This window comes from Manduca sexta, chromosome 11 (genome assembly GCF_014839805.1).
Source record: "Manduca sexta isolate Smith_Timp_Sample1 chromosome 11, JHU_Msex_v1.0, whole genome shotgun sequence".
Lineage (NCBI taxonomy): Eukaryota > Metazoa > Arthropoda > Insecta > Lepidoptera > Sphingidae > Manduca > Manduca sexta.
In genome coordinates this window covers 2313078-2457256 of record NC_051125.1, presented here as the reverse complement: position 1 = coordinate 2457256, position 144179 = coordinate 2313078, and the positions used below count along the sequence as shown (strand labels likewise).

At 34.9% G+C, this 144179-nt stretch overlaps 13 protein-coding genes and 1 pseudogene across 14 annotated transcripts in view; 7 read left to right on the top strand and 7 right to left on the bottom strand.

Moving 5' to 3' along the window:
* Nucleotides 1-7298, bottom strand: part of LOC115450793 — an 8361-nt pseudogene extending 1063 nt beyond the window's left edge.
* Nucleotides 7299-12606: 5308 nt separating this feature from the next.
* Nucleotides 12607-20206, bottom strand: LOC115450788 (zinc finger protein OZF). Its single transcript, XM_030178898.2, has 6 exons — nucleotides 19927-20206; nucleotides 18547-19165; nucleotides 17881-18063; nucleotides 17244-17397; nucleotides 16519-16665; nucleotides 12607-16148 (listed from the first exon to the last, which is right to left on the bottom strand). The coding sequence occupies exons 1-6, from the start codon at nucleotides 20065-20067 to the stop codon at nucleotides 15881-15883; spliced, it is 1512 nt and encodes a 503-aa protein (XP_030034758.2). The 5' UTR covers nucleotides 20068-20206; the 3' UTR covers nucleotides 12607-15880.
* Nucleotides 20207-20439: 233 nt separating this feature from the next.
* LOC115450784 (inhibitor of nuclear factor kappa-B kinase subunit alpha) lies at nucleotides 20440-24250 on the top strand. The gene has a single exon (XM_030178893.2). The coding sequence runs from the start codon at nucleotides 20611-20613 to the stop codon at nucleotides 22930-22932; it is 2322 nt and encodes a 773-aa protein (XP_030034753.2). The 5' UTR covers nucleotides 20440-20610; the 3' UTR covers nucleotides 22933-24250.
* A 91-nt stretch (nucleotides 24251-24341) lies between these two features.
* On the bottom strand, nucleotides 24342-26054 carry LOC115450779. Its single transcript, XM_030178889.2, has one exon. It carries the CDS (start codon nucleotides 26052-26054, stop codon nucleotides 24342-24344), a length of 1713 nt encoding a protein of 570 aa, XP_030034749.2.
* Nucleotides 26055-27852: 1798 nt separating this feature from the next.
* Nucleotides 27853-28500, top strand: LOC115450783 (helix-loop-helix protein delilah). The gene has a single exon (XM_030178892.2). It carries the CDS (start codon nucleotides 27889-27891, stop codon nucleotides 28354-28356), a length of 468 nt encoding a protein of 155 aa, XP_030034752.1. The 5' UTR covers nucleotides 27853-27888; the 3' UTR covers nucleotides 28357-28500.
* A 30668-nt stretch (nucleotides 28501-59168) lies between these two features.
* On the top strand, nucleotides 59169-61517 carry LOC115450780 (ADP-dependent glucokinase). Its single transcript, XM_030178890.2, has 3 exons — nucleotides 59169-59685; nucleotides 60186-60631; nucleotides 60826-61517. The coding sequence occupies exons 1-3, from the start codon at nucleotides 59351-59353 to the stop codon at nucleotides 61515-61517; spliced, it is 1473 nt and encodes a 490-aa protein (XP_030034750.2). The 5' UTR covers nucleotides 59169-59350.
* Nucleotides 61518-62553: 1036 nt separating this feature from the next.
* LOC115450782 (nuclear nucleic acid-binding protein C1D) lies at nucleotides 62554-64174 on the bottom strand. Its single transcript, XM_030178891.2, has one exon. It carries the CDS (start codon nucleotides 64058-64060, stop codon nucleotides 63626-63628), a length of 435 nt encoding a protein of 144 aa, XP_030034751.1. The 5' UTR covers nucleotides 64061-64174; the 3' UTR covers nucleotides 62554-63625.
* Nucleotides 64175-65119: 945 nt separating this feature from the next.
* On the bottom strand, nucleotides 65120-69400 carry LOC115450798 (26S proteasome non-ATPase regulatory subunit 1). The gene is made up of 2 exons (XM_030178907.2): nucleotides 68751-69400; nucleotides 65120-67754 (listed from the first exon to the last, which is right to left on the bottom strand). The coding sequence occupies exons 1-2, from the start codon at nucleotides 69268-69270 to the stop codon at nucleotides 65284-65286; spliced, it is 2991 nt and encodes a 996-aa protein (XP_030034767.2). The 5' UTR covers nucleotides 69271-69400; the 3' UTR covers nucleotides 65120-65283.
* A 393-nt stretch (nucleotides 69401-69793) lies between these two features.
* LOC115450799 (signal recognition particle receptor subunit alpha homolog) lies at nucleotides 69794-77823 on the top strand. Its single transcript, XM_030178908.2, has 10 exons — nucleotides 69794-70017; nucleotides 70249-70501; nucleotides 70886-71002; nucleotides 71258-71384; nucleotides 71542-71689; nucleotides 72363-72492; nucleotides 72990-73132; nucleotides 73333-73488; nucleotides 73717-73924; nucleotides 74213-77823. Exons 1-10 carry the CDS (start codon nucleotides 69901-69903, stop codon nucleotides 74641-74643), a joined length of 1830 nt encoding a protein of 609 aa, XP_030034768.2. The 5' UTR covers nucleotides 69794-69900; the 3' UTR covers nucleotides 74644-77823.
* A 993-nt stretch (nucleotides 77824-78816) lies between these two features.
* Nucleotides 78817-80867, top strand: LOC115450795. Its single transcript, XM_030178904.2, has 4 exons — nucleotides 78817-79074; nucleotides 79554-79712; nucleotides 80206-80335; nucleotides 80493-80867. Exons 1-4 carry the CDS (start codon nucleotides 78952-78954, stop codon nucleotides 80813-80815), a joined length of 735 nt encoding a protein of 244 aa, XP_030034764.2. The 5' UTR covers nucleotides 78817-78951; the 3' UTR covers nucleotides 80816-80867.
* Nucleotides 80868-80922: 55 nt separating this feature from the next.
* LOC115450796 (protein maelstrom homolog) lies at nucleotides 80923-89387 on the bottom strand. Its single transcript, XM_037437524.1, has 12 exons — nucleotides 89204-89387; nucleotides 88128-88273; nucleotides 87574-87763; nucleotides 87156-87299; nucleotides 86392-86622; nucleotides 85719-85882; nucleotides 85111-85254; nucleotides 84674-84736; nucleotides 84093-84186; nucleotides 83614-83667; nucleotides 83005-83082; nucleotides 80923-82436 (listed from the first exon to the last, which is right to left on the bottom strand). Exons 2-12 carry the CDS (start codon nucleotides 88254-88256, stop codon nucleotides 82390-82392), a joined length of 1338 nt encoding a protein of 445 aa, XP_037293421.1. The 5' UTR covers nucleotides 88257-88273; nucleotides 89204-89387; the 3' UTR covers nucleotides 80923-82389.
* A 652-nt stretch (nucleotides 89388-90039) lies between these two features.
* Nucleotides 90040-131937, top strand: LOC115447191 (alpha-(1,6)-fucosyltransferase). 2 transcript variants are annotated; one of them, XM_030174173.2, is made up of 13 exons: nucleotides 90040-90246; nucleotides 101388-101578; nucleotides 105280-105402; nucleotides 105852-106067; nucleotides 113431-113596; nucleotides 120661-120847; nucleotides 122283-122382; nucleotides 122863-123000; nucleotides 124624-124777; nucleotides 125368-125541; nucleotides 126356-126517; nucleotides 126816-126890; nucleotides 127025-131937. In XM_030174173.2, the coding sequence occupies exons 2-13, from the start codon at nucleotides 101445-101447 to the stop codon at nucleotides 127130-127132; spliced, it is 1737 nt and encodes a 578-aa protein (XP_030030033.2). In that variant the 5' UTR covers nucleotides 90040-90246; nucleotides 101388-101444; the 3' UTR covers nucleotides 127133-131937. The 2 variants fall into 2 exon arrangements, with proteins under 2 accessions (XP_030030033.2, XP_037293300.1); XM_037437403.1 differs by having other exon boundaries at nucleotides 105271-105402.
* On the bottom strand, nucleotides 131931-134220 carry LOC115447192. The gene is made up of 2 exons (XM_030174174.2): nucleotides 133959-134220; nucleotides 131931-133001 (listed from the first exon to the last, which is right to left on the bottom strand). The coding sequence occupies exons 1-2, from the start codon at nucleotides 134092-134094 to the stop codon at nucleotides 132331-132333; spliced, it is 807 nt and encodes a 268-aa protein (XP_030030034.1). The 5' UTR covers nucleotides 134095-134220; the 3' UTR covers nucleotides 131931-132330.
* A 1369-nt stretch (nucleotides 134221-135589) lies between these two features.
* The window catches only part of LOC115447222 (delta-like protein 1), a 14080-nt gene continuing 5490 nt past the window's right edge, over nucleotides 135590-144179 (top strand). The window contains exons 1-2 of the mRNA XM_030174212.2: nucleotides 135590-135760; nucleotides 139713-139851. Of these exons, the coding sequence (XP_030030072.1) occupies nucleotides 135674-135760; nucleotides 139713-139851 (226 nt within the window). The 5' untranslated portion in view covers nucleotides 135590-135673. The remainder of the gene's footprint in view (nucleotides 135761-139712; nucleotides 139852-144179) is intronic.

The following is a 144179-nucleotide window of genomic DNA, read 5'->3' as shown; positions in this document are numbered from 1 at the left end:
AAAACCGAAAAGATGTATGTGAATGATATATCATAGAGATGATTCTATAGGATTTGTTATTCTTCTACAAAACGTTAACGTTACCAATTGTAGAAAGCCATCTTGTCTTAAGGCCCAGTGTGTTCATTGAATTGAATAATTCACATTTTAGCCACGAGGCCTGGCATAACTTAAACATAAACCAAAGTGACCATCTACGGAATAATATATAGCCATCACAAATCACACACATGCACCTAATCTCCACATCAAAATTACTATATTACATCTGTCTTTTCCATCATATTGTTTATGATCTAAATTCAGATCACCAATTTAACAATGAACAAGGCTGACGCTCTAATGTGATACATCGTACATTGAACATAATTGTTTCCTTCTCAGTGTTCGTGAGGTTAAACGATTGAAGTCAAGTCTTCAATAAGCAGATAGGTGATCATTTTTTACATTTTATGGGCAATAGGTTCTTGTAAACTAGTACAGCGTCGTTCTTTATTTCTATATAACATAGGCTGTAAGGGTGTTAGCAATAAAATTGGTTATCTTAAATGATGATTAACCTAATCAGACTAGTTTATTTCTCAAATATCGTATTTTCGTAAGCAGGGAACTGACAAAATAGTTATTAGTTATAGCAATTATTAGCTTAAGCATATTGGTCAGTGGACGCCTTACAGAATCGTAAATGGAAAAGTAAATTAGTTCTTAAATCTAAGCTTTAAAAGCCCAAAATTACATCCAAGGTGTAAACGCAACAAAATTTATAATCGAATATTTTTACCTGGTATGTGTTAAAAAGGTCGAGGTCTCGGCTGACGGTGTACAGAATCGTGAATATCTTGTTGTATTTCTCGTCGGAAGACTGTTGGATCTTCTCAGTGCTCTGTTCGATGTCACCGGGTCATAATATTCCGTTCAGGCCCACTCCCAGCACCTGGAGAACCATTGAAATAAAAGATCAAAATAACTTAATCACGTGTCTAAGAGTTGTAGGTACAGTGGGAAAGCGATGTTTTAACAAAGTAACCACATTAATTACTACTACGTACTTGATTACGTCAGCAGTTTGCTATTCATCTTGCTAATTTTAAGTATTAACATTTAATAGTAATGGAGAAATTGGATCTCCTTGACAAAGTCCGTTACTTACGGGCTTAATACAAAAATTTTGGTCGTGACTATCATCTCTTAATTTAAAATATCTCTCGCTTAAAAATGCCATAAATATAATTTACCATCATCAATACTTCTTTTAAGTAACGTATAAGGCATCAAATGACTTGGATTAACGTATTTTACCGTATCGCCTTCCATAGCAGCAAGAGACAGTCCATCGGCCATGGTGGCAGCGCAGAGGCGTTCAAGCGCCGCGTGCGACTGCCCGCGCTCGCACAGCGACACAGCCTTGTTGAGCGGCTCGTCGGCGAAGAAGCTATCGCGAAGGTGCTGCAGCACCGCCTCGCTCATCTCGCTCGTGATCCTTACGTAACGCACCATCTTTGGAAAAAAAGGAGTATATTTCAGATAATGTGATGTAGGTATTTTTGGTTACATTTAATTTAACATTATACAGATATGATCACAAAGTAAGAACTGTATAGGTCCCCTGCCTGCCAAATAAGGTTTAATGTCTGTACCTTGAAGGTTAGTATTCTTTTGCAGTATGTTTAGAAGTGTAGGAACGTTTTTGTAACATCCCAAAAGCGGGTTAGTAAAAATTATTATATTGTTAATTAGTCGAGTACTACTAATATGTATATATATTTCTTAATTAGATGTTTCCGTATTCATGCTATTTTATGTTTAAAAAAATAATAAATATGTATGATAAAATAACTTTATCATAGACATTTATTATGTGCGAAACTTACACTTATTCTTTTTTCAACTATGGTTCGAGTAACTTATTCTAACGCGTTATTTTTAAAAAGATAAGTATTTGCTTTCATTTTGTAACGCAAATATAAAATGACCCTTATAGAGAAAAACCCTTTAGGTATTCTTCCTCGTTGTGGTAGTTATAAGTTAAAAAGGTATATCTTAATATATAAAGTCAATATGTAATTACAATTTAACATGCTTATGGTAAAACTAGAAAATCTGAAAAGTTTATGTTGAAGATTTTATTACACTTGTAGAAAACGACGATTCAATTTACAGAAATGAAAATAATTTCACTAATGGACGCGTTCCTAGTAAATGAGCCGTAAGCTCTTGTAATTTGGCCCCTAATTTAGACGAGCATCGCGATGGTTGCTGCCTTTCAATTATTTATAATGATGTCGTTAGACTGATACGACCTTGTTACTTTGACAGCTTTATTTTGTATCATTATTATCTTATTATTTATATTTATTATTTCACTGAAGTTTAAAAAATCTAACAGTAAGTAGGTACGTACTATTTTTATATTCTCTGGTGGTAAGATATATTTTTTATCCGCCCGGACAGCGACCGCCGTACACAAGATGTTAAAACCCGCCATTGTGGCCCACACAAGTCTGTCGCGTTCCGGGATCAGCCTGTGTAAACACGATTCCAAAAAGCCGGCATAATTGTGTCGACTTTAAGGGATAATCATCTCTTGTCAGTCATTCTATTGGACCCCTCTCCACTTACCGTCAATCAGTGATCAGATGCAGCGGGGACACGTAGCCGAACCCGTTTAAAAAAAACAATAAAGTCCACATTTAGTTTTTCATTATCTAAAGCTATATTTGAAAAAACAAATTAATAAATATAAACGACCACTCTTAATGGACAATATGGCTGGAAGGCAATAGCTCTTCGGGATTAGGTCAAGGTCGATTGAACACGGATTAGTTATGGAGTTGCGAATCCATAACAATATGCAACCACGTTTTAAAATTTTTCTCCTAATATAGCCAATGTCGAGTAAAAATAGCAGAAACAAGACATGAGACTAATAAATCATGAAATCAAAAAGACTCCATTTTGAATTATACCTAGAACATTTTTATCGCTACCTTTTTTAACCTCTTATCGGATATCAAATTACGTTAGCGTCTAAGCTTGGCAAAAATAGGGATGTGGCTAGATCTACTTGCAATTCTGCCGGTAATATTGACTTCTTGCTACCAGTTAACTCGATTTATTAAAGGCAATAAAGTTGCTAGCTTTACTATTTCAACTCAATTTATCGCTTCATTTAATTTGTTAGGAATTTAAATGTGGCTTTTCATTATTCGGTTTCAGAACTTTCGAAACTAGCTGAATTATTTTATTAGAAAAGATGTTATTCGTGTCATTACTAAAATTTATGGTAGCTTATAAAAAAAGATTACCAAATTAGAAATTCCATATTTGTTTTTTGGATATATTTTGGGCATACTTTGATTTCGTAATACCCGCAAGAAAATTTTGCGCGATAGGTGGGGATGGAAATAGGTAAATTCCCTATAAAAAGAACTAAATGAGACCACGTTGGGGTGAAGATGAAATTGCAGAATGACAGACAATACGAATCGAAATTGTTTTGTCTCTGGCAGTTACGAAACATCATCGTCCATGAGTAGCTAAATTGTTTTTCTATTATTCTACAATTGTTTGTGTTAATAAAATATGGCAATTATAGGTAAAATAATATAAAATACCTTTTAAGCAGTGCAAGAATTTTGCAAAACACCCTCTCTGATAAAAGGTTACATACAAAACTTAATAAAGCTGCTTCACAACTAAGCGTAGATCGAGTGGTAATGAGCTAAGGCATGGGTGTAACCATAGCGTTTATGTTAAACATTTATTTATTTATAGTATTATTTGACACATTATTTTTATTGTTGAAATGAGGACTACCAGATTTTTTTTATCAACCTTACAGCGCTAGTGAGATTGTAATTAATTCTTCGTATTTCTTTTTTAAATAAACGCATACTTTTGGCTCTATATTTTAAAACATAAATTATATTTACTTTAATTAATAGTTTATATTCTACGACGGTTATTTATTGCTTCTATAATGGTATATACTTGAATTTTAAATTTAGAATGACTGTCACGCAATACTTCCCTTTTAAGTTTAAAACTCACAAAGGAGCAATGAATCACCAAATAATAAATTATCGCCACCAAGGTTGGGGGAACTATTGTTTGCGTTTAAAGAAAGAAAAAGGGTTTGGATCTCTTGGTATTCTTCTAGAAGCTATGGAATGAAATAAAATTATTATAGTCAGAGAATTGACTCTTCCTAAAACTAACATTTATTCTATCAAAACTTCATCATTAATCACGTCAGTTATTATTAATCGTACAAGTACATAGTTTAAAATTGTTAAAGGGCGAATGTCTCAAGATGGTACATCCCAAGAACTTTAATACTGTATTGATTACAGTATACCTAAGGTTATATTGTGGAGAGGATCGCCCTCAGTGCAGATAATTAATCAGTTTGTGTACGGTTCGCTGACAACAAAGACTTCGTTCGGATGTACGCGTTCACAAGGAAATTGGATGAGACATCGGATGCTGTTAGTTATAAAGCTAGGGTATGTATCAGTACGAACACAGACTTATATAGAATAGGTTTTGTATTGTTACTTCTATGTATAGAAGTTTATTATTGTACTAGGCGTTGCTCGTAGCTTTGCTCGCGTGATAGTCTGTTGGAAATAAGAGTCCCACTGTATACTTTCCTAAATATAAAATAACCTATATTAAATTAATTTTAATGAACAAATCGTTGTCGTGGAAGGAGAGTATTAGTAGGAAGTAGCAAGAAGATACACACTCTAACTACAATAGGCCAAGTTTGGAAAGGCATATAGTGTGCTGTTTGAAAAGTCCTGAATCACTGTCGCGATCCATAGAACCATCTCGACGGTCCCCAAGAAAATGCAAAATGTTCTAGTTGCAGTATGAAGGTTTTAAGTTAAGAGAAAATACAAATATCAATTACTCACCTTAAAATAGAAATTAAATTAATTTTTGATAACAATCAATAGTTTTGAAAGAAAATATGGAGGAAAACTTTCAGTTTTGTTTTTCCTCTTAACTTAAAACCTTCATACTGCAACTAGAGCATTTTGCAGATGAGATTTTGTTCTTGGGGACTGTCGAGATACACGACGCCAGCGCTAATTCTTTTATAATTTTAATTAAAAATTAAATTATTTCCGATGGAAGCACATTACCGGGGTATAACGCTTATGTCTTCTCTCAGGACATGGCTTTCCATGTGCCAAATTACAATCGCATGATTTTTTAATCCAAATAAAAAAAAAACACGATAAAATCGTAATAAATCGCATTAGCACACGCTTCACACCTCGGTGGTATTGAAGAGGCCCTCCCCCTCCACGGGAGGCTGGGAGGGTGCGCGAGACGGATGAGGAATTCCTCCCGATCCCGAAGGACCTCGCCAGACGATATTGCGGCCCATTAGTTTGAAATATTTTTTGAAGGGAAATTTGATGTGTGGTAAATTGGATGAAATTGTGGTCAATTTTTTATTATTGAGTTTTGCCTGGTTTAAGTATTTATTTTATAGTTTTGTTCAGAATAGTAAGGTTATTTTGTATTTGTGGCTTATGGATCAGAAATTGGAAAAAAAACATATAATGTTTAGCAGGCTTCTATAAACATTTTCAGCATTTAACTTACTTACTGAATAATCTTTCTTAACCTACGACTCGATTATATTACTTAAATAAAACTTTTTTTTAGTGTATAATAAAGGATTTGTAACTTCGAAACAATGCGCGAAGAATTAGAATTCTTGAAACTTTCAAAAACTTGCTCATATTTAACCCTCATAATATCTCGTTTCTAGCGGATTTTATAGACTATTACTAACAAGTTTTCACATGATCAGCATACCAAACTATACTTTATTGATACAGGATTAAGGTTTAAATTAATTTAGATGCAGCTCAGGGTAGTATTGAAAACTAATTTCCGTATAATGATTTGATATCGATTGGCTTGAGACCGCGCCCGCCCTACCCGCTGTAACAAATTCACATAAATGCCATAGTAACACTACAAAAGATTCAATAAACACAGTAAAGAGATTCTGGTATAGATAATAAAACTTTAGAACAAAGATGGCGGATAGAACGAATAATATATAGTTCTTTTTAAGTTTCATTCATACGACTCTATATAAAACTTTATTCTCCTTTTAACTTTTTACCCTACATAACTTTCGAGTGCTTAATAAAAAAACTACGGAACATAGTAAGAATGTACAAATGTATATATTTATTAATGCTAGTATGAAATAAATTTCAGAATCTACTAAATATCAATAAAAATGATATTTTGGACGCGTGCGGCAACACCGATATTGAGTATGCTCTACTATTCTATGGCTCTAATGGAAACTAAGTAATTAATTTTTTTAACGCATAAGACTAAACCTTTACATGACTTTATTCTCTATGTTTATTCAATTTTTACTTAATAGGTAACATGTAACTTAATTATTTTATAACATTAGTAATTAAAAAAACATATGTTTTGGTAGGTAATTAAAATTTCATGTTGTAGTATGGGAAAATTATATTCAAAATAATCCAAACTATTTATTCTATTCGAAGCATTTTATTCTATAATTTTGCATAATCGAACCCGAATCTACGCTCTACACTAACTCAAAAGGAAACCGAAAAAGCGAGTAGAAGTAAAAAGCCTATCATATAGAACCTTCTGCATCTTGAAGTCACTTAAATATGCAAGTTTAAACCCTATACACATTTTTTAAAATAGATTATCATTTATCAGTGATCTAAACAGCCCATACAACCCACCATGAATAAAACTAGTTTAGCCGGAATTCCGTTTTAGTAAAGTCGTTGGGGCCTGGAATGCTCCAAATATTTTACAGAGAAAGCCTTTATGATGTTATCAGTCGAGGAAATGCACTTTACGAATGAAATAAAAATATCAAAGCTGCAGCATACGGAACCTAGTCCTTTAACTTGCATAAATTATATTTACAATCAAAATCTTAATTTACAAAGTATAAATCTTATGAAATCCTCAATATCATTACAATAAAAATTCATATCTACTCATTCTATAGTTAAAATTATGAAAACGTAACAATAGCTCGAGATAGGAAGTTAATTTATTAGAAATATCGATGTTCAGGGAAGAGGTCAAACAAATTATAATCTATCAGAGATAGTTCCAGCAAAAAATAACTATCAATAACGAAATAGAATATCGCATTTAATCCAAACTAAGTCAATAGTCCATTAGTTGATAGTGGAAATAGTAGGTAGTAGGTAGTGGAAGATAGTATGGTGTAGGACTCACCGTGTGCCGCCCACGGCTGCTCGGTGCGCACTGTGATAACAACCGCCCCGGCCGCGCCGCCCGACCTACGTCAAACAATATCAGACAGATGCGACGTCGTTTTACGCACTTAATTGTGCATTTATGATTCAGCTCTATGAATAGATCATATTATATAATAATTATATAATATTTTACACAAGAAAATAATATATTAACGTACGGTCATCCACATAAACTGAGCAAGTGCAAAACTTCAAATCCCCTGTACATTTCTGCGTTATCAGCAACGTTCTTTTTCTAAAAAATAAAATATAAGGCATTTACTTTATTTCACACAAAGAAATAAAGTATCAATTAAACTGTATAGGTTACTTGAAGATTTGCATTTTCAGCTACTAAGTGGCTGACTTTGCGTATTTTAAAAATTAAACTTACTTCACACTATAGGCCCTTTTAGACCGATTTCGTTAGCCTTTTCAACTGATTATACATTACTGAGCAATATAAAGAGTCTTTATGTTGTATGTTTTACCATGTAGGATTAGAAAGATAGCAAATAATTGTTTAAAAAGATGTCGTAAAAATATCTTAATAATATTATGATGCTTACGCCTCGAGATGTCACGATTTAATTTTTTTTGATGATTTAGCTACTATTTATTGGTAGCAAAGGCAAAAACGATGATATTTGTTTCTATGAGTACAAACACACACACACAAAATTAGGCAAATATCATTCTCCAGCAACTTTTCCCGTCTGCAATACCATAGAATAAACAATCTAAAGTGAATATTTTTAAATTGGAAATATTTTTCTCGTTGACACTGGGGAATGTGTATAAGCTTTATTGTTCTTGGAGAGGAGAAATGAGAAGTCGCGAGTATAATTCCCACATGATAAATATTTTGTGAGGAACACAAATATTTCTTCTGTAGGGGTATTGTAAGTATCGCATCGCTTGTAGTTAATATGATGTAATCCCTGTTTTTAAATACTCGCCGAGTACAGACTAATAGTCGCGAGACGAATTTGTAAGCAGTTAATTCGAGTGTATTTTTTTATTACTTTAAATGACCAGATGAGCTTTCCGTTCGCCTGTTGGTAATCAATACGACCGCCTATAAACAGTAGAAACACCCTTCAACACCATGAATTACAAAGTAGTGTATGGTATTCCACTGTGCTCGCCATCCTGAGACATGAGATGTTAAGTCCAGTAATTACACTGGCTACAATCTCCTTCAACAGGGAACACAACAGTGACTACACACTACTGCTTGGCGGCAGAAATAGACATTGCAGTGATACCTACTAGTATTCGTTACTCATAATTCATAATCATATTCGTGTACTAATTATTCGCCCATAGACTAAATAAAGCATTACAATGCCTCCATAAAGCAATTAAATCTTAAATTATATTTTGTTAATAAACTCAAGTCATCAAACTTAAGTTTAATAACGCCTGACAATATTAAAATCAACCCTTAGATCCATTTAACGCGGACAGTAGCGACTATAAGTCATACAAAACCGCAAATGATTTTGAATAAAAGCGAGATTTTCAATAGTTGTCCATAAATTTGCGACTTTTATGACTTCACTACATTATTTCGCCTTTTGTTGTCCTATCAATTCGAAAGTAATGCCCATATTGAAGTTTTATATCCCAAGTTGAGTGACGTATAAAGGCAGTCTAGTATCTGAACATGTAGATGTATCTTATGCTGACGCCACCATAAGTTTAATGTCAATTATAATTTCGATAAATAATTCGCCAAAACGCTGCTCTTACGAATTCTTGCGAAACTCAAATGGCAGTGAGCAGGACACATAGCTTGTAGAATTGATGACCGTTGGGGCGGAAAAGTTCTGGAGTGGGGATCACGAACCGGAAAACGCAGTGAAGGCAGGCCCCTCACGAGATGGACCGACGACCTGGTGAGGGTCGCCGGAGTCCGATGAATGAGCGGGGCCCAGAACCGGTCTCTATGGCGCTCAATGGGGGAGGCCTATGTCCTTCAGTGGACAATTCCCGGCTGAAATGATGAAGAATTCTTATGTAAATATTATCCAAACATGAATATATTACAATAAGTCGCAGTTATACCCACGCTTCATAAAGATTAATTAGTAGGCATTAACCTTATAATATGAAAATGGCACTGTCACTCCAATCGTCCTTTAGAGTAAAGTGTAAGTTTGTTACTGATTAACTCTTATTGTCTGAATTTTATACTATTTTAAATACTTACTGGATCCTACTACCTACATGACATTAAATTTTTGTACCAAAAATACTTACTTATCATTTAATCAAGTTCAAATTCAATCAACTTTAAATCATTTGTTTCAGACACTAATTGAACTTATTTGTTAAAAAGTATGACTGACATCGATCGCCTATAATTTAAACCTTATCATAAATCTGAAGATTTGTTTATATGAATATTTAGGTACAATGAACTCTACTCCATAGCGTAGTACCTATGTACTTTTATCCCGGAAAATAACTTATAAGCGGATGGATTTGCGAACAAGTAAAATAACACAATTGAAATTTTAATTATAAATAGAAGGGCATTGATATAAAACTATTTATTTTATTTTATCGCGATAAAATCCGTAAATAGTTTTATTCCAATGTCTAACATTCGCGTAAACATGAGAAATCATTATTAATGGAAAAAAATCAAAAACGTGCTTTTAATGACATGTCAATCCTTAATTGAGGCCGGTCCTCTGTCAATTGAATAAGATAAATTATAGTCTACACTACGTATTTTATCTCGTATTTGCCCGGCCGGGGTTTATGAGGAACAATAAAACGGTCTCAACTCCGCCTTATGCGTATCTAAATTGCAATCTTGATCGCGTATCAGTGCGGAACATTGCGATGGATTCGCAATTCATTTACATATTGGTATATCAGTTCCAAAGAGACAAGATGAAAAATAACGAAAATATAGGATCGGCTGGTTTAAAAAATATATGAGCATATAAGTAAAGTTTGACCAAGATAGATCTCTGTCCAAAGAAAACCGAAGTTGAATTTTATAGTTAAATATACTATGAAACATATTTGCAAGCTATAATAACCGGTGTGGCTTTTTCTATAAAACCCAATGCGATATTCTCGTGTTATAGCCATATAATGTAACAGCTCTACCATTTTAAAAATTGCGATGAAGATGTCTTCTATATCTCAAATTATTTATCACTAGACGTTGCTCGCGTCTTTGCGCGAGAAAGTCTCTTTTGCTACAGCAAGCTCTAAAACACTGTAGCGCGTCACAGGGCCACGTACATGACACCAGAGCCATCTATTTGAATAATTAGATTTAAAAGAACCAATTATTTTTCATAGGGGAAAATTATTAGGATAAAAATTAGTCTATGTGTTAATCCAGGAAATGTTCTATTCATCCGCCAAATTTCATACAAATTCGTTCAGCTGTTTCTGCGGTTACTGCTAACGAACATCTAAACATTTTACAAGTTTTCGCATTTATAATATGACTTTAGTAAGGTAAGATGATATAGCGATAGCTTTATTTCTTATTTATAAATAGAACGCAAAGAAAAATAATAATGAAGGCGAAGGTAGACCCTGCCAATTTGTTGCCGAGAAACACCGAAGAAACTGACAGTTATTTTGTTGCTAAAACCTGTGTCATATATAGCAGTGTGGATTTTAATTTCTTCAACTTGAGACATACTCAAATAGTCCACCGCAGCGGCTTCAACTGTAGAGGTCAGCGGACGCCGTTTATATAGAGTACACAAGACAAGACCGATAAAATGTTGAATTTTTTTTTATCAATTAAGTACTGTATGTTTTCCATAAAAACTGGTAGTAAAACATAAATTAGCTTACTTAAAAGGGTATTAAACTAATGTTACTCAATGCTAATGAGACATGCTCAACTCTAATTAGAAACATAGAGTCCTAGATTCGATAGCGAAGGGGGTAATTATTTATATTATTTTTTCATAGGAATAACAAACGTAAACTGCACGAAATTTTAACGTATGGCATATAACATACTACGTTTACTACGGACGTGCTATTTGCATACCTATCTCATCAAATATAGAGACATTATACTTACTTTTTATCTATATAATCGGTTGTATTTCTTTTTTTGTCTATAGTTTGTGGAGATTAGCTCTGGCCCTGTGCCCTTACTGGGTCGCGACGAGAGGACGCACCGAGTCTCAAGTGCGCTCAACTTTAAGCGCCCTATTGCGTTGTACGAGACAACACCCCGCTGTTTTCGTTTAATTCTCAACTCTAACGATATAACAATACAATCTAGATTTGCTAAGCTATAGGTTAAAAAATACAATTAGTATTAAGGGGTTCTTGTGCCAGATATTAGCTCCGCGCCTCCTTATCTTAATATGGACCTACGTCTTAATATTTTTTTATAGAACGGAGCGAAAACGTAAAACAAAATTATATTGGTACCTAACCTAACTCATTCATCAAGAGAAACTATAATTTCACGCGAAACAGCTATGGATCCATTATCATGTTATATCCTTATACTTATAATTATCATGCTTTCTCGTTATTTGAAAGTGTCTACGGCTTTATTTGAGAGTCGGTGTTGTTCTCGGCTTCTCGCACGTAAAACGCCTATCCCTGGTTAAAAACCCACACTATACTTTTTTGCCGGATCCAAGTCCCATCTATATTGATCCAGAATAGTATGGTTGAGATATTTTTCACATTTCTAGTTTCAGGTATGGTATTTTGCTTCTTATGATAAATACATCTTACAGATTTTGCGTGTCTGTACAATTAAATATTTTTGGAATTAAATACCTGGAGAAACAGATTTAAGGCAGACGGGCAGCATTGTCGTGTGTGTTTTGTGTAATAGAGAGGTGTGTGAGATAGGCTGAGATAGAACTAAGTCGATACAGGCAACGTTGTAAGCACAGCTAGTAGTATAAATTATACTATGAATATTGAATAGAATAGGTGTCTTTTTTTAAACGAAAGTTTTCCATGTTATTCCGATTTTAAATTATTTTCTTATTACCCGCGCGAAGGACTTATCCGCATAGAACATCCCCCCAGCGTACTTCTCCGGAATTAAATGTTAGAAAGCAACCTTATCCAACCCAACTTATCGCTGTTTTCGAATTTCGATGCATCGCACAGATGGACCAATCAGAACATAGGGTTTTTGACATGCTTACAAAAGAGTTATTTTGATTGGTTCCTTCTCAGAATCGGATTGAAGATTAGGTTTATGATCGCTTATTGAAAATAGTCGTTAATCATTACCTCCATTGGTACGAGTTTTTGAAATTAAAGGGATATACATAATAAAAACGTTCATTGTCAAACATATATTTGTCTTTTATTGTAAAATAGGCACTATGCGTTTATTCATAAGGTACAGTATATTAACGAAAAAAGTTGTTTGTTATAGCATGCATTCTTATATAATGTATTCACTGACCAGTATTAGAAATATCGATCCACTTATTAATAATATCTAATATAAATGCGGAATTCCTTACAAATATAATTCCATGGTTTAATTCTGTATCTATTAGTGAAGTATACTTTAAATAAATACCGTTGTCTTGGTTAAGGATATAATTAACAACAGTGGGGTCGCTTGCTTTAAAAAGGCCTTATATCAAAATTTGTTGGGACCCTTCAGGACAGTGCGAACTTTTAGCCGCCCGTTTAATTTAATGTAGGTATGGCCTAAGAAGGGCCCTAGCGTTCAGGAGCCCCGTATTACCGATACGGCGGTAGATATGCCCCTGACAACAGATATAAAATATTTAAATGTGGGTAGATATATAACATTCCTAATACTGGCTAATGGATTACACTTAACACACTCTTGCGCAGCCATCGCAATCCGAACGACATACAAATTTGAAACAACCATTTTTTTTTAAGTTTTCCTACTAATTACGATAAAAATGCTTACCAACGTCAACTCATTTCGCTAATTTACCACCGAGATATGGTCAATGATAATAACCTTAATTATAATACATTACTAAATAATTCAATATTAGCTAATAATTTGTATGTATTTGTACACCAACTAAATGCAATGAGATAAACTTTATATAACGCACCATAAGCACGAAAAATCTATACTAAGTTGGAATTAAAAATACCAATATCAAATTTTGATTCGATAGTTTACATAAAAACAATTTCATAAATAACATAGAATACTGACGTAATAGGTATTTCATTTTAAAAATATATTATTAAATATTTTTGTAACGAATGAGTATATTTAAATAAGACCACACTAATGTGTAATTGCTTTATCGCAATAACTAAAACGATGCGCAAGCCACGATTTTTTTGCTTTGAATGATGAATGAGCTTACCGTTCGCCTGATAAGCGATACGACCGCCCATAAACAGTAGAAACACCAACACCTTAAATTACAAAGTATTGTTTGGTATTCCACTGCGCTCGCCATCCTGAGACATGAATTAAGTCTTATGTTTAATAGTGACACTGGCTACAATGTCCTTCAAACGGGAACACAACAGTGACTACACACTGCTGCTTGGCGGCAGAAATATTCATCGCGGTGGTACCCACCCAGGGGGGCTTTCACGTATGAGACTTAGCACCAGTACCATACTTTCCTCAAAATTCCACGTCATTACCCTTTTATCATTTTATTCAGAATCTCCACGCCTTATTGCGATAATGACATAAACATTAGTGTGGCCTCAGCAATAGAGAATATTTAGATAATACGCGTGTACCGTACGAAGCTCGTGTTGAGTTTAAACACGTGTTTTAATAGAATATTATAACGGCGTGTTAGACCCTTGTCGTCTTAATAGAACTTAAGGCAAGAAACGATAACCCATTATGTGTTGATAAAATGTATCTGACAAGTATTTTACCTATTATTGCAATCATGTTATATATTACTTGTATCAAAATGTATTTTACGATTTTTTATTTCATTGAACAGTATATTTCATAAAAACAGGGGCATATTTATTTCAATACAAACATATAAATAAGTATGCCAGATATCTATTGCCAGGTATATCATCAACACATACAATCTACGAAAAATATTTAAAGATGAACTCTAGTAGGTAATTTGGATTTTGTAATATTATTTGATCTGATTAAAACGCAATTTTCATGTTCAAAGACGAGAAAACGAAGCGTTTAGGCACGTATTTTGGTGTATATGTAACATCATTTGGCTCGAAGGACCAAAATATCTATCATCTAAGACAACACAACTATAGGTGTATGTATACAAACAAAAACGCTTAGATTTAGATTTTTTTACTAGCATGACTGACATTCGATTGCCTACTTTTCGATGCTACCTTGACTAAATGTCGATTGAATAGTGCTATTAATCGCGTAACAAGCCGACACTTACATCAGAAAATATTGAACAATAAAACTGAATTTCATGTATTCGCAATAATTAATTACATAAATACAGCTTAAAAGCAACAAGTGCATTTAACGCCATTTTAGAACAGCCAATCGAGTGCTGTTTCACGGCGCGGGTTGCGGGAATTAATACGACATATTTTATAAAATATATCGTATTAATTCTAAAGCAGAATAAATCATCGAAATCTGATGAAATATCCACGATTAATAATTTATGAAAGGATTCATACAATTATTTTTCTCCCTACCCACTCGCTCAGCCGCTCGTGGCCGTACGGTTGTCTTTTTTATATCTATTTTGATCCAACAACATTTACGTGTGGCATATGGCAGCCCCCTTTGTAATTTCATATGTCCAATTATGGTAATTTCGAAGCTTTCCCACGAACCTTTACGTTTGAAGTTATTACATTATTTATATTCACTCGAATAGGCCGATTGATGAATTGTGTAAAACTTTAGGCATCATTTATCATTAAAATTATCATCATTTAATCTTACAAATTCCTAATGTTATCTGCAGTTTAGGAACTCATTGTTTTTCATTACGATGCCATTGAAACAAAACAAAATCAGTTTCAGAGTCACTCCATCTCTGGGAAGGTTCCTTGCGTTAATAATATTATCATTGTATTTATCATTTTTATTTGTTGCTACATAACCTCTGTTACAGTTTAACCATAGAATTCCTTAAGGGCCTTATATACCAAAGTTCGGATGCGGAGTTTTAAAAAGGAATAGTATCCCTAACATAAAAACTGAAATTAGGAAATATGTTATTAAAATTTTTACTAAGCCCCACATTTCTCCTTCCACGCGACAGTGACAGCCAATGGTATGAGCTGACTACCAACATGCCTTACAAACCTGCGCTAGTTTTGGTGTATGACCTCACCAGGAAAATGGAAAACCTTTGGGTCGCCACTTTTGGTACTTCGATCTAAAGTTAACGTTGTTGTACAAGAAATTAGTTCCATGTTCCCGACAATATGGCGAGGTTTTTATTTTTCTGGCCAGGCTCTAACATGACCTTGAAGTCGCTACGCGTTTTAGTTTTCTTTTACGAAATAAGTCGTACGACATAAAATTACTTCAGAGAGCTCACTATACGATTTATCGTATCCATTTCCGACATCCATAAATCGTAATATTTTTTAATGAAGCACAATCGTGCCCTAATATCCTAACTTTTCTCCTGACTTATATTTATAACAACACCATTATCATCACAGCTATTTATTGTTATCGTAAACCGTCCGTCGGTCGCATTCTTTATGGTTTCTATCTCCTTGTCCGCTTGTTTATGGTCCATTGGGATGTCCGTGTCTATGGGCCGGTTGAAGCTGTGCTCTGCTATCTGCTGTTGGTTGGGTTGCTCGCCGTTGAAGTGGACTGGATAATGGAGTTTCAGTTCGCTGGCCAGTCTGAAGCGAACGCCGCAGATCGTACATCTATGGAAACAGATATTTTTTAATAATATGAAGTTATTTATTTTAATAGGTTTTTATCATTACACTAAATTATAATACAAAAATACATGTATTTACTGTTAATACTGAATAATCAATACATCGCTTGCTACTAAACATTCTAATTTCCTTTAAATTTTCTATGTATGTAAATATAATTAAAATATATAAATTTGCTAAAAATATTAGATATCTTTATACAGTTTTTAGTTCTGACTCAGTAAAAAATATCATTGAAGTTTAACTTAAGCATATGAAAAATTACTATTAAATACTGACTATTAGTAACTTCGGTTTATACTATTAATCGTCATATTACTAAATAAAACCATTGTAATTATCTGTTACATACTGGTATATGTTCTGTCCGAGATGCGATCTCGTGTGTTTGACGAGGTCGTTGCTCTGCGAGTAGGCTCGCTCGCAGATGTTGCACTTGTACGGCCGCTCGCCGGTGTGGATGCGGTAGTGTCGCTTCAGGTGATCCTTGCATGTGAAACTGGAAGGGATGAATCAGTCAATGGCAGGTATTGAGGAGCTACTGCAATGGCTTTGGAGGAGGTAGTGAAGAGTTAGAGGAAGGACAAACTTCAATAAGTCCCTATAGTGTTACTTATATGTAACTGAGTTTTTGGAGAACCAATACCTCAGCCCCCTCCAGTGACCATTAAGGCCGCAGTCTTCGAAACGTCGAGAGAAAATTAGATAAACAAAAAACCGCGGTACAAAACCGGAAAAATAGTTTTATTTCAATGTCTAACATTTGTGAAAACATAAGAAATCCAAGTCCCTTTAGTCTAAAGTTTAGTTCGCTATGTGTGATATGGTGGCAATCTATAAAATACACAAATTCCTTTTCCTCTTGGCTTACTAATAATTTCTTTTATAAACGATCCCAATCCTAATCTTCGATCCGATCCCAAGAATAAACCAATTAAAATAAGTCATTTAAAGGCATTTTACAATAAATTGTTCTGATTGGACAACATTCGTGATGGACCATAAAAAACGACATAAATCTGCAAACGTCATACAGTAGTACTTGTCTAAGAGGCTATCGTCAGTAGTCGTACTCACCGCATGTTACAAGTGTCGCAGGCGAAGGGGCGCAGGCCGGAGTGTATGAAGGAGTGCTTCTTGAGCGAGTTGGGCTTCGTGAAGGTGGCGCCACACTCGTCGCACTTGTACGGGTGCGCGCCCGTGTGCGTTGTAATGTGCGACGTCATTTGACCTGCAAACAGTACATTAATAATGATATTAAAAATATCTTATAAAAATGTGTGCATTGCAATCTTAATGATAAGGTTGCAAGCATCTGTCAAATATTTTATACATGTCATCAAAACAAATGTAGGGATTGAAAGGACTGGGTGGCAGGCCATATACTGGAAGGAAGAATCATTGTGTGCAAACAAGAAGAGTGGAAGGAAATGCAAGATGGCGAGTTTCGGGCTTTGCAGTTAGACTGAAAAACCCCTGTCAGTTCTTAATTGAGAAATAATTAAAAGTACATAAAGCGACTATCTCAGTGTTTTGTTTTCATCATTGTATAGAATTATTCGACAAACATCCCTAATATTGTAAATGCTTGACTAAATCTTCTGAAAGCAATCTAAAAAGATGTTTTTCGAAACTTAAGCATAGCTGAAGATAGTTCTCTTTAAAAAAAAAACAGAAATAAACAAAACAGATATCTCATTTGTTTCTCTCGTACCTTTAGTGCAGAATGTCTTCGGGCACATATTACAGGCATACGGCTTGAGTCCGGTGTGGCGCATCATGTGTTGACGCAGGTTTGAGCTGTTGCTGAACCCTTTGCCGCATTGTGAGCACAAGTATGGCGTCTCCCCAGTATGCGTGCGCAGGTGATCCTTCAGATTGCATAGTTGTGAGAATGCTGGGAATGATATTACAGTTGTGATATGACCATAGTGTGTCAGTCAATACTCATATTATAAGCACATAGGTATATAATCAACTATAATACCTATATGTTACAGCGTAGGCATCACTTAGGCAACTAGTGAAAATCTGGTAGGTTAGCTAGGCTAGGGCTCATGTCCTCGCCGGTAAGGATCGCAATGCATTATCCTTTTATTTCCCCCTACTTGCCAGCCCAAGCTGGCTACTTTGGTTTGTACCTTCTATTTCTCATAAATTTTATCCCTAATTCAAAATGTCCATAGTTATAATATATAGGTAATTTTAAGTATTATTTAGAAATAATAAGCGCTTAACTTCTTATTTTTCAAGCAAATACTTACATACCGTAAGTTTCCAATAATTATAATAGGAATAAGGAGTCCATATATCATAAAATTGTGAAATTGGCTTTCTATTTATCTTTACACTAAATATGGCAATAAATAAAACATTTTACCTTTTTTACAGTATGTACAAACATTAGGCTTGACACCATTGTGTTTTTTCATATGATCATTCAACTGGTCCTGTCTTGAATATGATTTAGTGCATTTTGTACATTTAAACGGCTTCACATCACTGTGCAACTTAAGATGCCTCCTCAACAGGGTCTTCATAGAGAAACTTTTACCGCAAACATCACAAATAAACTTTTCCCTTTCACTCGATTTTTCTGTTTTATGTTTTTTCATATGCATGGAAAGGCACCGGCTCTTCACAAACACCTCATTACATTCAGTGCAATTGAACTTCCGACTAAACTCTGCTTTCACATTATCTTCCTGACCCAGCATATGCTCCCATATAGAATTTGTATCACATTTATTATATTCATAATTATCAACTTCACATTTTGGGAATGTTTCAAAATTGTAGTCTTCATTGTAATCGAAAAAATCTTGATCCGTTTCTGCCTTAATGTCAAATTCTATTTGTTCGTTTTTAACTTGTATTTCGATGAGTCTCTTTAGCTCTGCCTCTGATTTTGCCACTTGGTTCCGAAATGAGTATGTAGATTGTAATAATTTAACACATTCATGACATAAGTTTTGTGGCAAACCATCTTCATTTGATACCTAGAAAACATTACACCATTGGGTAAGCACAACTGCCTTTGGATGGAATGGATGTTACAAATTAAATAATAATATAACTGTACTGAAATAAGGAATAACTCTTTACTAACAATAAGGGTTTGTCAATTGTTATGTCCAAAACAACAGAGGTGATTGAAAAGGAATTAATTATTCATTATATTAAATTTTTATTTATTTTTATTAAATTATTGTCTATAGTATAGTTAATAAATATGATACAAAAATGTGCCATTACTGTTGTATACCTTTTTGAATGATTTCTTTTTATAGAATTGTAATTTCTTGTATAATAACTCAATTGATTCATGTAAATTAAATAAACTTTACAAATAAGTATGCTACTATAAAACCTGTTTTATTATTTTTTTCTATACAATTAATTATAAGTAATAAACCCAATAATGAGCTTAAGAACAGCGATACCATTGAGGTTTTTGTTTGAAATATTGATGATTTTAAAATACTGGTAATGAGATTTTATTAATAAGCTTATAGCTGCTACGATTCCTAAGCAAGATTTAATGCTATTTGACTAGGTAATATGCATTAGGTACTTGATATAAACACAATGAGCATCAGCTGTAACAGTTAGCTATATAGACATAGGACCATAAAATCATATGGATGACATTGCGTCGACGAGTCGTACGTCAATTTCCTTGTACCTAGTTAATTACATTACCGTCTACTACGAGTTGCGGGAAATAAATTGTAGAAATGAATCATAATAATCCTTTTACCTGGGCAGTTGTGCATTCTCTCAACATAGTAGCTAATTCAATGTTAAAACCTTCTTCAACTTTAACACTTTCAAACAAATTTACTAAATTACGTTCGTCATCTTTCATACAAGTCCGACACGATGACGCTACATTCAACATCTTTATTATTTAAATTAATTTTCACAATGTCTTCGCTGGATAAATTAATAACGCAATAGTAATAATAAAAAAATCTAAATAATCAAACAAACAAAAATAAAACCAATCGACACGAAAATCTGTCAACGTCAATATTTTTCCGAAGATGTTGGCAAAGGAATCAAATTCCACACAGACAGATTGTAATGTTGTCTACCTATTTACAAATTGTTTAATTTTTCTTAATTTTATTTATCATAATATCAGTTAATTAATAATATATTTATATTATCATGTAAACAGGTTGTAGAGATATAACTTTAAAGCAAAACGGGGAAGGTTTTAAAATATTACATGTATTACCGCCATCTTAAAAAACTGTATGGTTTATTTCCTTTTCTAGTCAGTTCGTAAAGTGTCAAAAAAACAATAAAGTTTTATGTGTGATAAAAAGGGTCAACTATTTTTGTACACAACTTATATATCTAGCAACTATCTACCATTAGGATTTTTTAGTCACTTCCTTATTCCTATTTCATTAGAGTAGTGAAATTGTGGATCGCGATGGACGATAAAGTTTTTATTGGTGAATGGATAAAAGACAGAATACTGGGATCAGGCACATTCGGTATTGTTGTTCTTTGGAGACACAAAAAAACAGATGAGAAACTGGCTATAAAAACATGTAAATGGGGAAAAGAACTCACCGAGAAACACAGAGAAAGATGGACCAAAGAAGTGGAAATGTTGAGGGATTGCCGGAACCCGAATATAGTAGGAACAAAAGAATTGCCTCAAGATTTTATAAAAGGTTTAGAAAACGCCAATCCTTCCGGACTTCCGATCATGTGCATGGAATACTGCACGGGCGGTGATCTGCGACAGGTGCTACACAAACCAGACTCTTGCGCCGGTCTAAAGGAATATCAAATACGACAAATCCTTAAAGACATTGGTAATGCGATGCAATTTTTACATCAAAGGAAAATAGCTCACAGAGATCTAAAACCGGAGAACATCGTCATACACATCGAGAGTCCAGGTAACAGTGCTCTACAAACCCCAGATAAAGTGACATACAAACTTATAGATCTTGGTTATGCCAAAGAAATTGACTTCAACTCAGTGTGTGCTAGCTTTGTAGGCACATTACAATATTTGGCTCCTGAACTAATTTACAGTAAAACATACAGTAATTCAGTAGATTATTGGTCCTTTGGTCTTCTGGCATTTGAAATAATATGTGGTGTGCGACCATTCCTGCCATACATGGCACCTGCCCAACTGATGTCCTACCTGGAAAAGAAAACACATGACCAGATATGCATTTATGAAAGTTTTCTTGGAGATATTGAATATTCCAATGAAATATTTCCCGAGAATCACATTTCAAAACCTTTTAAAAAATTTATAGAGGAATGGTTGAAGGTTGCACTTGAATGGGATCCGAAACTAAGAGGCAGAGACTCTCCATCAAAAGTTACATTTAATATACCAAGTGAACAGAAGTCCGAGGGCAGTAAAATAATAATTTTTGATCTCCTCTCAAGTATTCTGGCAAAGAAAATTATAAAAATATTTTCAGTGTCAACTTTGTCACACCTTGCTTATAATATTGATAACACAATTACTGTGGCAACATTAAGAACATGGATACACAAGGACACAAACATGCCTGTTGAAGATCAAATTTTAATATGTCAAAGTACCTGCATAGAGCTTGGAGATAATGAACTTGTAATTAATTTTTGGAAGGAACATTGTAACATAATGCTCTATCTAATAAATAAAACTGCCATATTGCAAGATGATTTGAAACCTGCTGTCCCACATATAGTGCAGAGGTCTGTAGACCACCCCAAAGCCTTGTATAATTATAAAAATGCCCAAAATTTATACAGAGATAGTTTGTACTTTATCATTACCCAAGCAGAAATATATAACAGTCTTATCAACGCAATGATGGCAAGAGGTGAATCATTAAAAAGTGTTGGACGACAATTGCTTCTCGGGCACAACAATGTTGATAAGAATATTGGTAATTTACTTTCCAAAGTGCAAATCAGTAAAAAGATGGTTGAAATGGGTAAAGAACATATAAACAACTTGAAAGAGACAGGCACTGGCACCAACTTGCTAGGAGGATTTAGTCAAATATTCAAAAAAGCAGATGACATATTTGATAAGATTAGCAAGTTACAATGCGCCTGGGATCAGTTATTTGTGAGATTGCAGTCAGCCAAGAGACGTTGTAATGAAGTAATAACTGAAGATATTAAAAACTTTGTTGACAAATACAATTATAAAACATTATACACAAGCGCTTTCAAGACATATCTGCTATTCAAGAAAAGTGAAACGGTGGCTCAGAACAGAGGTGCAGAAAGACAATGTCTAGAAATGGCAACCTTATGCTCCGAGTGCCTTAAACTACGAAAAATAATTCTAAAGGAAATAAAGCAACAGCGCTTTGTCCGTAAACTAATGGACTTAAGTGTGGAGTTTTCAAAAATAAATGATATTGTCAAAAATGCTGCAGATAATACAGAAAAATTAAGCGAGGATCTCTTAAACATTATGGATGATCTCAACAAATGTACCTGGTCAACAATAAGCTTGGTAATCAAAGATGGTGAACATTTAGCTGATATGCCATACAGTGTTGTGGCTTTTGATAAAACTGACTTCAAGGTTGGTGGACCTGTTTCAAATCATAGTGCCAAAATCCCTAATTTGTGTCAAGAGAGAGAAAAACTAGCATCACTTATAGAAGATAGTTTGAAAATAAGAAAAAGTCAAATGTATTTAGTTGAAAAAATTCAAGCACAAAAAGAGTTATTTAAGCCTGTTTTTGATTTTAGTTTTTTGGATGACAAACAAAATTAATCACTTTGTTTATTTACTAATTTGTTGATATTTCAGAGCATTTTATGTGTTAGCTTTTACTATAATTTGATATTAAGCATGCATTTTACACATGTGGCATTATGGTCAGAACTTGGATGCATATTGTTTTGTTTCTTTCACAATCTCATAATGGACTAAATGGAACATAAAAACTCTTATGTCATAAAATTGACCTGAAAGTAAATTTTTAATTATTAAAATAATGTAACATAATACTGTTTTGGTTAGTATGTTACATGATAATTTCAATTACATTAAATATTTCTTTTGGGAAGTAGAGGGTTGAAAAGAAACAGCAATGTTTAGATGTTGATTATTAATACTGTGATTTATATGAGTGCTACATGTGATAAATTAATATTACCTATATTCTCTTTGTGCCTTACAAAAAATTATCTCACAGTTGATTACAATTTTATTACTTTTGCGAATTTTTGTCAACCTTAAGATAAGTTGCGCACATAACGCGTTTCCAGAAATTTAAAGGTGATTACACATCGGGCATTTTTTCAGCACGTTTTAAGGTCATTTTTGTACGCCTGATAAATACTCTTGTGTCTAAATACAGGAAAATCATAATCAAGGTGCACTGGGGCAGCTAAAACATTCGTTAATTAATAAGTCTTATCTAAATAGATCTCTAAAATTGGCCAAATATTTCTAGGTTGCCATAGGAATTGTTATCCATTTTACATAGTCCTGTCTCAAATTTTCGCAAAATGGTAAAGCCAGGAATAGTTTGTAAGTGGAATGTATTCAGTAAACAAAATAATCTTTTGATATACATTTGCAATCTGTAGGATTTATTGTGTCGTATTTTATATTTACAAAGATAGGCGCGGCATACATGATATATTTACTCAGGTACATTTTTTACTTAGTCAGTAATTACGTTTAATGAACAAAGGAAAAGATTAATAATGAAGTGGTAAGTATTTTTCTTAGCCAATGAAATGTTATGGTTCGTGTGCACTGCCGGGCAAAGGGCACCACAACTTTTCATACCTAATAATGAGATAGTAAACAAGAATTGTAAACTGTGATGTTTATAAAAATAAACATCACAGTTTACAATTCTTGTTTATTTCTTTTTGTAGAGTATTGTAATTTGTAAGTAATTTTATGGCAATATAACTTAACTGCGCATTTTATATTTGTTACTAATATTTTACTATTTTTAAAAGTGTCAAAAGTTTGAAATTGAATCTTTATTTGGTATGTTTTTGTATTGAATTTTTTTCTAGTCAAAATGTGTTAAAAATCTTTTTCATTGTATCGTAATAAAAATATTATTTTATGTAAGACTTTTATTACAATAATACGCCAAAACAAAAGAAAATAACTTAGTGAAATGAATCATAAATTATTCGTAACAGGAAAATAGCAATTTATCTCTCAATGAACTGGTTTAACCATTCTTTAAAATTATTCATTAGTGTTTCCAACGCCTTCAAATTTCGGGGAGTATCAAGATATTCGTCTGGCGCGTATCTTGGTTCTGGACATCCCGTTACATGTAGCCAAATAGCAAACACGGCGTCATCGACATTAGTTAGATTTCTTCGACATAGTCTAGCTGATGTAAGACTGGCGGCTACCAAACCAGCCATACAAGCCACCGATACACCTCGAGGTCTCTCTTTACGCGCAGCCAGAAAATAACTTCGAAGTAAAATCTCTGTATCTTTGTTTAGTGCTACGTTTATTCCAGCAACCAAGTCGATGTAGTCTTGTATTTCTTTTAGCGCTTGTTTCTCTTCTTTAGTTGATTCCGACGGCTCAATAGCGCGCTGTAGCATAAAATCCACTAAATCTTCGTGGTGTTCTCCATAATCACCACGACACACAGTGCCGAAAACAGAAATTATATCGTGAAGTGCCCCTTTTTTCAAATCCATGCCGTGCGCCCACACGGCACACTGTATTTTAGTTTTCCCAGTATCGGTACAAATTTCTCCCGTTTCTAGAGCTGAGAATAAAGATGACATCTCTTTATGGTTGTAAATATGTAGAGGTAATGGCAACATGCAGATTCCACCAGAGCCAGCGATTAAAGCAGAAGACATTGAAGTATTATGGGTGCTTATACAAATGGACCTATCTGCCAGGTTGGCAGCTATCATCATAATATCTCCCACAAAACTGGTGTCTATATTTGCTGCAACTACATTGATTATACTTGAACCAGTCAGAACATTGGCTTTGACGCTGGTTAAACTTAACAGAAGAGTGATCTTCAAGCTCATGAAGCAATTCAAAGGGCATTTATTAACTCCTATGGTTGATGCCAAACAGTATATAAGCTTCCAAGGTAGACCCCCGCAAGCTTCATACAACTCGCCGATATCTCGTGAAACAGAACACGTCATCGGAGCTATTAATGGAACAAGCGGTTCCATACTCCAAATAATCATTTTCTTTTTTACAACAACCACATGGAATGAGTATGTTCCACCCAGTTTTAATTTAGAAATTAAATCATCAAATATTAAAAACTTTTTACAAATGAAATCGTTTTTTAACTTGACTGAAACGGTAACTTGTTCTCCGCATCTCTTTAAACCGCAGTTTTCGTAAAGCACACTTCTACAAATACAACATTTCGGAGGAAATTTTGGAATGTAACGATAAATAACTTCATTTCCTTCACATTCTTCGGGACAAGACCATACAGTATGAAAAACATAGCTTTCTGGCTTGGAAATGGCCATGAGTAATCCTTCAAATAATGTCACTCCTTGATATAGTCTGGGATTTGGCGGTATTAGTAACCGAGGAACACATCTCAATCTTATCGTTACACCTACCTGAGAATTTGCTATGTTTTTTTTATAAGGGTTATCTATTGATAACATACATGCATATAATATTTCATTGCAAATCATTTGAAATTTCAACGGTTCTTGTAATAAAAAAACACCAACATCAGGTAAAACGGCAATTAGGTCCATTACATCAATTTCAAGTATACATCTTAAAGGAGGAAACTTGTTCATTGTAGCGTTGGTCATTTGTTCTAGGAATTTAGTACACTCATTTTTCATGTCTGTTATGTTATGCCTCCAGTCTAAATATATCAATATTTGACAAAGTAAATCCATTTCGAGAGAAAATTAAAATTTGTGAAGAAATATAGAAGGAAGCTGTTTCCCGCCATTTTTTTTTTTTTGTTAATACTGTGCCTTATATTTTGTTATTTATACAGCCGGCCTTGTGTATTTTTTAATTTTAATGTCGGCCCCTTTACTTCTGACACAGAAAAAATATAATCAATATTCTTTATTTTTTTTTGTTAAAAGTCTAAAAAATACGTTATTAATAAAAACATGCTGGTTTTTATATGAAGAAGTTTCACGCAATACGTATGGCTCCAAAATCATAATATATTACGTATGATGGATAAAAAGATTAGGTAATAGGTACCCAGTTAGGTATCTAAATTATAAAAATACGTATCTAATTATTTAAGTAAATAATATACTAGGAATTCTTATGTATATTTCATACACACTAAATAAGTTGCATCAAAACTAAACACAACGATTTTTTCAATTACCTTGCCCACATAATGTTTTTGCGACATCGAGAAGCGCCTACACCTTACATGTGCCCACGCTTTCTTAAAGATCGAATCTTATGTAAGGTCGGTAAACAATTAGCCATCAACGGCAACGTTATGAGCGGAAATACCGTATTCGATATGCAAATCGGATTAAAATGATTGCCTTTATAGCAAGATCACTAGTTAACTAGTGACTTACTGTTTGTTCATTCAGCATGGCCGAGTACAATCGAGCAGGAAATTATTTACTAGTTTCCTTGTTATATTATGTACTTATTTAGATTATGTCCCAATACTGCGAAGCGTGAAAATCACAGAATTGAAAGTACCTATTATTCTCTTCCCATCATGATATAATACAGTGCTCAAACCTACTTTCTCACCAAGTAGGAAAATCCAGGCTCAGGATTTGCCAACGGCCAGTGAAGCGCAGCATTCTAGGTGTTAAACTAAGAGATTGCGTTCAAAACACCGAATTCCGCTCCATAACTCAAATTACCGATGTAGTTTAGAAAGCCGTTAAGCTTAAATGGACCTGGTCTAGTCATGTCAGTCGTATGTCTAGCGAGCTTAGGGCCAGGAAAGCCACTTTGTGGAGCTCTGACACTACTCACCAACAAAGGAAGAAGGGACGAACTAGATTCATTTTAAAAATAAAATGGTTCATTACACCACAGGATCACGATTCGTGGATCGATCTTGTGGAGGCTTTTACACATTATAGGCAATGCAATATTCGAAAAATATGCTGTTTTAATAGGTGATCAATAGCTCAGCGAGCGTAGCTGCCCCTTCTTTTTCTTGATATGGTACTCCCCTAAGCTTATTTTATGTTATGCGATTTTGATGCATAGAAATACAATGCACAATGTGGATTTCTTTAGAATCACTGTCATATATTTTGAAACAGTGCAAGATTAACAAAAATAAAAGCTCAAATTCCAAATACCCGTGGTCAGGTATTTTTAAAGATGTGAATCACAAAATATGATGCAATCATTTTTAACATTTCAGCAACAGAATTATTTTACACGTAGGCGTACTGATCATATGGTATTTATTCAAACATAATATTATTAATTACTAATTTCAACCATTCAAGCCGAAACTAAAGTAGTCTATCATGTTATATATTATTATTTTTTTATTTTACTATACTTAATAATATTTATTTTGTAATTTAAATGTTCCGCAGCTGGTATCTGAACCATTGACGATACAACAAGTATAATAAAAATATATTCAATCATTAACAATTAATCGCGCAATTGTACATGAACGGAGCGGGGTAAGTGGGCGGAGTGAACGTATTTTTTAAGCGGAATCCGTGCGCGGGCGGCATCGTCGCGTGGGGCGGCCGCGCGGCTCACTCCATGCCCGACCACGACAAGTATCAGCTGCGGCCTCGCGCCGCGCGCTGCCGCGAACCACGCGCTCGCCGCTCGCCGCAGCCGCTCAGCAAGTACCGGAGGAAGACCGCCAACGCGCGGGAGCGGAGCCGCATGCGAGAGATCAACCGCGCTTTTGAGACACTCAGGCGCGCCGTGCCCGCCTCGGCCATCACCGGCACACCCATGCCCTGCGAGAAACTGACCAAGATCACCACGCTGAGACTGGCGATGCGGTACATCACCGCGCTGTCCGCGGCGCTCCGAGAGACGAGCCCGGAGCGAGAGTCGCGGCCGGAACGCTGGCCCTCGCCGCTGTGCTCCGACCTCTCCGAGTTCTCTACCGAGCTGGACCAGGAGACGCCGTCGGAGTTCGCAGAGGACTCGCTGTCGCCGTTCGACTCGTTCTTCGCGGAATTCGACTGCGAATACATTGACAGGACATTTGCATAGTGTGTGATGTGCGTGACACGGACTGCTCTCTAATTAGGTACACAAACCTTCCTCATTGCCATACTTTAATTAATGATGTTTTAATTTGTATATTTTTGAGATGTTTTATTTATTATTTTTAATAAATTTTTAATTGTTGACGTTTTTGCTGTGTTTCCGTGTTAGTTTTTCCATAACATTATTAACCACAATTTTATATAAATTCGCAATGAACGTAATTACCGTATTTACCGTTATTAAGCTTATCTACCTCATTACGGTAAAAAAAACTTCCTTCCATCTAAATACGTTAAATCTTGTCTAGCTGTATTGAGTTATCGATGGTTAGCTAGATAATTTCTCATATTATTTCGTAGAGAATACATATTACATATTATGTTCACATATCTATATACAATAACTAAATAAGGCAGTCCCTATCTGACTATAGTTTTTAGACCAAATGTTTATCTACTTTTTACCCGACTATGGCAAAGCAGGACAGGGTTATAATAATTACAAGTTAATCCAAATTAAGATGAAAATGTTTATATGTAAAACGTATTTCTAAAGTCTCTAGTCTTTATTCTATACATTTTCATATTTCACAGTAATAAAAGTGCTTTAATATTAATTGAATTAAAAAAAACAATGTTAAAATAATACACACACATACTAGACTCTATACTCTCAGTACCTACCAAAGTAATTAACTCAAAAGTATAATGCAAAATTATAATAGAAAAAATATATAGTGCCGGGTATGTAGGTACTATTTATTTGAAATATTATTTTAGCGATATCGATAATAATATTTCTTAACACTCAAAAATCATAACATAAAAAATAAACAATGTTGTTCTATTTTCATTCGTAGGTCATACGGGTATATAATACCTGATAACGAAATGTCACCAGCTACTATAGATTTCATGTAAAAAAGAGGAGATATTTGTGCCATTTACCTATAGGAAAAAATTCTAGACTGAGGACTAATATTAAGCATTTTATAGCAAAACCATGCCCGATCCGGACATTACACTCCACAGATCTCAGCGCGGCAGTCACAAATCATAATTTACACTCAAATAATAATAATAATAGTCCCTTTGCTTGTTTTGGCTGTATTTCCTCCATAAGTACAGACAGAGAGACTACTTGCAAAGTATATAAACCCCAACTAGCGTAATGTATCTTCAATAGACCTCTACGTGTTGGATCCATGTCCTCGCACAATACTTCTAAAAGGACCGGCCTTTGCGCAATGATTTCACGCAGGAAAGATACAACATAAAATTAATCATATTTTATTAATCATCATCATCAGCCCTGTATTATATACTGGCCCACTGTTGGGCACGGGCCTCCCATATAGCTGAGAGGGATTACGATTCCACCACGCTGGCCTAGTGCGGATTGGTAGACTTCACACACCCTCGAAATTCCTATAGAGAACTTCTCAGGTATGCAGGTTTCCTCACGATATTTTCCTTCACCGTTAAAGCAAGCGATAATTCAAAAAGAATTACACACATAATTTTTAGAAAAGTCGGAGGTGTGTGCCCATGGGATTCGAACCTGCGGACACTCGTCTCGTCAGTCCGTTCCACAACCAACTAGGCTATCGCCGCTTATTCTTTTCATCCATCCACATTATTCCTCCAAATTATAGATAAGTACCTAATTCGCTTTAAACGCTGATGCCCACACCTGACAGTGCCCGTATCGCAAAAATCTTTTTTAATTTTACAAATTGAATATATTATCCTAAATAAAAATATTTTTGATGTAAAAAATAACATCTAATATTATGTGTGCATACCATAGCGTAAATAATAATTTACATAAAATCAAGCGTCTCAAAATTATAATTAACATTTATATGATTAAAAAACTAATTTTTCTACGAATTTTCGTACAATTCCAAATGTATATGTTTGTTTACCAAAGGTCATCCAAGTTCTTTTAGGAAATGAGTATTATCACCAAACTTGGTTTACAGCTATTTGTTTTTTTTTACATCACGTTGTGATGATAAACTGCTTGTGTCAAATAGGTACTAAACTAAGGTACGGTGCCTATGCGTTTACCAATCCATCAAAAAGGTCCTCATAAGTAATAATCATAGGCATTTTGCCTTGATAACACATTTCCTCGATTATATACACTTTTAGGTACATTCCCTTAACTAAACATCTACTTATTTAAAAAACAAGTGTCAACACTAGAATGCGCAATGAATCATACGTATTGGTAGAAGTTGTTTTTGTTATTTTTGACACACACATACACACAGACACACATGCCTTTTATCCCCGAAGTGGTAGACAGAGACGCAACTTGTACATCAACTTTTCGCCTTGCGTATTCCCTACCATCTGGCACAAATTGCAGACTCCGGGCTGATACTGACAATAAAAAACATTACCCGACCCGGTGATAGAACCCGAGACTTCAGTACTGCAGTCGTAATGAAATATAACCACGACATAATGATTTCTTATGTTCACGCGAATGTCAGACATTGAAATTAATTTCAATAACCACGCCACTGAAGCAATCAGTCTTTATTTAGTATCTGAAATATAGTGTCGTATCCTCAACGATTATGATTGCGATCACGATCGGAATATAAATTTTAAAGTTAAATTGCACCCCTTACAAGTATGATCCCTAAGTGGTCGCAACGTTCTTCAACCCCCAAGCCTGCCACTGTCTATTAGTTAAAGTTGACCGCAGACGAGTGAGGTAGACTTGAAGTTCGAAAGAAAGGCGTACACCCCAAAATCTCTATATAAATATTTTATTGTAGGTAATAAATATCCAACATTTATACAGCCATATACAATGAACTGAAGACAGCTAGAGATCGACGGCTAAGGATCTGATTAACCAAACATTTCAACAAACGATTCCAATCTCTTTTTCAATCCATCGCGAAAGTGATACAGTTAAAACAAGGTTTTTTTACATGCATTATACATAATTAATCGAAGTCATAATTACGTATTTTGATTGGTCTATCTCTATTTATCTCAGAATCAGTTCGAAGATTAAGATAGGGATCGTTTATTTAAAACGGCAGGAAACCACAAATTTAGATGTTGAGTCTGGTCTATCACAAAAATATTATATAACATTATCTCATCATAGCCTAAGTGAATTTATTTCTTTGTTAGTTTTATAAATCCAAAATTATTTGAAGTAAGTACCTAAGCTTTTCGATTTACTTTTATTTAAGTACAACATTTAAATCAAAGGTATGTCTTAACATTATCAGATTATTGACCAACTTATTCAATCATGCGGAATGATTACTTACGTAAAATAATGGGTCGGAAGCGTGGGCCCGTTAGTTTGCTAACACAAGGTACTCCGTCGAAGGAAATGTCAGCTGAAATGGGACTTTGTCGTTATAAATAATGTGGAGCCGCCTATGGTTGCCCACGCGCATTTATCTCTCATTGTTCTTGGCCAACTCGGCAGGAAGATGGCTGTGACCTCACCACAATTAGTATTAAACACGATTGCCGCGATTTTATTGCATTTGAAATGATCCGTAATTTACCAATTAGGTTAACGATTCAGGTAAGATATTAAGTCTATTTGTTTTTCTTATTTCCTTAAAAGTCAACGGGCTCCTTGCTCCACGTGTAAAGGTAACAATTGCAACTCTAACTTTTTAGGGATATAGGTTTAGGCCATGGCATTCACTTTTCTTATTTATATAATCAGTTATTTTTTCTTTCGCACATCCATTTACACACAAATAGTATTTAAAGGTTACAATCAACCACGTACGGTAACCATTGTTTTCAAAAGAGGCGTGACTAATTTCAGGCCCAGCTGACAAAGTTAAATTGGCTCTATTGTGTCATTCTGTAGTAGTCAACCACTAAAATAAAATAAAGGCATAGATACAATTTAATTTAATGGCAAATTCAAAGTCAAATTTTACACCTACCAGTTATATGTTACTTCCTTTTATATCAATAAAATTTATCTATCTTAAAATGTTTTAAACATTAGAAACCGAAACTCGGAACAATGACTTAGTTCGAAAATAATGTATTTTTTTATTAAATGTTGCACATAATTTAGAATGTACTTAGCAATAGTCGTATTTCCTTATACTTTATATGCTTATTACTTTACTCTTGGTGATATTTACTAATGTAGCGTAAACGAATAATAATCGATTTGAATTAACGCTAATAGAGGTTATATTCCAGTAATATGCCAAACGGAAAAAAGGCGGTTAAATTGTCGCCTGCACCATACGTTGAGCATTAAAAGATGCGTTTTAAAGTTTACCAAACCGTTTGCGATTTGTCATGGTATATTACATTATAAATAGGATTAAAATCATCACATCTTTTCATAAAGTCAAATATCTTAAAATGGTGATTATAACAACATGTTTGAGGTGTAATAAATGTATTTTTTTAAGATTAAAACAGAAATTTTATTTTTAATTTCTGTGAACTGACCTCCATGTTGCGTCTTATCCTCCATAACTTATGGGTTTATATTAAAAGTACTTTGTTTCTTTGGGGTAAGCAGTGTCATTATATTATAAAAGTATTTCGTTACTTTGGGTTAGTGTCATGGTTCAAATAACAGTTTTATATAAACCCTTTTCTCACGAGATGATCTGTTAATCCAACTCATTGCCTTTAACTCAGAGATTTGAGGTTTAATGTTTTTGTGCAATATTTCGATAAATAATAACTTATAGTCAGTCAGAAATTTGAGGTTTAATATCCTTGTACAATTTTTGCCAAATATTTTTACTTATAGTAAGCTAAAGCAAAGCCATGCTTATCTATATATACTATACTCATGTTTATTAAACGAGGGCTGTCACCTTAATTTTGGTGATACTTTGAAGCCGATAATCTACTGATATTTGGAAGCCTAGTACCTATAAGATTCAATCTAATTAATTCTAAGCTCTTTGTAATCACATAATAAACTAATTCCCCGCTCTACATTTCATAGTCGTTTGTTTAGCCATCTATGGTACTTAATCCACATGCTTGTGAGTGTATGGACAGCATTTTTCAAATACGTAATAATTTCGCCTTAATGATTTTATAATCAGCACGGGCGCCTACCGTAAACCGTGTTTGGAATCACTAATTGGTCACCAAAAAATATGATAAAAATATTTTTTCTCAATCGATGGACTTTATTGAAAATTGCGCGCGCGCAACCAGCAACAAATATAGATTTCACATTCAGTGATTATGTGAATGGCACTCGAAGGACAGGTAATTAAATAAGACGCCAAAACGGGGCATATCTCTACATTAGCGCGTTAGGTAAAAATGCGCTTATGCAACACCGCACAACCATGTTGTTGAATCTCGACGCACCCGTTACGGGATAAGCGGATTGCTATCGCCCCATACTCGGCGACAGTCGCATGAATTCATGATATATCATGACCGAGCTCGGGTCTGCGAATCACATTATTTCGGTAACGTTGACAGCTATGCATAAACCCGTCCGTCAGGGATCGGTTTGGTTTGATTAAACTATAGCATTGCCAAATTGAGAGCGCTCCTCGCCATAAACGGCGCGCGCGCACAGCTATGGATTGGAGCTAATTTCGTATTTATTGTGGCTTTTGATATATCGAAAGCAACTGAGTCGATTCAAAAGGTCCACGAATGCTAACCACGTCGCCGTGATATGAAAGATTGTGATGAATAATGTTTGTAAACGTGGATATTATCTGGAGAAAGAATGACGTATTCGAGTCATTACAGCCTAAATTCTGGTTGGTTGTATCTTTGGCCTAAATCTTATCCTTTAGAGAAAAACACTTGGAAGTGTTAAAAGTACGCGTAAAATAAGTTTCGTGACTTTATTTAAATGAAAAAAAATGTGATAACATTACTTACAACATAAAAAAATAAGAAAAACGTTGCTTTCATAATGATTTCTTATGTTTACGCGAATGTTAGACATTGAAATAAAACTAAAAACTATTTAAACGGATTTTATCGCGGTTTTTTATATTATTATTTTCTCCCGACGTTTCGAAGACTTTGCAGCCTTCATGGTCACGGGGGACTGAGGTGTTGTTCATCCGTAAAGTCAAAGTTACAATATCTACCTACATTTTTCAAATATACAACTTTTTAAAAAATTTTATCTGTTGACGGTCCGATCTACGCAGAATGAGCTCACAGTGTCTTGAGGTCTGGCAGCCGGTCTTTTGGGATCCGATTTAATTAAATGTAGAACAGGATCCCAGGCTTGTGCAAGCTTCCAACCATCTTCCCTATTGAAATTTGGGTGTTTTTAATTTCAATAGCCTCGCGAATCATCCTAGGTAGGAATCGGTGTTCTTTGGCAAGGATTTGTGGCTTGTCTAATCGCAAATAATGATTGGAGCCTCCTTCAGAATGTTCAGCGACTGCAGACTTCGTAGAGCGTCGGTGTTTCACGTCAGCTATATGTTCTTTTACGCGGGTCCCTATATTTCTTTTTGTTTGTCCTATATAAGAGAGGCCACAGTTGCAGTCTATCTTGACTGACTCTTATACCTCTGCAAGAACCGGGTACCTCTGCAAGAACCGGGTGTATACAAGATAGACTGCAACTGTGGCCTCTCTTATATAGGACAAACAAAAAGAAATATAGGGACCCGCGTAAAAGAACATATAGCTGACGTGAAACACCGACGCTCTACGAAGTCTGCAGTCGCTGAACATTCTGAAGGAGGCTCCAATCATTATTTGCGATTAGACAAGCCACAAATCCTTGCCAAAGAACACCGATTCCTACCTAGGATGATTCGCGAGGCTATTGAAATTAAAAAACACCCAAATTTCAATAGGGAAGATGGTTGGAAGCTTGCACAAGCCTGGGATCCTGTTCTACATTTAATTAAATCGGATCCCAAAAGACCGGCTGCCAGACCTCAAGACACTGTGAGCTCATTCTGCGTAGATCGGACCGTCAACAGATAATTTTTTTTTAAAAAGTTGTATATTTGAAAACTGTAGGTAGATATTGTAACTTTGACTTTACGGATGAACAACACCTCAGTCCCCCCCGTGACCATGAAGGCTGCAAAGTCTTCGAAACGTCGGGAGAAAATAATAATATAAAAAACCGCGATAAAATCCGTTTAAATAGTTTTTAGTTTTATTTCAACGTTGCTTTCACTACGGGCTCTATATAAATCGTGATACATAGTAGTAGACCTATGCAAATAATAATAATAATAATATAAAACTAAAATATTGATAAATAATATATTGAAAAAGCGGCGATAGCCTAGTTGGTTGTGGAACGGACCGCCGAGACGAATGTCCGCAGGTTCGAAATCTAGGGACACACGCCTGTGACTTTTCTAAATATTATGTGTGTATTCTTTGCAAATCATCCCTTGGTTTAACGGTGAAGGAAACATCGCGAGGGAATCTGCATACCTGAGAATTTCTCTATAGGGATTTCGAGGGTGTGCGAAGTCCACCAATCCGCACTAGGTCAGCGTGGTGAACTAAGGCCTACTCCCTCTCAGTAGTAGAGGAGGCCCGTGCTCAACAGTAGGACAGTATATAATACAGGGCTAATATTATAATATTGATAAATTATACTATATATCATATTAATTATATTAAAAATATTAAATAATGTTCTAGGCATTTTACTAATCACGCCAGAGAATTTATAAAAAAAAAAAGAATCAGTAGAGATTCTATGACAAATAAGTCATTAAACAGGCTTATCTATAGATACTTATTGCAATAAACAAACGGTCCCAATAAAGTCACGGTGGGTGTATTGTCACTCAACAAGTCTCGGAACCTAACTTTCACATAATTGATCATCAGAGGCCCTATCGTTTAAGGTTTCGCTGTCGTTGGCTGATTGAAATAGATAAAAATGTGAGTTTAGAGGATTTTTTCAACATACCCAAGTATATTATTTATAGATAATTATTGCCTTTGCAATTACCTCGCCATTAGAGAGTTATTATTTTTTTTAAATATTTTTACATGCCTTCATTAGTAAAAGGAAAAAAATAGCATAATGTTATACATAATATGAATCATAAAAGTATACCTATATTTTATTAGGTTTCCAATTACCTAAATTAAACGTGCCAATAAAAATCTTAAATTTATACTTGATTTTTTTGTAAATATTCCTAAACCAATTTTACATACTACACTAAAAATATATTGTTGTTTATTTGTTTGTTTATTGTGATTTTCAGTTATGGATTCGGGTTAAACTTATCCCTAAGGAACCCACTTTAATAACCGACCTTATTATTAACTTAAAACAAAACTTGCAAAACAATTATTTGTGTCCATTACGATAATGGCCATTATCAATAATACCGTGTAACAAATTATTTCAAATAAAAACACGCACAACGTAAAATACTGAGTAATTAAAATAAGTGAATCATTAAAAGGAAAATTATTTATATATCAAGCTCAGAAACACTTTGACACAAATAACTTAATTACTATGCTACTGACAAAACAAAACGCGGTGTCTTATTCAGTTAGCGCGAAGGACTACTGGTCCACCTGAAATGTACATTCATAAATTACTTTGCATTCATTAAAATTTTTCAAAAACAATTTCGGCTTAGGGTTGACAAGTTTTTGTATGAGAAATAAAATATAATAATGTCAGAGAATGAACATAAACAGTATAATCAAAAAATAAAGCGCATTTTTTTAATTTTGTAAACTTAGAAATTAGAAAAATAAGGCATCTTTTAATAAATATAAGTGAGCGTGGATAGCCAAATAGGGAATAAGACGGACTGCCGAAACTAGGACACAGGTTCAAAAGTCAAGGTACATACCCCTGACTTTTCAAGCTACATGTGTATTGTTTGCAATTATAGTGAACGAATACATTTATACCAGAGACGATGAACCAGTATTTTATATACTTTTTTAATAAATACTTAAGGAAAGAGTATAAAAAGCTAAAAAAAGTATAACTAATACCGTTTTTAACAATGTGATTGGCAATCCTAGGGCTTCACCAAGTTCGATTAGGCAACTGCAGACAAAATAAGATTTAGACGACTTTATCATACACGTTTTTAAGCTGGTACGGTGTTATCAGTATAGCTAGTTTTGTCTACATCAGGATTCATGAATGAAACAGGTCGACCAAGCCGGTACCACTGCCCTACACAAAAACGACGCGAAATTAGAAATGCCAAATTTATTGTTCCGTTTCGTATTATTACTTCACTTGCAGATGATATATAGCGTTGGATTAATATAACTCGCTACAAATTATAAGCTATTTAAAGGAATAAGAACAATCATGGCTATCGAAAAACGAGTATTTTGTGATATTTCACGCATAATTCTTTCAAATAGAGCTTTGAAAAATATAGAGCTCTGAGCGAGATAGATGTCTTTAGATTTTTTTTTACTACCCGTGCCAAAGTTAATTCTAGAATTTCTCAATTTATAGATTTTCATTCATAAAAACGTCATATTTGCGCATTTATGAATAAACTGAAACTGGATAGATATACAGAGAAAGATAGCAACCAAAAGCGGTCAGTGTCATTTTCAATGCAAATGCGCTTATCTCAGCCTCTTTTATACATAGCTATAAAAATATATGTAGATCTATTATATTATAACACTAATCATGTCTCTGAACCTGAAAATTTAACCTGTCATTGTCCCAAGCTTGTTAATCCTTTAAGTTGGTATTAAAACTTTAAAAATCAAAACATTGCTCTTTATGCGGGTTGAAAATCGTAAACTAAATTAGTTCAACTTAGGTCGCATAACTGCTTTCTCAGTCATCCAAACTATTAACAAAACTAACTCACTGAACTTAGCTTTTGGTCTGTAACATGCATTACCTAGTCTTTACCAACAATTCCAATAAACCCAATCACTGTTGATCTTCCTTCTTTATAAAATTAGAGATTGCAAGAGATATAACCCTATTTATTTATTGTTAATGTTTCCAGTTATCAAAGGTGATTGGATATTAAAAGAAAAATATAACATATATTTTTAAGAAACAAAAATCATTAATCTATGATTCACGTCGATAATTCACACATCAAAAATGTAAATGGTTAAAAGTAAAATTGTCGCGTGGGCGGTTTTGCTAACGACAAGGTCGAGAGAGCCGCGTGCAATGGAGCCACATTTTTGTGAGCCTGCTGCCCAAAGGCGCGGGCGGCGCCGTGGGCCGCGCTACTTAACTCACCAAAACTTCGCGCTCGCTTGTTCGTGACAGCGACAACGAAAGTATATTTAAAAATATCTTGTCTGAATCTTAGTAAGATTTCATGTAAATGTTAAGGATATTTTTTTTATTGTTTTGAATGACGAGACGTGCTTGCCGTTCGCCTGATGGTAAGCGACACGACCGCCCATAAACAGTAGAAATACTATCCAACAACTTCAATTACAAAGTATTGTTCGGTATTCCACCGCGCTCGCCATCCTGAGACATGAGATGTTAAGTCTCATTATGTCCAGTAGTTACACTGGCTACGATGTCCTTCAAATCGAAACTCAACACTGACTACACACTGTTGCTTGCCGGCAGAAATAGACATTGCGGTGATACTTACCTAGGTAAATATTATTTTTCATGTAATTAGTAGTTTATGTACAGTGTTTTTACAACTATACCTGATCGATCGGGAAAACGCGTAAATTTATCATGAGTCCGCACCTCTACATGCGACTTTCTGCAACTCTGTTTTTTATACAATAAAAAAATCGAGCAGGTCATTCATCTGATGGTAAAGAGCGAATACTGAGTTATAATAAAGCATATCCTGGCTCTGCACTGTGACCCTTATTTTTTGTCATATACTTATTATGTAAAATAATTTCTATCACTAATATAGTATATATAATGTCAAATAGAAACTAGCAAAATCGATATTATTTAAGGAAATGTTAGAGCCTAAATCAATCTTACGTAACAAATTATAAATTCTCTCGAAAATCCATTTCTACCTGCTCTTGATTTGATTCATCTAAGATATGCCAACTACCGACAATTTAATGATCGAACTGAATAAACGTGGGCGGGGTATAAGTAGTAAAATCAACGACCTTTTAACGAGAAGGCTGAAAAATACACCGAATAACACGCTAGACTGTGTGGGATAGTAGATTACAAGGTTACTTGATACGCTTGAGTATTTAAACAAATATTTAAAGTTTTTAAAAAAATATTGCGTATAGCCTAAGCTGACACATGAGCGGGTGTATTAACTAATCTTAATAGATCAACCTCATAAACAACCTCAACTCCAAAACAAATAGATCTGCTGCCAGTGAAAAGGATTATTACTCTTTTATACGTGCGAAGTAACTCCAGTGCACCTGCGTCGACGTGTACCGCTTATATATCGCCAGTCGACGCAATTATGCCGGTCTGTTGGATACTGCATATACACAGGCTGGTCCCGGAACGCGACATTCTTACGTGGGCCACTATGACGGGTTTTACCCTTTGTGGACGATGTAGTGGCGTATTGTGGGTTCTTGCCCAGGGTGAACCTGAAGGATGCCGCCCAGGCGAGAGCAAAAAAAAAGATTTTCTACAAGCCTCCTCTAGCCTCTGGTACATGCAACAAAAGTAAAAAAAATAAAGGAGTTGTTAAGCATTTTGCCGCCTTCCTGCTTCGCTCCAACTACACGCCCTAGGCATCGGTGCGATGGATGCTATCAAGGCGGATACAAAAATTCTATCATCTGGACTAGAGAAAAATGAAGGGTCTATTTGAGCGCAGCAAGCTTATACCGTACGAAACTCAGCCGCTCTACCATTTAAAAATTATTGACATGTTATTTATTTCTTTTCTTTAAAAATTGCTCTTATTATTCATTTTCGGCATCAGTAAATTAAAAGGATTTATCTAGCGCCTTTAAAAGTATTCATAAAGTAAATTTTATAATCCTGTACCATTGTTACCAAAGATGCAGAAATTTACGATTTTAAATGACAAACGTAACATAATATTTTTCGGGTGGTCTTTCTGATGATACTTATTCACAAAATATTTTGGTAAGATATTTTTACTTTAGTGTTAATATTGTTTATTTGCACATTTATTTTTGTTCTTGAATTAATGTAATAAAGTCGCAACCAGGTATCATCGTTTTACCTTATTTTATATCGTTTGGATTTTTTGGTACTTGAAAAATGTACAACGTGTGATGTTTTGTATAGCGGTAATTTTATAAATACACAGTTATTTATTCATCATCTTCCAAAGAACATCCGGTATTGTATTTGGTTAGCATAACTTGAAATTGGATTAAAATCCACCTTTTAACTCTTGAGTAAAATTGTCTTCATACCTCACAGAACAAAAGACAATAGAGGCTACCATAACTATCCCAACTATTCCGGTTAATGGGTAACCAAACACCACTTCTTCTATAATAAAGTGTAAGGTTAGCTTGAATTTTGAAGTTCTAATGCAACACTCTAATTTTAATAATATTAAATTAACATTAAAAATAAATCACAAGGCATCTGACAGTATAGGTTTTTTGAAGCCACATTCGATGCAAAGGTTAACAAGCCAGTAATCAGTGATGAAAAATGAACACATAACGTCAAGCGCAATGAATAATGATAAGGTGTAGCTAACCATAAACGCGATAACTTCGAACCATAAACCATTAAACGACACAATATATACTTGTTAATTGCTCCAATGATAATATTTGCGTCCATATTGGGATATTCTCGGTCGAAAACATTGTTGGACGTTAAGTAAGAGGTGTGTTTTATGGAGCTAGGCACTTTAGATTTTATCCAGAACTTACTGATTAAGATTACACCTTGGTTAGGTTGTAGTAGGTATTTTATAAAGCAACAAGAACGTAGGCATGCCAATTCGAGCTGAATCTTTCTAGAAATGTCTATGCCAAAGTTTAAATACAATATAATTAGTTATTATTTATATCTAAATAAATTATTAATCTTTGGAGGAAGCCTATGTTCAGCAGTGGACTTTATGTGGCTGATGATGATGAATTAAATTATTTTCCATTTTAACTTTGAAATAAGTAGTTTAGAGTTATTTTATTGTGCATAGGTACCTGTTGATTAATCGAAATGCTTTTACCTATAAAAACATCCATCTTGTTAATAAAACGATCGAGGATGTTTTTTTCCAGAATCATTACAACGGGAAACAGCCGTGCCATTGACGACGGGTAAACTACCGCCTGCCGCGACCTGCGCAAAACCGTTCACGCTCAGTCTACCATAGACACAAACATATAAGACATAACAATTTTAAGTTTTATTTGAAAACTACTCTATGTGGACATTATTATATATATAAACTTCGTCAACCTATATGATTTTTCCTAGCCGAATTTCGGTCAGGGCAGCCAATCTCAAGGGAGCAGCCAAGTACGCAAGAGATAATATTATATTGCACAAGTGTGTGCACAATACACAGGTGCACTCTCTGTACCTTCACTCTCAGAGTCCAGTGAGACAGCAATCCGACTGACCGGTGAGAGATCGGGTGCAGAACGAACGGCTTACAAGCTTTCCGGGGTACAGGGGTATTACATCGCCAACATCTTTACATCAAGCTACGACAGAGTATTTTTTTAAGATAGAAAAATCCAGTCACAATTATTTTGGCCCGATCCGGGATTCGAACCCAGGATCACGGCTCGGTAGCCGTACTCGTACCGTGTACAATTAGAACTACACCATCAAGGCAGCCATACTGCTATATAGTTAACCTATATAGCAGTCTAGAAAAGCAGTTTTTGTCACGCAGTGCAGTCACGAAAACGGTTACTTTAAACATTTTTACTAACAGGGCCCTTAATCTGTATGATAGTGTAAACGCGTAACGCGGCCGTGTCATGTTATCTTCGAGAAATGTACGTGGAATGGTATTCTGTAAGCCAACTTTCTATAGTCCTAAACATGATGCGTTGTGTTACGTGCTTATTACGCACTGTCAAAATAACGTGCAGGATAGAGAATAAGGCCCCTGCGTAGACGTTATAACCGTCCCATCAAAATGCTTGGCGTTATTGAAAGTTCATAAAATCCTAGTATTACTTTAATTGCAATTGGCTAAACGTTTGCAAGCATTACATGTGTCATGTAATTATACTTTCAAAGTTTATGAATCTTATGTACCGGGAATCCGGGCTCACTGTGGGTGTTAGTTTTTATTTGATGGAATCCTGCGTAACGCGGTATCAATTATCGATAATGTTGGAAGTTTGCTTTGCACCTTTTTTGTAGTATGAAATGTTTACTTGTTTGTAGCTAAGGGTGCGTTCTTAATGGCTACTGATTTTGCTTTATTGTTTCTCGTACCTAATATTTAGATTATAATTAACTGAAAGGAAAAAAACTGTATGATGCGGGGATGAAAATATTAAGCAACATCTTTTATTTAAAGTGGCTCGTAAATGTAATATAAACACCTGATTGACACTAAGATGGACTACACTGACAAAATATAATGAAAATGACACATTTTATTCTTACCTATTTTGTGATAAGATGGAATTTGTTCATCCCCACATTATATCACAGACTTGTGAATTTATTATCATTCAACATTGATGGACGATTCTTAAGCTTTTCGTAAAAATCTACACTATAGTTATTCCAATAAAAATATTGTGCAGTATGAACGAAACCTATCCGGTTCGTGTGCCGGCAGGCGGCGCCCGGCGGGGCGCGCGTTTCTAGTGTGAGAAAAATTATCTAACCCTCACCTACATAGCAGCGGGCTGACGCTCGCCGGCTCGCGCTTCACTACTGCGAGCCAGTTTAGGGTTACCTCTCGAGGTTTTCCGGTCAAAATACTTTAATAAAACGCATTATTGTTACCGGGGGGTGAGTGGAACGGTTATGTTGGTTTCACCGGTCTTATAGCCCAATGTCGACACTCGGGAGTATATCATCCGAGCGAACATTGGACCGAGTCCCTATCCCTATATATGCCCTACACCAGCATACCAACCAAAACCCGCGGTGGCCTTCTTCGGCGCATACGGGACGGCCCTGGGGTATAACACCTTTTATACCTAAATCTTAAATTTATTGATGCCCTAAAGCTTGTTATATCATTTGTGCATCACTATTTAGTGGTTTAGGGTTGTGTCTTTAGTGGTTTTCGAATAGTCACAAAGTCTCTAACCCTCGCTATAGAAATTAATAAGTTTTAAGATATTATTAAATCCTCTTACGTGATTTGTTCAAGGTTTTAACTTGTATTCGCTGATTCTCCAGTTGTCGTCGTCTGATAATTACGTTAATCGTGATTTCACTAGATGTTATTATAATATAGGTATATGACTGACGTAATCTTGCAATGTTGTTTGTCCGCGAAAGTGGGTCCTTGTCACCCAATTACAACTTAAAGTCTGTTAATAATTTACTTTTAAAATAGCTATAATAATTTACTTTTACCTTTTTAAATATATAACTGATTAAGATCAATTTAATGCAAGATTTTAGCCTTAATTATTTTTGACACTATTTGTGTACTTTCAATGTAATAAATTCTTTACACTACCCGACATACGACGGCGTTGACGGCTGGTCGCAAGACAATTTATAATTTTAGACTCTGCCGATTTAACTTAACCTTAACTATCATTAAACGCGATTCATGTTTTTAATTAATTTTAATTTTAACACCAAATAAGTTCAGTTTATAATTGAATTTTGATTGTATTGAAGCATGCTAGTTTGTTTCAATTTGCTAATCTGGCATAAAGTACATAAAGGCTCTACATCTTCTTAAGTCTAGGACGAGCAGGACATTCCTCCAGCCCCTTATTGGGCCGACACAAGCTTAAGGTCAACAACAAAATATAAGAGTTACTACACACGATTTCTTTTCAACAATCTAGCTGCTAGAACATTTTTGATACGTGCGTTCCCAATGCGACATTTATGGGATAGAAAAAACTCATTGACTGCGCCATTTAGTCATGTGTCTCAATGTATTGGTATAAAGACGAGTATGCCAAACTTTAAAACCATTGCCTTCCAAGGAATCATTTACCCACGTTACAAAACGGGCTAAGTCTCTAAATAACAAAAATCACGTGTCAATAATGACATTGCGCTAACTTGTATGGCACTGTACTCATTTTTACAATCGTCAATAAAGAAATACAATATGTTGTGCGCGTTTTTGCTCCCTTTGCCTATTTGGCTATTGCTCTATCTATGGTACAATGAGATATGTTAGAGTACCCATAAGATACGAGTATAAATACGTTCTGATTGATGGTGTATTGAAATAAGAACATCTAAATATAGACTGAGCATCTAGTTAGGATAAGTCTATAATTTCGCAATAGAAAAAGACAATTTTAGGAAACAAGACTCGATTCGATTTTTAAACTAACGTAACAAAAATTATTACAACCATAAGAGCAACGTTGTTTCAATTCCAGTTGGCGGATATCATTAAATAATAACAACTCAATGTTCATCATTTAGCTGCAAATTAAAATATATATATATATATATATTGTGAAAGTTATAACATATTAATAAATAATAAAGGACATTAAATTCAATATTAATAGCGATTTTATTATCATATTAGTAAACAAATTGTTCTAAGTACATATTTATTTTGTTTTTCTTATAACTTTTTAAGGAGATAATAGAGATTTTTTTATAGATTAACTTGATGGGCTTCTAATAAGATTATTTACTCCTTAATTTTTTTAATTTTTAAATAAACAAAAGCATTGTTTGTTTAGCGTTCACTTCCGGGCCTGAGACTCTACAATTCATGTGCATTGCTCTCTAAAACTTCGTTAACTCGATTACCATTATTTCCCAATAGAAAACGAAAAAAACAAAAGCGTTTGCCGATGAAAATTAACAAAATCATCTAAATCATAGTAAAATAAACAAAACAGATCGTGAATAGTGACACAAAAGTCTTCGTGCTTGCAAATTTCATTTGCTGTTCAAAAATAATATTCTTATACAATATTGGTTACAACATTTTTTAGAACTTCCTTTCTAAACCGCAAATTTAAATTGGCATTATGTCCAACTAAAGAAGTATAGAGTAAAGAATATAGACAAAACTTCTCTATATATAAATGACAAATGTCCTAATGATCTTATTACAGCGATTGCGAAGACCTGTCGAAATGAAGACGACTTGACGCTGATGGATGAGAAATAATAAAAAACTGTCAAGAAGTACAAAGATGTTATCTACTTTGTATAGAAAAGTTAAAATTGGTCGTTGTTTAATTACATAACTTAAATAATATTACGTGTAAATCGATCTTATGCTAGAGTTCTGACTAGCACATTATCTTTTTCTGCTACCATTAGTAATATTATTTTATTTTCGTTTATAGAACATTGTATTGAACTTATTCCGAATACATAAAATCAATAAAATGTATACTTAAATTCGGTATTATAACCTAATATAGGCTTTGATAATTCTACTTTTTAATAAATCATTTGCTCAAGGTTTCGGTTTTCTCAATGAATTCGCCTTTATCCACATGTACGACGTAAAAATTCATTGTAAGATAGCTACTCTGCCTTTATATTTTCCCACAGCTCTTTCAATTTCTGACAACAGGTACTTCAGTAGTTTCTACTCTTTATTTACTCAATGCAAAAAAATTCATTGTCATTGTGTTTTTGTATTTTTAAAAGAATTTATTTACCATCTTTGGATGTTTACCTATTGCACAATATGGAAGCGACATTTTTACATCGGCCGTGACCTAATGCCCTTAGGTCACCTGCAAAAACATTGTGATGTAACCTTTACGCAGCTTACATCAACATTTTTATTAATACTGCATTTCCACGCATCAGAAGATTATCTGCATTTAGTGCTCCGGCCGGTTTTGTAGTTGTTATGAACCTTATGAGAGAAGATAGAATAAAATACAACTTCGTGTAATCTTCCTACATTTAGAGACCTCATATTAAAAGCAACAAAATAAATTTATAGACAGTTGGCGCAAAATTGAACGGTAGAAAAATTTAAACATTTTCATGCCTAACTAGTTTTCCGAAACTGAATATTCATTCAGCATAGAATTGTTTTTGGCTAACGGTTACAATTAAACACGCCAAAAAAGGGTATGTGAACCCACGCGGCCTTACATTTAAATAGAGTTGTACATACGCTATTAAACAAATCACAGATGCAATAACAATAAACAAGTAAAATTTAAAGCTAAAATAAGTTTGTGTCTCAATCGACATGCGCGGTAGTTGGCTGGTCCAAATATTGTCTCTGGCCGTACGCTCGTGACACATAGTGATGTATCGCGCTGGTGATATTTTGCTGATATTTTATCGATAAGTCGACAAGTGAATATTTACACTTATGTTCCACTTTAGCGCGACACTAATTGAAGGTAACGTGATGGAGTGTGGCGCGGTGATAGATTAGTGAGATAATTACTATGTTTGCTGTGGGTTCGATAGCGTTTACTTGATACCGACAAATATTTTGTTTTGATTCTGGTACATGGACACGTTAAGGGGAGCATGATTCGTCATTGTCTGTGGTGACCTTTCATCCGTGAAGATGGGAGATCTTTTAATGTACTTATATTAGGATTTTATGTTATTTGATAATAATCAAAGAAGAACTGATTTATTACGTGCATACGAAAACTGTAAGTCGCATACAATCATGTATTACCAAAAGGATAAGCAGAGGTGAAGGTGCTTAAACTTACTGACGATAGTTTATAGCTATATAATGCCACCTTACATCGTGTTATATACGCCTTCAAAAAAAGGAGAAGGTATTTAATTCGACTGTATTTTTTTAAATTTTTGTATTACTATATCATTTGCTACATTAATCAAACAAATTAGTAAAGTACTAGCCGCAACTACGACGGAAATAAATCGATTTTATAATTATAAAACCAAAAAAAACACGAGGAAATCGAATCTCGCAAAAACCAAGACTACAAAAAACAAATTCTATCCATAAAAAAGATTGTAGATGACACAATGCAACATTATTTTTATAATTTTATGTATTTCGAAGCTATATCCAGTTTATTAGTCAGCGTGTGACAAAATAGGTCAGAAGAGCTCCCACGCATCTAGGAATCACTACTAGCTGGTGTAGCAAGGTCAGTGGACAGTGGACAGTCAATCCTAAAAATCAACAATAGGCGGAATTCCAAACTCTATGCAGAAAAAGAGCATAGAAATTATTGACTTAACTTTGGCTATGGACTTCCATAGATTACTTAATCTATGTTTTAATATAAGTTATTTCCCAAATTTAAATTTGGAATCCAATAGCCAAATTAGGCTCAAAAGACTTCGCAAATAAGTTCATTCAAATCATAGAGTAAGTAATATACTACGTAAGAATTAATTTATTTCATAGCGGTTCGTACGTGTTACTTTTTAAAATACTTTATAATTATCGAAATAATTCAGTCAAAGTAGACATTTTGGCTTCAATCCAATACTTATCGCAAAGTCCGTAGTCGATATACAATTAACCATAAAAATAAGGAAATTGTTTTTTGTAGCCAACCTACGAAATACGATAACATTATAGTAAAACATGTGCACCCACATAAAAGGCAAATTGGACTAAAGCTCGATTCATTTTAATAACCGGAATGCGCTGATGAATCAAATATTACGTCATTATTATCAAAATGGCATATCATTAATTATTTAATTTGAATCATTTCCTTTTATTGAGGACGTCTAGGTCCGGTTGTTTCAAGTGGTTTATAATAGTTAAACTATTCGTTAGAATCATTAGTTAACTAAGACCCTTAATAAAAATTTGGGTATTGCATCGAATCATTTTTAACTCTTACTAAATACTTGACGGAAGAAAATAAGTAATCAAATATAATTTTTATACTTCGACGGTTAATCTTGATTAACCTTATTGGTAACCTAGTCTTATATAAGAGTACAAGTCCTGGGATGTTCTAGGTTCGATTTCTTACCTTCTCTCAGACTAAGTAACATCTTCAGTGGATTTTTAACAATTATTTTTTATCGTTGACTTCAGACATGCAGGTGACCTTTAAAATTATCATCCCTTCTGCACAGGCATAAAAAACATGAAACAGTCAGATGAATCATGATGGTAAGAATCTATCGTTAGGTCTTTCATTAACCTTACGTCTTTTAGTAAACCAAAACTTCTTAATAACATTAGTTTGTAAACGAGTGAAGCAACCGTTAAATCGACTAGAATATGATTAATAACCTAGAAAAATAAGTTTTTTGTTTTCCGGTTATCAGGAAATCCAATTGTTTCTACGTCCAAATTTAAGAAGTTCAAGGTACTAACGATATTTGTTTTTATCGATTTTAAAAATGTTATTATCTTTTACTTAAACTAGCCATAGGTACTGTAAGAGGAAAAACGACAAGAAAATGCGGCTATATCATCATAAATAAAGTCATTTTAAATTAAGTGTGTATTTTTTTGTAAATTATACCTCGCTTTAAGGATGTAAGAAAAAATCGTGAGGAAAACTACATACCTGATATTTTTTTGTAAAAAATTCGACGGAATATGATGTTTGCCAACCCGCACCATACCAGCGTGGACTAAAGCCTAAATCCTCTCCGTAGAAGAGGTCCGCAGTTAGCAGAAGCATAGTATAATACAGTGGTAGTACATTGAAAAACGGTTCCATACCTAAATCCAACGACCAAGGAGAAATCTAGGACTATGTGGCTCGTATTTTAGAAGGATAAACAAGGCCACCATATCAATCATTACTCACTCATGTGTCCATTGATTGTGAACTCACAACACACTTGTGCTTGCATGTGAATGACTCTGATTTACCATATAAAGGATGAAACTAACCCATTTGTTACAAATTTAATACGTTTCTATTATTTTCAATTTCTACCTTAAGTCTATGTTAGCAGAGTTCAAATTATTAGAAAATATAAAATTGTCAAGTATACTGAACCTTGTAATAGGTAAGAAAATGTTTGCATTAAGGCTAACAGCTCGTGAAAATAGTTTAAGCAATTCCAATCTTTATTTTTATGAGTATTAAATTCAAAATGGTATCGGCGAAATTGGTGATCGGTGTTGGAATTTCAACAATCACTAGTAGGTGATATATCTTAGAAGTCATAGCTGTTTTTAATTTAAATCTTTGTATATTTGCACCAATCTCTGAAACTTTGTCAAAAACCTTTAAATATTATCAAGGATCTAAACATGCTACCATAAAATGAAGTCTAGCTCACCTACTATAGTACTGGGCTAATGGAACTAGTCCACTGTAAACCAAACCTCCATTTTAGAGCCAAAAGAGACTTCTCCTTAGTCCTTACTATGCATGCTATGTTACAGAATCTCATATTCTACTTGATATTCATCTCTATTAAACTGTGATCATTATTTTTTTTAGATTTCTTCTAACGCAAAAAAGGTAATATTATTCAATCTAACTGTATAATTATTTTCATAAAAAGTAAAGAACTTATCTAATTCAAATCATTAAACCCGTTCCGCACAGTTTCGTTCATTAGAACACAAAACTAGTTGAAAATTCAGAAAAAAATCTAACAGAATCTCTCTTCATTGAAGATAAGCGTAGTGTTTGCGCTAATTGGACATTACTTCAAAGAATGGAAAATCTTTTTGCAGTGAGAATAGTCCTGCCTGAACCTTAACATCAAGGAGGAAAGTTTGGAATCGTCTGTACATTAATTTATAGAAAAGCATCATGCAAAAAGTACTTTGTGAAGTTAAGCACAATTCAAAAAATCCCAACAAAAACCCAGGTAGCAGTAACTAATCATGACCACTACTACAGGTTCCTCCAGATTGGTAAAAACTGGATTGAACTTGATTGCCAGCGAGAATAACTCATCGACTCCAAATCTAAGTACTTACCGGTAAGAATTTTGCATACAATACGCAATTGACGACCCATTGTTTGGCATAGTATCCTTACATCCTGAGGATTTTATTTAAATACACTATTGTATTAACGATTGTAACATATTCTAAATCAAAGGTTTTCCAAGAATAAAATCAGTAAAATGGCGAGGAACCTTCTTTACTACGTCACGGAACGGAAAACAAATACGGCGCAAATAGATTAATTATTTTTCAGACATCCGATTGGCGGATCAATGGCGCATGCGTGTACTAAAATCCAAACAAAAAAATTCAGCAAACATTATTAAAAAGTAATACGATAAATAAAGTGTATCTAGGCTCCATCATATGGAAGAAAAGTACTTTATGCGTTGCAGACAAGAAATTTTACAGTAAGAGGACTTTAAATATAAAAAAATATATTTTTTAAATGATTTATCGAAATCGTATATCGAATATAAAATAACGAATATTTATACGAGATAAACGTTTGTGCTTCGACTAGTGACAACAGAGTAGGGCACATAGGTTCTTAGTAAGTGCACGAAGTAGCGCCATTGATTATAATTTATCATATTTTCTCAAGTTTTAACGATGTGTATCATTCATACCAGTTTTTAAACACATACCGAGTCGCAGTCGCGAGCATTAAGTTTTTTCCATTTCCTTAATTACTAATTTCAACCGCGTTCGACTGATTGAATGACTTTCCACCTCTAATGACCGTTCAATTTTTTTAAAAATAATTTTGACGCAAAGTAAACATCTGTAATCATCATCATCAACTTGAATAAGAAGGCCGGCAGCGACTGGATAAATAAAACAGAAGACAGGACTCTGTGGCGTGCCTTGACAGAAACCTATATCCAGCAGTGGACTGCAATGGGCTGATGATGATTATTCAAGCATTGAACTCTAACTCTATCACATCCACTATAATCGTAACTAGTATCTCTCAATAAAACAATTTTAATCCTACAATTATTTTACACCGCCGTTCTTTCATTAGATTTATGTTTATACGTGCAAGTCCCTACAACACACCCAATTTTTTAAGTCACCCGTATAATTATTTAATTGAGAACAATAATACCGAATTGGCAAACGGTTGTGATAATTGCGTGGGAATTGGTACAAAATAATTACTTATAAGAACAAACAACAATTGTAGAAACTTTTTCTTTCCGATCCATTTATTTATGTTAGTACTTTATACCGGTTAGCTTCATGTTGAAAAATGTTTAACAATAATATTACGTTCGTTGAAGACATATCTATGAATGTTACTTTTTTAAAATTGTCTATATGCGTCTACAGTCTAGATTCTAGATTTAACTAGGTCATATATTACTTTCTTTATATATATTTCTTTAAGGGTTACGTTCTGACGCTCCGATTTATTCCAAATTCTCTATATCTCTCACAGGGAGGGCAATGCGTGGATGAAATAAAACTGCATCGATAAAAATACTTCAGTGACTATATGTGACAAAGGGATGACAAAAGATCTATTTCGCTCACCCGGGCACCCCACTAAGAATATTTTGAACAGTGACAATTGTTTAAGAATATTTAATTGCACACTGCATTTAAATACACGAAAGTTTCCAAACGTTCACACATAATCTGCTAGAGTCGCGGACTGTACCTTAAAAAAATAATTTATTAAGAAATAAAATAAAACTATCCAAATTATTCAAATTGTGATGTAAAAAAGTTTATTATTTAAGCATATTTCTCTTCGGCCCTATATATCCTTCGGAATACGACGCAATAGAAGATATAACATAATATATAATAATATCAACCCTGTATTATATACTGCCCTACTGCTGCCCTACTCCTCTGTTACTGAGAGGGATTAGGCCTTAGTCTACCCCGCTGGCCTAGTGCGGATTGGTAGACTTCACACTCCCTCAAAAATTACAGAAGACTTCTTAGGTATATATAGGTTTCCTCATGAAGTTTTACAAAGAATACACATATATTTTTCTAGAAGGCAAAGTTGTGTGCCCTTTGAGTGATTTTTTTTTTGTTGAGTGTGGGATTTGAGCCTACGGACATTCGTCTTAGCAGACCGTTCCACAACTAACTAGGCTATCGCCACTAATCTTGTCGCTAGATATAGCACAGTACGCAGAAATTTAGAACTTAACAATTTCAAGATCGCAAGATGGACGGATATCTCAACTTCCTTTGCTAACAATAAAAAAATAATAAAAGTTATTACTCGAATATTCTATCATTAGTAACGCCAGGCTCATATAACACGGTATTAACCAGCGTAAGGCCATCGAACCGACTTAATTAAAAGTCTTTAGGTTATTAAGCTATACTACAGTCAAGTAACTTAGTAACAGCATTTTATTTTTCACGGTCCGCGGTCGAGGTAAATCGGTTCATTATTTTCCGAGTTTAATAAAGTTTTAATTATCTGAGTTCTGACTCACGTATCAATATTGTGTTAAGTTTATTTACTCACTTTCTGAATCACAACTACCAGAGAAAATCACAATAAATTGATCTTCACAACGGATACAAGGTTAATCGCGGATTTCTGCCCTGAAAAATACACTTAATTTCTTACAGATCTAACTTCGTTTTGTTTTGATTCACACGCTTGATTCACGTCATGTAATTCACGCATTTTTTCTCGATGGATTTGGCGAAGACGTAATTAGTGTTACTAGTGTTAATTCAAATGAAAAGCTAAGGCTATATCGCTTCAAATCAAATGTTTTCTCTAGACATATTGTAAATATTATGTAGATTCAAAGCGCCATTACTATACTTCTATAAATTCAGTCAATATAGTTCTATAATAAAATAATTGGAAACCAATTTTATCGTGAGTTCCTTAGAAGTACTTGGCGCCGTCGGGTCGTGGCGCCATCTTTGCTTCGACAATTATTTAAGTCATAACCAGTCAGTTTATTCAATTCAAGACATCACAATAGTCTATATTTTATGTAACCCATCTTTTATACATCAAGTAATAAATGTATACTTGCAGTTACATGAAATGATTATTTAAATATGGGCTATGATCAAGTATCTAGTTCTTTTTAATGATTTATACTTATTATACGTATTTTTTTTAATTATACGCAGATAAACATTGTTATTTTAATTATGAAGTGTTTTAATTTTTATTTCTTACATATTACATCTTTATTTTCTGTTGAAACGACTCTACATAATATAGCTCGTAAGTTGTTGTTAGCGGAATATTGATTACCTCCACTAAAATAAATTAACAGACAATGATTTAATATAGAAGCTAATTTTGCAATAATTAGATAAAATTTATTTGTAGGATTAAGTACAACACATACGAATTAACAATGTCAGTTATATGTAATATAGTTGTCTGTTTTCGCCCGTTTATATTTATCTAGCTTATACTGTGTTTAGGTTATAACAGAAAATAAGCCCTTTTATTTAGATAGTTTGGCAGTAACAAAAAAATCATGAGAAAATTTCAAAATGTTATGAACTTAATTTTTTTTTGTCATAAATGTAATTATCAATTTCAAGAAAATGCCATTGACCAAACTAAATAAGCCTCGAATTTACGTACGTATTTACGTACTTATACATCCAACAACCAAAGCTTGACTTTATGTTTTTTTAAAAATAAACTGCTTATTCATAAATTACTTTGCCACTTGCTTGTAATAAAAAATAAAATAATACAATATCCGATAACATTTTACATGTCTATTATTATATTGCAAACAAAATAATTCTCTATTTCTTCATCTACTTATCTATCTTCTTAATATAAATAAGTAATATTGATATTTATTTACTGTCTACATAAGTAGATATTAATCATTTTACAGTTCCATTCGCAATACTACGTAACTACAATATAAATGAATTTGTAGTTTCTACAAGATGACATAATTTAAATGAATAGAGATATTAAGAGGACAATAGTTCTGAGGACAAACATTTCGATTTAATATAAATCATTTCTTAGAATAACTGTGACCTGATTTATTTATTAGTAACATTGTATCCAATTATATACACATAACTTTGTACGTTTCAGAAATAGGTAAAACGTCTGTGTGTAATTTAATTAGCACAAATTAATGAAAAGATGGCGGGTAGCGCATGGATGCGGACTGCTCTATATCGAGTTGTTATAACGTCTGTCTCTCTATGATAAAGCAAATCCTATGTAGCTTTACCGTCTTCTTCGACCAGCGCCTAGAATAATATCCTAATGTGTTTTAAACATAAACAATAACATATAAGGGTCGTAGTAGTAGTAGTAGTAGTATAAGATGCCCTACCAAATATAATCAGTAGTTACCTACTTCCTTCAGCAATACCAAATTTACTTGGTGGAATGTCTCATATATGCAAGAGTCCGTCTGGACAGTTACCACTACGTTGTCTACTGCTGCCATCAATAAGCTATAGCCACGGCTGTCTTACGTCAATTTGAAGGATTTTAACCATAACAAGGATTTATTACCATAATATTATACCATCAGTAGAGAATGCAATCTGGTAAAACACGAGATCTCCTGAGACTGGATTCATGGTCTCGCGAGATCTCGGTTAGGTCTAAAATCTCGCGAGATTGCATTCCCTAATCACTGTAACTAATAACTGGGCCTTCATCCATTGTGTTATCTTAAAATGACATTTTTTTTACACGTGCACACCAAAATGTCCCCACTGCACCTGATGGTAAGTAGAGTGAAGTCCAATAGAATGTCGACTGACGAGAGATGGTTACCCCTCGGCAGTGGACACAATTATGCCGGCCTGTTGGAACTGGAAATACACAGGCTGATACTCCGGGATCAGCCATAAAGCGTCTTAAAGCGGAACGCGTCACACTCTTACGTTGGCTGCTATGTCGAATTTTAACATTTTGTGTACGGATATAAAATATATCCTACCACCAGCAAACAACAAATACAGCATAGTGTAAATATCTGAGCCGCCTGAGTGGTACACACCTATTGGCAGCGACACGGCCAATCGTCATGCATCATCAGATGTACACGGCTTGTATCTCTCATCCATCAGATGTGTATAAAAATAAACTCGTAAGACTGCCTCAGTGGAGTAGTTGTATTACGATACTAGTGCAGTACTGAGGTCTCGGGTTCGACCCCCAAGGTCGGAAAAACTGCTATTGGGGTTTTCTACTGAGTTTCGGCGGGGAGTTTGGAATTTGTGCCTGATATGGCGATAGGTTTGGCTCCCTATCATAAGACGGAATACACCCGGCAAAAAAGTGAGTGCACCCATTACGCCTCTGCCTATGCTTTCGGGGATAAAAGTCGTGAGTGTGTTTATATGTGTGTAAATTTGTAAGGACTTAGTCGTATTGAGTTGTGTTTTTTTAATTCCTACCTCGTCTCCACCACTGGCACTGCATCTTTATAATTCTATCCAATCCGCGTGCAAAAGCTAGTTATAAAGCAAATAACAGTAAAGGAGCGGAGTGATCGCTCAGAATAAGACCGCGACTCATTCATTTCTCTCGAACTGGTAATCCTGACCTCAGAGGTATGAATCACCGACCTGACACAGCGAGCCTCCTCCGAACACGCACGCTGCGGACTTGCCACAATAATAATTAAATTAACTAATTAGGAAAAATATTATATTTTATAGATAGAATTAGGTAATTATATTATATATAATTTAGAGTGTTATTAGGTGCAAATAACACTTTAAGTTCCCGGTGCAATAGATTGCAAGTTAACTCATGCGAAAACTCCGGTGTTTGCAAATTATTGTTCACAATATTTTTCCTACACTGATGAAGCGAAGAAAAGACACACTATGACATCGAAAATTCAGAAAACCTACTCTTATGATCCAAACCGAGATATTCTTCTCAAGATTACATTTCACACCTCCTATATAGAGCGCGCAAAAGTTCCTGAAAAGGGAAAATAATATTCATTACAACCAACTCAGTTACACACCTAAAAATAATTTTATATTTACACAGGTATATCAAGTCACTACTCACTAATATATTTGGAAATGAGTAATTTTCGCATCTGCATTGCGTGTAAAATAGCATGGTTATTTCTGGTATGAGAGAGTTTTACTAGAACATTAGAAGCACGTTTAATTTCCGTGTAAAATATGCCTACAGCCACGTATTTATATCGGCTGTAGATTCCTTTGGATCAAATCCATTGTCGTCGCCAGGAATAAGTCGACAAGTTTACGAACGGTGAAATGTTTGCAACAGTTGGCGATAACGTCTTTATTCTTATGTGGTGCTCATGTAACCTCGTGTTGTATTTGATACGTAGTGTTATTTCATAGCGTATCTGATTTAAGTATTGTGTAGGGGTTTTATGCACTTTGAAAAAAAAGTAAATTCCATAAAATTTCAAATTATAATACATTGCACAATACTTAAGTGCAAAAATTTTAGAACGCAACACCTTCTTAATGACTAGATAATGGTCGTCCAGTGGCCGTAATTCGATCATCGAATTTAATATTACGTTTTTAACGCATATTACACAAATTTCATTTCTGCCCTTCTTCTCTATAGTAACTTTAATTATATACCAAATTTCATACCCTTCAACGTGCGCAATTTGCTTACAAATAAGGTACAACAAATATTTTTATCACGTATCAATATATAGATGCTCCAAACAAGTTACTATTAACATTTCTAATCCATTGCTTAGAAACGTAAATAAGTCTTGCGAATCTTTCTTTTCGCTTTCTACACTTGACAAAATAACAGAGGAGGAAAGTCTTTTCTAAAGAATAAGGATTGACTTTGCAATATTTCGTCAAGTCCACAGTAATCGCAGTGGAAGGCTACCACCGACGGCGCCAACCAGTTGCACCATACACAGATTTCATCTCCGTATTATTTTGGTTGCAACAATACGTGATTCCGCCATATAGGGATTCGTGCGCTTTTTTGCTTAAATTTCCCTTTAAAAAGAAACTTTACGGCTTAATATGGCGTCATTAATGTGTCTATTGTTATTTATATGGAACATTAAAGTTATATAATTAAGTTAGATGTGGAAGTTTATGGTGTTTCTTTGAAAATTTATAGACAGTCGTGAGCCATTGTTCCTACAAACGTCTGGATTTATATCCTTAAATGATTCTAAAAGTATTTTATGGACTTTAGATGCATAAAACAATCATATTTACTCAAGATTTATGTAATATTCATTATATCGTGTTGATATTTTACAAGACTTTTCCACGTCAAACAGCGGCTTCTTTTGCATGAATATCACGATCTCCGATGACTCTATCAAGGGCTAAACTTCGTTAATTCGGATACCTTATACCTTATAAAGAACCCTATGTTTAATAGTCTAAAATTAAACAATTTAGAATTGCTGAATTATTATAGGAGTATGTTTATACTGCCGTTCGAAGCTCAAAAGCGGTATCTCAAAAAAAAAACGAAATTTTGATTTTTATGTCGTCAGATAGCTTAAAAAAATAAACCCATCTAATGAACTTACCTAAATAAAGGTATCTTGTTTAGAACTTGTTAAAAAAACCTTGAAAAGTTTCTCTATCTCAGTTTTACACACAAAACTATAAAACTATATTTACAAAACTTCGATTATCTCGAAATAAGGATTCCCTGACATACTGCTTTTGCGCTTAACACGGCAGTATAGGCGATACTGATTAGATGATCTACCGTATTTTTCGATAAAAGGTCCTTTAAATAAACTAAGTATAACTTCTGAATCCGGCCGCGCATCACCGCGCTCACGTATAAGATAAGAATAAATTACGAAACTTGAACTTTGTAAATAATTACAATACACCCTGACACATGCAATTTACGCCTAAAGTACTCGACATGATTCGTCTTGCCATAAATGGGTATCGGGTACCGGTCGTGCCTTTTAGGGTGTGTTTTTTGGCTTTCGAAAACATTTGCGAGATATCGTGGCCCAGCATCGTATGCCTAACGAAGTGGGTAGGCAGAGACATGTCATAAGGTGCTCGTTTAATATCCATAGTTTCTGTTACTTGAAATTCTTCTTGATATACGTTTAATGTTGGTACGTATTCTGATAAAGTAGGTATGTCCCTCGTTAATATTTATATACAATGTATTTAATCAGCGGTCTGGAAATTTTTGATTGTACGTAGAGGTACTTATTAAGACGCCTTTTAGTAGGAAGTTTTAATGTAATGAATTCTAACCAAAGCATATTTACCATATTATTTGGTTACCCAGCAGAGGAAGGTTAGGTTTTTCTCATTAAATAATTACCTATATACCTATATACGCACTCTATGTTATTAGAATATGTGGCATACGTAAAATGTAACAGCTATAAAATACTTACAAACAGATAAATACCTATTATAATATTTATTTTAAAAAAAATCAAATCATACAATCGTTTACTTCTTTATGATACTTAAAACAATTTAAATTACAGTTGAGTATATTTTTTGATTCAAATTTGATGTAAGATGTAGAGCAGTTTTCCAGAAGGAAGTAATGCAATTGGTCGCATAGATTTCTTAGAGCGTATTTTGTGGTCCGTAGTAAGTACGTAGTCTAATATTCAAACTGCATAAAGAGTAGCAACGATAGAAATCACTGTATATAGGGACCAAATTATTTACTAATTGTCGGCATTTGCCATTTGATAACTGTTTTATAGTTTTAACGCAGTATAGCTTGATCATATTATTTTATATATTTTTTACTTATATGTGTATAGCATAAAACCTTATTTTTCTTTTCAGATGTATGCAGAGGTGTTATCACATTATTTATTTGGCATCAGAACTCTATTCTATTCATCAAAATTACTGTGAACGTTGTATTATATTTTTTAAATATTGCGTTAAATGAATTGAACACCGATCGACGTCGCATCTTACTGTCATTGTCAAATGCCAGTGTCATTGTCCTCTATTGTCAGTTGTCACTGTCGTAAATCTAGTCCGTCACGTCACAACCGAACTTCGGAACTTTAAAAATTACATTACATATTTATTAGCTATTTTGCAAATACGATGAGTTGACGTGTATTCTAAAGTACTTATAAACTAATGCATTCCATTTAAAAAATTACATACGTAATTTAAATTAAAATGGCCGGTGCCCCGCTGAAATTTGGTTCACTTTTATCTATATGTATTGTGTTGTATGCGGTGTTTTACCGTAAGAATTATGAAAGTGATTTAAGATTATCTCCTGTGAGAGAACATCTGTTGTTTTTGGAGAGTGAAAATAAAGTGGGTTTGGGTAATCGGCAGCCGAAAGTAGCGCTAGGTTACGGCGCATGCCACGACCTATTCGTGAATGCAACCTTGTTGCTAGACTACCGGGAACTGAAAGGCGCCCCGGAACATTTCAACGAAATATCAAGCAAGGAAGAGTTTCTTAAAAGTTTTGCATATTTCTTCAAACATGGAGCTGCAGCTGAGTGAGTAATACTTAATATTTTAATGGGAAATTTAATTAGCCGGGATTCCATTTTCTATTATTATTATTAATTCTCTGTTGGGATAATGATTAGTATTATACATTTAGATTCGAACTTTCCTTGTACTATAAATATTTTTGAAACTACTAATTTATATAAATAGGACATCTTATTTAAATTACTACCCGTCTCCTTTGTTATTGCTATGTAGGAAAATGCTTTTTGCTTTCCTTGACGTATAAGTGGAGACAGTTTCTGAAACATTGGAATTGACTGCTTTTTAGATTACCAATAATCTCAGAATAATAATTATTGCCAAGAGAATAAAAGATTATTTAAAATCAACTGCCCCTATTTAAACTATACCAGTCATACTAAACAGCAAACTAGCTGACAAAAGAAATCATTGCTTTGAACAGCAACTTTTGTCAAATAACTATACTATTCTAAATGGATGGTAAATATTTTTGTAAAATAATTCCTAATTTCTTAACTTTCAGGAGATTTATGTCTAATGCCAAACTTTATGATGAGCTGATAGAGCAAGCTCTGAAGCTCCCTGACACAAGATGGGCCATCGGTGGCAATGCCCCATTGATGGCAAAACGCTTTCACATGGAAGGTTGGAAAGTTTTGTTTGCAGCAAAAATGAGTAAGAAATTAAAAGAATACATTCCAGACGAGATCAAAATAGTTGGAGATGAAGAAAATGAGGAAGTGAAAGATGATGTTCACATGATCCTGGAGTACAAATCAGATGAAAAGTTTGGCTCATACAGGGCACCAAGAGCCAACAGATATATTATGCATAATGATGAAAACAATCCGTTATTAAGTTCCTTAGAGAAATTTGGAGATCACTTGCCAGGGTTTAAGCCTAACTTGCTAGTCATTAGTGGGTTGCAAATGATGGATAACTATCCATTTAAGACTGACAATGATAAAGGTATGTTGATTGGTGATATTTAGCTAATTATCTTGTCAATTAGATGTAACTACGAAAAGCGAAGGTCATGGGCCAACAGTATATTATCTATTGACATAATATTTGCGTAATTAGTGCATAAGCTTTTTTTATCTATGTGATAAAATATGTATGATAACATGTTTAAGTAGGCATAACATATTATTATTTTCCAGATCTCAGAGCAGAAAGACTTGATATGGTTAAAGAACAAATTCTTTCCCAACCTTTAAACACACTTGCACATTTTGAAATGGCCAGCTATGTTGACTTAGAATTACTGAAACACTTAACCACTAAAGTCTTACCTTTTGTTGACTCTGTGGGCATGAATGAACAAGAACTGACAAATTTGTACAGTGTTTTAGAATATGGTGAAGTAAGTGTTGTTGCCGACTCAAATCCCAGAGTGGCAACTGCTTTGGATCAAATGCGTAAAACATTTCATCTTATAAAGAAACAGAACAAAAAGTATGATAGCAACCGCAGACTAACTAGAATCCATGTCCACACATTAGCATATCAAGCTATAATGACTGTGAAGGATTCAAAATGGAAGAGAACAGAAGCAGCAGCAGCTAAGGCATCATTGACTGCACACAGATATGTGTGTAATACAAAAGAAATATCGCTAGAGAAAGCTAAATTATTGCTTGACGATAGTTTCTCTACAACTACAGACAATGATAACAACAGCAGGGTGTTCTTTGAGCCATCAAAGCCTGTAGCATGTTGGGAGGAGGAAGTAGATGGTGACAAGGTCGATATTTGTGTAGCTCCTGTTCTTATTTGCACTGAAGCTCAGCTCACCGCTGGTGCTGGTGACAACATTTCTGCGGCAGGCCTGATCTTGCAAGTGGAAAAATGAATCTAAGTCAATTTCTATATAATATTTAAATTATATGATTAAGTGTATGATATATTTTGATATTTACAAATCTATTGTTCAATTTTATATTTATTATGATTATTGCTTTATTCATTCCATAGATGTATATTAATGAACAACACTTTGTGTGCCATTTTCAAATCATTAGACATGTGACAATTGTATGTGGAATATTCTTAAGAGACTTGGTGCAGGTAACTATTGCAATATGTGAAGTACAATGTTATGGTTCTGACTTTCTTTAAGCAATAATGTTGAATTGTATTTTGTAATAATTTGTCTCAGTCAGTTACGGTATTTAAAGTGTTTATTTTCTGATAAAAATGATGTTACGGCTTTATACTACTGGTGAAGTGAATATGTTATTTGTACAAAATAAGAATGAACTCTGCTATCATTATTATAAAACTTTGCATAGATATGGTTTGACTGATATTTCCTTGCCATTTTTTTATAATTATCTATTTCAATTTGGATCACTAGGTATCTGTCATTAATATTTATATATCTAGCATTTCTGTTACAAATGCTTTTATTAGAACATAGTAGACACCAACTGAAAGAATTGTTTTTAAATGTGTTGCATTGACAATCCTTGAGTGTCTACAATACTGTAGGTATGACATATTTTACAAATTAACATGTAGATTTTTATCTGAACATCACTAGTGAAGCAATATTTTCACTGCACCATTTTTTGTGCATAAATACTAATTATTATTTAGATAATATGTGAAGATAGTGTTGTACAGGAAATTGTTTTCATTTGAAAGGCCTGAGGGTCATTCATCAGTCTACATTATAGTAAGAATATAATTGTCAAGGAGAGGACTAAAGCCTCTATCCCAGCCATACTCATCCTTTTTCTAAACACTTCTTTCTGGGAGAAGTCTTTTGCATTTAAATATCCAATATGTGATTCTGACGAAAATTTCAATATTTTTGTGGTGTATATTTTACATTCCTAAAATTGTGGTATAATTATTGAAATTGGTGTTATTTTGTTCAATAAAACTTTCTTTTTATAAAACTGACTTTATTTGAAAACCTTATAATACTCACATGCAATTTGGATAATAGTGAGAGGTTACAATGATTTATCTTAAAATGTATAACTATATAAAAATATGAGAATGGACAAAGAATATTTTAACACAAACCTAATTAGAATAACAAGAACACCTAACTGTTGAGTTAGTAAGTTAACATTGTAGTATACATCAAAACATTTATAAATAAATAGGTGGAGTTAAAGAATATCTTGATGTGACTATACCTTAATTTCTAACCTAATTGGATTTTTGTTGTCACACATTAGTTAATTTAATACACAAAACTGTGCCACAAAGTCCATTTTTCAATGTAGACAAATATACAAGGGAAATATCTAATTCATTTCCACAATATTTATATGGAAGGTATGCATACCTAAAGTAAGACACATTGCGTAGACTATCCAATAAATTACAATAAAATGTAGGTAGTTAACACTAGCCTGGTTACATAATTCTTATTACGGTATTGCATGAGCTGTGGTAGAGCTCAGGTGACTATAGGTGGGATGTGAAACAAACAAGTAGATTATATTCCCAATGGGCTCAGTTTGTATGCCAACAGCAGCAACACTTGAGTTGAGTTTGTAATCATAATGATTCCAAATCACTTATATATATTTGTGGAAAAATAAACAAAAATATCAAGATTGATATTTAACATTTTAAAGGTTACAATGACAACAAATTGTCTGACATTTAAAGAATGTTACAAGAAACATTGAAACAATATATTGTAAATTTTGTAACCAATAAAATTATATTCTTATATTGACTAAAATATGGATATTTGGGAATTTAAATTTAAACCATTAAAATCTAAACACACATAGGACTCCAATATCCATTAAATATAGAATTAATTATGGCTTAATATTACTTATATTCTATAATTATTTGCACAATAATTTTAAAAAAGTTTATCTCTATAGCAGCTTTATATCTGCATATAAGGTATGATTATGATAAGTTTACAGAATATAACAGGGATATATTTATATAAATTCAGTCTTAGAAAGGTGAAAACAACAAAGCCTACTCTGCGTTATCGTCGAATTTAATTTTTTTGTTGGGCGGCTTGGCTGTCGCCTTATAGGGGTCGTAAAGTCCGCTTCTAACGAATCTCTTCGCTGCTTCAATGTCAACGGTTGGCCGCTTCTCACGGTCCTTCACTTCCTGCCACTTCGTCATGACGGCTTTTATCCTTTGCAGCTCGTCCTTAATCGGGTGTTTGGTCGGATCGATCCCCTGAATACGTAGATTTACCCAGTGGAGCGAATTCATTGTAAACGCAAGGAACAAATCAAGTTCAATTTGTGCCGGTAGGGACAGTTTATCGTATTGTTGTTTAAGTGGCAACAATTGGTCCAAAACCTGTTGTACTTCTATCAAGTTTTCTTTAAGATTCTCGCAATTAGTCACGAACTCTTCATCTTTGGCAAGTTCGCCGTATTTTAAATTCCAATCCATCTTGTTTAATTATAATATAACTTCTTTTAAAGAAACGTTTGCACCGTTTATAACAGAACACGTTTTTTCTTCACCGCACGGAAAAGAAATTTGACATTTGACAAATGTGATTTGACAAAACTAGTGCTTGGCTAACGATCCACCAGATGAAATGCGATATTAGATGCATGTAAATGCTTGAGTAAAAGAGAAACAAAATGATAACACACACACACATCATTTTGACATGTTTAGCGATTTGTGACAGATACGTTCCTATTCACATGACTACTAATTAAAGTAACGGACATTAGGATTTTTTCTTATGACTGCAACTTTTTATTTTACTGACTCTACACATAAATAAAATTCATTTATTCATATAATTATTATTCTCTATTTTGTTTCAAACTTAGTTCTTGCATAACAAATACTTATACACCAAAAAGATTTTTCATGAATATTCTAATGTATTGAGTGAACTTGGAAATCCGTAGCTTGGGAGGTATGTTTAGTCAGCGAATAAAGGGCACTGTACCCTCACTAGATATAGATAATTTTCACTTTGGCAAGATTTTTATTTACTCTTTGTATGTTATTCGGATTGCAGCTTTCCAAACTATTTGTTTGGTTATAGTTGGGGAGAACCCACATAAGGGGGTTTTTGTACTGGGTATTCTCAGCATGGAATAATTATGTACATACCTACTCATAGTATCTCGCATTAATCGACATATTGGGCACAAATATCTAATAACGTAACGTAAGTCGTATAAGTAGAACGTCCAATATCCCTTTGCCTATCCGAGAATCGAACCCGGGATTTTAGTGTGAAGTCGTATTTCGTAACGAACACGTAATATAAATGACTTCGATTTATGCTTTATTTCTATAAAACTTACCATAAATAATACACTACGTATCCCAAGGGAATTTTAGAGAGTGTAAACATAATAAATATCTGCTACCTATTTTGCAATTTTTATGAACATGCAATACAAAAGAATGGAATTTATAATTCACATGAACAAATATCAGGTTATAGTTGGATTTGTCATCAGAGGAAATAAAAGACGATTATATATTATGTAATTACAATTATTTATTAGATGGTGAAACACAATAATAATGACGTGTACTTCAACATTTCAATCTAGAAATCATAACATGTTAATACATTTCTCAATGATTTTATAATGGTCCTATTACATATGAAATGAATAACATTAATCAAAGAGGCTACATCAATCGTCTAAATACTCGAAAGGTTCTGGTGGCTCGGGTTCTTTTTCCTCTTCAGTTTTCGGTCCGAAAGCCGCCACTGGTTCGACTAGCACTTGCTCCATATCTCCCGAGTGATTTAACATGACAATACCACCAATAGTTATATCCTTCAATGGCGTGAACCCTGATCCCTCTACGATAGTAATGCATTTCAGCTGCTGCCTCATTACTCTGGCTGGATTGGACAAGATTTCGAATGTGGGCTCAGGTTCCTTTTTCTCTTTAGTTTCTTTCTCCTCTTCTTTTTCTTCCTTCTTTCCGTCTTTGCTAGTCTCTTTTTCGGATTTTCCGTGCACGGTAATATTCAAGTTTGGAGATTTTGAAGGCTTCTTTTCTTCTTCATCTACTTCCATTTTAGAAGTTGAAGACGAAGTGACGCTGCTGGCGGAGCTGTCGGCGCCGTGCGCCCTCCTGCGGGCTTTGGCCGCCGCGAAACTGAGTACGGCAGTGGTAACTCGCTCCCTTTCCTCACGTTTCTTCTCCTCTAGGGGAGCCGGGTAGGCATAAAGGGATGGCTTTGCGTTAGATTTAATCTCCAATTGAGGCATTTTCAAATCCGAATTGAGGGCAATCAAACAAGTAGGTGTAAAAGCAAGTGATAAACAATGGGCTAGAGGGAACCAATACCAGTATTGAGTAAAGACTAACATGCCCACCACAGCAAGCATGTTCATGTGCCCAGTTCTGTTCTGGAGAGATACTGTGACATTTCGACCACCGGCGTCAATGATACCTTGAGCCAAAATGGCGCCAAATTTAGCCATTACATCTTCGTGTTTGTTCGAGATTACTTGGGCATAGAGTTGTCGGAAGTAGGTCACTTTCGGGCAGAGAGTCTCAGTTTGCTGAATAAGAATCATAGCAGAAGCAATCAAAGCGCCTTGTCTCACGAAGTTAACGGGGTCGAATTTCACCATAGGCTCTAAAAGGCCAATAGCGTCGCGATTTCCTGTGCCGGCACAGGCGATCCCCAAAGCCATAGCAGCGCCATAACGGACGTGAGGATTATAGGATTCGGCAAGAAGGGATACGACTGAAGGGCATTGCTCTGGAGTTCTAAAGAGCAAAAAGCCAAGCGCGGTGACGGCGGCGCGACGTACGTCATCGTTGACGTCAGAAACGGCCACATGAAGTAATGTTCTGATGGAGTCATTGTTTCCTGTGCCGCAGTACGCCGTAGCGATAGTGTAGCATCCAGCGCGTCGCAACAACGGGTCCTTGTCTCTCAATAACTGCTGTACCAGTGCATCAGCCTCTTCAAGCCTACCATACATGGTAAAGGCGATACCAACTGCCAAGCCTCGTAAGATCTTCTCATGTTGAGTCTCTTGAGCATATGCCACCATATCTTCAATGGCTGCCGCATGCCTGGAACCCAACATGACCATGCCCATGGCTATTCCAGCTGCTTCACCAGTTACAGCATCATCTTGGTAAAGGTTAAACTTAAGTTGCTCATAGACATCTTGTCTATGTGTACCCATGGCAGCCAAACCAAGACCAAGACAGCCTCCATGGCGCACCATCTCATTCTGAGCATCTTTTAATTGGGTTAGAAGATAGTCAATGATATTTGCTCCATGGTTGGCATGAATCAAGCCCAAAGCATATAAGCCACCACCCTCGGAATACCCTGAAGAAGGACCAGCCTCTTTGGGCAAGTATGATTGCATGAGAGCTAAGGATTCGTTTTCGTGACCTCGATGAATGACTCCAAGGGAAGCTGTAACGGTCAGTTTGGCCCAATTGGTAGCCCTAGCTAGCCATTCTAAGTTGTCTCTTAAAAATTGATCACTGGTTGTTCCAGCATGCATAAAAGCATTAGCAATGACTGTTGCTGTATGACAAATTGTTACTCTGATGGCATCTTTAGTGTTTTTTAAGATTAACATGTCAGCATGGTTTGACCTGATCAAAAATTGAAGTTGAAGTCCTATAGAAACATCACCACCTAATATTGATATTAATTTCTCCACTCTTCTTTGATGTTCCTTTTCTTCATCATTTAAACTGTCAATATCTCTCTCAGGCTTCTTTGTCTCTTCAGCTGGTGCTTGATCTACTTCCATTGCTGTTTCAGGGAATGGACCTCCTTGTGGTTGAGGTTTACCACCCAAGGCACTTGGTATGGGTGCTGTAGTTCTCAAGGCTTGTAAAACCCTGCCCAAAAATTGTTGTGTAGCTGAATCATATAAATCAAAACCAATTTGGTAGGCCATGTGAACAGATTCCAGAGGTCCATGTGTAAGTTTGTCCAGGATTTCGGCAACTGAGAGAGGATCTTCAAGGAAGATGAGGCATTGGCACATATTGACATAGTCCGGGATGTTCAATCCCCTATATAAACCCACCAGTGAACGGAGGACGGTGCTGCGGAAGCCTCTGTTTTGCAGAAGGCTCATGGCCACTGTAAAGGCATACTGCAGCATACCTGTAATAAAAATAGCCAAAAATTATATTATAAATTAAATTTACAACATTTTGTATTATGAATGGTCAAAGTATTTAGGTTTTCTTTGCTATTGTTATACTTCAGAAAATTTTACATGTTTATAATATTATAACTATTAAGTGATGTCAGTGGATTGTTAACTTTACTCAAGCAAAATTTGACAATAGTTGAATAATCTGTAGTAATGGAGACTGAAATTTCCATGTTTACAAATATATATTTTTTGTTTACTGATTTATTTAGACAGTGAAAAGATAACCTCAGAGTCTGCACTCTAAATTAATATAATGAAATAAAAATAGTCATAATCATGCCTTACAGAAGATTCATGTTATGAATTTTCAACATGACAATACATTTATAGAACTATACCTTTATTACAACCCATAACAGTAATCTAAACTAATATTTTTTGTATTTATTAACATTAAATCTAAAAAACATATAGCCAGACTATGTCTAAACTGTAAATTAATGATTTTAACTATTGTTACACTTTCCAGAACATACTGCCTTATCCATATCAACAGGTATAGTGCAATACCTCATAATTAGCATTGGTAAATACCACATAAGAGTCCAAAAACCACATTGACATTTATACATAAAATGCAAAGTAAACATGGACAATTTCAGTTATAAATTTTGTTTTTTTTTTTGTTTGTTGATTGGACTATCCCCAATGCTATTCCAATTGTCTTTGCTTATATAGATCAGATACTAACTACAGTTTTGTTGTAGCCCTGTTAACGACTGTCGATTCTCAGGCAAAATTTCTTACTGTATGTTTCCAGAATAAAAAATATGTTAATGTTAAAACAAGATTTGATGTATGAAGTATAAAGGCAAAATTTCATCCATATCTATGCAGTGGCTAATGAAACTTGTAACAACTACATTCACAAGGTTGACTACCTTTATTAGGTAGAGAATAATTAATTTATAACATTCAAAAAGTACAAAAAAATAAAATACCTGCAATGTCATCAGATTTCATGATGGACTCCTCGAAGATGTCCATCCGGCGGGTCTCGAGCGCCAGGCCCAGCGCCTGTCGGTATTGACCATCGTCCAGGCAGCGTTGGAACATGCGATTCACTATAGCCTCCAACCTGGGGTCGATTATCTCAGCAGAGCTGTCGATAAATAGCGCCTTCCTCTTCTGCGTGTAGAAATCGATCGCCTTCGCAATTGTCGTGTCCACATACTCGTTCCTGGCGTTCACATCAAACAAATCTCCGGCACCAAGCGCATACGTCAATGAGTCTTCAAAAGCTCCTAAGTGGTAGTATACCTTGCTCGCCACTAAGGCTGCCAGCTGATGCTGCGAGAATACTTTGTCTTCGTGTAGAATTTCGATCTTTTCGATGGACTCCGATATCTCGGGCCAAAACTCATCAACGATGCAATCCAACCTCTTGAGAGCAAACTCTTTTACCTCAGATATGGGCTCGTCGAGCAGGGATATTATCCCCGCGGCTGATGTAATATTCATCTTGTTTTAATACAACTAACAATCAGTTTACAATGGATGTTTTCTGTGTATAATCAGCAGTTTTCTTTCTTTCCAAAATGAGTACAACTACGATTCGATGATTTGACAAATTCTAACTAAGCCATAGATAATGTAGAATTGTTAGTGTTCCCGCATTATTTTATGATGTCAGCATATTTAGGTTTATCCAAATTATTTTTATTTTACCAATTAGTTTAAGCAATAACTATTCTTTTATATGAAGTTGTCTTTATCTTTGGTTTTGTTGCAAATTAATTATTTAGTGTTTTTTAAAAAAACGTTGGTACCTACCTATGTAAATATGAACACCTCAGATCAACACGGATATCCATTTTCCCTTAATAATTTCCATCCAATTGAATTACACGAATATATATTACATTTTTGATGAAAATAAAATAAACGCTTTGTTTGAACATTTGTTTATCGTTCAACAACCCTTTTATACATCTGGAAGAAAGCGTAATTTAGATAATCTATAGTAAACGTGAGTGAGTTCAAGTGAGTTGTCATGATAGTGTCAATCAATTGTCATTTAGTATTCCTACGTAGTACGAAACATCTGTGAAGATTTTATTTTCAACAAATATTTTACCCAAATAATTCAATATGTTAGATCTTTTCAGCATCTTCAGCAAAGGAGGTATAGTGTTGTGGTGTTTCCAAAGCACGAGTGAAATATTTTCGCCCTCTGTCAACGCTCTAATACGTAGTGTGATATTACAAGTAAGTTCACCAAGATTAGGATAAAAGTTACCTCAAGGTAATCTAATTCAATTAATCATACGCAACGTGGAAAATTTGCATATAAGACACATTTCATTGTATTCTATTTAGAACCAATTACGACCTAATTTAATAATTGTAAAGTACTTTTTAAGTTGTTTTTCCTCATCTTGTACACAATATTATTTTCTTAAAGAAAGATTTATAATACTGTATGATTTTTTTTTTCAGGAGCGTACAGGCAACAACACGTTTAATCACAATGCCTTAACATTACAATATAAGTTGGACAATGAGTTTGAGCTGGTATTTGTTGTGGCATACCAGCGCATTCTACAGTTGTCATATGTGGACAAGTTCCTGAATGATATTCACCTGGAGTTCAGAGACAAATACAAGAATGAGCTTCAGAGCGGTCCTCATATCATGGACTTTGATTTCAAGTCATCCTTTGATAGACTGTTGCGAGAAAGTGAACAGTGGGGTAAGTTGATGGCAAATATTTTAATTTTTGATGTTGAAAATTTGGTAACTATTGGATGTAAGATTTTATTGTTGAAGAGGTTATACAAAATGGTATATGGGAAATTTATTCTACTCTAAGAATGAATAAATTTTATCGGGAAAACTTATCTTTAATATTGGGTTTTCCTTATTGCTTTGACCTTTCATAAGTGCCATATGCCTACATGACTAGTTAACAATTTAATATTGTTTTTTTTTATCTTTAATATACTTTGTATTCTTAATAAAAAAAAATTATGATTATAGTAGAAAAACAAAGAGTATTTTATTTAAATATAATTTTCAGTCTGGAAAATTTATGATATCTCAATATGATAAAAACAATTCAAATTTTCTATTTCAGCCAAAGTGCAAGCTAAAATTCCAAAACAAATGAGAACATTCGAAGACTCACAGAAGTCTAAAAAAACTGTTGCATCCATGATTGAGCGTAAGGGTGAGGAGAAAGGGAAAAAATGTGGTGAGTCCTCAATTTGATTTTTTTTCTTAATTATTTAAAAATAGGTATTGCCGCCAGCTCCAGCCATATGAAAGACTTTTTGCTGTTTAGAACACCTTCTGTGTACTTTTATATAACTTAACACAATTTCTTAATATCTGCTCCAATATTCACATTAATAATGTTAAATAACTAATGTAATAATTATTGCACAAGACATACTATTAAAAAAATTTGTTTTCAGATCTTTTATGCAATAAATTTTTTATATTCCAGTTAAAATTGTGGAAAACAAGAGCCTGGCTAATGGCAAGGTGGAGGAGCCTATGCTGGAAGATGACGTCATTGCAGCGAGCAGAGCCAAACTCGCACAGAAAATGTCTAAGACTAAGAAAGAAATCAAGTATGTTTTCAAATAAAAAAATTATCTATTTCATGAACATGTCATGTCTACTAACGTAGAGAGGCACATGTATCATTTACTCTTTGCTGAATTTTGGGACTGAATGCCTCTTATAGTTAACTGATGGGCTAAACATATATTTGGTGTTTTGTTGCAGGAAGTCTCCAAAGAGTCCGAAAGTGACAGAGCGTGTAAAGCAGCCGCGCGTGTGGGAGCTCGGCGGAGGCGCGCGCGACCTGCCCTCGTTGGACTTCAGCACTGACAAGCCTGGTGACGGAGACAACGGCATCACGCCTGACACCGAGGTACCAAACAAAAGCGACAATGGCTTAGCTACTGCGCTTCCTTACAGAGTTGCTCTGGTTAAAACTTCTAATTAGCCTGTCTTGTACAATGGCCAGAGTTTAATGGTTTTGACAAACAGCAGACGAGGTAGGATGTTGATGCAACACTTGATTGATGTAATAATATATTAGTTAATATAGAATAATAAGACTAAACGCGGAAAAGGGGTCCAAGGGGCCTTAAACAAAATGCCTGTCTACAATCGGTAATGCTAATAGAAAACAAAATGTACAGGAATAGCATATTCATCCAGTTAGAAGTCATGTGGAAAAAGCAAATGAGCAGATAAGGAAAAAAAGTACAAAAAAATTTAATAAAAACATTTACAACTTCTCTAAGGCCTTTAGATTATTATCATGCTACATCATTCTGTCGACAGAAACTAGAAACAATCATTAATGTGCCACACATACATTAAATGTAACAAGATTACTGCCTAAAACCCATAATAGTGATTAGGAAATTGAAGTCTGTTCTTAAATCAGTTAAGCAGATTTTGCTTTGCTCTGTCCTTATAACCAATGTCACCTTCAACTTACAGATATAAATATTCTAAATATTATCTACTAACAAAAACCAACATCAATATAATCTCTTGCGTTTTTTATTCACCCAGTACTACTTTGATTACAGTTGGTGGGCAAAATGACAGGAGCCATCCGTGACTTGGAGGTGGAGTCTGAAGACAGCTCCAGCGAGGAAGAAGTGGAACACAACCAGGCCAGCCCCAAGAAAACTGGTGGCATGTTCAGCATTTTCAAGGGTACGCCATTTATTCTACAGTTTTGAACTAAAATCATTTTTAAAGCCGTTAACATGTCATAAGACGGAAAATATATTTTGGAACATGCACACTTACCCTCTTATTCATAAACATTATTTATTTAAGGACGGAGTATTGCTGTGACAACAAGTCTGTTTCTCAGCTTTGTTTATCTGACAGCCAACTAGATTAAAGTTCTATCTCAATATTAGCCAATTAAAAAGGCCCTATGTTTACGCACTGCGAAGGCCGCCATGCCGTCAGCACTGAGAAACAGACTTGTTATCACAGCAATGCTCCGTCCTTAGATAAATAACGTCTATGAATAAAGGGTTAGTGTTTCTGATGCTGATAGCATACATTAGAATAAAAATTCATCTAGGATTAAATATGTTTTAATATAATATGATTGTAAACGCGATATATTTTAAATAATTCCTCGATACCAAATTTATCCATAATTTTTTTTCACTTTCATCATAATTTTTATTGGGAAGGTCTCGTCGGCTCCAAGGCGCTGACTGAAGAGTCGATGCGTCCCGTGCTGGACAAGATGCGCGACCATCTCATAGGCAAGAACGTCGCGGCAGACATAGCGAATAAACTGTGCGATTCCGTTTCCACAAAACTTGAGGGCAAGGTGAGTTTGATCGGGTTTTGATGAAATTTGGTATGCAGATAGCTTGAGGTCCTGGGAAGGATGTGAACTAACTTTTATCCCGAAAAAAATATAAAATGGGACTTTAATCCCGCGAAAAATTTGTTACCAATTAAAATGTCTTGTTTATAACATATGTATTATGTAGTCTTATTTACTACCTATACATAATTCTTCTACAGGTGCTCGGTACATTCGACAGCGTTGCCAAGACGATCAAGACCACCCTTACCGAGTCGCTAGTTCAGATCCTGTCGCCGAAACGCCGCGTGGACATCCTGCGCGACTGCATGCACGCCAAGCAGGAGTGTAGGCCTTACGTCATGGCCTTTTGTGGGGTGAGTTCAAAAATGTTAAAGTATTAAAATAAAATTGTGAGATTCTTTTCCATAAACTTGTATAGTAACCTTTATAGTTTACGATGTATTTTTTTTTAATGAGAGAGTGCGTCCATTATGTTTAACTTACACAGAATCGATAAGCAATTACATATTCTCGGTCATTCCGCCTGTCTGCGCTAATAATATTAGTAATACAATTTTTTTATATTTTAATTTCTCGTGCAGGTAAACGGCGTAGGAAAATCAACAAACTTGGCCAAGATATGCTTCTGGTTGATCGAGAACGACATGTCGGTACTGATCGCGGCGTGCGACACGTTCCGCGCGGGCGCCGTGGAGCAGCTGCGCACGCACACCAGGCATCTCAACGCGCTGCACCCCGCCGCGCGGCACGGCGGCCGGCACATGGTCACTCTTTACGAGAAGGGATACGGTGAGTAGAGAAGTAGCAAGTGCTAACAGTAGCTTTTTTATAATATGTATTTCACTCATTGTGCCCATCTGTTAGAGATGCAAAGAAAATGTAATCGTATGTATATGAAGTTTTATGTTTATATCATAATGTTATCTCTGTTGATGGACCTAAATAAATAAATAAAAGAATAAGTAGTAACACATTATGATACATTTTGATACATTGGCAAAATATTATTATGACTGTAAATGAGACGAATGTATTAGCCGTTTGTAATTAGAATTGAGATTAATAGTTTTCCAACAGGTAAAGACGCAGCCGGTATAGCTATGGAAGCGATCCGTTATGCAACAGACACAAAGACAGACGTCGTTCTAATCGATACAGCGGGACGTATGCAGGACAACGAGCCTCTCATGCGAGCCCTGGCCAAACTTATCAAAGTCAACGAACCCGACATGGTACTGTTCGTCGGAGAGGCTTTGGTCGGTAACGAAGCTGTCGATCAACTCGTCAAGTTCAACCAAGCCTTAGCAGACCACAGCTCGTCCACCAACCCGCACGTTATCGACGGAATAGTGCTGACCAAGTTCGATACTATCGATGATAAAGTCGGCGCTGCGATATCGATGACGTACATCACTGGGCAGCCGATAGTTTTCGTTGGCACCGGGCAGACTTACACTGATTTGAAGGCTTTGAACGCTAACGCTGTTGTTCATGCATTGATGAAGTAGAGTGGTCGGTGTTGGGCTGTTTGTGGTTTAATTATCGATGTTATTTCAGCTATCAACCTAATTAGTATACTTATAGATTTATTTCAATTTTATTACATGAAGTCTAATGTGTTATATATTGTTATAGTATTGGCAATTGTTATGAAATTTAACTGGATAAAAACAAGGTTTACAGATCTAATGTTTTAAGAATATGCTCGGCTAGACTTATTTTCTTAGATACTCTTACTTCTATTTTATTCGTAGAATGCCACAAGCAGCCATAAATTAGGTGTTTTGTGTACTGGAAAATAATTTTGGACATAAGTTGCGCCTGTTATTTTTTCAAAAATGTTTATAGCGAAAATATTTGTTGAGTGACAAATTATTTCTCGCCCTGTATTAATTTAACTAGTCGGAAAAGAAGACATTCATAGAGATATGCGTGGGCGTAAAATATGAATTAAAATGATAAATGGACGAAATTATTTTTCATGCACTAAATGTATTTAGTTAAATAATAATGTTACATCTGATATATGTTTATTAAAATTTACAACATATCTTAAATTTTGACATTTTCTAAAATATTTTCCACATGTCTGTTAATGAAGTTTATTTTTATTTCACAATAAATGTTTATTTTCTTATGGTTTGATTTTATTCGGGTGATTTTTACAGGGACTAGGTGTAACATTTCTTATAATTTCTTTTTTTTTACACGAGTGACTACTTTTTTAGTATATAAAATAATATAGGTACCATATAGGCTAGAAATATACTGTCAAAGATTCTGATATTAATTTTAATTATTTTACATTTGTGTGTCGTGTAAAATATTATTTTTGAGGAATATAGATGAACTATAAACAAAAAGTGGTCACTTGTAAACATAGCTTTATCTTTTGTGTCATATGATTGTGTATTTCATTGAAGCATGTATTGTACGAATTAAGTAATGACCAGGATAGCAAATCTGTTTATAGAAAGTTAGAAATTGATAGTGTTTACATGAATGCGTTTTATAAAGAAATATAGTACTAAAATACAGATGCAGTAAGTCTGATGTTTGACTAAACACATCGAAACAGATCTAGATGATTCAATTTCAAAAGGAAATGCACTAATATAAACAGGTTCCTATATTGAAATATTGTTATTTTAACATCTCAGTAGATGAAATTGTTTTCGTCCCAAAGTTAACCAATTCACTATATAAAAGTTGTTAAGGATTATTATTCCGAGAAATCCGCTTTATTAGTACTATTGGTAAATAGTAACGGTAATTGTAAGAGTGGATAAAGCGTAGTCCACACTAGCAACGTTAGTGTTTTGAACGGGTTTATAAATAATGTCATACTAATTACCTGAGCAATAGCGACGGGTGAATGGCTAATTGTCTTAAGCGACATTTTCTTGCGACACTATACTTAGTGTAGTGTTTATGTTACTACATACATATTTAAAATCACCTTTTTTCTATGTTTTTTTTAATCTAGTTAAATTTTTTCGAAAATGTCGTTTAAGCTAATTAGCCTTTCAACCGCCAATATGGTTATTTCTCGCTTTCCGCCTAAAATTGCCACGCGTCAATGTTTGTGTAGTACATTTATGAAATTCTTATAAATTTAAGAACAGAACTGTTTCACCATATTGCTGCGGATAATTATGTATGGGATTAAGAAAGAATTTAACCTGGCCATGACAGTGTTGTGCCTAACAGAGTGAAAACAAATATGGCTTTTGTCTTCTTTTTAGTATTGAAAGTCAGTTCAACAATAAAAAAAAATGCATATTTTACCTAGACGTGAAGGACATATCCATATCTACGGTTGAAAGGTTAATTGACTAAGCGACATTTTTTTTTTCAAAAAAATTAATTAGGTTAAAAAAAGAACATAGAAAAAAATATTGATTCTAAATATGTATGAAACTTAATGGTGCAAAGAAATGTCGCTTAAGTCAATGAGGATTTCGTCCGTCGATATATACATTCTAGTAAGTCTGTCGTTTATTCGGGTTAAATATTTGTTTTAACTCCCGTGTTGAAGCGTTTGCGAGTATGGACTGCGCTTAGATATTAGTAAATAGTTTAAAAAAGAATAGTTTAATTCCAAATTTGTATAATAGCGTTAATTTTGAGTGCCTTGTATCAGAGAAGGTTGGGGTGAGGCGAGCTACCACTTGGCAGTAAATAAATGTAAGAAATAAAATTTTAATACAAATATTAGTAATATCATTTTAGTAACTATTTATTCCCTAAAATAATATTTTTTGTGCTCATTTTTAATTTTATTTTTGTGAATATATTCTATAGTATGCTATCGGCTAACTCTAATAATTTATTTATCTAAACACTTCACAACTGTGTGTATTTTCTTTACCGAAATTCCATAACCTGCCGTGTTATTACGTTATAATTGAAACTATAAATATAAATTACATTCAATTTTCTTATTTACCCATGCAGAATAAATATATTCTAAGCAGGAAGTATTATAAAATTACTATAAAATTGGGTGGATATTTATTTACATTTTTAGCATTGGCTGGTTAATATACTATATTTTTTTTTGCATAAGTGGGTAGTTGTCTCCCCCGCTGGTTTCTGCTTGTATTGCTCACACGAATCAATATAATAGGTTTGTAACAGGACTTGTACACTGCCCGTTGCCTTTACATACGTTAACCAATGTACAGTATACCTACATAAGATTTTTTACACAAAAGTCACTTTTTTCCACATTAAGGTACTTGTATATTGTCGGAGTTAATGCAAACGAAAAAAATCCTGAATAATATTTCTATACTAACAAGCATGTTATGAAATTAGCGTGCTATCTCAGATAATATCTATCATTTCAACTTCATATAGGGCGATTCAATAATATTTTTGCATGAAAACGAGTACTTACATTTTTTTAAATTTATTTTTTTTACATGTCAATAACTTTTGCTCACGACTTCCCTTGCGTATAATTTTGTTCCCAGGATTAAAATAGCATATAGCACTCATGAATACTAAAGCTTCTGATAAGTGAAAAAAAATAAACATAAGAGTTTCGCGAGTTTAAAATTTACAAATAGTCTCTTTATCTGGGTAGTATAATTTCTTTGCATTAGCCCCTACAATATTAGTTTAAATAATTTCATACTTCAACAAATCTAATGATACGCGGTGTACCAAAAAAAAAAAAAACATCTGGCAATACAAAAGACAAAAGCGAGTAAGAAAAATTACGAACGTTACATTTAAATCTTAAATGCGAGCATACGTTTTTCTTCATACTAAGATGGGTCTATGCACTCAAATTATTTTTCCAAATGGATTTAGTTTAGGGCTTGGGTGTAATGGAATTGTTTGCTCTTACAATCTTTTTGATTATTAATCTTAGAATGAATATCGAGTGGTTACTGTGTACCAGTGAGGATATCTATTCAAGATCTAGGTACATTGTAGCAAAATAACTTCATATAAAATTATTGGGCAATGTTTTCAATGATCTAGATGGTTATACCTGAGAAACTTTTTTTATACTGCACTATGCTGATAAAATCCCCAACTGAAAACAACTCCATATAATAATTTATATACAATTTTTGGTACACCCTGTATACAATACTCTGAACATATTTTTTCACTCACATTTCAAGCAACACTTCCTTTTGCGAATGCATCAGACTGTTTCTGTTGTTATACTTACTGCTGTTGATTTATTATGTTATACGTATGTTATTTATCTGCAATTTTATTGTATTTCAACAATTAAATCTTATAAAATTTGAATAAAATATATTATTAAAATTGTGTTTTCTTAAATTATCTTAAGTAAGATATATTTAATATTTCTAAGCTAGTCATCACTTATGTCTTTCTAAATAGGTTGGTGGAACAAAGTATAATTATTATGTACTATAAACTGAACCCAAAATTGGTTTGATTAATGGTCTGGCCGATGCTAGTACCAACTGATACCCACACTGCATATTCTAAAATTAAAATAGCAAACATTTTTTTGTCCTTTAGGCTTCTATTCTCATATTTGCTCTAGTAACGAGTAGGCATTTCTGAGAAAAATACTCGTGCGTTTTTACCACCAGGCAAGTAACTCGCTCGTTGTCATACAGTTTGACCCCAACAAACGTGTGCCATTGACCATAATAGATTAGTATGCGTCTGTCACCGTACAATTAATATCATTAACACCTAACTATTTGCGACCTTCATCAAATTAACCAACATCCTAATTACAAGCAAATGCAGCCCATTTCGGGACAATTGTCGCGGATGGCCGGCAGTCACGACGTGCCGACAAAATAATAGCAACCATGGAAGAACCCTTTGAATACGTGAAAAACTTAGTGGTAAACTTCAAGTTGAACTACTGCTGTTATGTGGCCCCTGTGCGAATCGGATTGCTGATCACAGCTTATTTTAATATTATTTTTGATGTAAGTTGTTTATTTTAATATTATTTAGTGTTTGTCCTTGCTCCAGTAGTACCATGCATGCGCTGTGAATCGAGAGGTGTGAATTTTAGGTCAGGACACACATAGTTTTGAAACACGCACTCGGAAATCAAACCACCCGAGGAGCTTTACATCAGATTAACATTCGGTCCTAGTTCGTACTATTGCCTATCAGCTCTAATTACAGTCATGCAATTTAATTCCTTTTTGATCGAAAATACTCAAATAGCCCCTATTTCGAAGATAAACCCGAAACTAGCATCGATTGTGCGTTGCCACAATGTTGCAAAGAAGATAGATTCACTCAAACCTAAAAATTCTGAATTCGGTACCTAATTGTTTTAGCACTATGCGATATATCACACACTTTTCCTATATTTACATAATCCCCATGAGTCAGGCAATTTTAACCGCAGCATTGTAATCTATAATTATATTCCTACTGATTATTTATTTTCCAGTTGGCATCCATAGTGGGCATTGGCGACGACAGCTACAAGCCCACGATAATGCAAGTGGAAGAGATCATCCTCCCAGACAACGCAACCAAGCCGATCCCGATACTATGTTACGCGGGAGAGTTTGCCTTCAATGTCGTGCTGTTAGCTGCTGTTTATCGAGTATGGGGGTTTTATAACTAAATATGGAGAATACCTAAACAATATAAAGCCTAATTGGGTATGGAACGGACTATTATGAGGACATGTTTTTTTTTTGGAATCCAGCCTCCAAAGCGCCTCTAACTTTTCCAAGTTACGTCTGTATTTTTTGTAAAATATCGAGACGATAGAAAACAAACGGAGCCTGCCTACTGAGACATGTTCAAATTACGTTTATCAAGTCTGCCAACCCACTCTAGGCCTGCGTGGACCAAAGCTTTAAATATAATAGACGCGTAATCAGTTGGGGCAGTTTAAAATACAGGGATGGTATATTTTCTTTAGTCTCCCATGCTCTGAACCTTCCTTGGCCCTCCTTTTTACACTCTAGAGCCGTTGCAAGCGCAACACTTTGGTCCACATTATCTCATGAACTGAGACTGCACGATAATACCAACCCCAATAGCTTATCAAATAATATTTACTTCTAGACTCAGTTAATTTTTTTTTACAGAGGGATTCGATTCTACTGCGCGTGTATATGTACTGTTGTTTCGCAACCCTGATTACTTCGATCATGTTCTACTCTGTTGTTATTGTCGCGATGGGGCTGTTGATCAAAATGGCCATGATTCTTAGCATACGTGAGTATAATCTATTGAATATACGTAATTTAAAAGGAATGAAGATTCTGCGTTCTATTTCCATGCTTGATTATTTAAATTCATGTTCAGAAACTGATTCTCAGATCAAATATTTATTTGTACCGTTCATGTAAATTTTATGTTGATTTTTTTCCAGTATTCCAATGCTACGTAATCATATTAACACGAAGCGCAATCGTTGAAATAAGGCTCGAGAGGAAGAGACTTGAACTACCGACCTTGGTCATGAGCTCTTTGGTTCGCGAGACCAAAGAAAAGAGTCCTGATACCGAGTCTATTAAGACCAAAGACAAGACTCCTGATATAGAGTTTCCGAGGATCAAAGACAAAAGTCCTGATATTGAGGTCCCGCATGAGGCGGAAAAGATAGATGCTACCGAATGTACTGATTTAGACGACAAACAGAAAAAAGACGTTAAACTTGAGACTGTACAAGAACATCCGAAAGAGGAAGTTTAAAAATATAACTGTCTCTTTTCAACTTATTAATAAAAACATGTTGACTTACTTATTCATAAAATTATTTATTTCCTTAAAGTAGGATAGAAATAAAAAAAAACACACTAGACATTTAATTCTTTAATAAAGAATACTAGAACTACGCACAAAAAATATAACTTTAAACTTATGCTAAGATTTACAACAAAGACTTAAGTCCGAGTCACAAACCCACGATCACAAGAGAAATTTTTGATTTCATACGGCTTTGCCACCGTACTTTATATTTAATTCGTAATCACATATTGTAATCACAGTATATTGGAAAAAGTCAATATATTTATTTCGAATAACTTGCAATATTTGTCAAACCTTTTGGATTATATACCTATATCCAAAAGGTTCTAAGGTAATCAGAATGTACTCAATATTTTTCGCATACGATACGCATGGTCACTCGTTTCTGTTCTCATCAGCATTTCTAGAACTTAAAGATAGGTAAAATTAGGTGTAAAATATCAAACCATACATAAGATGTGTTCGGATAATGTTGAAAATTTGTCTCTGTTATCGAGAAAAAAATTCATCCGAAGTTCACGGGAAAAGTTGGTAAAAACTGTGCTTGTGAAAATGTCAAATAAAGCGCTAAATCAACTGATTTAGGGTGTTATTTGATAGGATTTCTCAATATTTGTCGACATGTCTAAAATTATTGCATTACATTATGATTGAAGTTTCTGATATTATCAATATTTTTATTATACTTTTCTTAGCAACTATTTCTTACAAGTGGAGAAACTGAGCTGCATTTATTAATTTTTCGGGTTTCTTATAGTAAAGTGGCGTGTCATAGTCGGCTAGTAAACGGAATACTGGTTTAAATCAAGAGCTTATATTACGTAACATTGAACATTGCTACTAAATATATTGTTTCCTACATTATCTGGAGGTATTAATAATAGAGTAAAATGGGCTTTGCACTATCAAATGTAAATGTAATGTATTTAGACTTGTAGAAAACAACAAAAGAGAGAATCATTAGACATTTATTTTTAGGCCTTACCAAATCCAACTAAAAATATGTGTCATCACAGATAACAAATAAAAAAAATAACAATAAATGTCATTAACTTTGAAGATAACAAATAACAATATTTTTTAAAACAATAAATTCTAGTGGACCCGTTTAAGTTCTAATATTATTAATTTTATCAAGATATTCTAATTCTGTAGGACATGAAACACGTTGTTTCCAATTGTATGAAGTTATCAACATGGCGAGTTTATCACTATGTGCCTCTATTCACTCTGGTACAAAATATGTTCAATGATGATGGAACAAATTTAGATATGACTTAAGACATATTTACTAAGTTTTTTGATAGTTCTTTTTGTGCGTATAAACAATGTCACAACTACTACGTTATACAGCGTGCCCTGAAAAGTTCAATATTTACGCTTTTACAGCACCATGTATACTTAAACACCGAGATTCATAAAACACAGAAAAATAGTCATTTATTTTAGCTTATTACAAATTCACAATGAAATCTTGTTGATACGTTGGCACATTGCAAGTTATTCTTAATTTTTATTTACTTCTTCAAGTTCATCCGATCGAAACTGCTCGCGAGGCCGCGACCTGCAAATAAACAATAGAACGTCAGATTTAGGCAACAAGTTTTATATAGAACCCATATATATTAACAGACATAGCTTTACTCAATACTCAGGTATAATTATTGAGAACCAGAGAAAAGTGGAAGAATATAAATTAAGTATTGTATTGAAGATATATATCTAACATATATTGCATTTGTGTCTTGAAGTAAGAGCTTTTACAATTCGATTTTGGTGGTCAAATGATCTATTTTCGAGACCCAAAAACAGACAATTTTAAATACCCATTATAGTGTCTAACGCACTTACGATTCCTTGACTGTAAATATTCCATTTTGTTTATTTATCAAATTTCACCATCTTGATCAGAATTATGAGATATTATAAAACAAAATCCATCGCCGTGTATCTGATTGCTATAAACTCAAAAATGGATTTCAATGAAATTTGGTTTAGATAATTTAACACCCTGGGAAGGCAACTTTTTATCGCGGGAAAATATATAGCGGGTCTGTTATCCCGCTTTCACACAGGCGAATCCGCGAGCAAAACCTTATATTAGTATAAGATAAGGTAGTTCTAACGCTCACCTCTGCCGTGTCCTGTACTGCCGAGCGTTGGGAAGTTCGTCTCGGTCAGCTCGGGGGCTTGTTGGAGACGTTGCGAATCTGGAAATAATATCGATATAATAGTATGTATATTTTGATTTACATTGAACTCTAATATTAAGACTGGCCGGCAAGATGTTGCTGTAACATATTGCACAAAAACTTCCCAGTGCGTTTGCCCTAGCGACAGAGTTCAATAGTTCTAAATACATGCGACTCCCCGTAAGTCCTGTAAGCGTCAATCATTTACAGAAATTAGCTTTCAGGGATTATTTACAGGGTAAAAATTACTCGCGATCGTCAACTTTGCAAAATTTGGGCTTATTTAAATCTCGTTTACAATACAATGTAGGAAACATATAAGATCGCTTTTTCCCCTCCAGTCTACATTCTAGTGACAACATGCTTGTAAATTTTATATCTAGTCAATCAAAAAAAAAGAATTTCAATATGTAAATTGCTCAAATTCTGTTGGGGCTTGTATTTTACGGTAAAATTATCACTTCCCATTATATCATGGGACTCAAAAGTATATGAGTTAGTCGGTTTCCAGTTTCAATCTGGGAAATACGCATCGAGTAAAATACTTACAATCAGTCCTCGGCATACGCAGCGGCGTGTAGGTCCTCTTGCCCTTTGGAGCACCTGGAATTGAAGAAGTTAGTGAAAGTTCTAATCATTTTTATGGAAGACAAGTGTCATATACAAGGTAAATGTGTGCCCGCATTGGCTCCTTTACCAAGAGGTTCGCCAGCCGATGGCCCAGGGGAGAATTAGTGTGAATAGAACATACTACACACAGATTATACTACACACTTGAAATTGGGCAAATTGCTATGAAGAATGGGAAAAGTATGAATTGTAGGTAAAGTCCAGAGCACATGTTCCTCTCCCACACCTCTCCCGCTTTACCAATAACATAGAGCAGAGCGTAATTGAGCGTACGGAATATAAGGGAATGGAATTGGTGAATTCATTCGAGTTTTAGAACCTCTAGGGCGGGAGCTTGTCGTTTCCTGTAGCATAATAATACAGGCAAGAAGTTATATAGTAGGTACAAAATGACTCACTGGTATGGGAGGCGTTAAAGCTATACACGGTGGAATCGTCGACTGTGTCGTTAATGATCGACGAACTGCAAGACGACATACTGTCGTGCGGCACCTGCGACAAACAAAACCTGCTGTGAATACAGTAAATATTTATTTACCAAACGTTCGGTGCTTGAGTTTATCTAGTTGTTTAGAATTCCCATCACACTCTATGATAAGACTAAACAAAATTAAATAAACATATATCACGCCTTTAGCTTAATGGGTAGGCAGAGGAGCAAACAGGGCACCCACTTCACTCCTATTAACAGGGTCCTATGACATGATAGCGTGCAACGAGCTGCATCGGCGAAAAATCCCTGCCTTGGCTGACACAGAGCATAAAAACCTAATATCAATAAGACAATAACATTACTTGCTTTAAAATCTTAAAATTCGTAAGAATTTACAGTTGCGAACAAAATAAACAAATACGAAGCTTTTTAATTATAAAAAGCTAGTATACAAAAACTGTCAATTAGAAAAGAAAGTATATTATGTGTCTTATCTTAGGTCAAACGCTAAGTCCCTTTAATAAAAAAAAATCTGAAATCACATACCTGCCGACGAGCTACACTCGGTAGCGCTCGTTCACGCTTCTCTTCCTTGTACGAGAGGATGCTCTGAAACAAAACACACAAACTACTTAAAAACTTTCTATGAATTTATTTCCAATATTATTTTTTTTAGTATCTCCCTGAGACTTGCCAAACTATACTGGTTGGTTATATAAAACTTTACAATATTGTCAGCAATTAAATTATGTACTTGGCTATTTAATCAATCAGCTGTAAATGAAAATCCGCTATCTTGCTTCTTAATATTAAACTAGGAATCGGTGATGTATTTGACAGCTATTTAAGTAACTCTTAATCACCTCTTAACGCTAAAACAAGTTTATAAGTAAGAGTGTATGTAATATGTATCTTCACGTTTTTTTCATAAACAAGCCATATTATTATATTACTTATATATAGGCTAATAGAAATATAGTTACGTCTATATCGAAGTCGTGCGGCACGTGTTTCCCGGGCTGCGCGGCGATGCCCAGCAGTGGGCAGCACACGTCCAGGATTGTGTATGCCCAGCGCTTCACGCGAGAGGATGTGCACTCGTTGCTTTTGTCCACGGTCTCATGGTGCTGAGGAATATATTTCATCTCGATTTGTCTACTCAAGCGAATTTGCATGATTTGCTGGTAAATTCCGATATCGCGCAATATCGCATAAATTCAAGAAAAACTTCATAATATATGGAATTGTTTAGTAGAAATAAATATTTTTGCATCTTCATCTAGTTCTTGTTCTATGATTACTTTTTTAATACATTGATGATCATAAGTTATTTAATAATGATTACTTAGTGTTTTAAACTGAATATATTGACTTTAGGCATAGTCAATCAATGGTGAAGGAAAACATCGTGAGGAAACCTGCACATCTGAGAAGTTCTCTGTAGGAATTTCGAAGGTGTGTGAAGTCTACCAATCCGCACTAGGCCAGCGTGGTGGACTAAGGCCTAATCCCTCTCAGTAGTAGAGGAGGCCCGTGCTCCGCAGTGGGCAAGTATATAATACAGGGCTGATATTATTATAGTCAATCATACCTCGCAAGCCAACCCGGGCGTGTACTTGAACAAGTCCTTGTTCAGCTGCGCGGTGGCGAGCGACTCCTTCGGGAACCCCTCGTTGTCGCCGCTGCGAATCGCGTTGGCCAGCGTGAAGAACATCGTGTCCAGCTTGTATACGCGGAATAGCGCGTCGTCCTCGGCTATGCAATAATAAAAAATAGTAGCAGTTAACTTCAATTATTTATGAGTTTAATAAATCATGTGTAGACGATTAAACGTGATTTCCTGTGATTATAACATTAAAAGTGCTTTGATCAATAATTGCAAATAAAATGCTAAGGTGGTTTGGGCATTTGGAGAGGATGGATGATAAGAGACTGACAAACAGGGTTTATAAGGCGAACGTGGATGGAAGAGCCGGTAGGGGTCGACCGCACCGAACCTTCGAATGTCAGACATCTGATCTTCTCAGTAAAGACCAGGTCAAAAGTATCCGAAACCGGAGGGAATGCGTGAAAAGATTAATAAAGGTGGAGGAAGCGCGAGAAGTATGCCAAAATAGTGCTAAGTGACAATCCATAAACTCTGCCTACCCCTATGGAATAGAGGCGTTATACTATGTATGTATGTATGCAACTAAACTTCGAATCGCGTAGCAGACACCGAGACTAGCTGAACAATTTACAAACGCATCAAACATAACTCTTACCAGCTCTGTTACACAGCTGCCATATAAAATTCTGTATCGGCTCAACTTTCTCTGGCATTGTGAATATGGGCGGTAGTGTGTTCGTGCCACGATCATTCTGTTTCAGATAGTCTATGATGTTGGCCAGGATCTGCACGTAGTTCTCCTTGGGTAGGCTGTCGTCCAGCGTGTCAAGGCCGTAGGTCCTCAATGACAGCTTCACGTCGTGCGCGAAGCCTATTGGTATCATAACTGCAAAGGAATTAGATTTCTTATTAACGCGAATGGTAGACATTGAAATAAAACTTTTTTACGCATTTTATCGCTGTTTTTTATTTTATTATTGTCTCCCGATGTGTCTAAAACTTGGCAGCCTTAATGGTCAATAGCTAGAATGATTTTTGTATAATTGAAAAATGTAGGTAGATATTGTAACTTTGACTTTTCGGACGACGTATACCTCCGTCTTCCCCGTGACCAAGGCTTTAACAGAATTCGTCGTAACGGCAATATCACAATTTCATTCAAAAATACAGTATAGTCACGCTAACTACAAAATGATAAAAAAATTACAAAGTAAAACTTGGGATTTTTGGTGGCAATATTCAATATTATAGGATGATAGCACCATGTTAGTAGACGTAAAGACGAATAATTGATTTCAATTATTAACGCATTGTAAAATGGACCCTGTGTTGTACCATCCAAAAATAAAAATTTCATCATGATTATAATAATAGCTGTCACAAAGCTAATCACTTCTAAAAAGTATAATAAATTCTCACCTGGTCTAACAAACTCGTGATAACTGTTCTTAATGCCTTCACGCAGGTTAAACTGTAAGACAGTGAACTCTCCAATGAGATAGTCCGGTCCAGCTTTGCACAACTCAATCACATCCAACAGGAAGAAGTCTTCATCCAGAATACCTGACAGAGATAAGTGCAGCTATGTAGTCCAAAGTGATCTTTTAAATATTGACAGCATTAGGGAGCGGCAAACAAAGTAACCGTCCACCGTACCACATAATTCGTGGGGTGTCGTGCTTGCAAGGGGCCCAAGGAAAATTTACCTGTTGGCAATTGGATAAGACATCCTCACAATAAAAATAATAATTACAGCTATCAACAATTGCCAGTTACAAATTAGAATGTAAACTATCATGCTAATAAAGTATAGATGAGGAATTAAAATAAGTCTTACTTTGATTAAAACACTTAAGATTGATAATGTTCTTGATATCTTTGAGTTCAGCCTCCTCCACAAGCTGCATTTCTTTTTGTTGCTGCTCCAAATACGCGAGAGGCACACCAGTAGATGTGAACTTCTGGTTTGTACCCCTCTCTTTTCTAGCCATAGCTTCGTATTTGGCTTTTGCGGTTGGTGAGATGGTCTGGCAAGGTCAGTGTGATGTTGGAATTAATTGGCACCATATTGGTGATAGCAATATGGGGGATGGGAACTGGAAGATCATCTATCTAAAGTCTTAGGGTAGGCACAGTGTCACACAGTGCTATGTATTTGAAGGCTCTGGGTTGTGTTTGGTTGATGTGTATAATCATTCATTTGTATAGAAAAAAACTTGCCAGATAGGTTGGTATTGTTACTTTGCACAAAGTCATGATTTGAATTACAATTTAAATTAAACTATGAATTTAGTAAACAGTTAGATTTGTGATCAAAATTTTGATATATTTCCACAATTCATCTAGAAATATATATTTTTTTTCTCCATGCAAGTAACATAATATTCTTACCTTCCAGGATGGTCCTGCAGCTTCTGCCACCTCCTTTAGACTTTGGTAAGTGATGTCCAACTTCTTCTGGTTTTCCCTGAAGTCCAGCATGTAGTAGTAGAATGCATTTCTTGGCGGTTTCTTCGGCATCTTCCTATTGGTACCAGCTGCATAAATGTAAACAAAATACTTTTTTTGTATTTTTAGGTACAATATAAAAAGACTTTCAATTTGAATTAACTTCTCACTGTGATAGGCCTTCTATCACATTATGGGACAGAATACACATGGCAAAAGATTGGTGCAAAATTTAGGTGTCTGTCCTACCTCTTAGTATAAAAGGCATGTGTGTGTCTTTCTGTCCCTCTGTGTGCCTGTGTGTGTGTATGTAGAAACAATATTTGCCGCTTAAAAAAAAACCTCATTTCATAACATTTACTCATCTTCTAATAACATGTTCACATGACATATATTAAGTTAACATGACAAGAATCTTGATTTAAATTTTGTGTTAAGGTAGAATATACCAAGACTATATTGCAAGTAAATTCAGCTCTCTTGTGGTCCAATCCTATCCTGATCTTTATGATTGTTAACTCACACCATTTAAGGTTGATTATAACCATCTCATTCTAATTGTATTAGGAGGTAAAACCCAAAATAAAGACGGTACTAAAGTTGTTTATACCGGTTGCTTAAAATCACAATCGGAAATCAAATATCGAATGTCGGAACTTGCCCTTATAGTCGAAATACTTGTGAGCCACATCGTTATTAGGAAAATACATGATTGGGGGATTCATGACCCTTTATGTATCAAACAATACCAATTATTGATGCTTGCACTTTTTAATATTTCAATGCGCGCGCATCTTTGAGCATACATTATAGCGGTATAATTAGCTCATGCAGACAGATGAACTATTTGAACTCATAAACGTTACCGGCATTTAGATGTTTCAGTAATTTTGAGACATAGAAAAGATAAAAGAAATTCCATTGTTAAACAGCGGGTGTAAGTAATGTGTAAATTATTTTATATTTCCACCGAAAATATTTTTTTATACATGTAATAGAAGATAATGGGTTTAACTTACTTTAAATTTAGAATAATTGTCTAAAGTCAACCTTTATTAATCTTATTCAATTATAAATATATATTTCAAATATATAGCTGTAAAACTTTTAGTTGAAAATGCCAATTCGTAAATCGTAAGGAGCTAAAATTAATAGATTAAAAATATGAAAACACATTGTTTATGGTAAAATTGCAAGCAAGCAATGAACACAGAACACATATAGGAATGAATGACTGAAATATTGATGACAGATAAAAATTGAATAGTGATCAATAATAATTGTAATGTCGAATGTGCACAATCGCCGAAAGTATCTCGAATCTTGCTTTGTTTTTGGCTAGTACTTTTCGATGAAAAAAAAATAAGGCCAACATTGAACTACCTGCATACCTACTACAAAGTTAGATTTCTATGAAGTATTTATTGAAACATGTGTTAATTGGTATATATTTATTATTATATTAGCATAATATATTAAAATGGTGTTTGAGAAATAAATATATCATAGTGGTTATGTAAAATTGACATCTAAAATTTTTAAAACCACATCAACTATTTTTTATCCTATCAATACTTACTTATACTTGGCATCATCGTATAATACTATAATTATAAAACTTATTTCTTTTTACAAATTACATTATTACACATTTCTGACTTCATAATTTTGGAACATATTTTATGTATATTTTTACAGCGTTTAATGTTTTTTGTTGTAGTTGTGTAGCATTTATTGTAAACGATTTGATTTGTTTATTGTTCCGTATTGAAGTATCCCGATATACAACAATATATCGTTTTTCAAAAGTTTTTGAGTTTACGTTTTATTTTTTCACTTGCATCTGACATACCACTTGTTTGACGGAAAGAGCACGGAAATCGGAATTTCATTTAACCATTTTTTATTCTGTCAATGTAATGGTGGTGGTAGCTGTGTAGTGTAATAGAACATAATTGAATAAAAAAAACAATTTATTTTAAAAGAAGACGTACCTATCCCGTGTACTATATTGTATAATTATTGTGTCATTGTTGTTCTCTGTGCAATTGTTATTGAGTTGGTGAGTTATAAATTTTGTATAATTATATTGTACTTATAAATCCGTACCGATTACTTAATGTTTTTATTTTATAGGTATTTAAACAAAAAAAAAAGTTTTAAAGGATATCGCATCGTGTGAATGTGTGTAGCAATCTAGTCTAGATTTGCTCTAAATGATCAATATCCGCTGTGTTGTGTCCCTCGTGTGTTGTACTGCGACTAATTTGCCTATTAGTTTATTATATTTTAGTTTGCGGCTCGGGAACGGTAAAAGCACCTTACAAAATTCCGAATATATATCTTTTACATCATATAACAATAGATTATTACTTCTATATTAACAAAATCTGGAATCTTCTGCTACTAAGTCCTGTAAAAGTATTGGTTTGCGTACTGTTCGTGTATTATGTTCGATTTGAACGCACCTTTATGCTTTAACCTTATAAAATTGCAATCATTTTTTTTTCAAGCTTTTATTAGGTATTTTATCACAATTTCCATGGCATGTTAAACTCAACAAAAGATGTTAAAAAGTTGTAAAGTGAAATGTTATTCAAAATCTTTTCCTTGATGTGAGTGAATCACCTTCTATGTTACTATTTTAGTTGAAGAGAGTTATTTTCTTATTGGTATAGAAATGAAACATTTTCCTTGTTTTTGAGTGTTTTATATTTAAAGAACATTCAGCATCACAATAGGTCTTTTATGGTTTGCTATATTTGTAAAAATAATTGAAAATATACATATTTTTTTAAATAAACCCAACAATTTACTTGTTAAGATCTAGTAGCAACTGTAAAATGTTTTTGTAAAGACAATATAAACTTTAAAAAATTTAAGCATTTAAGTTATTTTCTTCCCTAAACACATAATCAACTTTATGACAAACGGAACAGTCATTTCTCTGTGCAAAATATGGAACTTTATTCCACCTCACTTAATTACACACTAAAAGGAAAATGTGAGACAAAAGTTGTTAAAAGATATAACATAGATATGTCGTTTTTCCTTCCTCTTTAGAATTCAGATCTAGTTATAAAAAATTGAATTATTATTTATATCTCTTAGCGCAAAGGGTCGATATAACCAGATTTCAAATTGGTTTGTCTTTATGTAGAATCTGATTATGTTTACAATGATTTGCATTCGGAATCTATGCATATTACTATCTTTACGTTGTATCCGGTTCCTTTTCTGAAAATTGCACCTTTCATCACTGATAGAGAATACCATTCCATGCATGTTTGATAGCTGGGTTTAGGTATATTTGTATTGCAATTCCTAGTTCTATAATAGTTACATTGTTATTATGTGTATCAAGTGATAAAATTATCTGATTGTGTGAACAAATGAAACATGGGTGGACTGACATGTATAAAAACAATATATTGTATTATGTAGCATAAATTAAATTGAGAACTTTTTCTATTTAAGTTTTTTGGCAATGAAAGGACATGTTAAAGACTGTGTAATTGTAATAACATATTTTTTTTAAGCCACAGAGTTGTCCCTTTCATCTTTTAAAAAGGGCTAAAGCTTATGTTCCATGGTTTAATTTAATTCACAGATGACATGTCAAGTCAATAAATTATGTTTATAAACATTTATCTTAAATATGAAGAAAAATTCATCTTGTTGATTTCACTGGTATTAAAATGTATACTACTGTAATTTTTTTTTGGATTACTAAATGATGATACAAGCTAGCTGTTCCCCTGATGATAAGCAATGTGACTTCCCGTTAACAATAATAATATCACTCAATTTAGATATAGGATTCACACTGCACTGTGCTCATCATTCATAGTTATAGATTGCCATTTCTAAATGCCCAGTTTCAAAAGGAGACCAATAAACACTGTTTGCCAGAAAGAATAGACAATATTTCTTCCTTATGCCACATATTATTTGGCAGTTCATACCAAGCATGTAATGCATCTCATTGTGCTTATGATAACTGAAATTGATATGCACAATACCATTCCTTGCTAATTTCAAGAAGATATTATAACACAGGTGTGGTATAAGTTTACAGTCTTAAGAGAATAAGGGTCCAGGATAGAGAGAACCCATACAAAAGACCCAGGATGTATCACATTTAACAGGTTCTTCTAGATTTATATCTGTTTCATTGACGGGCGATATAGCATCATTGAATATACTATTACATCTAATTTCCATTTGCAGATAAGATGCAATGAGTCTGCTAATTTATTTTTTCTCAAGTCATGAAGGTAGATAGTTTTAATAGTGATGTACTAAGGTAGTACACCGCAAGATAACTGTATATCGATATTTTACCGATTTCGCATCTATTTGTAATTGAGTAGTTTGTTATTTCGTGGTATTATTATCATATTTTTTGTATGGCACAATGCCAATTAGCAGGAACTTTTTTTATGAGCACTTGGTCATCGTACCCTATCAAAAAGTCCCTGCTACCAAGATACTGCCCATTGTATAATAAACACAATGATACATAATCAAACTTAAAAGAGCTTGTTCCTCAAACCTTAACTTATATATTTATTATACTTACGTAACAAATATTATCGACACTTTCTTTACCATACAAGGAACGATTACATATGCCTTCGACATAAAAAAGTCTCAGGTACTCATTTTACCAGCCGAGTCGACGTGTTTCGCTTCACTAGTAACCAAGGCGCTATATTTTAATTTGCAAATTGCTCATGTAATTTCGAACATGAATATAAACGGTGCGCGATCGTATTACTTTAAAATGAAGCCCATGACGAAGCTTTATTTGTAAAAATGATCTCTTAATGTTTTGTTCAATCCTCATTTATATGTAGCTGTCGACGTGCCATTGAAAGGATTGAATGTAATAAATAAGTAGCGCTTTTTCGACATTGGTTTTTAATTGTAATATTGGGTTTTATAAACAACTGATTAGGTAAATAGTAATCAAGATGTCGACACTAACGATAATGGACCGCAACGAACAGCACTGCGTTCCTCATTTATAGTTGGTGCGGGGGCGTAGTTGTATGGTGTACGCGGTATGACATCGCTCTAAAGTGTCGGGTTCGAAATCCAGGTCGGGCGAAGTGCTGTTGGATTTACTATTCAGTTTCAGCCTGGAGTTTGCCATTTGTGCCCAATAGCGATAGGTTCCCCCTTATGACATCATGGGACGGAACACACAGGCAAAAAATGGGTGCTCTGGGTACCTCTGCCTACCTCTTCGAGGATAAAAGTGTCACTTTTAGACTAAGATTCTAACCACAATTTTTGTACATTTATTTTTAAATGTTTTGTGTATTCAATGACAAGATCTAATTGAATAAACAGAGGAGCTACTTAATGTGCATTGTGCATACAGATGGTGCATGCTGTTTATGTTGAATACTAGTCTTGTGCATAATAAACCTGAGTCGATTTGCCTGGATGCAAATGTCATTAGATCGCAGCTCGCGCTAATGGCATAAGATGTTTACAGCTATCTTGTAGGATGTTATTATGTTTGGATTGAGCGATAACTTCTTCGGTTTAAGGGCCACTTTATGAAATAACTAGAGTTTGCTTTCGGCTTCATCTGTACCTACTCGGAATAAAATACGGGTTTAGATTTCTTATAATAAAAATGTTATGGGAATCAGAATAGTGGTATCAGAAATAAATGTCTTCAAATTAGGAATAGGCAGTATCAACTGGAATGACTATTCATTGCTGGTCATTTCCGAAATAACATTACGGTCTCGCTTTAAGCGGTTAGGCGGAGAGGGAAGCAGCAGATTTTCTTAAATATTTATCTGTTCCATTATGTGACAGATGGCACATTTATTGCCACAACAAACTCAAATCCGTCGTCGGAAACAAATATTTTGAATGAACACTTTAGTGTTGCTTATCTTTGTAAATTGTTTTCTGTTTAAAATAATCCGCCGTCCGTAAAAAGAAACGTATTAACATAAATAAAACTCTAATTGGAATTATAATTTGACGGCCTTGGTATTTGTGTTCACGCGCTATGTCATTTATAAAAATAAGTGTTTCTTTGTGTAATTTATGCACTAAATAATATTATCCAAGCGAACTTCGTAAACATGTATGAAATAACTATCGCTATTAGAGCGTCCGCTGGCTATAAATAAAAAAAATTGCTTTCACCAGAAATAAATAACGTTCTGATATAGAATGAGGGTAGTTATCCGTATGTTTATTTGAAATCAGTTGGCTTTGTCATTAAGGATAGTCTCTTGGTATAGCAGAAACTACATGAAAAGATTTCATCGCTGTTTTTTTATATGCGTACGGCAAAGTGACTGCAGTTGATAGTAACTGACGAGAGACGCTCATCACTCGCCAGTCGTCACAATAGGGTACCGGACTCATTTTTTAACAATTATCAAATATTTACATAATATAAATTATAACACCAAAGAAATTATTAAAATCCAGTGAAAAATCAACAAGTTATAAGCATTTGAATTTCGGTGGAAGGGGTAATTAACAAGAAACAGAAAAGAGACAAAATATCCACATGTGACGTCATCGGGAATTACGACGCGTGCGAAAGAAAGAGATGAAGCGATATCGCCACATCGCGCCCACTCCTGCACATTACAATATTTTAAATATGAATTACTCGCTCATTTTTTAACCAATTTTTATGCTGTTTTCGCAGAAGTGCTTCTTATATAATGTACAAAATCAAGCATAGGCCGGTCCCGTATTATGCCGTCTTGTTTGAAACATTAATTCGATCATTCCTACCGGCAAGCAGTAAGGCATTCATGTGATCTAGTATGGACGAATTGTAAGGCGTAAAGAAGAGAAGTGAGGTATCAGTTTTGGGAAGAGAGATACTGGAAATCGTATTGGCTGTAAGAAACATTACAGCAGTTTTATCTTTACATAAATATTCAGTGAGATAGCGGTATTCACGACGCGCCAATATATTCACATTGTAGACAAAATTGTCCACAGTATGACTACTTACAGGAATTTAGTAGTAGTGTGCGGTTTTCCATTTCGTATTCTGTAGACTTTATCATACACTGAGAATTCTACAGTGCGATATTGCGCACTAAATTATTAAAGTCGGGAACGTAAAGTAAAATGCAAGCCTAAGTTAACCGTTTCCATGCAGCTGTCGTGCTATCACGTCGTATCGAATAGTTCTTATAGAGAACGTATTATTCCGTCCAAATAAAGAGCTTTTATGTGCGGCGTCAGACAAAGACTTACTCTCAGTGAATGCGTACGTGGCCTTTCTTCTGCATTCCCGTTTGGCAAGACCATATTTTAGGGTAGCGATTTTATATTGGAACTAAAATTCTTGAATATCTCTAGGTATAGCGAGGGTAAATTAATTCGCATAAAACGCCTTAGTGTTATGTATTTATATATTACTAGTAGCTTTTGCTCGCGGCTTCGCCCGCGTGAAGGAGTTTTTCGGCATAAAAGTCCCGCTATATATTTTCCTGGGATAGAAAGTAGCCTATAACCTTCCCAGGATCAACTATATCCATACGAAACTTCATAAAAATCCGTTCAGTAGATTTTGAGAAAATCGATACCACACAGATGGACAGAAATGGCTCACTTTTTTAGTCATAAGGGCTTCCACATAAAAGGTACATATATGCTGTCGCAGACTTTTATTTAGAGCTATTTAAGACAAACAATTCTACGGTTCATCATCTTTGTCTAACTCCAACAGTTTAGGCAGCGTACGCCAAGATAGCATTTTTTTTCCGACTTACTTGATATGTATCGTTATATTATGACCAAATTACACAAAATCATTATAAATTATTATGTTATTAGCCTATGTGTTATTCTGATGTATAACCAATATGACTGTAAAGTTTCATCCAATTCCGTTCAGTAGTTTTTTCGTGAAGGAGGAACAAACATACATACATCCATACATCCATCCTCACAAACTTTCGCATTTATAATATTAGTAAGATAAGCTCGCGGATAGGCAGACGGATAACTAGTGCACTCCCATATAACACATTATCAACGTTTACACATCCGCCTTATCCGTGAGGTTATTCAGATTTTTTCGACATGAAAACTGTCAACATTTTTCGTTGCCCGATTAATAGAGAATTGAACCGAGAATCTACCGGACGTAAATACGCTTTCACAAGACCGATAGGGGTCTATTAAGAATACGATTTTGTAAGTACATACTTATAAATTTAATAGCTTCATAAATATTAATTACTAAGAAGTTTGTACCTTGTTGCTAAAGGCCGGATTAAAATAGTGTTCAAGAGAATCGTTACCTCTTTGGGATATTACTTTTTTATAGCCTTGTTATATTATGGATTCCATCAGTGTTTGCTTTTTATGAGCAAGCACGTTTTTTTTTTATTTTTATCTTATTATTACGTCCTTACGGAAGTCACGGTCGTTTACACTATTTTTAGGTTACTTCCCTAGCGTGTTTAATAAAAAATATTTTTTTAATAATACGAATTTTATTAAGATTGCGAAAGTTTTTGACGCTGTTTTAATGTTTGATAATGAAATTTAGGTTATAGGCAGACCATGTCCTAGAGTAATATATAGGTACTTAGTACTTTTCCTTTTATCTTCCCCACTGTGTACTTTTCCTTTTTCGAGAAAGTACACAGTGGGGCTCTGATCCCACGATGCGTTTCTCGCGTTTCTCACGGGCGGAACCGCGAATAACACCTATATTAGTTTTAAAAAAACGTCACTGTTCAGTAGTCGATGGCACTCTTTTATGTAATATGTAAATCTGCTTTGTTGATATTTCTTAATAGAGATATAGAAACTAGAACGGCTATTGTTCGGGAACCATTACCCAACAAGAATATAAACAACCGTACGCACAGCTAAACACATTGAAAGCGAGAACCCATGGTGTTTTTGTTATGGCTGGCTGCATTAGAAAGTTGAGGTTCGATTCCAATTTACATTTACCAAATAACTATTATCTATAATCTAACAGACACAGTGACTTCCGACTCTAGTGAGAAAAATTATAGGTTGTTAAGGAATTTCGAGTCTTACGGAACCAAATTTTGGAGACTGGAAATAAATATTGGAGTATCGTGAAATATGATTAGATAAGTAATATTTATGTTTTATAATTCCAACTGCTGTGCCTTTACTATTGGATGAGGAAAAGGCCTTTCGATCAAAACCGCGTTAAAGCTCTTTTTCTCGGAGTAATGTCTAGTCTTTTTAAAGATTCAAATAGTAATTAGAGTGCGTTCGGCTAATTTCGGACGGTTTTTCGGTCTGTTGCGAGGAGTCTCGAAAATATTTTTTTTCTCATAAAATACTCTTAATTTAATCCTAGATATGCCCTACATATGCAAAATACATCGACGAACTAAACATAAAACATCTTCACAAGTGTTCGTATTGATATTGGTATATTTTATAGTTGATCCTATTTAATATTCAAGAAAGCGGTTGTGTGGGTAGCTTCTGCGTGTCTGGGCGAGTCACGTGGTTGCTGTTTATTTATTTTTTGTTTGTCATTTTTGTCATTATGACCTGCAATTAACTCGTACTCTTTATTGAAATTATACTGGCTGATTTAAAATGTATTCTAAATTCAAAATGACTAATCTAATTAGAGTGGTTACTATGTTGATTTTGCGATTAGTGATAGCTTATTGGTGTCAACTGTCAACACGTTACCATTTTAGGTTTAATTTAATTCCGATTGTGTTTTTCTTAGTCACGAACCGTCTTACGGTCGTTTTCAATAAACGATCACAACCTCAATCTGATTCCGAGAATGAACCAATCAAATAACTCATTTGTAAGTATGTATAAAAAACTTCGGTCTGATTGGTCCATTTCCGCAATAGATCGAAAAATGCGATTGGGATCACTTATTGTAAATGGCGGCAAGTGTTTGGTTTCGAGTAATGGAATATCGTTAGATTTCTATTTATATTTAGATAGAATATTACTTCTGTGTATGTATCTTTATCACACTACAAAGTATAAAGTAAACAAACGTACATCAATCACGCTTTTATTTCCGAAGGGATAGGGTAGAGGTGCAACCTGGACATACACTTCTAGTTACTGCAGTGTACGATAAAGTTTATTCTTATGGTGTCACGGACTAAGGCTTTCAGTCTAAAACTAATCTGCAAATATTTGCAAACCTCGAAATTGATGTCACTGTGATAATCAAATCCTGTGAGCAAATTACGACATGAAGCATATCAAAAAATGTTTTAACAATGAACAACATGCTAGCGAAATGTTACTTCCAAAATTGTTCGATCGCTTAATTGACGTATGTGTTGTCTTTCTATAAAATAATGTAACAAAACACATAAAAACATAAGTACCCGTTTCTAGCATCTAGGTCATAAACACATTCAAGTACCAACGCCTTCCCGTTTCATTACAAATACATTAGTCTATCGTTTCGAACGCGTCATGAAGTCGAAATTCTCTGTTCACTATCATCTTGTATGTTAAAGAGTTGTATCGTGGGATGTCATCGTGCCATTTCGGTTTACCTTTGATATTTTCTGTGAAGGAATGTGTTTACTGCGTCTGGTCGTGTTTACCAAGACGGTTCGGTGCTGTGATATGTCGGTTGAGCGCAGGCTTACTTTATTTTAAATATTTGAGTGTTCACATTAAAACGTGATTGAATTTTAAACCGTGCAAAGGAAAGAGACTATTTTTAGCTTCAGCAATCCTTGAAGGGATATTTGGTAGAGGCACGTTGTAGATCAGAGGCTCCCAAAGTATTTGTTGCCACGCCACTCTGCTGCCTAAAATAGAAATGGCCACGCCCTTTCTTCAATGCATAGAAGAGGAAGCCAAGGGCTCACTAAGTATCTTAACTAATATCATGAAGCTGTGTTTGTTTATTTATGTCTTCACGCCTTTATTACTCTTAGCGATGATCACGGAAATTTGCATATACGTTGTAATGGGTACAGAGGGACATATTACAGTTAATAAATAAATAAAATACTTTATTTATCACCTAGGCGAACAAATTTGCATTTATGATACGTCAAAACATTGTACAAGAATAATTATCATTATTTCTATATAACAATTAAAATCATTTATATAACTATGAACATTTTAAATTAGGGATAAAATTTATAATGAATATAAAATACAAACCGAAGTAGCCAGCTCGGGCTGGCAGGTAGGGGGAAATAATCCTCACCGGTGAGGACATGAGCCCTCATCTAGCTAACCTACCAGCCCTTCACTAGCTACCTAAGTAGTTGAAGAATCAAAACTGATTTACAAAATCTACATTGACGCCCCATACTACATGTTGTCACGCCTTTATAGGGGGACCAAAATGATCTTACGCTCGAACATTTCTTCTAATGTTGTGATCATGGCCAGCGGTCACTTCCCATTTTCCAGATTGTTCTCTGCTCAAAAAATTTACCTTTTTATCCTTATTTAGTTTAGGGTTTTTATCCATAAAGGATATGCCAACACCAAAATTAACCTTTTTATTGGTTACATTATAGAAGTATGTTATCAACATTAAACTATTGTATTTTAATTTTGTATTCATAAACCGGTTTGGACTTATTATCTATGTTAACAACCCACTCTTATCAAAATTATAATTTGAAAGTTAACGAAATACGTATATTGTTGAATCGATTTTGTGTTAAACTTGTTTTAGACACGGTTGGGTGAACAAATACGCTGTTTTGGTCTAAATTTTTTATTAGGAAAATGTGCACTATTTATTTAGTTATTATTATGTGGGAATAATATAAGTAGAGATAATCGAAAGAAAAGTAATTCTTATCGGCAATGAACTAGTTTCATCCAGGTATAATGGTTTCTAGAACTTACATTTTTCTACAGAAGTACCTAAATTTGATTGAGTGATCAAAAGTACCTATTTTAACTTCTAGAATTTTCCAATACTTGTTTCTGCAAAGAACATAAAAGGCGACCACTATAATGTAAAACTCAAGTGCATAGATTATTTGTAATAAGCGCATGCAATGCCTGTTAGTGATAAGGCTTATATCAACAGCACGCGACCTAAATCCACATTGAGGATAATACTGAAAGCCTTATCAGCAATTAATCATCTTGTCACGCATGTGTTATTTGCCTAATTCACTAAAGTGAACAGTAAAGCAATTAGCGTGAGATTAAGATAATAGTGATAGTTTAATGATTATAATTGGGTTTTTGGATTAGGTTTAAGGGTTTTAATTAATCACGCTACGTTTAGCATACATTGACAGCATCAAACGGAACTCTTTCGTTGGCACTACGTTCCCCACTCTCACACATTAGATATGATCTCTCGAAATATCTCGTTACATCATTAAGTAATAGCCTGCATTTAAGAAAAAGTAGTAGTTACACAACTGGACTGTCACATATAGGAGAACTAGGTTTCATCTAGCTACGTTTTGAAGAAAACAATTGCGAATCCAAATTAAAGGTCTGTCAACGTGGTTTTACGAAAACAACAAAAATAATCAGTTGGTCGATTTTTACCCGTTATCAAACAAACCAGATTTGGATTTACCACTTGACGTCATGAAATCTACTGCCGTTATCCAGCAAACAATTATGACTTATGTGTAAATATGGTCACACATACCATACACCGCTAGCTCTCTAGTTATTGTTTGTAAGGGTTATAAGGCATTGGTGATATTGGAAATTAGCTACAGCAATCTTAATTCTGTACCGCGCCCTGGGGCAGTATCCTATACATGGATTTTTTCTGTTAAAATGCATGAAGCTGAGCAAAAGGCAATTTGAGCTATGAATCTGTAAATGCTGGGAGCATTGCGACTATACGTTATGGTTAATGTTTAGGTTCAATGTTTTTCAGCTGTCTCGTACTGGACATTTTCCATTAGTATTAAATTGTATGGACGCGGTGTTCAAAATTGTCATTGTTCGCGCCTTCCAAAACTTTGAACGTACTTTTGTTTTGTGTTAGTTTTGAGCATTGTTTTATATTAAACATATTTTGCTGCTACTTTCTCGTTATAATTTTTCCTTGTTCATCATCCTGTAATTTTCAAACCCAATCAAATTTGCATAAAGCGTAAATTGATCGTTAAAAACCACACATCAATCCGAAACATGCCAATTGACTATTTCAAACATAATATTCTACCATTATTTTCATTTAACCATTAAATTTGTTTGCAGATTAATTGCAGAGCTATGCACACGCAGCCCGAGTGACGCAATGATGCGGCCGAAGCCATGAAACACTACCCCAATGGTCACATGACATTGAACGACTACTTTATGATGTACCTGGCGAAATGGAAGCGTGTCGCAGTCGTCTTACTGGTCATATGGATCGTCGTCACTTACCTAGTTATATCGCCACTCAGGTAAGAGATCAGTATCTTGCCCGTACCAAGACATGGTCTCAAGAGCTTCCCATCCTTATTAGGCTTTGGTGCTATCACATTTCCTATGCCTGCCAAATTTAGGGAAAAATAATATATTTTATTGACACTTAATTTTCAATCTCGTTTCCACTATATTCCGTGAAATAAATTAGTAAAAGTGGGTAATTATTATACAATTCGCTTCGCCAAATGTGGTATGGTTCAATTTAACGTATTGTTTACAAAATAGTTAACCTATTATCTGTTTCCATATAAACATGTAATTAGGACGTTTGTGTTAGTGTAAAGTGTTTCCGAGAAGTTGGAAGATGTAGTGTTAGATCGAAGGCAGGTCGAAGATATTCTTGTGTTTTTCTAAATATCGTGTGTAAAGTTGGCAGCGATGTATTTGTTTACGTTAATATTGAGATACACGAAGCGGCTCGTGAAACGGTAGAAGGGCTAGAGAATAATGTTTTAACTGGAGAGTTGGGTTCGAGGAAGGAGCAAAATTTGTGCAGTTATCAGACTATCTCAATATTAATGCTGCCTCTGTTCTTCATCTACTCATATATTAATAATATCGTATTAAAGCATTCATAAATCAATGTTATGATGATAAAATGGTAATTGGTCGTATAGAAAATAAAGTATTAGTGTTGTACGTTGGACATGTTTTTAGAATTAAATATGTCTTGAATAAGGTTTGTTAAATTCTTCAACCGAATAGTCCCTTAATTAGGTTTGCTATATTCAACCGAATAGATAGATTCCTAGCAAGTTTATCCAGGCATTTAAAGTGACAAAGCCGGTTGTGGAACTAAGAGACGTAGTCCTGCATCTTCAGACATGCAGCTTCGAAAAGCGGCCGTTCATCGATTTAGTTTCGCCGGTCACGGGTTTAAAAAGCTAACCGCGTTCGGTTTTATCCGGACGTCTGGAAACCTTAGCCAGAAGCGAAGTTTCGCTTTTGACAAGGAGCGTCTGAGAGTCTACTTCGAAAAACGAAATCCGTAGTTTCGGGTGACGGATCGCACGTTTTGTTACGTAGCATATATTGCAGCAATAATTCGGTCTCTTATCCCCTCGGCCCATTGTAATAGTAGGTAAAAGAGTAGCACCCACTTTAACAACCCTTAAACCATGAGAACGAATCATGCAAAATTAATTGAATTTAAACGTAAGAATATGCCAAATGCTTAACTCATAGCTTTCTTGCAGTCATCTTTGGTAGTTAACAAACTAATTAACCTTAGGAATAATGAGACGTCACAAAAAATAATTGTAATCTGATGGGAAATTTTAAGAATTTTCCACCTCGCCGTGTTTTAAGGCTGATTTTAGCCAAAATAGCCCCCATGAAGGACTATGCTTTTTGTAATGAATATGTAAGTTAAGAGTCTGGAGAAGTTTTTGATTTACCTTAGAACCATGAAATCACCTGTTTAGGTTTTTAAATTTAAAGAAGAAAAGTTAAGTCATAATTTATAGAACATTAGTTTTTCACTTTACACCAACATTTCCATAATTTTCATTAAAGTTACGAAGCTGATTGTTTTTAGTAATAAGTACAACTAATGAGAATTTAGTTGCAATAAAAAATCTCAAATAAGTCTTCTACTTTTTTAAAAAGAAAACATTTAATCGGTGAAATCGAAAATTCTCAAAAATTCAGAAAAATATTCATAACTCGAAAACTATGAAAAATCGCGGAACATACATGGGGGTGATTCGGATACCCCAAGGGGTGCTCTATCTCTGGACCTCCGCTTGACTCGACTGTATGGGACACCCTGTATATTGATGGAAAAAACTAATGATTTCTTTAATAGATCAAACCAATGAATTTGATTTTGTTTCACAATAACTGCCTTTGCAATGAAAAAGATCATTTGTATAAAGCGAGTAAATAACATTTTAATAATAAACTTATCAATACAATAAATAATTTTACTTGTAAATTTCAATTCCAATTTGTTGTGATTTTCTCTAGTCAAATTGTCAATGCCCGTAAAGTGTCATAAATTCTAATATTCCACAGATTAAACACAATGCAATAAGACCGTCAATTGCAAAATCAGCAAAAATATTTGTTATTTTGTTACTAATAAATATTTAGAGTTATGAAATAATAGTTATATTACAGAAAAAATATTAGACATCAAACTTATATGTTTTTTTCACAAGAATGTCATAATAGGTAAAAATTTACGGTTTTTGAAGGTACACATTTCTAATCCGACACTATATTTTCATTCGAACGATTGTTTATGGTTCCGAAAGTAACGATGACGGATACGAAGTAATTTGGTAGTAGGGTTAAATCCGAAGTTCGTCGTTTCTTCGTTTCGGAACGACGTTTCGATGTTCCTTTTTCGAAGTAGATTTACTGATCTTATTGTTTGTAGTTTTCGGTATAATTTAATTTAGCATGTAATTCGGATTGTTTACCTTTGAACGGTGAATTTTTATTATTTATGATTTTTTAAAGATTTCGTTTATAAAATTATTAGTTTTATCTAATTTATTTTTATCCTTTAAAATTCTCTTGATTGCAATTGCTGTGTGGTTCTAATTATAACAAGTCCAGGTTGCAACGCGATGTTACTACAGCCTTTTTATCATGTCTGATGTATATTAAATTGGATATATAATAATATAAATAATATCAGCCCTGTATTATATACTCGCCCACTGCTGAGCACGGGCCTCCTCTACTACTGAGAGGGATTAGGCCTTAGTCCACCACGCTGGCCTAGTGCGGATTGGTAGACTTCACACACCTTCGAAATTCCTATAGAGAACTTCTCAGATGTGCAGGTTTCCTCACGATGTTTTTCCTTCACCGTTAAAGCGAACGATAAATTCACAAAGAATACACACATGATTTTAGAAAAGTCAGAGGTGTGTGCCTTTGGGATTTGAACCTGCGGACATTCGTCTTCGCAGTCCGTTCCACACCCAACTAGGCTATCGCCGCTTATTAAATTAAATTGGATACAAAAATATATTTTGATCAGATATCCTTCCACTATCATAAATCGTCTTCCTCGAAGTTACTTTACGACATAATGCATACGTAGTACTAATTGTAATCTCCACTTTAGATGTAAACCTGCTCAATGCCACTTCACCTTGTTAATGTTTCGAGCTGTCATAATGTGTTATTGTTTTATTACAAGAGTGCTTATTACAATGCAATAAACGCGTAAGTGTTATGTTGTGGTTGTCATCTGTAATGGTTACTCTGGTATTGTTTTGTACTTTGCAAAAGTTACAACTTCTATTTTCAAAGATTATACTTTATAATATCCCTCTCAGTAGTAGAGGAGGCCCGTGCTCAGCAGTAGGTGGGTATATAATACAGGGCTGATATTATTATTATTATTATACTTTATAACGCTTTTGATAGAATTCGTGAAGAACTCCAAATAAGTCCAATTGACTTCCTGTTTAATAAATATGTTTCATAAAATCAAAAACTAATGATTTACTAGATGCCATTAAAATATTATCTTCAAAATTACAATATATGTCCCTTACCGATGTTTCTATTGTATATTGCAGATAACATACTGGATTATCATTAATTATTACATGCTTATATACTTCTTTATCGTTCTCTTTATTTAGTTTACCTAACTAGTTAATTTCAGTACTATTTGTACCTTGAACACGTTTTGTATACAAAGTGTTTTCAGATGCAACGGTAGCGCAGACGAGGCTCCGGAGTTCCAGGAGAGGTTGAAACGTGTCTCCTCACAGCTGGAGACGCTTAGACACCAGCACAACAATCTCATAGCACAGATCAGAAGATCATCAGGGTGAGTACCAGTTTAGAAGTTTGATTCCTATACTATTAAATCCAAATTTAATTTAGATTTGGCTAATATTGTAAGAGAGATTTAATTAATTTGACAGCATCTGTGACGTCGCTTGCAGCTTGCTGTACAACTTGGTAGTATCTTGTTCTCGAGGTTCAGTGGTTACACATTTGCGTTGTGTTTATATATTCTGCCTGTAATTCATGAAGGATTGAGGAATGTATACTGTCACTAGATAGCATAGTCACCTTGTGCCCGCATAGAGAAAACCTTGCGATGATTATTATTTATGTTATTAGGGTCAGTTTTTATATATTTTAAGTAGGTCTCAAAAGTTGAATACACATGAAAATTATGCGGGCTTAACTTATTTTAGGTACCACTTTCATGTGTATAGGGCGTTAAAACTTTTTTGACTACGTTAGTCATAGTTTTTTTTTTTATTTTAGACTAAACGGCAACTTCAAAGACATTGACACAGGGGCCCTGTTCCTAAACGCGGGCCAGGGTCCCACAGAAGAGTACGAGAACCTCAGGCGGAGGATACATTCCAATACAAAGGAGCTGTGGTACTACGTGAGCCATGAGCTGGGCAAACTGATCCACGAGGAGAATAAGGAGGAGAAGATACAGGCGATACTCGACCAAGTGGCTGACAGGAAAAGGTTGGTTTTACTTTAATACCAGGGATGTAAAGATTATTTTTCAATCAGGAGACATTCCGATACTGAAGTTTCATGTGAAACGGTTTGTGATTATTTTGCCTTGTATTTTAAAATTATAGTATAAACTAGCTTCCGCTCGCAGCTTCGCCCGCGTGGATTTCAGACTTCAAAAATGGAGCCGGTCGCGAACGTTCGAGAATGTTCGTTTTACGAAACTACTCGCTAGGTGATTCGCTAGCCTCTAGGTGCCAAGCAAGCCGCCTGCCTGTGCGTTCGCGACCTTACATATATACAAAAATAATCCTTATAGCATGATTCAGTATTCACGCATGATGGCTTATTATTAGCGTATTTCATGTATAACTTTGGTGTTTCTATACCGATTTCTATGATTATTTTTTATGGAATATTTAATAATGTTAACTTTTTTAATTAGGGATGACTGAGAGTGTTATAAACGTAAGAGTAGACAAATATAATGAGAAAGCTTCGAACTGCTAAGCTATCGGGAGTTACACGTGTTATTGTGAGTCAACCATAAAAGATAGACATATGCTGTCGTGGGATATTTTTTACATAATTTTAAGGAGAACATTTCCGTCATACATGATTTCTGTGTAGCTTTAACCATTAAGGTTACACACGCGACGGAAGCTTAAAAAATGGAGTAACTTCTCCCGTTTTCCCAACATTTCCCTTCACTGCTCTGCTGCTATTAATTGTAGCGTGATGAAAAGTATACTATAACCACCACAGAAGTATGACAAATAATTGTACCAAGTTTCGTTAAAATCCGTCGAGTAGTTTTTGTTTCTATAACGGTTATACAGACAGACAGACAGACAGACAGACAGACAGACAGACAAAAATTTTACTAATTGCATTTTTGGCATCAGTATCGATCCCTAATCACCCCCTGATAGTTATTTTGGAAATATATTTCATGTACAGAATTGACCTCTCTACAGATTTATTATAAGTATAGATAACTTGTAGATTAATTACTCCGAATGTAGCGCAAGCAGGCATACAAATAGCTGGCTCACTTTTGCAATATACTTTTCTAATTTTGATAATTGGAAAAATTGTATTTAATGTTGTCGCGTTGGTAAAACTTAGAAAAGTAATTCATTCTTTGTTCCCCATTTATTTTCCTTACTTTTTTTTCTACTAAAAAAAGACACGGAATCACGCGTTATATATAATCCAATTTGATGAAAAGAATATAACATAGAACTTCGTAATAGCCAGCGATATGCTAATAGTTTTGACTCTAAGTATAGTCCAGTGCCAAGAAAATGTCAATGCGTTTGCCTTTATGGCGTATTTTAATAGCATATTTATGGAACGATTGTTCACTGTTTTACGATCTTTCTTAATTCTAAAAGTAGCTGGAATGCTTAAACATAAATTATTATTTTTTTACAATTTTTAGGAAAATTAACAGCTAAGAAATAAAGGGCAATTATAAGTTTTCCACAAATATTATAGTTCAAAAAGACAATCACACTTCAATTTTGATACTTATTAGAACGTGGCAGATAAGATAATGCCGGTACCACATATGTATACGAAAATATTTGCATACATAATATGCCCAAAGCAATGTCGATGTTATATACTTTCAGTTTTACTTATAAACTTGTTGTAGCGTTAAGAGGTGATTAAGAATTGCTTAAATAGTTGTCAAAAACATCACTGGTTTCCTAGTTTAAACCTTATTAAGAAGCAAGATGGCCGATTTTGACTTACAGCTGATCGAGTAAATTTGTGTATTAAATAACCATAGCTTTGCGAAATTTTTATAAGTAAGAGAATTTATGTAGAAAGTTGATTTTAGATAGGCCAAAATTTCACAAATATTCTCTCAAATACGCCGAGGTTGGTACCGGTTTATTCACCGGGTATGACATATCTAATTCATAATAATATTGTAGTTATATTTTTTTATCATATCTGTACTATTATACTACTATATAAAGCTGAATGGTTTGTTGGTTTGATCGCGCTATTCTCAGGAGCTACTGATTTGAATTGATAAATTCTTTTAGTGTTGGATAGACCATTTATCGAGGAAGGCTATAGGCCAGGAATGGCGAACCATTATTGGTTGAAGAGTAATTATTCAAAAAAAAAAGTGCCGCTAACGTACCAAGACCGGTCTTATCTATCCGAGTGTCCCCTTTTAGCGACTTTTTTTTCTCCTAACAATGTTTTAGTTGGATTTTATGCGTGCCTGAATTATTTTGTCTCGTGCTATCACTGGCACTCGTGCTAATGGTTCGCCATCCCTGCTATATAGGCTAAATAATTATTTATAATATGTATGACTATAACTATTTCATCAGAATCCAGACTGAAGTCTGCAGCAGCGTCTGCACGCAACACCAATTTATTTTATTTTAGCTCGTTTGTGATTTTGCAAATACAAAACCTATTACATGTCTATGCAATTTTTACTTTGTAAGTTGTAACACGAAAATTGATCATGGTCACTTGAATTAAATCCTAGAGACTATCTCGACGGAATAGTATTACGTTCGCGGTATAACACTGTTCTCACTAATGCTCCGGGTTCGAATCTCAGGTTTTTTTTAAATTAAAATACTTTATTTATGACGTAGGCGAATAAAGTTGCACTTATGATACGTTAAAACGATGTATAGGAATACTAACTATTATTTCTAAATAACAATTAAAATTACTTACATATCTATAGACATCTTTAAATTAGGAATAACAAATTATAAATCAAAATAGCCAGCTCGGGCTAGCTGGTTGGGTAAAATGATACTGGGTTTTATTCTCAATGAAATTCCGGAGTTTGGAATTTGTTATTCGCTATGGAGATAGGATCGTCCCCTATAATCATGGGATGGAACGCACAGGCGGAACGTGGGTGCCTTGGTTACAACTCTGCCTACACCTTCGGGTATAAGGCGTGATGTGTCTTGTTAGACATCCTTTTTAATATTTTAGGACGATGAAGTAACTTCTAATGAATTCTTATATTCATTATGCAGGTCCGTACATTGTATATACAACATAAATTCTCAAGTTAGTGCGAATTAAGCAGGATAGTATATTGCGAAGTTGGCAATTTTCCAGTGTTAACATGGGGTCTGTTGTGTTGGTAATGTAATCTGTGTTTTAGAGAATCTCGGTGGTCATGACTTGATCAATTATCTAAGCGTCAGTGGTTGGTTGTAGAAATATGCGAGACAGTGGTACTCTACACGGACTATTGCCTGTCAAAGTACATCTTAATTTATGAGTTTGCATTCAATAGCTCACGTCGTAGCCTTCACCGCTATTCTTTAGACAAAATATATTGTAATTTGTAAAATTCTACGGGATAATTTAACTCCCTGTTAGTGACGAATAGTCAGAATCATATCAGTAATTCCGTAGACAACGTCTTACATCTCAATATTTCCTCTTTATACTAAAGGCATTTTAAAAAACAAAGTCACGGCGACACCTAGTCTAGTGAAATCTCCCGAGCGATGATTTCCGGCCTTTCGCAGTATCGCGCGATGTCGAAATCCACGGAGAGTGCACGCGGCGACCTTCAGCTCTCCGTTGCCGGCACACATCCGATATGGTCACGCTACATAGCCACTGCTGAATGAAATGCATTGTGGGTGATGAAAGTTTTAAAAAAATATAGTTTTAAAATGGCAAGGGTCATATTGTGAGCTGGGACTTTAGGAAATCTTATCATTTTACCTCTTGTAATCTGCAGTCTATCTGAGAAGGTAATACAAGTCTGAGTAAGTAAAACTGCAACTGAAGAAGTAAGAAGTTTGATTATTGTAATTGTGTTCTGATTTTAACAAGGGAAAAAAAATTACTGGTCATTATGAGAGTAAATCCGATGTCGTAGGTTGACGGACCTAGGGCAGTGTAGTCAGTAAGTATTTTGTGGTAAAATATATTTTCAACTCCTCCGTATAATTAATTTCGTTGCGGGTTGAGATTAGGTCCCCAGAGACTCGCTGAGCATCACCGCTCGGTGTCAAAATGCGTGCTACTGCCGATTCTGGCTTACATGAGTTGCAGAGTTGCAGTGTGAGGGCGGTATGGTAATAAAAGTACTTTGTAATCAGAAGTTCTATGTGCAACTGTAGATAGTGTATTCACTGCTTTCCAAAGGCGACATTAATAGACCAGTAGGGATGGCACTAAAAAATTAATACGTATCGCGTAGTGCTTTTGTTTTACCAGTTTTCTTACCAAAAGTTATTCACCATTTCCTTGAAAAGTTTTAATAAACATTTCAAACGCGGGTCTAATGCGCTCGGGCCGTTTATTTTCTCATTAGCTCGCCGCTATAAAATGATTTTAATATCCCGTTCCGTTCCACGCGGGCGATGTTCAAATTGTTTGTTTTATCACCGACCGTTTTATACGCTCGCCGCTTCTGTCGTGTGGGGAAATTATGGCTGTGTGATATGTTATGCGAGTTTGGATGTTTTATATCTATGTTACGGTTGCCATAAAAAAAAACCATGCCATAAAACATCCAAAGTAAAGTTTTACATTTTAATATTGCGATGTAGTCCATTGAAATGTTACATTTTTTAGGCTTTACCTTGCGTTTTTTAGAGGACGCAATTTTATTTTTTTGAAGTGTAGGGGGGGTCAGTCTAAAGCTAAAACCAAGTTTGTGGGGTCGCCACCCTTGTCCCACGGCCGCCATCTTGAAAATACGGGTTGAAATGGTTTTTACGATGTATCGCTTAAACTATTTATCTGACAAAAAAAATGTATAAATATTTTTTGTTGCAAATTAAATTCTCTACAACTTTGGTCTAATAACTTTTGTCGTAGAACTATAAATAAAAAGTTATAAGCAAAATGTTAAGAAATTCAATGTTAAGCAATGTCCATTGCAACGTCATCAGAACGTGTGTTTATAAGGTTCATAATACTTTTTTGTACTCTCATTAATACCCAAATACCCAAGGGACCATTAGGGAACAAAGAACATCTGCCTGCTATTATTATTATTATTTCTAACCTCTCTTATTGTAAGAATAGCTGATAATATTGTGTTGAAGTTGTCGTTCAACTTATATCTTTTAGTTGTGCTACATATTTCTGTACGTGCGGATGTATTTTATTCTGTTTTTAATTATGAAGACGATTTCGAATGATTTTAGACACGATTTTAACTTTAGTGAAAACTACTTTTTTTTATTAGCATTTTGACTTTTAAAAGACTTTTAAAAGTCAAAATGCTAATAAATGAATAACCTACTTACGACAACTTCAACACAATATTATCAGCTACTCTTACAATAGGAGAGGTTAGAAATAATAATAATAGCAGGCAGATGTTCTTTTGTTCCCTAATGGTCCCTTGGGTATTTGGGTATTAATGACAGTACAAAAAAAGTATTATGAACCTTATAAACACACGTTCTGATGACGTTGCAATGGACATTGCTTAACATTGAATTTCTTAACATTTTCGCTTATAACTTTTTTATTTATAGTTCTACGACAAAAGTTACTAGACCAAAGTTGTAGAGAATTTAATTTGCAACAAAAATATTTATACATTTTTTGTCAGATAAATAGTTTAAGAAATACATCGTAAAACCATTTCAACCCCTATTTTCAAGATGGCGGCCGTGGGACAAGGGTGGCGACCCCACAAACTTGGTTTTAGCTTTAGACAGACCCCCCCTACACTTCAAAAAAAAAAAAAATTGCGTCCTCTAAAAAACGCAACCCCAAATGTAACTTTTCAATGGACTAATGAGTGTGCGTATTACATTAAAAAAGCAGCGGTAGCCTGGTTGGTTGTGGAACGCACTGCCGAGACAAATGTCCGCAGGTTCAAAACCCAAGGGCAAACACCTCTGATTTTTCTAAAACGATGTGTGTATTCTTTGTGAATTATCGCTTGCTTTAACGGTGAAGGAAAACATTGTGACGAAATCTACACACCTGAGAAATTCTTTATAGGAATTTCGAAGGTGTGTGAAGTCTACCAATCCGCACTAGGCCAGCATGGTGGACTAAGGCCTAATCCATCTCAGTAGTTGAGGAGTCCCGTGCCCAACAGTGGGACAGTATATAATACAGGGCTGATGATATTATGCGTATTACATTCGGAAAATTTGGGAGCTATTTTAGTGCACTACTGAAATATGCTATAGATCCGTGTATTTGAGATTGTCAATTCACTTAGTTTTACTGCACCGCTTCAATCCGGGACGTGTGCCAACCCTAATCCATTGAGAAGATTCAATATGGTTGTATAGGTCATTTCATCCACGAAGACGCGCCCCACCATCTTTTTGGCGGGGGTGTTGCGGGATGTCACGGGGTAAGGTGACTGATCCAAGCAATTTTCCCGATATTACCTATTGTAGTATTCATTTGCACTTATGCGACTTACGCACACTGTAGTCGATTAGGGAAAGTAATGGAGCGCGTCTTCGTGAATGAAATTGTCTATAGTTGATGGTAGAAAAATAAAAATTCTAAAAGCACATGTTCCAAATTTAAGACCTTAATATTTTATTTATAGATAAGTATTGGACATTGTTATAAATATAAGTATTATTTATTGTATTCGTAACAATACGTAATTACAATAATTGCGTTGAATGTTTCAATAGTCGCCATACTATACCTACTATTAACTTTATATTAATGTATGACGATTATGTTTTTCCATGGAACTGATTTTATCGGCTATCAAGTACTCTACTGTTTATTGGTGCTTCAAATAGTTTAACTACAAATTATATATAAACAAGTAGAGATTCGTACAGTGCTTATTCATATTTGAAATTGATCAGCTAAAGGAAACGCCTGACAATAAATATAAGAGTATATACTGTAGGTATGTATAGTTAGTGGAGGGACTTCTATAAGGATGGTATTTAGTGATATATATCTTTACTAATATATAAAGCCGAAGGGTTTGTTCGTTTGAACGCGCTAATCTCAGGAAATACTAAACCGATTTTGATTTATGCACTAATAGGAAGCTACTTTACTCCTGGGTGCTGTAGGTATTTATTCTCGGTAAAACATTTTTAGGCGCGCAATAAATTAAAATCTAATAAAAAATATTTTCATGCGCGCGCAGCTGTAGGCAAATAATAAAAATCTAGTAAAAAATATAAGACCTTATGTTAAACATCGTAATAAAACTAATTTTGGGATTTTATCGTGGTATTGTTTTTTAATTTTCTCTCGACGTTTCGAAAATTTTACAGCATTCATGATCAAAAGGCGCTCACCCAAAAGTCCGGTGTGTTTATACAAGTCGACCCTTGTCAGGCTTAAAAGGTAAGACACGTAAAAGAAATGAAGTGTTTATAAATAACATTGCTTCCAGATCGTTAATATCTGACGAAGAGAAGCTGCCGGAGTTGGACGGGTACCATGAGTGGCGGCAGATGGAAGCGGCGAACGTCTCCGACCTGGTGCAGCGGAGGCTCCACTACCTGCAGAACCCGCCCGACTGCAGGGAGGCCAGGAAGCTGATATGCAACCTCAATAAGGTATGTACACTTACAAAGCTGCGCAAGTGTGTGTGTCCCTACAACTTTATTCTGGATTTTATTGCGGTTTTGATATTATGCTTTTCTCACGACGTTTCGAAGACTTTGCTGGACTTCATGGTCACGGGACGGACTGAGGTGTTGTTTGTCTGAAATGTGAAAGTTACAATATCTACCTCCATTTTACAATTATACAAATGAATTATGGACTTTTTAGATGAATAACATCTCGGTTCGTCCCGTGACCTTGAAAGCTCTTTAAAACATCGAGAGAAAAGCATACTATATAAAACCGCGATAATATCCGAAAAATAGCTTTATTTCTATGTCAAAGATTCGCGTAAATATAAGAAATTACTAAAGTATGCGGCGGAAAATGTTGGAATTTCAATATTAAGGCGATACCTCAAGGTCCATTTTCATACATTTTGTTTCACCTTTAATTTGGGTAACTAAACAAGTATTGGCAAGTAAAGAATTTAAATTCACGTCTAGTTAGTGATTAGTTCTCGCAGTTGAAAGAAAAACGTAAAAAGAAATTAATATGAATGGATATTTCGGCCTTTAAAATTTAATATGACGAAATCTTAAAGGCAGAAATATCCATGATTATTAATTATTTTTACGTTTTTCTTTCAACTGCGAGAACTAATCACTAACTAGACGTGAATTTAAATTCTTTACTTGCCAATACTTGTTTAGTTACCCAGATTAAAGGTGAAACAAAATGTATGAAAATGGACCTTGAGGTATCGCCTTAAAGTACAAATAATTAATCTATATTATTCTGTATTTATCTTATTAGAAACCTTCGTGTCTAATATTTATCTATGTCATTTATGCAGTTTATGGTTGTAGGTTACTGTCACGTAAGCCTTTCAAGTGATCGACGAAAATATAAAATTTAAATATAATTTATTCAGTTTTTGTCTGTAAACTTATTTCCCATAGACAACATACATACATACCCACCCACAATAGTTGCTAAACAAATTCAGAATTTCAAGTCTCCTTTAAATTTTTGTGTTTTTATCAACTATTTGTTTAGTGTTTAAATTGTAAAGTTTCATTTTATCGTATCAATTAGTCTACAAAGCGATAAAAATGCAAATTCACAGTGTTGTAATACAATTCGTATGCGAGTATATATCTTTGTTAATAATACCTGTACGTAGATACTCTATGGTAGAAAGTAGAAAGGCGCCATTGTTCGGAATATCAGCGATTTAACTTCTTCGGGGCTATGTTCAATGCGTGAATTAGAAAATTTGAAATAATTTTGTCGTATTACTGCTATCGAGAAAAAGCGGCGATAGCCCAGTTGGTTGTGGAACGGACTGCCGAGACGAATGTCCGCACGTTCAAATCCCAAGGGCACACACCTCTGACTTTTCTAAAAAATGATGTGTGTATTCTTTGTGAATTATCGCTTGCTTGTAACGGTGAAGGAAAACATCGTGAGGAAACCTAGAGAGAAATTCTCTCTAGGAATTTTTAAGGATGTGTGAAGTCTACCAATCCGCACTAGGCCAGCGTGGTGAACTAAGGCCTAATCCCTCTCAGTAGTAGAGGAGGCCCGTGCCCAACAGTGGGACAGTATATAATACAGGGCTGATATTATTATTTTACTGTTATCGAACTCTTTTGTATACGATAATGTATCTAACAGTGATGAAAGATGAAATATTCCAAAAGGCAACCCTACACAACATATAGGTACTAATGAACATAAATACAGCTGCAAATTATTTTACTACATAAATTCAAAATAAAGGGAAGCCGGCAAGAATATGGACTCTCCAACACTAGTATCTAAATATCTATTAACAATGGATATTAACTCCTAAACATCTCCAACATTTCCCAACTCTTTAGCTTAAAAGTACACGAATATTTATTCAGCAACTCAGCTAATGAGCAGGCGCGTCACAGCGTAGAAGGGCCCGAACAAAACCGGGTCTCGTTATTTTGAAACGGGAACAAAAGACGGACAGGTGTCGCGAACACAGAGTTATTTCAGGCGATGGAAAACATTGTCTGATACGTCGTTGTTTATCAATGGTTGGACTTTTTGTTTAGTTCTGAAATTATTGTAATATAACATCAAGATTACGCCATCAATATTATAGAAAACTCGTTTTTAAATATTTACACTTGATTATATCTTTTTCGTCAATAGGTAAGCTCGAATGTGAATAAATAATATATTTGACTATTTCTCAAAATAAATGTACGTAACGAAATAGTTTCTACCGTATATTATATTGTTATGATTTTCTTTCTTCTCTGTTTTTATTTTATTTGTCTTACTATATTCATTTTGTATATTAGTTGATAGAACGAATGTATAAAATACAAAAATATGAGAGTTGAGATACAAAATTTCGTAATAATATTTTGTAAAAATTGTTTCGTTACATACATTTATTTGGAGAAATACTATTTTAGCTTTGATTTTGTAAAGAGTTCTCTTCATCACATACACCTGAGTATCATTTTCCAATGCTATCTATAGATTAAGATATCAGGAAAAACTTTCCTTTAAAGTATATTGCGAGCACAGACAAGTGTGATATTTTGCATAATTAAAGTGCAGAAAAATAAAATTTATGTATAATATGTGCTACAAATATATTGAATTCGACAATCAAACTTTGACTACTGGCTGACCCATAGATATAATGTATTATATTTACTGCTGAGTATTGTATTTACGTATTTTCGCCTTGTAATATGAATTTGCCTTTCGCTATCGGATACTTATTCCAATCCCTAATAACTTGCGTTATATTAACCGAGTTCAAAAAAGGAGGAGGTTGTCAATTCAACTGATTTAAAAAAACATGTTTGTTACCTCAGGACTTTGACTGGATGAACCAATTGTGATGATTCAATTTTTGTTTTTAATGGAAAAATTCATCCAATAATTATTCATTCATGAGCCTGATCATCAAACCGAGAACTTCAATGTTTCCATTATCTATACAACGTTATATCAATGCATATGCATTAATAAATATTGTAGGAGTAAGCTGCACTCAGCAGCGTAACATGAGATTTGAGTGTTGCGTGACGTAAGCATGCTAATCCGCCCGCCGGTCGCGGCAATTGTTAAATTGCAGTAAATTGTAGGCGAGTCGGAAAGCCGATTTGTGTGAATATTATGACATATAGCTGTGAATAGTAAAATACATTTAATCATTGGCTTATCAACTACCATTTTAGAATTGGTTCAAAAGCCTTCAAGTTCAGCGGTTGATGTGGATTTTAACTATATAAGTTTTATTTATTTTTTTACCCTCTCTGGTGTATGTAGTGTTAATACAATAAATCAGAATTTATTATTCCTTAAGCGATAAGCTCAATACCTCAATATCACCCCCCCCCCCGCCACACACACACACACACACCGAATGCCTCCCATGCACGGCGGGACAATTTCGGAGGCCCTAGGCACACATTCATGTGTATACCTCGTACAATCCCGGGCATTAATCATATCATTTAATAAAATACTATGGTTTTATACCGATCCCCGATACGTAGAGTCAGCCCTGCTCACGGCCGGGAATCACACGGCATGAATGCTTTTATTTATACCGCATTGTATTGTCTCGCCGCGATGCGTAACCCACTTTGTTGATTTCCTCCGTAGTACAACCCACTCACTCGGTGCACAGAAATAGTTTTGTTTGGCACACGTCGCCTATAATTAGATGAACAAACACAGTCCCACACGTTTGTCAACACGCGTGTTGGTTGTCGCCTAATCGCGTTAAATGATAAGGGGGCGTTTCCGAACTTAACGATAGCGACAAATTGTAAGCCGCGATCGCTTATAGGTTATACTGTGTCGCGTCTTGTTAAAGGGCGGTTGAGAACTTTCTGATATTAATAAATTCTAGTCTCCCAATTATGTGGGATATTGCACTGCTATGATTCAATGTAAATGATTTTGTCCCCAAGGAACATCGAGATGTTTTGTAATTATTATTTTACGACCGTCCGAATAACAAGTGATGGCAGTTTGATTATGAATATTATGTTATATTTACGCATAAGAACTGTATAATATTTAACAATTTTATTTTCCTTGATTCAGTCAGTGTTCTGTAGCCAGCGAGTGGTATCCACGACTGTCGCCAGCAGTTTGTCGCAGTAGTTTTGTCGGGAACCGTACCTTAACGTATATTCGCGTCATTTGGCCGTGCGGCCGTCGGTCGACGACACGATTTCGTCACGCATCACATCAATAGGATATCTGATGGACAATTTAACCCAATGAACTTTATAACCGATAAAAGGATTATTTTGTTGCTAGCCAAGAGGTGACCTGTGCTCTTTGCAAAAAGATAACTATTTTATTAACATCACAAGTATTTTATACTTGACCTGTTAGTAAGGAAAATATATTCTAAATATAATGTCGACCAATTAAATGTATATTTTAGTTGTCGAATTAACTTAGTGCATGACGATCGACGTCAAAAATTTAATACAGGCAATACATTTCTAAAACACATTTTCGAATGTAGGAATTTAAATTCGAAAATTGACACACAGTTCTGTCGTTGCTGATGTTTACGCAACGTGTGGAGAGTCCATTAATTTTTTTTCATATTGTTTTATTTTAATATTGACCACAAGTACTCAACATTTATGCCGAAAAATGTATGATGCGGATTTCATAGTGACAACATTAGCTTACGGAGACTTAATAGTAAACAATGACGTCACAGTTCAATGTACCGTACTATGTACCTATATAATATATATCTCTACATATATTTTCGTTTTTACTTTTTATAAAGTAATATCGCTAATGTTTTATTTAACGTCTTAATGTTTGCTCCCTTTTTGTTATTTTTGTGAATTAAAAAGTATGTTCAGTACCACGTCGATGGCGTAGTTGTATTATGGTCCTTTCGCAGTTCTAAGGTCTCGGGTTCGATCCCTGGGTCGTGCAAAGTAATATTGAGTTTTTCTACTCCGTATCAGTCTGGAGTCTGGAATTTGTGCCCGATATATCGACAGGCACGCCTCTTGTTACATGATGGTATGAAATACACACAACAGAAAGTGGATGTAGCAGCTCCGCCTCTGCCTACCTCTAAGGGATAAAAGGCGTGTATTTGTGTGTGTGTGAGTGTGTATGTATGTATATGTTCTCCGTCAGGTATCCCTCTTTCACATGCCAAGATGAAGTTATATATACAAAATTGAGATGTCATGTAAATCAAGTGCAGAATTTAGAACCGTTACGCGACATGTATTCTTTTATTAACAACTGTACGCGGTTACTTTACGTAAATATATTTGTGCAGTAACTTTCCTGTTTACGTTTTGTTAGCAGTACTTAGAGATGTTGGGATGAACCATTCTCTGGTAGTATGTTTTATATGGTAATTGACTCTTTACGTTCTTATAGAAACACACGATGGTTCTTTTAGAACCTTCTGTTATTAATATTATAAATTCGAAATTTTGTGAAGACGTTTGTATTTTTAATTAACATACTTAAAAATTAACGAGGTTACTTATGTTCGACTGTATTTTTTTTTATTTCTTTGAATGAAGACACGATCTTGCCGCCTAATGGTAAACGATACGACCGCCCATAAACAGTACAAACACCATCCAACACCATGAATAACTAAGTATTGCTTGGTATTTTACTACACTCGCCATTGTAAGCCATGAGATGTTAAGTCTTATTATGCTCAATAGTTACATTGGCTACAATGTATGCATTAATTTGTTCAACGATTTCTGTTAATTGTGGATTATTTTGATTTTATTTGTGTTATAAGAAGTAAACAAAGAAATTGATGTTTGGTTTTGTATAAAATTTGGCAAACAGATATAGTCCTGGATTTCACGCACTCTACTTTTTCACCCCTAAAAGTAGGACTTTTTTTCCTGATGAAGCCAAGGAATCAAAATCAAAAAGCGTAAATATTTTATTACGTATAAGTATATATAAAAGACTTGCTCAGGTGGTTGCTTGTCCTCAGTATATGGTAATAAAATAGCCAGTGATATTTAGGTGTCGTCGGTTCCTCATTATCAACAGTATTCATTGAAGCTGTAATACATTACGTAATCGCTCTCGGGTCAACACTTCATCGTGTTTTTAATCGGCGCGTCAGAGGTTAAAGGTCATGTATTTGATAACCGAACGTAGCGCGGTGGACAAGTATTGTTACATATTTTAAAGCATTAGTATTAAATATCACATTTGGAGTATTTTTCAAATGGTTGCGATTTAATAATTAAAATGCGAATTTTACGCTGCAAAAAAATCATGTCGAAATGAGGACCTTCTTTTTTTGAAAAAAATAAAATAAAAAAATGAGCGTAGTTTGTACTCCTATTTAACAAGAGACGTTACATTTGCTTACTATAGTTTTTTTTCTAGTCAAATTCACTTTATAGCTCGTTTTTTTACTACTCCAATGTTTGCGTCGCATTTATCGATTACTTCTTTTATGATGTCAACAGTTTTAAGATTAAGTAACGATAACAAGTTCAACTATTAATTACTTATTTCTGAATAGATTTTATGGAACCCCTTTCTATTATCTATCAATTAACTACAATTTATAATGACCGTCGAACATAGGTAATAATATATACGCCAATTATGCCGTTGCGTGGTCGTCATTTTAAAACATAAGGAAAATCGACTTTGGATTTATAAAGATAGAGCTCTATGCTATATGTAGAAAAATACATTATTAAGAACAAAGTTTATTTAAATGCTCTCAAAATAGAAAAAAACTTTAAAATGAATCAAACTTTGTTTTAAACTTTATAGATACAAAAACTCGTCACGAGATTTACTTTTGTAGATAATACAATAATTATGTAACTTGGTTTTAACAAAAGTAAATCTCAGGAGCTTTTATATCTACAAAATCTACAACCTCCACAAAGTTTTATTCAATTTAATTTTTTTTCTCTTTAGAACATTTAAATAAAAACTTGTTATTATTAATATTTTTTACCATTAATTTTACACCAATAATTTTATCCGCGACTCCACCATGTTTTTTCTATTCCAGGGCTGCGGTTTCGGTTGTCAACTGCACCACATAGTGTACTGCCTCATATTCGCATACGCAACGGAACGCACCCTTATCCTAAACTCCAAGGGATGGCGGTACAACACAAAGGGATGGGACTATGTGTTCTATCCCATATCGGACAGTTGCACCTCCGCGTATGACGACAAGGTGGTGCAGTGGCCAGGTGATTATCAACCTCAATGTGTTTGTTATTGTGTTTACATTAGCATGTAAGTAGGTAATAAGGCATTTTTTTAAATGATGCATAGGGTAGTAGTAGTACAGGATCCTTGGTACACTTTTCATCGTTTATTACTATCAAGCTGATTTTTCGTGAGTAACTCTAGTCTAGTGAGACTAGACGCCCAAGTTTTTGCTTACAGTAACGTTGGTAAATGGTAGCTTAATAGGGGTAGCAAGGATAAAATATGTTGATTTGACGAATTTTAAAAACTTATTATATAATAATATAATATATTAAATGGTAAATGGTAGCTTAATAGGAGTAGCAAGCATAAAATATGTTGATTTGACGAATTTTAAAAACTTATTACTAACCGAATTTTTCTTTGTTAATTATCGAGATAATTATCTAAATAACGTGAAAAAATATTTGTCCTAAAAAATATAAAGTTTTGTTAGGGAGTCCCCTCTCCAACATGTATCATAAAGAAGGTCATAAAAAATAATTACTAACGAACTGATTTTTTTATTGGTTAGCTAACATTTGCATAGCTTACTACTCACATTGTCCTACAAATTGTAGTATAGTAATGTAATTGTAATTGTAGCTACTCACGAAAAATCAACTTGATAGTAATAAACGATGAAAAGTGTACCAGGGATCCTGTACTATAGTGTCAAATATAATGACAGTCGAATTGTCTTAATCAAATGACAAATACTAATTAAAATTAGTCACCGAATCCAAAATTGGTATCCAGCATATAGGTAACGTTAAATTGTATTTTTGTTTTTAATCGTTTTTGACGGTGGTATAATTTTTTTGTTAAAAATTATTTTTTCCTTTTTTTAGTCAATCTTTAATTATTCATATATGCAGTGATGTCATATAAGATATTTTTGGTTAGTTAATTTGTACAGGATAATAGTTTTATTTGATTCGGTAATTAGTGCCCAAAAAACAGGTTACCAAATGTGGCAACAGTCGAAATATATGTTGTTTTACAATTGGAAGTGTTGCGTTGACCCCACATTGTAGTATCAGGGTAGATGAAGAATAAATAAAGTTTACTGTTGGTAGGTCTCTCATGTGAGAGTCCGCTTGGATAGTTACTACCGCAATATCTATTTCTGCCGCCGAGCAGCAGTGTGTAGGCACTGTTGTGTTCCAGTTTGAAGGATATTGTAGCCAGTGTCACTACTGGACATAATGAGACTTAACATATCATGTATCAGGATGGCGAGCGCAGTGGAATACCAAACAATACTGTGTCATTCAAGATGTTGGATGGTGTTTCTGCTGTTTATGGGCGGTCGTATCGCTTACCATCAGACAAACAAGCTCGACTAGTCATTCAAAGCAACGAAAAAAAGTAAAGATTTTATGGAATCATATATCTTGAATGTTAAGTAAGTTTTTCCTCTTTTTGTTTCAGTATTGTACGACGCGAAGGTGGTGTCGTTGCCGTTCATAGACTCTATATCGCAGAAGCCAAAGTTCTTGCCGCTCGCCATACCCAAAGATTTGGCGCCCAGGTACGTAGATAAGGGCATGAATAAGTCTTTAACATTTCAACATGTAGTTTTTTCTAATGTTTACAAGAATTTTGTGAAAAAACACATAGTATCACGCCTTTGTCCTTATAGGGGTAGGCTGAGTTGCTATGAGTCCAGCCACTTTTCGCCTGTGCGTTTCGGGCCATGATGTGATAGGGGGCTAGCCTATCGGCAAATCCGGGACAAATTGCAGACTCTGGGCTGACACAGCAGTAAAACCCAATATCACTTTCCGACCCGGGATCCGACCCGGGTCCTTGTAGCGGTGTCGTACCGCGCACGCAATACAACTACGCCACTGAGGCAGTCGCAACAATTTTGCGATAATTTTCCACGTGATAACATTGAACCATAACAATATTCAGCATTTGATATTCTGCACAGTTAAAGTGGAAATAGTTATTATTACTATCGATGATCGATAAAGATTCGGCATATAACTATCAGTATGTATTCCAGGATAGTAAGGTTTAACGGCGACCCGTCGTCGTGGTGGATCGGTCAGATGCTGAAGTACATCCTGAAGCCGCGCGTCGCCATGCAGAAGGCGATCAACGAGACCATCGCTAAGATGAACTTCAAGACGCCTATAGTTGGGTGAGTTCGATTTTTTTATTCCTGTGAATGACGAGACGAGCTTGCCGTTCGCCTGATGGTAAGCGATACGACCGCCCGTAAACAGTAGAAAGACCAACACCTTGAATTACAAAGTATTGTTTGGTATTCCACTGCGCTCGACATCCTGCGACATGAGATGTTCTTATTATGTCCAGTAATTACACTGGTTACAATGTTCTTTAAACCAATCACAACACTGCCTACACACAGCTGCTCGGCGGCAGAAATAGACATCACGGTGGTACCTACGCTGGCGGACTCTCACATATGAGAGACCTATCAGTATAATTACTATTTTCGTTTCCTGTTTTGTTTTTTTTGCCCCTATTTACGGAGCTATGTATTATCGAAATTTTTGACTATCGCTCCATACGTCTGCATTTCAGCCTCGAACATGGAGTGAGAGCTTACTGTAAAATTTCTTATGGAGTAAGATTCCTCAAGTCACTCAATCTCCTTCTAAAATATATTCTTTTAATGCTGGCAGCATCATGATTCTTTTGGTTTTAATACCCATCATCGGCGTTGCTTGTTTATTCTATGGCTTTAAATGGTTAGGTTAGGTTGGGTTGTAATATAAACCCATAATGCTGTAATGATTGAGAATTGTTTATTAAAGAATATTATGAAATATTAACTTGTCTATTATCTGTGTCAATTTCCAAGAATTTTAATTAAATACCCAATATAAACATTTTATAACCTGTACCCGGTTAAAGTAATGCATATTTTATCGTCAATAAAAATTAACCTAATGAAATACAGCAATAAAACGAACGTTGCAGTTTACGAGTTTCGGCGCGCCATTGTTATTCTATTTTTATCGTGAGATTAGTTGACGTAATTTTATACGGCTAAGAAACTAAGGAACGGCGCAGTGTCAAACTATTTTTGACATTGTTTTCAATGAAATAATATTCAAAATCCATTAACACAATAATAAATTGCATTACATTGTTGTGTTAATTGATTTTGAATATTATTTCAATGAAGACAATGTCGATAATAGTTTGACAGTAATAATTTTCTGCGCTGCATTCCGCCATATCTGCGCCGGCCTTTAGCGTGTATTCGCTGGCGATTTTTTCAGTGGTTACGTTAGTAATAGTTATTAGAATCAGTGTTGCATAACACATTATTTATATTTTTATGTTTAATACTCATAGAAATTATTATTACAATGCCTTTAGGACTGACAGTGTAGATGTAGACAAACGAAGCATCGCTTTTTCTTAAAGTTGGTTACAAGTTACAACCATAGATGCGCTGCTGGAATTAAATTATTGTAATTTGAAGATTTGGGCATGTTTGGATCTCGAAATATCTCACTGATGACATACTAGTAAGCTGTCACAATATCGGTTATCCGTGAAATAATATCGACGGTTGAAAAGCTAAATGATATAAGCGACATTTTTTTGCGACACACATGTTTTTTTTTAAAAAGTTAATTTTTTTCGAAAAATAATGTCGCTCATGTCAAATAGCCTTCAACCGTCGCTATTATAACCCCGGTCTAACTGACCCTTTTAATTTTTTTTTTAAAAAGCATTTACACAAAACCTTTGTGGTTTTTAATAATAAGTACAATTTATTTTGCAGTGTTCACATAAGGAGAACGGACAAGGTTGGCACGGAGGCGGCGTTCCACCACATCCACGAGTACATGGCGCATGTGAAGGACTACTACGACCAGCTAGAGCTCACGCGGACTGTCGACGCGAGGCGCGTCTATCTCGCCACCGATGACGCTAATGTAAGTAGCTTGGGGGCTCACCCCCTGACCCCCCACCTACGATACACTTAACCTCCTCAGGTTAAGTGTATTGTAGGTGCGGGAGAGGATAATATGGTGGCTGATGTGAGAGGATTTTGCTTGATGAATTTAAGGTTATTTTATGTTAAAATGGGAGTGAAAGGCAATTGTCGTATCATTGTGAATGCAGTTTTTGAAATAACGTCGCCAGTAAATAATGCAAATTTTTTGCCTATAACGTGATCATTCCCCTGTCGGCATGTTGCAAAATATTGCCGCTATAAACTTGTAAGCGACTAACCAGCAGACTGGCACTTGAAAAGTCTACTTTAGATTCATCAAACCCCCTCACTCGGTACTGTGGTGGTATAAACATAGATGTGAGACAGCAGCAGTCGCTCGCAAACTGCCTAATGAATTAGTCAAGCAATAAATGTTTCAATTCGTGCTCCCATTTTATTTATAACACGCCACCTAAAATGGTGACCTTGACGTGATTTGAACATGCAACCTTGAAGGTAAAGCAGTTCAAAGTAACAGCTATTTGGTACTGATGGGTACTCCTAAAATCCATATAATTTGGTCTGCAGGTATTAGAAGACGCGCGCAAGAAGTACCCGGAGTACACGTTCCTGGGCGACGCGTCCATCGCGAAGACCGCGGCCACGCACCGCCGCTACACGCCGCTGTCGCTCACCGGCCTGCTCGTCGACCTGCACATGCTGGCTATGTGCGACTACATCGTCTGCACCTTCAGCAGCCAGGTCAGTACCGCCCCAGTGTCCCGGCCAGCTTGTACCCTTTACATCACCTGAATCAACAGATTGTACTATTGGGATCGGGTCGAGATTCAGTAGCCAGGTCAGTACCGCCCCAGTGTTCCCGGCCAGCTCTACCCTATACACCACCTGAAGACGCAGAGCGTACTATTGGGATCGGGTCGAGAATCAGTAGTCGGGTTAGTAGTGTTAGAGGATACTGGGGCAGGTTTAGATCACAAAAGAGGAGACAGTCAGGTTAGTACTGTTCGGATTGAACCTAGGTTCAGCAAATAAAATATCTCGTTGAAGAAATTTTTATGATATGAATGAATGATAAGCGAGCCACTCGTCCGATGGTCGGGGATCATCCATGAATAGTACGAATCAAGGGGGAAGGGACGGGCAGCTGCTCCATAGAGGTTCTAAAACTCGAATGAATTTACCAATTCGTATCCTAATATTCCGTACGCTCAATTATGCTCTGCTCTATGCTATTGTTAAGGCAGGAGAGGGCGAGTGGGGGAGGAACATGCGCTCTCGACTTTACCTACAATTAATACTTTTCTCATTTCTCATATCAAACACCCCTCCTCTCCTCCCCCTCCCTCTCGGCGACGCTCTTGGTACGAATGATGTTCAAAATTTGTAAACAGTTTGGTACCCGGACCGGTTTGTTCTGCTGGTAAGCAGTAACTAGGTTATGGCCCATAAAATATTCCTTACGTATTTATTGTCTAAATACTGACATTAACATTTACACGATTGTATTGCGTCAGTAGTAATCAAAATGCATGTGTTATGAACGTTTTACCCGTAGGTGGGTCGCGTCGCGTACGAGATGATGCAGACGAATCGCGTAGACGCGTCCAACAGCTTCTTCTCGCTGGACGACATCTACTACTTCGGCGGACAGAACGCGCACGACCGCGTCGCCGTCATGTCCAACACCGGCGGCAAGAGCCAGGATATATCGTTTGAGGTTAGTAATAATATCAGCTTATTATACTATCCCACAGCTGGGCATAGGCCTCTTCTACTGCGTGCACTTTTCGCTACTCTTAGCGTGGTGGCCTTACCCTTCTCAGTGGCCTCAATTTACTTATTAGGGGGTCCTGTGACACTCAAAAACTAGCTTTATTTGCGGAGAAATGAGGGTTGTTTTCCGGTTATTAGCACATCAATATTACAATTTGCTTTTATATAAAAAAAAAAAAAATATATACATTATAGATTTTTTTTTTTTAAATAATAAAACACGTATATTTTTCATTTGTCAGGCGGGTGACAGAATCGGAATCGCCGGTAACCACTGGAACGGTTACGGACGTGGGACCAATAAGAGAACTAATGTGGTGAGTTAACACATATTTTTTTGTGATCAAAATATTTAGGCCACTGTAAAATCTCATGAAAGGGGGCGTATAATGTAAATACTCTATAGTAAACAAATAATAATAACCTGTTACAATAAACAATTTTTTTCCAGAATGGTCTAATCCCGTGGTACAAGACCGCGGACCACCTAGTGTTGTACCCGTTCCCGGAGTACAAGCAGGTACCCCAGTACTCCGACACGCGGCAAAAGAACTTATAGACCTTGCTCAACACGCACACTTGACCAAAACCTAAAAATAAACCCGACTTACGTTTATGCTCTGTGCAGGGTGATACTATGAGAATATCGATAAAATTGGTTTTATCGATTTTTGTGTCGCAAATGATTGGATAAATGACAATTTTAAAATTTTAGGAAATTAGTGAATTGCACCTTTCCTATCTTTTAACTCTGCAGGGTATTGTTTTATGTTAGGCACGTCCTGGAATATCGATAAAATTGATTTCATCGCGTTTGTCATGGTTGAGTAGAAGCATATTTTAACTGAAAAAAATAGCGATACACATTATTAAACTCAGTGCAGTATTCATTTGGGTTTCAGTACATTTTGGGATAGCGATAGAATTGTTTTTATCGACTTTTTTTGTCGTGGATAGTAATTATTCTCCTTTATTTATCAAGAAGAAAAATTAATTTAGTTTGCACATAAATGTGTTCAAGTTGATAACTTTTCGGCACTGTTTCGCACGAATGCGATTATAATGTTTGTTGGAGTATTTGTGAATAACTAAAAAAGCTCGTTATGAAAATTGTATATTTCCAAGAGTGACGTGCTGTCTTGAAATTTCTAAACGCTTTCGCCTTATATTGAATAGCAAATCGCTAGTTAATAAAATTAAAATATATCCTGCGTCTGTGCAGGGATAACGTTTTTTCTGTTTGGTGATATTGATGTGTCACAAAATGATTCTCTGAAAGAAGTTTTTAATCAAACTTTCTGATCTCTTCCACTAATTTATTGCTCAAAATGGTTATTTTTATATTTTGGTCGAGTTTTGCTAGACTATTGCAATGTAAAAGTGCAATTTTATCTCGAATATGGGCGCGGAACAGGTTCGTTCATATCTAAAGTTTTGTAGAACAGTTCAACTTTAGTGCTATTATAGCAAAGAGCCGTGTGGGGGGGAAATAATATACTTTAATTTAAAAAAATATATTTAATTCAGCAAATTCCAGTACAATATAGGTAACAACTTTAGATAAAAACGGACTAAAATTTTTCGGTGGTTCATAATTATACTCATTATTATAAGTTGAAAATATTTGTCGCAATATAATTTATGTGCAAATGGTGTATAAATTCGTCTTATTTGTTTCGCGACAAAATCATATTATAATGTTTTTTTTTTATCGCATGTAGGAACACCAATTTGAAATTACGTTATTAGTCTCATTTCTAAATTCGATTTAGCTATTGAGCTTTTAAATAAACCAGGAAAGAGATTAATTTGGAAAATTTATTGTATATATTTGTTGATGCATAAATGACACGATATCGACATTATATTGTTGCTAGCACAGTGTAAGTAACTTTTATATGGAGAAACAATAGTATCAAAGGTAGGAAATGTTTCAAATTGGTGTCCAAGATGAAACAAATCTCGGGACATAATTATAATTTACAAAAATAGCGTGTATGTGTTATTATTTTTGTTATAAATAATGTTTTAAGATTTATTCCGAGGTTCGGTTTTAATTCTTTCTATTGTGGTGTGATATTGCTCTTCGTATAGTTAAATTATTATACTGTAGTTAATTCGTTATTTATTTCATCGTAAATGAAGTATGGCCCCGCATAGATAGTGTTAAAATGTTATCGGTGGTAAAATCGTAGCATAATAGTTTTCATCGGTACTAGTTTTTTTCTATTCTAAGTATTTTTGAATATTTGATGGAACAGTAATTTAGATATAGTTATTTCATACTTCAATTTTCCACTTTTTATTCCGAAGAGATTCAATTTATGTCTTGTATGTTTGTTTTTTTCGTGTCATAAATAAAAAAGCCTTATAGACATTATTCAAATGCCTATCGACCAATTACTGTAACCGATCCCTATATTTAATCGATCCAAAGGTCTTGAGAATCGAAATGAAATATCATCTGTAAAAAATGTCAAAGAAATTGTATGCCGATTGGTTTATTATTTTATCGTTATTGTTAATCTATTTATTTCATGTTCGTTATATTGTAGATACCAATGCATTGTTTATTGAAATCGGACGTAAGAGATTCTAAGTACATTATGATCGATTAACGGAGGGACGTATGACTTTCGAGATTCGACAATATTCCTCAATCGAGTTGTATCGTCTGAGTCGATAAAATTCCAATTTGACGTAAATAACATTCCATTCATTATGTTCCTCGTTCATTTATTTATTGGTTTTAATGCATATTGCGCACAAATGATTGGATACCTTTTGACGTAATGATATGGGTTGCCATCTTTAAAAAAGTAATAAGATAAGAAAAACATACATTGGTAAAATAATATTATTATTGTGTTTAGTTTTTTCGTCGGCTCGTGGCCTTGAAGAATTAGAGTAAGGGACAACTAATTGCATTGCATTTTATCCAGTTTAAATTAATCAATAACACGTAATAATTCAAAATGACATTTATTTTTAAAGCTGGCAATTCCGAATGGACTTTTATTTGCCATTATTATTAAGTAGCCATCTTTACTAACGGCTGACAATAAACCCTTCTATAATAAGTTTAAGAACGGAGTTCGTAATAAACATCAATTGTAGATCAATAGCTAGTTCAAATAGATAAACAAAAGGGCGATTGCATTAAACGATCCCAATCCCTGACTGCGGATAGATGGTTGGAATAAACTAATCAAAAGAACTCATACGCAAGCGTGTCAAACTTTATTCTGATTGGCCCATTTTCACTGTCGATTCGAAGTAGGAGTCGGGATAGCTATTTGTGATCGGCCATGAATGACGTACGTACCGACGCGATGTTTGTCACAAAATCTGATATTCTTATGAATACTGTATGGCCTATACGTGTTGGAGATTTGCGGCAGTCAGTGTTTCATGTCAGGGCAAACTAGATGGCGTTGTTTGGGTAAGTCACTTGGAGATGTTATTTCATTTACTTTTTTTTGAACTACCTTATGTTTTGGGAATTTTACCAAATTTAATTTTTAAATATATTATTTTCATTTTTACACAATTTGTGTTAACACGAATCTACAGCCGAACAATTAGCCGCCGCAAAGGATGTTTACAGTAGTTTCCTGAACGAACAATCATGCAATGCAGTGAAAACTGTTTAATATTCTTATGCATGTGTTGATATTAATGCGCTAGTGAAAGTCATCACGTTTGTCATGTAGCGACTATGTCATATGTTATGACACGTCATGTCACTGGCAAAAGGTTTGACAATATTTATATAAGTTATGCAGTTGGATGTATGATTTGAGAGGTTATAAATGCTTGTCATTGTTTTGAGGTTATAAAGCAGTTAAAAGGTTAGACAAGTCCTTGAGGTATCCATGCATGCTTGACATGTTAGCCGGCTAACATGACAGTTACGCGTTTATTATATATTTTATTATTATAATAAGATTATTATTCCGTGACACGCGTAACTGTCATGTTAGTCGGCTAACATGTCAAGCATGCAATGGCTAATGATAGGTAGAACTGATAGATACGAAATCAGTAATTTTGAGAAATAAATGTATACAAATGAGTTTATAACTGACTGCCGCAAATGTTGCCATGTCATAAAATTATTTTCATTGTATTTATTATGTGTGTATATTATGTTAGATGTATTTACACTTGTATATTGTGCACGTTTGTATGGATGAATTAATTTTATAAGAAAAAAGTGTAATCGGACACAATTTATACAAATATAATATTTAAAATTGTTACACACAGCAATAAAAATGTATCGAATAAGAGTTGTAAAGCTTGTGAAAATTGTATGTCAAGATTTTTAGAATTAATTTATTCGGTTTTCTATCTCATTTGATATTGTTTTTTAAAGATCTGAAATATTGAAATTATTTTTAAATTAAACTAAAGTCATAATATATTTTAAATCGGCGAATATACTGTAAAGAAGAGATCTGACGTTTATTGATTTTTTTATTGTCTGATACATTATCATTGCTCCTGAACTAAACAATAATTGAAAAGGAGTATGAAAAAATAATAATCTTTTTATTTTACGAAACAGTGTTGAAAGAGAAATATAAAGTAAAATTTTTGATAGTACAGAATAACATCTGCAATTATTTAATTAATTTTGCTCATTAATTATGTGTTTTTTGTGTGTGAATCTATAATTTAGGAATGGTAACTTGGCATTTTTTATCGTTCAACCGTCTGAAATGCATTTAATACAATAATCATTATAATGGACATGTAATAATTTGTGTAATCAGGACTTATGTATTTATCCGAATTGCTATTATAGAAAAACATATACAACACACCGTGATACAGTATATTTTTAATACTTTCCATATGATTTTTAATGATATTTATTTTTTATAGAAATATGACGCATGCAGGGATGTAATCATGGTATTTTGAATGTGTCGTCTCAAACAAACTCTAGAATTACGTACGTTTTAAAACATGATTTTAAAATACATGTTAATAGTATTAAAAACCTTTTATTGAATATTTTCCCTGCATATTAACACATTCGGTGTCAAAAAATGCGTAAACTTTCCACATAACGCCCGAAAAAGCACAGTGTGTGTTAAACATATTTTTATACTTAAATGATTTACAAAATCAATTTTATGCACAATAAACCATACAGTTTAAAGTATTTTTTTACTAGTTATGTGTAATGTTACCACATTTTCTGTTTGTTGTCAAGTTGACGCCGTTTGCACGTATGTGAAAATGCAAGAGCTTCGGCACAATGTAACGATGTAAAATGGACCTAAAGTGTATATAGCTTTATATTATAATGTATATAGAAAGGAAATATAAATAAACAGTGGTGTGATGATGGTTTCACGTGGTTTAATTGTTTAATACCTATCCCATTCATAAGTCCTTTTGCTAGCCACAATATAGACTGTTCAGTCAGCGGCAACAGCTATTGAAACTACGCCCTCTCGTAAAATTTTGAAGGAAATTTCTCATAAAATTCTGGGCAGAAAACTGGGCACTAGTCGTGTTTGGTTGGAAGAGCAATTCAATAAAAAAATTATTAATGCCTTCTTTTCAAATACTGGAAACTTAGCCACATAGGCAGGTAAACAATTCAAAACATTAAATCATCTATCATGATTACTATGCCACAAGTAGAACTTTCATCTTCGGAAAATAGAAACACCTTAGATTCTTGTTGTATTAAAGTCTGTCAACTATCAGTGTAATTTTTAGGACTAAGTGGATAGTGGCTCAATTGAAGTTAACATTATAAGTATTGGTTTCAGTCTTAGGTATGTGCGACGGAGAGGTGGACATATATGTAGGAGAGGTCGGCATGTAAACGGGGCTTCCTGGTCTTGCCCAAGTAGTGGTCGTGGGAGCAGCTTCAACAGGAGGTTCTAACTGCTTTATCTCCATTTCCGAAACTAAAGTAAAAATTTGGTTCTTTGCGAGTGCTTGTTGGTATGGAGAAAATTTCTTTACCGTTGAGGAAATATTCAAAAAGAATGAATCCATATCATCTGTTTTTTCTTTAGCTCTTTCCAGAATATGCGCCATTAGCACCGATAAATTCGGCTCTTGAGAAATATATGTGGAATTTCGATTATTTTGAGCTGTCCGGTCGGCATCCACCGTGCTGGAAGTACTTGGGATAGCAGATGTATTTCTAATTGATTTATGTAGAGATGGAGTGGATACTATATTTTCGTCTGTTGTATCTTCTGATGCCTCTTCGTCAGTAGATGCATCATATTGTGAAGGTTTACGTTCAACGAAAAATGGAATGAGGAAAGCCATTTCTTTTTCATATTTCCATTTCTTCATATTAGGTTTGTCAGCGCAGTGTGTTTTACTTCTTTTTCTGAGTATTCTTCTGTACGAATCCCGCAAACATTGCCATCTTTGCTTGCAGGCTACAACTGAAAATAAAATATACACTTTTGTATGATAATAAGAAACCTTGATATGATATTCAGTGGGGGCTTTAATTGTTGCATAGCCCCGGGCGAAAGCCAAAAAAAAATTGTTTTAGGTACCCGTGGTGTGAAAAAGAATTGACGTGGGGCCCGGTCGAAGCCTTAAACAAGTTCCCCGAACTGTTGCGTTGGTTAAGTGATAAAAAAGGTCCTTAAAGGCACCGTGCAAGGCCCTTGTAAACCCGTAGCCCCGGGCGGGTAATCGGTTCTCCCCTACTCTTAATATGCTGTGTAGGTTGTGGGTGTACGATAATTTAATGGACATATCATTTATGACATAGTAAGAAAATAATTTTTGCTTGCGATTTCTTCCGCGTATAAGGCACCTGTGAATGTCCAAATACCTCTGTATACGTATAGGTATACCTATATCATTGTGTAAACTCAGGTATTTGACAGATAAGTAGCGATGGTTCGCGGATATGCTGATCTCAGAATAATGACAATCTGAGAATGACAAGCATGTTCTGAGGTGCCGATCTTGTACACGCGATATGTGTGCGTCCAACTTTATTCTATTTTTAGTTACAACGCGACGAGTCGGTGCCGCGCCGGTCTAGTAACGGTGCGACTAGTCGGCACTCGGCACAGGTCGACGTTGACCTTCCAAGATAGCCTGATATTATATTGGAAAGGTTGTAAGTTATGTGTGGGTTCACATAATCTTTTATCTGAATCAAAATACCACTATCATATACTTGCTGGGTATATGATTTCTTTTAAATACGTTAAAATCATACCGAACATGGTAAGTAAATACTTATGCCTAAATTATACACAGTAGACGTACCAAACTAATTTTATGTATGTAAGCATTTTGAACTGCAAAAACGGTTACTGTATTGATATACGAGGAAAAGAACGCAGTTCTCAAGTAGTTTACAAAGGAGTTGCAAATACCTGGTTGTTTCAATTCTTTTGAAATCTCCCTCCACGCCATATTCTTTCTTTGAGGGTCCATGTATTTCGGATGGCCGAGATCGTACAGATGTTGGAATCTTTTAATTTGCTCGATTAATTTCTCGTCGTTAACCATTGTTTTAAATCAAGGATTAACTTAGTAACGTAGTATCAAAGGCAATGAAAGAGAAGGAAAAAGCAAGCTTTGTTTTGGAGAATAACCGTATGTTACGGTGTGCAAACGCGGGCAGCGGGCGGCGCGGCGCGGCGCGTACTGGGAACGAGACGGGTCCGACAGCGTTCCGTCGCCGAACGTTAGCAGTGTGAGTGAATACTGTCTACTATGTATGTACTACATTCATACGTTTAGGTATGTGCACGATACGCGACGGTAAACATAACTTTGTTTTTTTTTCTGTTCTGGATTATTATACTTAGTTATTTACTAAGTAGGTTCTTACGTTATAGAAGGGTAACGTTTGATAATGCAATAAATACTTTGTTATTTGGTCTTATGTTTATCAATTTACACCTTCCTGTGTATAAATTATATGCTAAAGGCAAATGAGCGTAGAGTATACAGAAAGCGCATAATGTTTGAGTCCTTTTATATTGTTACCTAAGTACCAACTTCTAACGATTCATTCTTGTTACAGTATTGCAGATTTATCTGCTCTATATTTTTATATGTTTTTGGCATTATTTTTCTTCTTATGTCACGTTCAATAATATAAAAGTGGACGACCTCATACCAAACGATATAAGTATTCGTCCTGTAGACAAAGTGACTACAGCGTTTTTTCTGACAATACCGAGATACCTTCCGTTACTTCCGGATATATAATCAGTTTATTTTTAGATACTTTCAAGTCAATTATAGATTACTTTCGAAGCTTGTGTCTGAACTGGTTCAATGCAGTTATGCTTCGTTTATTTTCTTGATGCATTTCTGTAGAAAACGGCTTCTGTGCGGGCCATGCAATGTGCGTTTTATTGTTTGATATTATGTTTGGTAAGGTAAAGATAATTGACATTGTGGTTTAGGATTTTAATGTAATTATAGAATTTAATGTAACATTATTTATATCCTTCTTGTGATAAAGCTATTGGGTCAATTGTAATAATTATGAAAAATAATGTTTGAAATACTTATGTGTTTCACTAAATAAATCATTTATTAGTTACATAAAATAATTTATATTGTGAGCATTTTATGACAAGGGCCAATTTGTCCCATGTACGCAACATATGGGGTGAAGTATACAACGTATTAAGCGATATTCAGACGTTTAATTTATATAAAAACTTGAGAATAATAAAAATAGCGTTGTGGAACTTTATTGCTCCTTATCCTAGAATTTTGGATTAAAATTAACTGTCCATATGTTTTAGAATTGCACACGTTGTAAACATGAAATTATATTATTCTAAAACTTGATTTTATGCTATTTCAATACAATTTCACTCGGAAATACTGCGTAGAGTAAACAAAATTTTATGATACAAAACTAATAAACCAAAAACCCATTCGTCATTATTATATAACAAAATCTGCTTTCGAATGGAGAAAGTCGCTTACGCGCTGGCCGTACGGAGGAGGCCGTGGCGAAAGTCTCTTGCTGCTTCAAGTTCAATGTAACAGTACACTAATAGATCGGGCGCGGGCATCTCGGCTGTTACAGTGGCTTTAATAAGTGTGATGTTGATGGGATAAGATGAATATATTAATTGTTTTGTGCTGTGTGATGCCGTGTGTGCTGTCGGCGAAGTATAAGTACAGTTTGCCGTCCTGGAAGAAAGAGGTAAATATTTGTTTTCTTGGATGTTACAAGGTTTATTTTGGGGTCTTGTGGTGTGCTGGTTGCAGGAGTTTTACTATAAGCCGTTGGTTATCCGTAGTATCCCGTAAATGTTTCATAACGTTAATATTTTAATGACTCTTCAAAAGGTGTATAATTTGAACTGACATTGTAGCAACGAATTTATTTTTAACTAGTATTGTTGAATACGAAAATGTTGATAAATCAGTTGTTATTAATATTAATAAAAACAAAATAAAAATAATTGAACCTTATACAAGCTATGTAATCTTCACGATTCGTATTTTTATGTTATATTTTTTTGGAAACGATGCCTAATTAGCACGCGATGGTGTTGATAGGTGAAGGAAAGACCCAGTGACCATAATCCAATATTTTTTATTAAAAAAATATTTTTTGCCTGACACGTTGTTATGGTCATAGAATAGGGCAATGGAGTTTGCAGACTTTTTAGTCCTAACGAATCTGATCAAGAAAACATCACATTTAAACCTAAAAATTAAAAGCATCCTTCCATCTTCAACTGGGAAGAGACGATAACACCTGTTGCTGCCATTCAAACATAATGTCTTCGGTCAGCTCTTGGGCAGAGCTTCTCGCCATTCAAGAAATGAGGCTTTGGTAAAATCACAAGCATGCTGCAATACGGCACGCTGGCCTCTTATGCTTTATTACTTATAAAGCCCAATGACTTACAAAAGGATGGTTCCATATCGGAACAAAGAACCAAACCGTGGACCTCGTAAATCATCACTGAGGTATACAACTTCTTACTAACGCAAGCATTATACTTTACTTCGCAGACAATAAAGACGAAAAAATGAAAACAATGAAATTAAATGAAATGAAATAATTCTTTGAAACAATGAACTTCTGTTATATCAATGATTTTCGGTTTATGGCTGGTAGTGATGGTTACCTTAAGTAAACAGTTTCCACGTCATTCAGTTAGTTAAAAACACTATGAATTATGTAGTGGAGTTGGCATAAGCCGGTTGAGAAACTCCAAATAGTAATTTTAACAAAGTCTTGCATAATATTAAATATATAATCTAGATTGTGGGTGGTCTGGGAACAAATTTCCTTGTAGGTATTCTATAACGCGATTATTCGCGTTAATAATAAGGGAACGAACACGGCTAAGAAATGATAACTTTATAACAGAATTTCCTTTATGATAGATTCTAAAATATTACTTTAACTACAAAAAGAGGTTTCTATAAAATAAAAAACCATTTACAGAAATTTATATCCACATTTCTCAGCTATTGACTTTGTGCATTGATATGATTATTCAGTATTAACCTTATTACAAAAACTCTTTAAATAAGTAAAGAAGTGTTGTGTACTGAAAGCGTATTAATAATATTTATCAGCTTTTATTTATGTTAGCATAGGACATTTTTCCTTGGCAGTTAATGATAAGTATAAGTCAGGCTGCTTCAGTTCTTATATACCCAGCACTGCATAACAAAGAGACAGTATATGTAAATTTATGCAAGCGAAGATTACCCGTACTTTTACATCGTGCATCGGTAATAGGCTCTGTAAATTTACTATCCGCATTAAGCCAGCGCGACTATAGACTTTCAGTAGTAGAGTAGGCCCGTGCCTAGCAGTGGGAAATATACATGGCTGGCATTATAATTGACTGTTTAAACTTATTTCTATATGAAAATAAATTACGAAACGAGGAAGTCTTATACGAGTAAATAGAAGCAGCTAAGTTTTTACATACGAATCTCTGGACACAAGTAGGACATTTTCATCGAAAATCAATTGCAATTTGCAGATATTCCGTTATATTTGTTTAAATATAGTGCGGTCATATGTTCGCTGGTTTTCCTCGCGGCACACTTTCTCGTTGCTTTCTCGTCGTCGCGTGCTCATTAGAAAGTACCGCTGGTGACTCATTGAGATCGTGTTCAGCGGTTCGAATTATCGGATCCTTAGGATATGGTCCTATTTTTGATCTTGTTCTATATCCTGTACCAGGGAAGGGAATATTATTAAATAAATTACTTACGTTTTGTTCATATAATATGGCAATTGCACCGTATCTCTACATTAGATGGACACATTGGTAGGGTATATTATTCTGACAATTTTTTTTTTGTGTATTGATATATATGATTGTGTATAGGAAGGACCTAAAGGAAGAGAGGCACCAACAGGACTCTTAATCTGTAATTAGGAAGGTGTTTCTAAATTTTATTTATATATACATTTTAAAAATTTGGTCGCGGTTTCGTTCGCGTGAATTTCCATTGTTTGACAAAATGTCCTTTTTAAGTTCAAGCATCCCTTATACATAACATCAAAGTATGTTCAATTATTTAGTTGTGAAAACGTAACAGACATAGTAACTTTCGCGTTTATAATCTTTGTATGGATGTTGAGTAAAAACTATACATTACCCAATAGCAAATATCTAAGATTACGAACTGGTTATCCTGGATTTTATTGGAATGCCTCATTGGTTCAGTTGGATTGCGTACGCGACACGATTGTCGTTTTGATTCAGGTTCAACCCCTGGTCGGGTGTTGTGAAATTAGGCTTATCTGCTTCTCTGCATTATAAACGAGTCTAGAAATCAGCTCGGTAAACGGTAATAGACTGTTCCCGCATTGTATAGTACTTAACAAACCTGCCAACACATTAATGTTATACACTTCTGCTCACCAGTGAAAATGTAAAAAGGCGTGATACTAAATTATTTTTTATATGGACACAGCAAACTAATCTTACTACCCCTGATGGTAAGTCGAGTAGGGTCCAGATAGGGTGTTTGACTCATGATGATTCCTATGGCGACACTATGCCTGTCTGTTTGCAACAAAATTTACACAGGCTGATTTTGGATACAGGTAACTTACTAAAAGCAAATGTAGGTTGATACAACCCTGCTCTTTAAAAATAAAAAATCGCGATACGACGTATCCAACATTTAGTTATATAAAATATTGCAAACCATGCGTAGTATTGGTACAATAATTTAATTGGAGCATTATGTCATTACCTTGATTTGTGCAGGAGTTGCTAGTATCAGACTGGTTGACTTGATTTATATAAAGGTCTTTCTTATAAGGATACGAATCTACTTTTAAAATAAAATAAATATAAAATGAGTGAATAGAGGCCTAGAAGACGAGGTAGGAACGATCTTAAGAAATAGCTTATGCGAATAGTCATATTAGGAACGGGTTTTGTAATTAGAAATGGATTTTATGATTACCGTTTATAACTCTGATCTCTTTAAAAATTATTATTATGGAAATGGCGTAATGAACTGGTTAAGTTTACTTTTTATCGCGGGATAAACGCGGTGTCACATCTCCCATTGGAGGAATGAGAGGAATGGTTACGTAGGTTTCACCAATCTCATAACCCAATGACTACACTCGGGAGTATAGCATCGTCCGAGGGAACATTAAGCCGAGTCCGCAACACTATATACACAAAGTATATTAACATTAACTAACATGCGATGACACCCAAATTCTTGCATATTGCACCTACTTTTCGCCTAGAGAGGAACGTATTTACATATCACACACAAATTCCCAATCTTAGATAATCAGTTAAGTTATTTTTCAAATAAAAATTTGCACTAAATGTCCCGATTTGGGATTCGAACAAAAACTCGCAAGGGTCTCAGCTAAAGTTAATACGATCCAACTATAAGTTCCTAAACCAAATACTTATAAAAGCCTTAAGGCCCATCTTTACACACTATTGCTACGTCTCTCATTGTCTGGACTTTTGATCCATCTCGGTGATTTCTTCAAAGGCCTTCAAAGCACCTATAATTCCACTTGTATTATGAATACTGTCATTATTCTGAGAAATACTTATTAGAGATTACTGACATGCGTATTTTTCCCACTCTTCTATATAAAAAAAAAAAATTACCTACTCTTTTTCTATTTACAGGCATGCACCTTACCAGCCCTGAAGAATGAGAACAGCCACTATATCTGCAATGATAAGGGCGAGCCCAAGTGTTTGCCGGGCTGGCAGGGCGACTTATGCGACCAGCCTATATGCAGGAAAGGATGCGATCCGATGACAGGTGAGATCATTAATAATGCGAATGTGTTTGATGGTGTTTTGCTGAGCAGTAATTCAGTTAGGACTCCATTAAAGTATCTGAAGCTGGAAGTTGGATTAAGAGTGTTATAGACGACTGAATTGGTAGACATTCTGAAAAAATGCCTGGTTACATAATCTAATCCTCATGCATGCTTGGAAAATATTATGATTGTGGTACGAGCAAGTAGGCAACAAAATTACCAATAAAGAATGTCTCAATTCTAAGTTGACACAAATATTTATTTGTAAATTCTATTACCATCAAAAACGGTAACAAGCGCGAATCCCACGATAATTGCTACCGTTATGTCGGAACAAAGCATTGTTCATGCTTCGTTTTGCTTTTTCACTGAGTACCTATTAGCACGCACACTATATTTATTTCCGAGCGTTTTTTTTATAACAAATGGAATATTTGGATTCTACAGAGTGACGTTATACTGTAGTAATATAAAAACAGCAATTTTAAGATCATAGCGATTGATCCAAGTCTGTTTCGGTGACGTTGTATTGCTTGTGCAGTACGACTACTGCTCTAATGTCCTGGGTTCAAATCCAGGGAAGAGATATTTGGGTTTTTTATTTACTATACGCCATGAGTCTGGAGTTTATGTATGGGGCCGATACAACACATCACGGGGCGGAAAACATATGTTGAAAAGTGGGTATCCTAGTTGCACTTATGCCTACCTCTTTGGGATAAGGACGTGGGTTGTGTGTATTGTTCCAAATCTGAGTGTTTAAGGACTGAAAGCTCTTAGGAATTAAAATTATGCTTAAGATACTATCTTTCGTAGTGTGGTGTCAGAACAATGCGTGTAATTTCTAGAGATAAAAACAGTAAAATTCTAGAAAAATACCGCACAGCTCTTAAGATTTGCAATATTAGTTTTAATCTGCGTACTATCTATTTCGCTGATGCACGCTAGGCCTAATGTGATTAAAAGCCAGAAGTAGAAAACGGATATCAATTAAATATTCAAACATTCAGTTATTGATATTTATAAAAACTAAACAGTTATAATTATTGTAGGAAATTGCAATATTGTGTATCAAAAACATTACGGCAATGCATTAGCATTTGTAATAGAGTTGCTAAAACTGTTTCATATTCATTTTATCCAAACGGCGTTCGCAACAGGTCGTTTATTAAGGATAAACTCGTTTCATGTTTATTCAAATACCGTGGAGAATTTAAATAGAATAAAATTATCTTTTATCTAATGATTTCTTATGTTTACGCGAATGTTAGACATTGAAATTAAACTAATTTTCGGATTCTATCGCGGTGTTAGTATTTTATTTTCTCCCGACGTTTTTGCAGCCTTCATGGTCACGGGGGGGAATGAGGTGTTGTTCATCCGTAAAGTCAAAGTTACAATATCTACCTACATTTTACAATTATACAACTTTTTAATTTTTTTTTTTAAATTTTTAAATTTTAGCTGTTGGTGGTCCGATCTACGCAGAATGAGCTCACAGTGTCTTGAAGTCTGGCAGCCGGTCTTTTGGGTTCCGATTTAATTAAATGTAGAACTGGATCCCAGGCTTGTGCAAGCTTCCAACCATCTTCCCTATTGAAATTAGGATGTTTTTTAATTTCAATAGCCTCGCGAATCATCCTAGGCAGGAATCGGTGTTCTTTGGCGAGGATTTGTGGCTTGTCTAGTCGCAGATAATGATTGGCGCCTCCCTCAGAGTGTTCAGCGACTGCAGACTTCGTCGAGCGTCGGTGTTTCACGTCAGCTATATGTTCTTTTACGCGGGTCCCTATATTTCTTTTTGTTTGCCCGATATAAGAGAGGCCACAGTTGCAATCTATTTTGTAGGTATACTCTCGGTTCTTGTAGAGGTATGTGACACTTGACAGGTGGTAAAAATTGACTAATCTTCTTAGGCGGCGTAAAATAAGTTTTTATGGAAGCACGCTTCAGGATGTAGCCAATCTTGTCGGTGACTCCTCTTACATATGGTAATACAACCGGAACACGTTCAACTGTGGCTGGTTTCACTCGGTTTCTGTGACGGCGGCGTGGAATTTGGAGCTTGTTGTCTCGCAGTACTTGCTTGACATGTTGCAGCTCAGCGGCCAGGTGTTTCTCGTCACAGATTCCTTGTGCTCTCTGAAACAAAGATTTGCCCACGGTAGCTAACTGTTTTGGGTGGTGATGAGATTCACCGTTCAGATATTTATCAGTATGGGTCTGTTTCCGATATACAGTATGACTTAAGGTCTGATTAGGATTACGGATGATTAAAACATCTAAGAAAGCAAGAGATTTATTGTGTTCTAACTCCATAGTAAATTGGATTTTATTGTTGATGGAGTTACCAACCTACAGATTGGCTCAGCACGTAGCAAAAGTGCTTTCACCACTTAGAGGAAACACTAGAGCGTCTGTGAAGGATTCATACCAATTTGTTAGCGATATTAAAGACCTAAAATTAGCTGACAATGAAACTATGGTCAGTTTTGATGTCCAGTCTCTCTTTACGAGCTTACCAGTACAAGATTGCATCAGAATTGTATCTAAGAAGTTAGCAGAGAATAACATTCCTGTGGAATATGCAGAACTACTCCAACATTGCCTTACATCTGGCTATATGTTGTGGAATAATCAGTTCTATGTACAAGTTGAGGGGGTAGCGATGGGCTCCCCTGTATCTCCGGTAGTCGCCGATATATTTATGGAGGACTTCGAGGAGACAGCCCTGAGTACAGCCCCGGTCACTCCAAGGTTTTATAAACGGTACGTAGACGATACTTTCACAATTTTACCATCTGATAAAGTAACTGCATTTTTAAATCACCTTAACTCCATCAACAATAAAATCCAATTTACTATGGAGTTAGAACACAATAAATCTCTCGCTTTCTTAGATGTTTTAATCATCCGTAATCCTAATCAGACCTTAAGTCATACTGTATATCGGAAACAGACCCATACTGATAAATATCTGAACGGTGAATCTCATCACCACCCAAAACAGTTAGCTACCGTGGGCAAATCTTTGTTTCAGAGAGCACAAGGAATCTGTGACGAGAAACACCTGGCCGCTGAGCTGCAACATGTCAAGCAAGTACTGCGAGACAACAAGCTCCAAATTCCACGCCGCCGTCACAGAAACCGAGTGAAACCAGCCACAGTTGAACGTGTTCCGGTTGTATTACCATATGTAAGAGGAGTCACCGACAAGATTGGCTACATCCTGAAGCGTGCTTCCATAAAAACTTATTTTACGCCGCCTAAGAAGATTAGTCAATTTTTACCACCTGTCAAGTGTCACATACCTCTACAAGAACCGGGAGTATACCTACAAAATAGATTGTAACTGTGGCCTCTCTTATATCGGGCAAACAAAAAGAAATATAGGGACCCGCGTAAAAGAACATATAGCTGACGTGAAACACCGACGCTCGACGAAGTCTGCAGTCGCTGAACACTCTGAGGGAGGCGCCAATCATTATCTGCGACTAGACAAGCCACAAATCCTCGCCAAAGAACACCGATTCCTGCCTAGGATGATTCGCGAGGCTATTGAAATTAAAAAACATCCTAATTTCAATAGGGAAGATGGTTGGAAGCTTGCACAAGCCTGGGATCCAGTTCTACATTTAATTAAATCGGAACCCAAAAGACCGGCTGCCAGACTTCAAGACACTGTGAGCTCATTCTGCGTAGATCGGACCACCAACAGCTAAAATTTAAAAATTTTAAAAAGTTGTATAATTGTAAAATGTAGGTAGATATTGTATCTTTGACTTTACGGATGAACAACACCTCAGTCCCCCCCGTGACCATGAAGGCTGCAAAGTCTTCGAAACGTCGGGAGAAAATAAAATACTAACACCGCGATAGAATCCGAAAATTAGTTTAATTTCAATATCTTTTATCTGCCAAAATACACTAATATTGCACCCAATACTAATGACATCAAAATCCTGCACATGAATGATTTCTTAGCATCGATTCAACTAACATATTGTTAGTTCGTAATATTTGATGGTAACATGATTTGCAGTTTTTATACGTGCACGCCTTTGTGACCTTATTGCACCTAATGATAAGTGGAATGGGGTGCAATTGAATGTCGATTGACCCCTCGGCAGTCGACACAATTATGCCGGCCTGTTGGAACCGATTATACACAGGCTGATCGGACACGTACGCGGGTCACTATGGCGGGTTTTAACACCTTGTGTACGGTGGTCGCTATCCGGGCGGATATAAAATATATCCTATCACCAGCATAGTTACTAACTTAATGTGATAAAACTATGGTAGATGGCAACTTCTATAGCTCCTA

Bases quoted from the DNA above. Each gene is read 5' to 3' on its own strand.
- LOC115450788 (XM_030178898.2), bottom strand. From the start codon at position 20,067: ATGTTGAATGTAGCGTCATCGTGTCGGACTTGTATGAAAGATGACGAA. The intron at 19,166-19,926 runs GTAAAAGGATTA...AATGTTTTCTAG, and splicing joins GAGAATGCACAACTGCCCAG to GTATCAAATGAAGATGGTTT. The intron at 16,149-16,518 runs GTATGTAACAGA...CTGTTTCCATAG, and splicing joins CTCGGACAGAACATATACCA to ATGTACGATCTGCGGCGTTC.
- LOC115450784 (XM_030178893.2), top strand. From the start codon at position 20,611: ATGGACGATAAAGTTTTTATTGGTGAATGGATAAAAGACAGAATACTG.
- LOC115450779 (XM_030178889.2), bottom strand. From the start codon at position 26,054: ATGGATTTACTTTGTCAAATATTGATATATTTAGACTGGAGGCATAAC.
- LOC115450783 (XM_030178892.2), top strand. From the start codon at position 27,889: ATGCCCGACCACGACAAGTATCAGCTGCGGCCTCGCGCCGCGCGCTGC.
- LOC115450780 (XM_030178890.2), top strand. From the start codon at position 59,351: ATGGCCGGTGCCCCGCTGAAATTTGGTTCACTTTTATCTATATGTATT. The intron at 59,686-60,185 runs GTGAGTAATACT...CTTAACTTTCAG, and splicing joins AAACATGGAGCTGCAGCTGA to GAGATTTATGTCTAATGCCA. The intron at 60,632-60,825 runs GTATGTTGATTG...ATTATTTTCCAG, and splicing joins TAAGACTGACAATGATAAAG to ATCTCAGAGCAGAAAGACTT.
- LOC115450782 (XM_030178891.2), bottom strand. From the start codon at position 64,060: ATGGATTGGAATTTAAAATACGGCGAACTTGCCAAAGATGAAGAGTTC.
- LOC115450798 (XM_030178907.2), bottom strand. From the start codon at position 69,270: ATGAATATTACATCAGCCGCGGGGATAATATCCCTGCTCGACGAGCCC. The intron at 67,755-68,750 runs GTATTTTATTTT...TTTTTATTACAG, and splicing joins GAAATCTGATGACATTGCAG to GTATGCTGCAGTATGCCTTT.
- LOC115450799 (XM_030178908.2), top strand. From the start codon at position 69,901: ATGTTAGATCTTTTCAGCATCTTCAGCAAAGGAGGTATAGTGTTGTGG. The intron at 71,385-71,541 runs GTATGTTTTCAA...GTTTTGTTGCAG, and splicing joins AAGACTAAGAAAGAAATCAA to GAAGTCTCCAAAGAGTCCGA. The intron at 73,133-73,332 runs GTGAGTTTGATC...ATTCTTCTACAG, and splicing joins CCACAAAACTTGAGGGCAAG to GTGCTCGGTACATTCGACAG.
- LOC115450795 (XM_030178904.2), top strand. From the start codon at position 78,952: ATGGAAGAACCCTTTGAATACGTGAAAAACTTAGTGGTAAACTTCAAG. The intron at 79,713-80,205 runs GTATGGGGGTTT...TTTTTTTTACAG, and splicing joins TGTTAGCTGCTGTTTATCGA to AGGGATTCGATTCTACTGCG. The intron at 80,336-80,492 runs GTGAGTATAATC...ATTTTTTTCCAG, and splicing joins GGCCATGATTCTTAGCATAC to TATTCCAATGCTACGTAATC.
- LOC115450796 (XM_037437524.1), bottom strand. From the start codon at position 88,256: ATGCCGAAGAAACCGCCAAGAAATGCATTCTACTACTACATGCTGGAC. The intron at 87,300-87,573 runs GTAAGACTTATT...TATCTCTGTCAG, and splicing joins TCTTAAGTGTTTTAATCAAA to GTATTCTGGATGAAGACTTC. The intron at 86,623-87,155 runs GTGAGAATTTAT...ATTCCTTTGCAG, and splicing joins TCACGAGTTTGTTAGACCAG to TTATGATACCAATAGGCTTC.
- LOC115447191 (XM_037437403.1), top strand. From the start codon at position 101,445: ATGAAACACTACCCCAATGGTCACATGACATTGAACGACTACTTTATG. The intron at 106,068-113,430 runs GTTGGTTTTACT...CATTGCTTCCAG, and splicing joins CAAGTGGCTGACAGGAAAAG to ATCGTTAATATCTGACGAAG. The intron at 113,597-120,660 runs GTATGTACACTT...TTTCTATTCCAG, and splicing joins TGATATGCAACCTCAATAAG to GGCTGCGGTTTCGGTTGTCA.
- LOC115447192 (XM_030174174.2), bottom strand. From the start codon at position 134,094: ATGGTTAACGACGAGAAATTAATCGAGCAAATTAAAAGATTCCAACAT. The intron at 133,002-133,958 runs GTATTTGCAACT...TTTTATTTTCAG, and splicing joins AAAAGAATTGAAACAACCAG to TTGTAGCCTGCAAGCAAAGA.